Here is a 144,179-nt window from a genome sequence, read left to right as displayed (position 1 = left end):
TTGATACCTTTTAGTATCTCCAGGGTTCTTCCACGTATACAACCTTCTTTCATGATTCTTAAACCAAGTGTTAGCTATGATTAAGTTGTGCTCCGTGCAAAATTCTACTAGGCGGCTTCCTCTTTCATTTCTTAGCCCCAATCCATATTCACCTACTATGTTTCCTTCTCTCCCTTTTCCTACACTGAATTCCAGTCACCCATTACTATTAAATTTTCGTCTCCCTTTACTATCTGAATAATAGGTGGGTGGCTATCGCCTATAAAAAGGCTACGCTTCGGCGCTAACGGTCATTCCAATCTGATCGCAAATGGAAATCACTTCGCTTCCTTCTGCTACTAAGTAGATTGTTCAGTCACACTTTGGTCCTTCTCAGTAGCTATCCCAACATTCCTTTCACCCCCTCTAGAATAGACTGGCTGGTGCAACTCTCTAGTGCTTCTCAATAGTAACCATTCCAGCATTCTCTCCATTCCATCTCCTGTTATCTCTGTTCTTTCTTCATACCTAGACTGATGTGTAAGGTCGCACTAGTGCCGCTAATAAGCGGCCTAGATTGGCCTATGGCTATGTGGAGATTATTTCTGTTCATGTCGTTTTTATGTGTGTGTGTGTGTGTGTGTGTGTGTGTGTGTGTGTGTGTGTGTGTGTATTTCCTTTTTAATTAGTTGCAATCTGATGACTAATTTCTTTTCCTACTTCTGTTGCAGATGGGAGCATATCACCTTTCCTGTTCAGCGACAGCACTCTCGAAGATTTAGTGAGGCAGAGGCATTCCAAAGGGTGGCAACTGGATGAATCCTGAGTCATGTGAACATAAGTATCAGTTTCTTATAATAAAGATGCATCAGAATATCTGCTTATAATAATTAATCTTTATTAACGACAGACTATTTCGACATTTATCGCCATTGTCAAGTACCTGCGAATATAAGTGAGACTATGTATAAATGTGACCGTCATTTATATTGAAGTGACAATATTATACTCACTTCTAGAATGATGTGACGTCCACATTACGTCGTTAGTGAACTGTCTTATAGCTGCCAGTGTTTTGGTTAGATGGAAAATGATTTAAATATATTGAAAATAACATATTAATTTTGGCTTGATGGTAGTTTGACAGTTCTGCTCTTACAACATTACATGATTACAAAGATTATACAGATGAACAGCGATATTGTGTCACTAAGTTTTTGTCATGATTATCTTTGGTTGTTACATATGTCATCTCTGATTTATCCTTTTATGATCTATAAGTTCTATAAATTATTTGAATTAATACTTGCATCTGAATTCCATATGTTTATTTAAAAATATTTGTGAATGTTTTCTCACCTGTGTATAGACTTCCAGTACTAGTTTCTCTCCATCCCTCCCTCACTAAGTGTGTGAATAATAATGCAGTTATCTAACATTATGCTTTTTGTTTCCATCTTACGTTAATTATTCAGTGGCATATTTGCTATGAGGATGGATCGCCGGCCTCTGTGGCCGAACAGTTCTAGTCGCTTCAGTCCAGAACCATGCTGCTGCTATGGTCGCAGGTTCGAATCCTGCCTTGGGCAGGGATGTGTGTGTTGTACTTAGGTTAGTTAGGATAAGTAGTTCTAACTCTAGGGGACTGATGATCTCAGATTTTAAGACCCATTGTGCTTAGAGCCATTTTTTGAGGATGGATCTGGTGCCCAGCTGCACCCAATAACCAATCAAACAACGCCAATGCAGTCTCCCATAGCAATTACCATTGACGATGATCAGGATGGTGTGTAGGAGAGTGCTGTAGTAGTAGAGCCAACACCAGTCTCTACCGTGATTTCAATGGCAATGACGCCAGTCACTGAGGAATGCACATATGAGTAGCAGTTCTTTTTATTCTTCTAACAACACTAACATCGAACACACATACCTGTCTGCATGCTTGCATTCCTAGCGTCACATGTTTCTGCCTATTTGATGATGATGATGAACCCTGGGCAAATGTGCTGACACATATTAGGATCCCATTCTCCAGACAAATAATTTCTGGGGATGTTGCCCGTCACTGTGGAGCAGATACTTGGGTAGCGATAATTGTTTATAGACGTCTTCTTCTTCTCCTCCTTCTTCTAACAATACTCAGACCCAATACACACAATTGTATACAGGGATTACTAATTTAATGTGTTCTTTCTTCTTTTTGGCTGCACTTTGTGATGTCAGTCATATTTATAGGTTGTGCAATCTGTTATTTTTGACGGTTTACAATAGTAGAGCGTCGACTATCCGAACGTCGGCCAACCGAACGACCGCTTAACCGAACTGTGTACTCACTCGCACCTGTTACTCTCCCATACTACCGTCCATCATCCCCCTCACTCCCAAACCAAGTTTCCCACAGTAGTTGCCGCAGTGGGCCACCGCTGGCGGAACATTGCTTCTAATGGGGCCTTCACAAGACGCTGCTGACCGGCCAAGTCGCCAGTCGCTGTATTTTAACAATCAGCACACTTCTGTCGGCTTGGCACTGGCAGTAGAAGTAGCGGCAGTATCAAAGCTGTTCACAGCAACAGCTGCGCCAGCTTAGAGTTGAGGCGTGCCGCTCCGCGCAGTTTGAAAGATTGCGCGCCCCCAAGAAGAGCAAAATGCGTATGTAATATGCATATATTTTTGTTTAATAAACTGTGCCACATAATATATACTCCTACTGAAGTTGCCTTTGTATGTTGCTTTGTAATACTAAAAGAGATGCCTGTTTTTATGAATAAAATTACTGTACAGTACTTCTTTTTGGAAAATAAACATGTACAGTTCGATTATCCGAACAAACCAGTTTTCCGAACAGCCATGTCCCCCAATTACTTCGGATAATCGACGCTCTACTGTTTCAAGAGTGTGTGTAGAGCCTTATAAACGAGTTATGTAGGAGTAGTTTGCAGGTCAGTATGCTGTGGGGCATGTCAGAGCGTGTGTTCTGCGGTACATATACTCCGTCCGTAAATAAATTGCCCCCAAATAAATAAAGTACACTCCTTCCTCTCTCAATCAGCCTAGTGCGGGCTGAGTCCTTTTACCACCCGCTCCTAGGAAGAGGTGGCGATCTGGCGACTTAGGTTAGTGGTGAAGGTGAGCTTCGTTTACAGCAATTTTCTTACGTTGGTAGCGAAAACGCAAGTGAGCTTTGTTTACTGGCAGAATCGAAACTTGGCGCCGGTTCGTGGGAGGAAGTGGCGGTCGGATAGCTGAGGTTAGTACAAGTGTCCTTTCTCTCCAACAGTTTTCTTAGGTTGGTAGGGAAAGCGCAAATGACCTTCCATTACTGCCAGAATTCAAACTCGGCGCCAGTTCCTAGGAAGAGGTGGCGGTCTGAACCTTGAAAAGTAGTTGAAATTAGATAGTTGAACAACTTTTCATACTTATATGAAATTGTAAATTGAAGTATTTAGTATGATTAAAACTGAAATGCAATTAAGTACTTAGGTAATTGAGAGGTTAGATGCCCGATGTGGGTGTTAGCATATTTACAGAAGAAGACATTGTCCGGCGCGTGTATGGAGATGGCGTCCGAGGGCGTCTGACGTAAGCGGTCGGACGCCCGCGGGCCGCCGGCACAGCGCGTGGCCCGTTAAAAAGCGTGCGCGAGAGAGAGCAGACGATCATGTGTCACCATGCGACGTCACAGTAGGGTCCTTCGGTGGTCACGATATGAACTAAGCTACTTGAGCTCTGTACCTCGTTGTGGTGGACACAGTGGGTGCAGCCATCTTGAATAATGGTACATGCGTCATGTTCTGACATAAGGGTGGCACCCTCTACTGGCGAGAATATGAACTAAGCCACTTGGAGTCCGGACCTCGTTGCGAACACACATGCTCGAAATTGGTTACATAATAAAGGGAAGTCCGTTTCTCCCGCCATTATCGTGCTGGAATTTGAACATCGAGCGATTTTTATTGGGGAGGGGGTTAGGTTAGTGGAGGCAGGCCAAGTGTACAATCTTACACCATGTGGTGGATACACTGGGATCAGCCATCTTGATTGACGTCATGGTCGCCATCTTGGATGATGTCACAGTGGCGTCCTCCAGCGGTGGCGCTGTGTACTAAGTCAGTTGGAGTCCAAACCCAGTGGACAACACATCTGCTTCAGATTGATTAAGTAATAAAGACAAGTCCGTTTTTCCCGCCATTTTCATATGTGTGACGCATTATTATGTTGGAATTTGAAGATCCCCCCATTTCCTGGGGGGAAGGTTGTTAGGTTAGTGGAGGTAGCACAATTGACCTTCTTCCCGTCAAAATCCGCCATCTTGGATGACGTCACAGTGGCGCTCTCTGGTGGCGACGATATCAACTAAGGTCCATTATTCCCGTCATTATCCTGTTGGAATTTGAACTTACCGCCATTTTTCTGGGAGAGGGGGGCGTGGCACTTTCCCACCAAAATTCAAACTTCTCGCCAAAATCCGCCATCTTGAAAGACGTTATCGCCACCATCTTGCATAACGTACTTGGGGGTAGCACCCCCCTTGTTCCAATACTCGAGTTATCAACAGATATTAAACGACATATTTTTGGATGGTTCAGAAACTATTTTATTTGCATTTTCGGTGTTACACATTCTCCCACAGATTAAATAAACCTGTGACCATTTTTGCAGGGCTTCTCTGTAAACATTCAATATCCCCTGTTTGTCCCATTTGGTATGGCTCCCACACACTTGAGCAATATTCTAGAACCAGTTTCTATTCAGTCTCCTTTGTAGATTAATTGCACTTCCCCAACATACTACCAATAAACCGAAATCTACCACCTACTTTACCCGCAGCTGAATCTATGTGGTCATTCCATTTTATATCTCTACTTTTTGGAAATCAAGAAAGACTGTGCTATGCCATTTTATATCTCTACTTTTTGGAAATCAAGAAAGACTGTGCTATGTTTCAATATGTCATGTGAAAAAAGTGTGAGTTGGTTTTCACATGATCGATGTTTTCGAAATCCATGCTGGTTGGTATTAAGGAGGTCATTCTGCTCAAGGCACCTCATTATGTTTGAGTTCAGAATATGTTACAAGGTTCTACAACAAATCGATGTAAAGGATATTGGTCTGTAGTTATGTCGACCACTTCCACTACCTTTTGTGTAGATGGGTGTGATCTGTGCCTTTTTCCTAGAACTGGGCATGGTTTTATGTTCGAGACAGAGTATAGTTAAAAGCAGGGCTAACTCAGCTGCAAATTCAGTATAGAACCTGACATGGCTTCCATCAGACCCTGGAGCTTTCTTCAATTTTGATAATTTCAGCTATTTCTCAACACTGCTCACACCAATATTTATTTCATTCATCTTTTCAGAGGTATGAGATTTACACTTTGGCAATTCTCCTAGGTTTTCTTTGTAAAGGAAAGTCGAAAACGCAGTAAAGCGTTTCAGCTTTTGCTTTGTCACCCTCATCTGCCTGATTAGCTGTGTGATTACATTCTTGCCTCCCATGCACTGGGTCCGGGTTTGATTCCCGGTCGGTTCAGAGATTTTCTCCGCTCGGGGACTGGGTGTTGTGTTGTCCTTATCATCATTTCATCCTCATCATCGGCTACAAGTCGCCGAATGTGACACCGAATGAAATGAGGCTTGAACTTGGTGGCCGAACCCAAATGGGACATCCCGGCCAACAATGCTATATGATCATTTCATTTTCCACCCTCAATTTTAGTTTCTGTCTCTTTTGCTAGGGACTGGACACTAACTTTGATGGCACTAATAGACTTTGCATATGACCAGAGTTTCTTTGGATTCTGTGAAAGATCACTTGAATATATTCTGCTACAGCAGTCATTAAAGGCATCATGCATTTCTCTTTTGACAGCCAAACTTATTTCATTCAGTATCTCTCTATACATAGCCTTATGCTTTGTTATACGCCTATTGTGAAGTAATCTCTGTTGCTTTAGAAGTTTCTTTAGAATGACTGTATACCATGGAGGTCCCCTCCCACTATGAACTCTTCTACTGGGTGCATATCTGTCCAGTGCATGGTCAACTAATCTTTTAAACTTGAGCCATAGCTCCTCTGCATGCTCCTGTCCTGTGCTGCAAGTTTCAATTTCCTAATTGAGATATGACACTACTAATTTTTATCTAGTTTGCTGAACACATATGACTTTCTACTTGTTTTAGTTGTCCTTCGTATTTTCGTAATAATTATTATAGGTAATTATTTATGTATTACACAAAACATTTGAGATTTATTAAAGTCATCCCAAAATACCAGGTCTTTGGAACCGTTAGATGCTGGATGTACGCAATCGAATGGCAAAAACGAGGACTGCCTCACTCGCACAATCTCATATTGCTACACGACCGAATTCATCCCAGAAATATCGACAAAAACATCCAAACTGGATTTTTCAATCAACAATATGATCCCAAACTGTATGACATAGTAGTGGAAAGCATGATTCACGTACCATCCGGCCCATTAAACATCAATTCACCGTGTAATTGAGTGAGTGGTGGAAAATGTGCAAAAAAAAAAATCGTACTTGGACGACACACAAGCCAGAGTTGATGGCTATCGCAAATACGGAAGACGACTGTTCAAAAATGGTGGCTTCGCAGCAAAAATACGAATACAAGGCAGCAACGAACTAGAAATACATAATCAGTGGGTATTACCAATTAACACACTACTTTCTTAAATGTTCCAAGAACACATAAACGTAGAATGCTGCAGTTCAGTGAAACACCAAATATGTCTGTAAGTATGTGAACAAAGGCAGAGGCAGGCAGCATCTGAAATAGCTGAAAACAGCGAACCAGAAAACAGAAACGACGTGATCCTCATGTACCGAATGATAAGATACATCAACAGTAACGGAACAGCATGGCATTTTCGTTTTCCAATACAAGAACGCAAACCAACTGTGCAACATGTTCAAAAATGTTCAAATGTGTGTGAACTCCTAAGGGACCAAACTGCTCCAGTCATCGGTCCTAGATTTATACACTACTTAAACTAACTTATGTTAAGAACGACACATACACCCACGCCCAAGGGAGGACTCGAACCTCTGGCGGGAGGGATCGCGCAGTCCGTGTCATGGCGCCTCAAACCGCGCGGTCACTACGTGCGGCTGTGCAATATGTAGTAATTCATTTGGAGAATAGACAGAGTTTACTTCACAATAACAGCGACAGAAAAATTTCAAGCGAACCAGCTCAGAACACAACATTAGCAGATATTTACCAACAGTGGCAAACGGATCCATTCGCGAAAACATTACAAATGTTGACATCTCATCTATTATATACAGAACACAGCAAGAAAAAGCTGTCAACGATGAAAATAAGAAATTCCAGTGGAAAATGATCCAGGAATGATGAAAAGAATGTTTCTATCTCCAGGTGTTGCTACACGAAATACGGGGGACAACAAGTTTCACAGATCTCAAGACCAATCATGGTTACCTATGCCAGATGTAAAGAGAAGCGTGTCAACGCTTAGTACTAGTGGAAAACGACAGCCACTGTGAATTAACACTACAAGAAGCCTCACTCACAGCCTCTGACTTATTCACCATAATTCTAACAACATGTAGCCCATCGAATCCAACACAGCTATAGGACTCCTTCAAAGGGAATATGATTGATGACATACTGCACCACATACGACAAGCTCATCCTGAACTGACCATCGAATTCAATGATGACATCTTCAATGAAACACCCATTCATCTAGAAGAGAAATCTTAATCAATAAAAGCCAGATTGTAGTACAAGTTGGGATGCAAGCACCTTGAAAGGATGCTATCAGTGTGCCATCCTTGGAAATTTCAATGGAAAAAAACTACAACATCAATGGACCACTTGAATACATTGCTCACAACAAAACACTCCTCAATGACAATCAAAAGGAAATTTACAACATTATCATGAATTGGATCGACGACGGCACTGGCGGAATGATTTGCTTGGATGCACCAGGAGGCACTGGGAGAACGTTTCTAATAAATCAATTGCTGGTGGAAGTACAGGCTAAACAAAACCTTGCACTTACACTAGCATCATCTGGCATTGCAGCCACACTTATGGAAGGAAGGAGAATTGCCTACTCCATCTCACAGCTACCATCTAGTAAAGCCAAACAACAATTCCTGGTTTGTAAGATCTCAAGATCATCTAAATGGGGCGAACTTCTAAACCAAGCTAAAATTATCTTCTGAAATGAATGCACAATGGCACATAAAAAACACTCGAAGCCATGGACAGAACATTACAAGACTTGTGAGAAAACCCTGAAGCGAGAGGAAGAACTCTACTCATATTCTCAGGAGATTTTCGAAAAACGCTTCCCATTATCTCAAAGTCAACACCAGCAGATGAGATAAATGCATCCTTTTAAATAATCACATCTCTAGTCACACACGCAGATACTGCGGCTAAAAAAAGGTATGAGAGCTGAACTATCGAAAGTCGAAGCAACAGCACATTTTGTTAGACAACTTTTACAAATAGGCGAAGACACATATCCTATTGACCATATGACTGGCCTCATTAAACTCAACAGTGATTTCTGCAACATAGCCATTGCTGAAAACAAACTCATCGACAAAATTTATCCAATCATTGTTCACTACTATACCAATCCAGATTGACTGTCTGAAAAGACAATTTTAGCAACTAAAAATAATATTGTCGACGATACCAAATTTAATACTCAAAAGAAAATTACCAGTGAATAGAGAATATACAAATCGACTTACACGATGGTAAACATTGAAGAAAATGTGATCTTCCCTAGAGAATATCTGAACTCTTTGAAAGTATCAGGAACACCGTTACACTCCCTTTGACATAAAATTGGATCTCCAATCATACTAATCAACTAACCAATACTGTGTAATGGAACAAAGATGATCACCAAACAGCTATGAAATAGCATCATCAAAGCCGAACTTATGACTGGGCAGTACAAGGGACACACACTATTTATCCCCAGAATACCACTGACCTCTACTGAGCTGCCATTCTAATTTGAAAGATTGCAATTTCCAATCAAATCAATCTACAGTTTTGCAATTAACAAAGCGTTAGGAGAAACTTTTGAATATTGCAACATCAACCTCAAAGACTCCTGCTTCTCTCATGGTCAACTATAATAGCTTGCTCTCGAGTAGGAAGTTCGAAAAATTTGTACATAGGTACCTTGGATAAAAAAATCAAAAATGTTGTTTACAAACAAGTATTGGAAATAGTTACAATATGATTTCAATATTTTTTTTACCTCTTATACCTTGCAGTTTATCTTTTTATTCCGACTACCACACAATCTCATATCAGCTGCCCGAGCGAAACTGGGTACTGCAGCTGGTTTAAGATAAATGGAGGTAATATAAAGGGCTGCTCCTCTTCAAGGAAAAACTGGGTGTACTGCAGTACATTAGTAAAAAAAATCTGCTACAGTTACTAGCTCACAAACGCCGATTTGCTATAAATTGCTTGTATGTTACGCAAAGGACAATGTTTCCTCCCGAGAATTCTCAAAAACGCACGTTTACTTGCGCTTATGTACAATGAAGTTCAGCGGGGATGTATTATCTAACATAACCGTGAACCACAAACGCTGATTTGCTACGAAATAAATTACGTATGCAAAACGCTCTTACCGGTAACTTACGGAACCATAGTTTTGCGGGGGTCCGAAAATTCTCAAAATAACATTTTTCTCACGTATTTGTACAATGGAACTAGAAAACGATTGTTTTGAACGAGGACAGGCCTACTGTTGTCCAAAATTTTAAGAGAGCAATATTAAGTTTAAGCCTACAGTTAACGATAGCGGTGTAAATTTATCTCGGCACTCGCGAATGTCCCAAATTTCACAATATATCACAATATGTGGGGCGGCGAAGAAGTTGTCGAATGAGTTGTTTGAATGTTCATTTCACGTAACAGACTATTGCCGATGCAACATATGTGGGACGGCGAAGAAGTCGTTGTTTAATGTTGAATGAAAGTTGAACATTGCCACCTTAAATCACGCGAGCCTGGCAACTAATTTGGTGGCCAGTCAGAAAGCGAAGGGAAACTTACTGACCTTAGTTCCCAGTCTGCACGGCCACATTCCTGTACAGCCCAGCTAAACGAAAAATATCCATAGTTCTTCACGGGATTAGGGCTGCTTCAATAAAATTTAAAGTTCCAAACAAGATTTTATTATCTTAAAGGCTCACACAAATTACTCGAAACTTCTGAAAATGCTAAAGACATTAAATATTGTTAATTCAGCCAATCGTTTAATAGTTCAGAGGCGACTTCTACAGCAAGTTCCTCCCGAATAGTTCATTACTCTAACTAACGGTGCTCTATTAATAGTTCGCAATAATGTAAAAAAAAAAAGATTAATGCTCGCCTTAAAAGTGGAGTTAGTCACCACTTGCCACGCGGAATTATACTTCACACGGACGGCACAATAACAGTTTGTTACCGAAGTCTAAACGATCCAGGACGGTGTACAGTCCTCGCGATTTTCAATGTCCGTTTACATTGCTAAGTACGCGCATGTCACAGCCCGCTATGACGTCACCCGAGGCGAGGCGCGATCGGACGTTAAGCTCGCGTGGACTAGGCGTTGGTCTAATGCGGAGTGAGCTTACTACTGCCTCTGCCGCTCTTTTTATATAGCTCCGGCGCGTACCGCCAAGAGAGCATCTGTTCTTTCCGTTCCTATGCAGATGCCTGCAGCCTCCAAATGATCGCTATCTCAGGCACATAATCTTAAATATCACATTTAATAATAGCTTTACAAACTTCTCAATTTTTGTATACATACATCTGAGCAGTACAAAAGCACGTAGAAAATCTCAGCCCGCTAAAATTAAAACTTTACTCTCTAGAATTTTTACAATGGAACTAACGGTAGATTGTTACCTCTGAACTATAGCTTTATCAAGACTTGTATCAGCTGTTAATTATGCTACAAGACTAAAACTTGGTGTAGCTTTGTTAATTGTCCTATCTGATCATTGGTCTTAAAGAATTTGTTTTATCATTAAAATTTAAAGTACTTAATCTATAATGCTTGTGTACATTTTACTCACAAAAGTAGTTTTTACTAAATTACTAAAAAACTAGAAGAGGTAACTGATTGTGGTATTTCCATTATTATTATTAGGGTGAACTGAAGCATCCTACCAATTTTCAATATTGTAGCTCTATTATTTCGCGCCTCTGATTTTTCCGAAAAACGCGGATTCTGGAGTCAATTTTAGTTTTATGGTTTTGGAAATCAGCACCACTCATTAATGACTTCTTACTGCACCTTCTCACCAAATTTTGGCTTCCTAGCGTCATTATTTAGCGCCTCCTATTTTTCTTTCAAAACGTGAATTTTACGTAAACTACTAATTTTATAACATTAAGATTTGTTACCTGAAACATTATTACATAGAACTATACTTTAACAAAGTTTTACACACAAATCTTAATTTTTACTTTTATGTTAAATGTGGTGCAATACTATATGCAGGCGCGTTACGATGACGTGACGCTACTAGCAGTGAACTAGGGTAAGTCCCGTGCACTCGCTCGCCTCTGTATCTTATACATGATACAGCGCTTGCTTTGCTTCATCACCCCCTTTTTAATTTTCGTGAAAATCTATTTTTGAACAAAATTAAATTTCTAAAAGAACAAACAAGCGATGGATTACTTTAGTATACCTCTTTCAACTTAAGTTGCTTCTTCTTAGGAAATTCCTTATTACTACATACACAAAATAACCATACTCATATACACATAGAAAACCTAGTACAGAAGACATTCACAAATTATTTACATACATTTACATGGAAATATAAATTTTTCAATGGTTACAAAATAGTTATTTTTTTTTTCTTTAAAATCAGTCTCTTCCTGAAAAAGAAAATACACACGACTTTTATCACTGCAACGCACTCACATTTTTCTTTTACTATAATACTCGGCACTGTGGTGGGTGTCCTATTGTAACACTCATTTAATTTCACTGATTGACAAAATTGTGGGAGGAAATTGTATTCACTGTGGTTTGCGTCTCTACTTCCAATCTCCCTACCGCTTGTTGTCAGTCATTCATGCAGCCTGCATGTCCCTGAGAAACAGACAATACAGTCTAAGTTTCTGTTTTCAACTTATATCTAAGGTAGGACAAAGTACATTTTATAGTTTATATTCTGGCACTATTTTACTAATTGTGAAGTTGTCAGAAAGACATTTAGCACTAAGTCGTATCTGATACAATAGCTCCTACTTTCTTCTTTCATAAATAATCTTTTAGGTTCCTAAATAGTGAAAATTCTTTTAGCAAATTAATATATTAAGATCTTGCTTCAACTTAGAAAATTGAGTAACCTTTTAGTTTTAATGTACTCTGGCTTAATTATCGTATGGATTAGTTCATCAAAGAAGTCATTTGCTGGCCAGCACTTTGCTTGACTCCTGATATGTTTACTTTGATAACAGGGTGAGTTATTTTACATTGAACAGGTTGCTCACACACTTCCTCTAATAAATCTCGTTCTATGTTCTTCCAGCTAAAGTAATTCTGATCAGTTGCAATTACATTTACATTTACATCCTGGGGCTCATCATGCTCTATAATCTTAGCTGCTTTCTCTAATCTGTCCACTAACTTTAAATCGAAGCATCTGACGACTTTTTCTACTTTTGTTTGCTGCACATCAGCCAAACTATCCTCTACCTCTGAGCAACTGCGTCCCTGCGCAATAGTGCTGTTCATAAGAATGTCGTCACCTTCAACCATTTGTGGCACGTTTACACAGCTACTAGATTCTTTCACCTCGTTACTATTTCTACCCCCTTCATTCATCATTTCCTCCTCTCTAAAGTTTTGCAGTACTGATTCTACTTCTGCTACTTCTACTTCAGCTTTTAGATTGCCATTTTCATCGAAGATGTAAGCTTTTACTTCATCATTATTCCCATCAGACTCAAACCCATTATCTATTTCTTCCCCATTATCTACCTTGAGTTCCTGTTCTTCCTTGACCCATTTTTCTAGTGTATCCAAAATACTATCCACTATTTTGTGAGAGTGGCTTAACACATCACTGGTATTATCTGTATTTATTTCGTCATCCATGTTGTCTGTCTGTGTATGTTGGCTGATTGTCTGTGTTTCCGTTACTGGCTGTGTTACTGTTACCGCCTGGTGAGCGCCAGTTTCCTCATAGACGGGATTTAGTTTCCCACACGCGGCCTGTTGTGTTCATCTGTGACACCACTAGATATAGTAGCATCATGACTCCCTTCTTGTCTTAATGGCATAGTATTTACTTCTCCACTTTCGTCATAGTAGTTGTTACGAAAGAGTGGTGAGTATCAACCCCCTCTTCCTCTGCCACGGCTTTGGTTTCGATAGTTTGTTCTGGTGTGCCTAACTTCCATATTTCTAACGTTCACGTTTCCATTATTTTGTACGTGATTGTTAGAAGATTTGTTATTCTGCTGCACCTGCTCCTCAGCAGCAGCTACTCTTTCCACTCTTTCCAGATATTCAATAAATTCGTCTATATTATCTCTAGGGGCGGAAATGATCCTCTTCTGCCAATACCACGGCAGCTTACCTTCTAAACCCATAATGATCATATCTGGCTTCATCTTTTCTGTCAAATGTGACAGTCTTGAAACCCACTTCCTAGCGAAATCCTTTACTGATTCACGCCCTGGGAAAAACTTCTTACCACTCCAGAATTCCCTTAACACATCATTTTGTTTGTTATGTGACCAGTATTCGTTGAGAAATGCAGACTTAAATTCAGATAAAGTTTTACATTTGATCATTACATCCGCTGACCATCGCAAAGCATCACCTGACAAATGACTTCTTATAAATGAAATTTTTTCTCTTTCTGACCAAGTGTTGGGGAGAACATCCTCAAAGTCATTCCAAAATTCAAGAGGGTGAATGTACTTATCAGGATCAAAGCGCAAAAACTGTCGACACCCTATAAAAGCGGCGTCAACTGAAGTCACATGCTGTACAGTAGAATGACTAGAATTAACAGAGGTTACTCTATTTTCTAGGTTAGCAATGTTAGTATTTAATTCCTCTACTTGTGACTCTACTGCTTCTATCCTGGCAGAACATCTTTGTTCCACTGCACCACGAATTTCGGTACAGGTTTCTTTTACTTTCTCAATGTTTTTCTGACAAGTATCTACTTTAATTTGTACCTCTTTAACTTTGTCAGAGCAAAGTTTGGACTCGTTGCTCAATCTTTCGGACAACCTCTCTTCCAAAAGTTCATCTGCCTCTTGATAATTTTTTTGAATTTGATCTATTTCACATTTGAAAGTACTATGCATTTTAGTTAACTGTTGCCCTACTTTTACTTGAATGTCATGATGAATAGCATCTATCTTATAATTCACACTATTCCATTTTGATTGCAGTTCTTCTTTTAGTTCTTTATTACTATTTTCAATTTTAGCCTCAATTTTATTTTGGTTTGATTCGAGTTTGGCAAACAGTATTTGCATCCAATCCGGAGCTTCTACCTTGATACTTTGTATCTCTTGACTTGACTGAGCTGGAGATATATTGAGCTCAGTTTCACTACCTGACAAAGTTAGCAACTCTACTGGCTCCCTTTTGACTTCTATTTCACTTATTGATTGCATCCCTGCACTCTCATTTAAATTAAAGTCATAATTTACTGGTGACAAATTACGTTCTAGTTCAATATTTGAGGGATTAATGGAACCATCCTCATTAAACTCAATTCCTGATCCTGAGGATTCTTGGTCAGAGACCGGTTCCCTTCTGAAATGTACACTACTTTCCATATCTTTTAGTTTGTTAGCAGCAGTTAATAAATATTTTAAAAGTCTTTGACTTAACTTAAATGCTTGATTTCGACGAATGATGTCGTCGCGGTGTACCAGCAATCGTGATGCGACGCGTCGCGACGTATTGAAGGCAGCAGCAGCAGCTGTAGCGTCGAGTACCGCCACAGGAATCGCCTACTGCAATAGCTCCAGGGGGGGGGCAGCAAGGCACCGTTGACCGCTCGGCGCAGCCGGCAGCTGTCTCGCAGACCATCGCAGCTCCGCGATGACGCACCGTCTTCCTTTAGTCTCAGCGCCGTCGGCAGCCGCGATCCAGCATCGTCGCCTTCCTCACCATCGTCACTAACCAACGTACAGCGGTAGACACTTATTGTTTATACACTACACCCGCCTTTACTGGTAACACTGTTCCCACACTAGTTCAATTCAGTGTCCTGTTATTGCCTACCGAGTTCGTTAATTTATACCAATCGCTTTCACACATCGAGCACTTTTATTTGCTTTTAATTCAGTTTTCCCGGCCGATAAGCACCATATGTGGGGCGGCGAAGAAGTTGTCGAATGAGTTGTTTGAATGTTCATTTCACGTAACAGACTATTGCCGATGCAACATATGTGGGACGGCGAAGAAGTCGTTGTTTAATGTTGAATGAAAGTTGAACATTGCCACCTTAAATCACGCGAGCCTGGCAACTAATTTGGTGGCCAGTCAGAAAGCGAAGGGAAACTTACTGACCTTAGTTCCCAGTCTGCACGGCCACATTCCTGTACAGCCCAGCTAAACGAAAAATATCCATAGTTCTTCACGGGATTAGGGCTGCTTCAATAAAATTTAAAGTTCCAAACAAGATTTTATTATCTTAAAGGCTCACACAAATTACTCGAAACTTCTGAAAATGCTAAAGACATTAAATATTGTTAATTCAGCCAATCGTTTAATAGTTCAGAGGCGACTTCTACAGCAAGTTCCTCCCGAATAGTTCATTACTCTAACTAACGGTGCTCTATTAATAGTTCGCAATAATGTAAAAAAAAAAAGATTAATGCTCGCCTTAAAAGTGGAGTTAGTCACCACTTGCCACGCGGAATTATACTTCACACGGACGGCACAATAACAGTTTGTTACCGAAGTCTAAACGATCCAGGACGGTGTACAGTCCTCGCGATTTTCAATGTCCGTTTACATTGCTAAGTACGCGCATGTCACAGCCCGCTATGACGTCACCCGAGGCGAGGCGCGATCGGACGTTAAGCTCGCGTGGACTAGGCGTTGGTCTAATGCGGAGTGAGCTTACTACTGCCTCTGCCGCTCTTTTTATATAGCTCCGGCGCGTACCGCCAAGAGAGCATCTGTTCTTTCCGTTCCTATGCAGATGCCTGCAGCCTCCAAATGATCGCTATCTCAGGCACATAATCTTAAATATCACATTTAATAATAGCTTTACAAACTTCTCAATTTTTGTATACATACATCTGAGCAGTACAAAAGCACGTAGAAAATCTCAGCCCGCTAAAATTAAAACTTTACTCTCTAGAATTTTTACAATGGAACTAACGGTAGATTGTTACCTCTGAACTATAGCTTTATCAAGACTTGTATCAGCTGTTAATTATGCTACAAGACTAAAACTTGGTGTAGCTTTGTTAATTGTCCTATCTGATCATTGGTCTTAAAGAATTTGTTTTATCATTAAAATTTAAAGTACTTAATCTATAATGCTTATGTACATTTTACTCACAAAAGTAGTTTTTACTAAATTACTAAAAAACTAGAAGAGGTAACTGATTGTGGTATTTCCATTATTATTATTAGGGTGAACTGAAGCATCCTACCAATTTTCAATATTGTAGCTCTATTATTTCGCGCCTCTGATTTTTCCGAAAAACGCGGATTCTGGAGTCAATTTTAGTTTTATGGTTTTGGAAATCAGCACCACTCATTAATGACTTCTTACTGCACCTTCTCACCAAATTTTGGCTTCCTAGCGTCATTATTTAGCGCCTCCTATTTTTCTTTCAAAACGTGAATTTTACGTAAACTACTAATTTTATAACATTAAGATTTGTTACCTGAAACATTATTACATAGAACTATACTTTAACAAAGTTTTACACACAAATCTTAATTTTTACTTTTATGTTAAATGTGGTGCAATACTATATGCAGGCGCGTTACGATGACGTGACGCTACTAGCAGTGAACTAGGGTAAGTCCCGTGCACTCGCTCGCCTCTGTATCTTATACATGATACAGCGCTTGCTTTGCTTCAAATACAAACTGGTATTTATGCAATCAAATGAAAGATTACACAGAAAAGACGCGAACAGTGGGAATCTAGAACTTTAAATGGGAACATGATATTGTACACGCGGTCTCACAGAAAGGAAAATTCATAAGACGGGTTTTATGTATAAATAAGCGTACGTATTGCACAGATTTTTGCCGGGCGGAGTGGCCAAGCGGTTCTAGGCGCTACAGTCTGCAACCGCGCGACCGCTACGGTCGCAGGTTCGTATCTTGCCTCGCGCATGGATGTGTGTGATGTCTTTAGGTTAGTTAGGTTTAAGTAGTTCTAAGATCTATGGGACTGATGATCTCAGCAGTTAAGTCCCATGGTGCTCAGAGCCTTTTGAACCAGCCATTTGCAAGGATTTTTCACTTAGCTGATTCTATGCACACATCTACACTGGAGCGCCGCAAAAGAACACTGCAGCGTAAGTTTATCTCGATTAAAATCACCAAAATGTGCAGCACCGACAAAGCAAGTCATCTGCCAGTTTAAGCTCACAATGCTTCTAACATTATCGATTTTGTTCACAACAATGGCAACTACATCGACATAGATGAACAATATTGACCTTGCTCTGCATCTTCGTCCTGTACAATTCCGTGTGATGCGTATGTCACCAGCAGTTCTTTCTTTCTAAAGCCAGATGGCAATATCTCTTAAGAAAATTGACAAAGTCTCACAGGTAAATGTTATACCAAATAAATATAAATTGTGGAAGTAGATGTACTGGAAAATATACAATCCATCTTGATATCATGGTTGTCCTTCTGTTTCAATAGAGAATCTGAGAATTCCCATAATTGCTTGATGTTCTGAGTATGCACAGACGTATCCTCAGAAGACATGAATTCCACAGAATAGTTTACAGACTCTTGGGGAAACCCTCGTTTCTTCGAAGTATTGTACGATTTCCATCTGCCAAAGACGAAGTTCTTAATAACAGCCATTAAAGTTCACCTTCGTTCTTGAGAAGTTGTGTGGGATCATCTATTTCTGCAATCCTCTTGAGACCACCAATTTGTCACAAGTTTGCAACATATTTTTCGACATAAATTGTAATAATCAAAAACAGTATTAATTGGCAATCTAGTTTTTCATGCTGTGTTTACTGATGTGTTATCTTTAATCCAGCAGGAAATCAAGATGATGCTCTCTGCTGTATTGTCAGTTTACAAGTATCAAACCAAGTGTTATCTTTCATACTTGTTCTTTTCCGTCATTTGCTGCAATATGTTTGTAACATGAGGTCAAAATCACTAGTTTTTTTTTTAACCAAGTTTGTCGCTGTTCTGCCCATTACAATCCACATAATTTCTAGTCATGATTTGGCAGTAGATGGTACCCTAAAATAAGTGTAAACGATTTCGAATGGCACACAGTCTAGGAACCAAATCACACCGTTTACAATTGCTACAATCCCTGACAACCGATGACAAAGTCAAACGCTTTGAATTTTCGGCGCGGTTGCAACAGCTCATGGAAGAGGATGCGTTCAGTGCGAAACTTGTTTTCAATGATGAAGCAACATTTTTTCTTAATGGTGATGTGAACAGACATAGTGTGCGAATCTGGGCGGTAGAGAATCCTCAGGAATTCGTGCAGCAGATTCGAAATTCACCAAAAGTTAACGTGTTTTGTGCAATCTCACGGTTTAAAGTTTACGGCCCCTTTTTCTTCTGCGAAAAAAACGTTACAGGACACGTGTATCTGGACATGCTGGAATTTTGGCTCATGCCACAACTGGGGACCGACACCGCCGACTTCATCTTTCAACAGGATGGTGCTCCACCACACTTCCATCATGATGTTCGGCATTTCTTAAACAGGAGATTGAAAAACCGATGGATCGGTCATGGTGGAGATCATGATCAGCAATTCATGTCATGGCCTCCATGCTCTCCCAACTTAACCCCATGCGATTTCTTTCTGTGGGGTTATGTGAAAGATTCAGTGTTGAAACCTCCTCTACCAAGAAACTTGCCAGAACTGCAAGCTTGCATCAACGATGCTTTCGAACTCATTGATGGGGACATGCTGCGCAGAGTGTGGGAGGAACTTGATTATCGGCTTTATGTCTGCCGAATCACTAAAGGGGCACATATTGAACATTTGTGGATGCCTAAAAAAAACTTTTTGAGTTTTTGTATGTGTGTGCAAAGCATTGTGAAAATATCTCAAGTAATAAAGTTATTGTAGAGCTGTGAAATCGCTTCATATATTTGTAATAACTCTGTAGTAAGAAGAGAAGGAGCCCATCAAAGGATGTTGCCACCTCATGAGATCATTGATGAGTCATGGGGTTTCCCCAACCCCCATCCTAGCCCTTTCTGACAAACGCCAATTGCTCTATGTTTAAAATAATGGGGAATACAAATATTGGGGAAAACCCAATTTTGGTATGACATTCAAAAAATAACCCAATTCTGCTATTTCCTACAGAAGTAATGCTAATATCCTTTTTTTTCCGGTCATCAGTCTATTGACTAGTTTGATGTGACCTGCCAGGAATTCCTCTCCTGTGGCAATCTCTTCATCTCAGAGTAGCACTTGCAACCTACGATCTCAATTATTTACGGGATGTATTCCAATCTCTGCCGTCCTCTATAGTTTTTGCCCTCTACAGCTCCCTCTAGTGCTATGGAAGTCATTCTCTTATGTCTTAACAGATATCCTATCATCCTGTCTCATCTCCTTGTCAGTGTTTTCCACATACACTAGACTCTTGGTTATCCAGAGATTTCTTCCTCAAATTAAGGCCTATGTTTTATTCTAGTAGACTTCTCTTGGCCAGGAATTTCCTTTTTGCCAGTGCTATTTTGCTTTTGATGTCCTTCTCACTCCATCCATCATTGGTTATTTTGCTGCCTAGGTAATAGTATTCCTTAACTTCATCTACTTTGTGACCATCAATACTGATGTTAAGTTTCTCACTGTTCTCTTTGTTATCCTAAGTATACATTAATGGGAAATTCAAAGTGCTGCATTGTCATGAAGGCTGACTTGGAACAGTGGGACAGGCTCTACGGCGTCAGAATCTGTGGCTTGGAATACGAGTGGTAGCCTAACTATGACATCAGAATCCAAGATGGCTGACCTGGAATGTAGGACACCGATCGAACATGCCGAGCAGCTCTATGACATCACATTCCAGGTCAGACTTCTAGGCTAATTACAACAGTGCAGAATTTTGGCATATGGTCCCAGACGTAAGATAATGTGGCATACTGGCCCAGAGATGAAACACTGGCACTTGCTCTTTGATGTTGTAATCCAGCTCAGAGCTGTTCGACTATTTATAGCAGTGCAGAATTCTGGCAAACGGCTCCAGACTTGAGATACTGCGACAGGTTCTATGATGTCAGAATCCAGGTTCCAGAATATTGGCACTTCGATATCTGAGACAAAGGATGTTTTGCAAATATGGGTCCAGGTCTGGGTCCAGATCTATGTCCCAGCTTGCTATGGTGGTAGTATTTAAAAAGCTTGTTCGCCAGTACTTCCAAGGTAACACTGTTGTTGTTGTTGCTGTGGTCTTCAGTCCTGAGACTGGTTTGATGCAGCTCTCCATGCTACTCCATCCTGTGCAAGCTTCTTCATCTCCCAGTACTTGCTGCAACATACATCCTTCTGAACCTGCTTAGTGTATTCATCTCTTGGTCTCCCTCTACGATTTTTACCCTCCACGCTGCCCTCCAATACGAAATTGGTGATCCCTTGATGCCTCAGAACATGTCCTACCAACCGGTCCCTTCTTCACTACAAACACCAAATCCAATACGTTGGGCAGGTAGCTAAGAAATGTTCCACTTGCGTTCATGAACCGAGCGAGGTGGCACAGTGGTTAGCACACTGGATTCGCATTCAGGAGGACGACGGTTCAATCCCGCGTCCGGCCATCCTGATTTAGGTTTTTAGTGATTTCCCTAAATCGCTCCAGGCAAATGCCGGGATGGTTCCTTTGAAAGGGCACGACCGACTTCCTTCCCTAAACCGATGAGACCGATGACCTCTTCCCCCAAACAATCCAACCCCAACTTGCTTTCATGGTCGTTCTTAGGGCTCTGACGAACATAGTTCGTAAGAGTAAGAAATATAACAAACAAAATACAGGAATAGCTCTTAGAAACATGATCTTACCTCTTTCAGATGCAATATAAAGCACTAGAAGAATTAATGCAGCACCTAAGACCATGAGTCTGAGTATGGTTGATGCAGCTGTATTTGACATTCTAGGAACAGTGCTCGATGGAAGACAAGAGTTCGTCCTATCGGCAATGTCTTCATTAGAGACTTGTGTAGGGGAAAGTTGGGAAAGGAAATGGGCTGTATACTTATCAAAGGACACATCCTTGCATTTTCCTCAAGCAATTTGGGGAGAAATCGTGGATCACCAAGTCTGGATGTGTGGTGTTGTGTTTCTAGAATTTCGGCGTAAATTCTAGAACCACTCAGCCTTGTACCGTCTCGAACACACGATATTTTAGATCTGAGAGTGGGATGATAAAATCCTATCTATTGCGCGTCGCATGTTTGTGTGTACAGGTTTGAAGTTTGACGTGAGAAGACTGTAGACACGACGGTCTAACGGCGCCGACACGTACTTGTCGGCCGATCCATGGAAGTCGTAGTGAAAGACCAAGGAAGAACTATGGAACTTCTAAGTTATTCTGTGTTAATCGCATAAGTTATCATTGTTATAACTAACACGAACATTTGAGATTCTGAATTCTGAAAAAACTCTTATCTTCGACTTGCTGGAGGCAAGGCGTTTTTTACGATTTGTTTGTAATAGGGTTATGTTCGTTAAGCCAACTCTTTTCTAAAATGTACTTAAATCTGTTTCTAAAGTGAGACGATAAGAGTGACTTACAAGAAGTCAAACGTTTATATGTGAAGTGTGAATTTTGTTCTTTATGGCCAGCTGGTGTGGCCGAGTGGTTCTAGGAGCTACAGTCTGGAACCGCGCAACCTCTGCGGTCGCAGGTTCGAATCCTACCTCGGGCATTGATGTGTGTGATGTCCTTAGGTTAGTTAGGTTTAAGTAGTTCTAAGTTCTAGGGGACTGATGACCTCAGATGTTGAGTCTCATAGTGCTCAGAGCCATTTGAACCATTTGTTCTCTATGAAGCTCAAATATACTGATAGTTGTTGAAAAGTATTCTTCGAGTACCTAATTATTTCACAAGTAGAGATAGAGTCTTAATGGTTCCTGTAACTAGCATCATTCTTTGGAGAAGAAGTTTATAGACATTCCAGAAGCCGGCTATTTAGGGAAGAAGATCGGCTGTGTACACCAAGTAAGTCGACTTGTATAAGAAAATGGTTCAAATGGCTCTGAGCACTAAGGGACTTAACATCTATGGTCATCAGTCCCCTAGAACTTAGAACTACTTAAACCTAACTAACCTAAGGACAGCACACAACACCCAGTCATCACGAGGCGACTTGTATAAGAGAAGTGGGAAGTTTGCACATATACTTTCCACACTCTTAGTCGTCCAAATCGTTAGAGTGGACGAGGATTTGCATCACTGTCCTACTGAATACGATCGAGTGTCTTATCACTATGACATATGAATCTCCTTCTGTTGGAAATACGTAGGATCAAAGGCACACATGACAAACTACTTGGCAAAACCTTCGACATAACGTAAACTGAATAACAATCTCGTCAAAGTAGCGAAAAAGCGTTTGGGAGGAGAAAGTGTGACTTTATTCACAGTAAAATGCCACGTTTTAAAGAATGGTGCATTTTATAAGCGCATACACAGCAGTTCAACCTTTTTTCATATTTACCACCCGTGACGAATGCTTTGAAAGTGAAGTACTTAAGTTGTAAATACTTTTTAATAATGTCACGAAGAGAAGGTGTTATTAGATGAATGACGAACACTAACTTCACTTAACGAAGGCATATTCAGCACTTGCACATACAAGTGGGTGGAGCGAACTGCCTACAGCCAGAACACATATGGTATATATAGTTACAGAACATTCATGTACAATGATTCTTGATACTTGTGGATACTTCTAGAATGTCCTCGAACCGAATATAGAAATTAAAATTTTGCACTTCAGGTGCGTTTTTAACTTACGACCCTCCAGACAACAGTCTAGTATCATAACTGCTACACCACAGTGACAGCGCTATTCTTCTTTTTCTGTGACAGGTTCTCAATGTTACGTCCTCCTAGTCTGGGAACGAGTCATCGGTCGTGCATACTCCGACTCCCGATGACTGATGTTCGCCCTGGCGGTGATCTTAGAATTTCCTTTGCCGCTATGCTCTTCGTCACCTTTCCGCTTGTTGCCTGTCGCTGGAGCATCGAATTTACCCTGGCATACAGGATCCTTATAGGGCTTCATTCGAAGGACGTGGACCGTATCTCTGATCTTTCATCGTCTTGTGTCGGGGTCGAAATCTTCAACTTCATAAGTAACATCAGACAATTGTCTTACAATCGTATAAGACACAAAGTAGCGCCTGAGGAGCTTCTCAGAGAGACCAATCTTCCGAAAAGGAGTGAAGATCCAGACGAGGTCACCAGGCTGGTAGACACGGCGGTGGCTCGCGTCATACCTTCGGCGATTGTTTTCTTGAGCCTGCAGCCTGCGGAGTCGAGCAAACTGCCGAGATTCCTCAGCTCTGGTTAATACCTGGCAGATGTAGTCGTCGTCCACGTCATCAGGATGTAACGGAAACATAGTGTCCATCGTCGTCGTCGCCTCTCGCCCATGCACCAGGAAAAATGGCGTAAATCCTGTGTTGTCTTATTTGGCGGTGTTGTAGGTAAACGTCACGAAAGGTAGCATCTCATCCAAGTTGCTCTGCTCAACACTGACGAACATTGATAGCATGTCGGCCAAGGTCTTATTAAGGCGTTCAGTAAGCCCATTAGTTTGCGGAGGATAGGCAGTCGTCATGTAATAAGTAATGTTGCACCGACAGTTTATCTCTGTCACAAGATTCAATTAAAAAACTTTCCCTCGAGCCGTAATTAACGACCTTGGGACACCGTGTTTTAATACAATGTCTTGAACGGTGAATTTGGCTACCTCGAATGCTTTGGCTGTTTTCACGGCTTTTGTAATGGCATAGCGCGTCAGATAATCAGTACAAACAATAATCGATCTATTGGCACTAGCAGACGTTGGAAATCGTCCGAGGAGCTCAATCCAAACTCGCTGGAAAGGCATTTCGGCTGGTGGAATTGGTATGAGTCGGCCAGGTGGTTTCTGAGGCACTGCCTTTCTTCTCTACCACTCTCTACAGTGCGACGCTGTGGCGGACACTCCTAAATAAACCTGACCAGAAAAATCTCTTGCGAATCCTATCGTATGTCTTAATAAATCCTAAATGTCCGGCCTCAGGTGTGTCATGGAATTCCTGTAGAACAGCTAAGCGCGTGTGTTTAGGCATCACTGGTGGCCATCTCTTTCCAAACGGATCAAAGTTTTTCTTGCGAAGTAATCCATTACCTACCTTAAACTGTCCTTTCACATCCTCTGACTGATTTAAGACAAGCATAATTTGAGATATCTTGGCGTCCTTCTTCTGCTCAGCAGAGAGATCCTGGAGTGCAACGAGACAGTCACTATCTTCGTCAAAGTCTTGATGGTCTTGCACACGGTTTCTCGAGAGACAGTTGGCATCTTGGTGTTTTCTTCCACTTTTGTACACTGTGGTAATGTCATACTCTTGAAGATGTAGTGCCCACCTGGCGAGTCGTCCTGTTGGATGTTTAAGACCTGTCAGCCAACAAATGGTCTGTAACAACTGTGAATGGCCTTCCATAGAGATAGTGTCGAAATTTTACCATGGCCCAGATCACAGCAAGGCATTACCTTTCTGTAGTTGAGTAATTTCTCTCGGCTTTTGTAAGTGTCCTAGAAGCATAGGCTAAAACCTACTCTTTTCCATCCGACATTTGCACCAGAACAGCACCGATCCCATACCCACTGGCATCTGTGTGTAGTTATGTAGGTGATTCGTCATTATACAGACCAAGTACAGGGTCAGTCGTCAGAGCTTTTCCAGCACATCGAAAGAATCTCATTGAGCACGACCCCAGATAAATTTAGCATTGGATTTTAAAACTCTTGGAGTGGCCTGGCTTTGATACAAAAGTCTTTGATTAAACGACGGTAATAAGAACATAATCCGAGGAAGCTTCTCACATCTCAAATACTTTTAGGAATAGGAAATTCCGTTACAGATCTCATCTTTTCTGGGTCTGCCCTCACACCTTCGTTTGACACAGGGTGTCCAAGTATTTGGATTTTTTTTGCTCCAAAGAGACACTTTCTTGGATTAACTTTGAGTCCGCCTTGTTGGAGACATTTAAGAACGGTCCTCAGTCTTTTTACGTGTTCATCAAATGTCTCTGAGAACACTATAATGTCATCTAAATAACAAAGACACATCGTCCACTTCAGGTGATGTAGAAGATTATCCATCATCCGTTCAAAAGTTGCTGGTGCATTACACAAACCAAACGGCATTACCTTAAACTCATACAGGCCCTCAGGGATGATTAATGCAGTTTTCTCACGATCAGCCTCAGCTACTTAGATTTGCGAGCATCCTGAGTACATGTCCATGGTTGAGAAAAACTTAGCCCCCTTCAGACAATCTAGTGTATCGTTAATTCGTGGAAGAGGGTAAATGTCATTTTTAGTTATCTTATTAAGCTTCCTGTAATCAACACAAAAGCGCCAACTACCTTCCTTCTCTGACCAGGGCCACTGGTGACGACCATGGGCGCTGCGAAGGCTGAATGATGTCATTCTCCATAATTTTCTCTCCCTCTTCGCGATTTATTCGACCTTCTGTTGCCCACACAGTATGCTCTGGTTTATTGTTTGTTGGTCCCCAGTGCTAATCTGGTGCTTCGCCGTTGATTTGTCTAATTTGCTCTTCACCTGTAGATTGAAGCACTCAAAGAACTCTTGAAGAATGGCAAGTAGCTTCTTCTGCTGTTCCCTAGTGAGATGTCTCTATGTCTCTAGAACATGCTTGGAAAACTCCAGTATCCATCTATCAGTGTAGAAGCCAAGGATTTTCTTCAGCCCTCTATGCCATTAGGCTTGCAGAGTGGCATTATTCAATCGCTGCATTCACGAATGTAACAGGAACTAACTTTAATGTGTAATCAGTAAAAAGTATCCTTCCCTACACAATTTAAAATGATTTGTGGAGTAAAGAGGAAAAAGTAGGTGTATCATCTTATGAAGGAGAAGGAAATAAAGATTTTTTAAAAAAATAATCGACCAGTTTACACACACATGAAAGAGGAAAAGCTCATGTAATTAATTTTTCTGTTGTGGGTATTAGGCCCTGGTCCACTACATGTTTCTGTGCTAACATTTCGTCTTCTAATGCTGGAGACACCATGAGAAGCAATAAGGAGTTTCAAAATTGAAGAAGCTCCACAAGACGAATTCTCTAAGCTTGCAGAGCCCCATCGACTTGTATTACGAAACTTACAGAAGGGAATAGTTGGCGCCATTTTCTTTATTTAGAGTGAAGGCCCACAGCGTGGGCCTACAAAATAACAGGAACAGTTTATACTTAAAAGACTCCTTTAACAGAAAATTGTCCTTCAAAAGCACAGAAACAACATTAACAGGAGAAGAGAAGGACTGAAATGAGACAAGTTGTAGGACTTACTGCAATAATGTTAACTTTTCTCCACTGCGTGCTTCCTAAGACACATTGACACGACTCTGTGGTCTTAGGTAGCATTCTGATGACATCACGACTCAATACATATAAATAATCAGGCTTGTTAAGTTTGTTTAAGTTTGAAACTCCTATCTCTAAAGATATCTGCAGCAATAGGAGACAAAACATTAAGTACAGAAACATGTTTTTGATCACATCCTAATTCTCTTATAACTAGGGAGAGAAAAAAGCCACTTAATTTTTTGGAGAAATTTGCTGTTATTTTTTCCCAATTTCAGTGTAATTTTTTGCCGACTTGGGCCACATTTATTGCTATGGAGTAGCCAAATTCTTTTTGTCAGTTTCTCCATTTTTTGCATATTCAATGTAATTTTTTCCTTTGCTATGTTGTTTTTTCCAATTTTGGTATTATATTTTTCCTAATTCGATGCTATTTTTTTCCTAAATTTGGTATTAGTGTTTTGATAGCTTGATATGGTGTTACTTTTTTTCCAGATTCAGTTCAACTTTTTGCCAGATTCAGTGTTATGTTCTTTGACAGATTCGGGTACCTTTTTTGTCAGATTTGATCTTACTGTTTTGCCAGATTCTATGTTTCTTTTCCAAACATGGGTGTGGCTTTTGCGAAATTCGGTGTTTTCGCCAATTTCATTGTACTTGTTTGCCAGTTTCAGTGTGTTTATTGCTAAAACAAGTGTGTTTATTGCCAAATTAAGTATGTTTATTGCCAAATTCGGTGTTTATTTGGCGATTTCGTTACTGGTTTTGATAGCACATCATACTTTGTTATGTGGGAAATGATTTGTCATTTTAACTTTAGCATATACACGAACCTCGGGGCAACAGTCTTGCCGCAGTGGATACACCGGTTCCCGTGAAATCACCGTTGTTAAGCGCTGTCGGGCTTGGTCTGCGCTTGGACAGGTGACCATCCAGGCCGTCATGGGCTGTTGCCATTTTTCGGGGTGCACTCAGCCTCGTGATGCCAATTAAGGAGCTACTCGACCGAATAGTAGTGGCTTCGGTCAAGAATGGCATCATAACGATCGGGAGAGCGGTGGGCTGACCCGAAGCTCCTCCTATCCGGATCCTCATTTGAGGATGACACGGCGGTCGGATGGTCTCGATGGGCCATCTGTGGTCTGTAGATGGAGTGGAGTGGAGAGTCGATATACACGAACCTCAGGGTAAAAAAAGACAAAATGCTATTTCAGAATTCAATAACTGTCAGTTACTAGTACTGGTAATCTCGTTCTCAGAATTAAAACATTTTTATGGGAAAAGTGTACATTTAACGAGATATCATAAAAATTGTCAATGTCGCATTACTTAATAAAAAACCTCCACTTTTACTCTATTTTTGGGAAAATTAACGTGTCCCTACTTATAACAAATAAACACCTTGGTCACAAATACCAGTCACAAAAGCCTGCATTGTATGATAATTTAAGTAATAGAAGGATATGGTACATATAAATGTACGTTGTGTATTGTGAAATATTTGTTACGTTCAATATTGTAGGGATGAATAGCTGTTTCATGTGTAGATGGATCAGGGTAAAATAATCAAGATTTTGAGATTATATTATTTCCTTTCGCCAAGTTATCTAAAATGAGAGATACTGCTTTTTAATTATATCTTAATTTTTTCACGTTTCGACTCAAGTTGGAAAAGTGCAGATGGGTAATGGTGTGATGAAGTGTGTTCATAGAGGGTGGAGTGGAGGGGAAGACACTTGCTGTGAAAGATACAATGTAGATGACATTCTGTTGAGCTGGAAATGGGATGTGTTTGAGTAGCATGATAGTGAAAGATGAAATGTCTGAGTTCAAATTTCCTGATCTGAACCTAATGGAACAAATCTGAGACGCTACTGGATGCTAGGTCCACACCCACAAACCAACATACCTCAAAAGTATGGGAATTACGTGAGCTGCACGTAGACATCTGTTGCTGTGTACTTACGGAATCCAACCGAGGATTTGTTAAATCCATGCCACGTCCAATCACCGAATTCTGAAGCCAGACCGACGTGCTATTGAACGGGTTGTCATAATTTTATGGACCGTCAGTGTAATCACCATTGAATTTACGCTCGTCTTTTTTTAGTGGATCATGAAGGTCTAAATGCCAATTTGATGGCTTAAGCGTTATTTAACGGCAGAATCAATGTGTCATATTGTATTTTTGTTAACTTTCATGAAGCACAAAAACTCTAAATCTGTTGCAGTGTTACGAATGAATCACCGTGTTCGGCAGTGTAGTTCAGACATTCATGTTATTTATTTGCACAAGATACAGTTTTGCACTCAGTATTCGTAATTTCTATTCTTCAAATTTAGTCATAACAGCTGCAACCCAATCTAGACTGTCGTTGTACTATCCAAACGTATACGATGACGGACATGCACGAACGATGAACATCATATTGAGAAACGCCGCTGTTAGAATTTAATCTGCACCTGGAAACAGTAGTTCACACTACTTGCAGTGGCGTTACTTGAGTTACATGTAAAGACGCATCCTATCCCACTGTAACTACTAGCGACGCTACTTAAATAGTCGATTACAGAGATCGTTAGATCTTTGGTTTACCAAGTTACCTTATTTTCTAACATCGTTGAGTTGTAAGGAGTAATTAAGAATCTTTGGTTTTGTAACATTGATTTGTTGATGTTGTCAACCCAGTTGAGTTTAATGGAATAGAGTGTTGTTACAATTTGTGCTTTTAGTTTCTGCAGTTAATAAATATGGAAACTATTCTTGAACAACAGAGGAGATACCATGAAGAACGAGAACGATTGATGGACGCAATGGTCAAAGAAATGTTGCATAAGAAGTCCGCCGTGAGTTTTATGCTTGTTATTTGTATATTTAGTTTCTGAAACGGCCTTAGACTGTTACAGCACTTAAAGAAATCCTACTTTGTGCTGTGAAATCGAAGATAAGGTTTAATAGTATCCTTCTTGTAAAATATGTTTTCCGATGTGTTAGGTCTATATGAACCCGAATTAATAATTTGCGAAGCAGAAAAATTGTGGGTTAGTTAACAGGGAACGTTCTATAAGAGAGAAAAATAGTCGATTTAAATGGGTGCAGAAGTGACTAATTTCATCACCTAAAGAGAGGGTGATGCTTGTACGTGCTAGCAATAGGCAGCAACACATTTACAGTTGGCTCGCTGTAGTTCTTTCCATCCACCTTCATATGGAGACGAATACTAGTATTCCACCTCCTTGATATTGTTTTGATTTACAATTTCCGTTTCATTTACACGTTTGTTGTAAAGAATGGTAAAATGCTCTTATACAAATATCGAGATACGGCGCTCAACTCCTTGTTTACACACCTGTCTACTGTTACCGTCGTTGATTTAGGCCACCCACACACGTATCTGGTGTTCGGTGTTTCTTCTGTGCAATGAGTGGTTGTCTTTTCTTATGGGATTGTTTGTATTCAACTCACAGTTTTGGTATGTCTTATTAATTTACTAACCAACTGACATTTAAGCATTTTCTTATTCTCTTTATTGTGAGATGGCACATGTACACCTAATACGTGTCGCTGTAATATTAAACGGAGCTGTTTTCTAATCAGTTGAGAATGAACAGGAAAGTGTCTAAAAATATTTAATTTATCTAAAAAAACATGGTTGCCGATTCTGTATATTTAATGACTGAAATTAAAGAATCAAGTGAGACTAAATCAGTAAAAGATTTAACATGCCAATAAGTAAAATCATTGGGAATTTTACACTTACATATAGGTCAAGGGAAGTGTTCGATCCCTATTTATGGGATCGAGAGCTACAGTTGAGCTATATAGGTCAAGAGAGATCTGCGCTTCTAGATGATATTGTGTTTAGTGGTATTTTGGGAGTCTTGTGATGTCGGTTTTTTTCGTCGTTTTGTATGGGGGTGGGTGTCTAAATTTGTTTATATTTAGTTTGGCCCCACCTAAAACCTCCCATTTCCTGCACTTGTACCCGTTAGTGTCATTAGCTTTTTGTGGAAAGTGTGTGTGTTTGTGTTTGTTTTTCGCTGTATTTGGCATAGTTACAGTTTGTTTTGTGAAGTGACTGTTTGAAATGTCTTCTGTCTGGGGGCCACAGGAGAGTGAAGTGTGCTAACTATTTGCAGAGTGATATATAAGACAAACAGAAAAACAGACTTTGTTCAGATTGGTGATAAGTGTTTCATTTGAATACTCTGTTTCAAAGTGAAGATGTTTTCAGTGTCAACTTTTTGTGTTCTAAATGTTTTGACAGAATGACAACGATGATACTATCTGAACAAGGTGAAGCCTCCCATGGTGCAGATTTTGCATCATCTAAGAAAAAATAAATACTGTGAATCAGTCAACTACAGAAATAGGTGTTAGTACTGTTCAGAAACTATGGCCAGTGAAATCGAGCCATACACTCTATGCATCAAGAAAGCACAGATAAATTACTAACTCTGTGGATGAATACACTACAGCAAAACTGACCACACTCTTCAAAGCAGAAATTCCATCTTCAGAAGAAAATGAACCAAAGCACTCTTGGACCTCTAGCCAGGAATTTTTCACAAATATCGATTCAGCTGTTGAATGAAAAGGTGCAAGTTTTAATTATTATTCCGGACGCATTTTCAGAGAAAACAATTTTGAACTATCTTCCATCAGTATCAAAGTGCATGGTAGACACATCAAGAAATCTGAGGTCTGTAAAAGGAGTCTTTGGAAGGCCAGATCGCTCTTGTGGTCATCCTGTAGAAGCAGCTCAAATTCAAATAGTGCAGTCATTTTATCTGGAAGATAAATTGGACTGTTCTCCCCAGAGTGCCAAGAAAAAAGTCACTGTAACTATACCAGTTAAAGGTCAAAAAGCTCTACAACTTCACTTGTTGGAAGATCTAAATTTTATGCTCTACTACCTAAGTGGGTAGTTCCACACCCACCTAGAGAGGTCTGTTTATGCGTGTACAGTGCGAAGTTTGAACTGTGTGTGGTAACTTTGAAGAACTTAGTGGAGCACATGATATATGACACCTTGTTTGCACATGTGAAGTCAGTAGTAGTTTGTGACATAAAGCGAGAGACTTGTTTGTTTCAAGAATGTGGTGACTGCCCTGGAAAGGAAGGGCTGTCATTACATACTACATAGTGAGATAAACTAAATAAGAAAACTGTTGCCTTTGACAGATTTGTTGATGGACTTTGTAAATCTTTGGTGAAAACAGTAAATCACCAGCATCTGAAGAAATTGCAACAACACATTGCAGAAGTAAAAGGGTGTGTACATGCTGAAGAACTATGTTTAGTTCTTCACTGTGATTTTCTGAGAACTGATCTCTAATTCTCCCACAAGAGGTACAAAGGCATCATTGGAGTGATGACCAGGTTTCAGTTTTTACTGGAGTGACATATTTTCAAAACAAGACCACAAGTATTGCAGTTATAAGTGATGACAGAGAACGTGACTCAACACATGCTTTGCTAGCAATGCACAAAACTCTTCCACTACAAACACAGGCAGAGAAGGTCATCATCATTTCTAATGGTGCTCCCAGTCCTTTTAAAAATTGTTACCAGCTGTTTGAATTAAGTTGCTTGTGCCAGCTGACTGGGTATATAGTGCTACTTGTCACAGGAAGGGGCCTTGTGATGGTACAGGAGGCCTGCTGGAGCACCATGCTACAAAACATAATCTTTTCAGACCAAATACCGCTGTGATTCAGAACACTGAGGGTTTTACAAGAGTCGTGAAATGTTACACATCCACAGCCTCATTCTTTTGTCCAAAGAGGAAATCAAAGAATTCCATTAACAGAAAAAAGAAAAATGGTCCAAACAAACTACTGCTGTAAAAGGAATTCAGGAGACAAATTTTTGGACTGAAAGTGATGGGCGAACCGATATTACACGCACTTTAAAGAGCAAGAAAGAAGAAATTTCATTCGTTTGGCCAACACCTCAGAAACAGCAGGGTAATACTCAGATTCACAACTTGGGAAGGGGTGTGTTTGTGCATGTATGTATGACTGTGACTGATGGATTGCATAGATTGTAGGCACCAGTTATGTGTATGTTGTAGTGAACTTTATGTACCACATGGCCAGTTGCTGGATATGGGTTTCCAGCTGAAGGACAGCAACAACGCCATGATTGCTCACTTCCTGTTCACAATGTTTAGAAGATTGTAAGTGCTCCAGTTCCTATTGGTTCAACAGGAAGGCATCCCTCTGTATCAAAGGAAGATGCTGAAGCAGTGGAACACAATTTTAATTCATTGACTGACTAATTTCAGTACAAAACAGTGCATAGAAGTTGTATAAATTGAAACCTTTAAGTCTTTGGACCTTTCCCATACATTTAGGAACCATTTAAAATGCTTGAAAAATGCATCTTTTTCTCCTCTTTCAAAACTAAAATTGTGTTAGAAAGGCTAGGTTATGTGATGATGTGGTAATAAAACAGGTTTTGTGTATGCAAAAATTTCAATTGTTTATAAAACCTGTTCAACCTGAAAGTGGAAGCTCTCCTTCTCAGGGAATGTGGAACTTTGTGGTACAAATCAACAGAAAAAAATCAAAATTTTATGGATTGGAATCTTCGAAAAAATAAATTCACAAATTATAAAAAAGTTCAGAACAGTATAGTAAAAGAACTTTGACAGATAAGCCCAAGTGGAGGATTTCTTTGTAATCATAAAGCAATTAACTTTCAAATAAAAAAAACCAACACGCTATCTAGTAACTGTTCCAGACATATAGTATTTTTTTAAAACAATTCCAAAATTTGCATCTTCAAAATGGTGTGTGCAGTGTCATCTTTGGAGGGCTGTATCTTGGAGCAGAAATTTTTTTGGAGAAAACAAAAAATTCGTGTTCTTTACTTAGTTCTTCTTTTTAATATATGCTGAATTCAATAACATCCTGCACTATGATGGTAAGATTTTTTCCTAGCCTGCCTGAATTGATATGGACTATGCCAATGATATTTTATCCAGTGTTCCTATGCTTTCCCACAAATGCGTTGTCTGCAATCTGTATTGTAGTTTTCAGCTTGCCATATACTTCTCATACATTTGTATTTAGAAACAGTTTCACTTCTCGTTAATTTTTCTTGTGTGTATACATTTAAAAATAAATGTCTCCTCTCTCCTGTTAGTTCCTGCCTTTCTTCATTTCATACAATGACACCCAGTCCTCCCTTAACAGTTACAGTGAATCAAAATGTTCCCTGAAGACTTGAGTTGATAAATAATTCTTCTTTATGTCTTGCCCAATTTCAGATAGATGAGAGTTTTGAACATTGTAAACCAGTTTACATCAATATGTGTAATAACAATAAAGTGTGTAATATTTTTATCATGAGCATCATTTGTTTTATCATTCTTGATTATCTCAAGTTTCTCGGGATAATGGAAGTGTCCGATTCCACCTGTCTGATTTGACCAATGACGGAAACAACCATTCACAACAACTCCCATATTGTGCCTATGATGTCATTACGTACACATCACAACAAACATGAAAATAGATCGAAAAACATTTCAAACGCATATTCATCGAAAAATATAATGAAACTAATGGGAAAATCGGGAGAAGTTGGGGATTTTTGGATGGGGACAAACTAAAAATAAACACACGCCACTAAACAAAACGAGAAAAACAATGAAACAAAACAACCACAACCTTGCCAAAATCAAATAAAAACAATATCCACTGGAATCGATCACTACCCTTGACCTATATAGGTCAACAGAAACTACTGATACCAAATCATAAAACCCAAAACTAGCACCCCCTCTACTATCGTTCCTACCTATGAAAAAAAAAAACCTACAACAACAAAATTTGAATCAATCACTTCCCTTGACCTGTATAGGTCAGCGGCAACTTCAAATTCCTAACCACTCACAGCTACAACCCAAACCTAACAAACCCACAACCTTCGGCCTATACATCCTACTGACAGCCCTTTAAAAAACCCTAAAAATACAATAGCCCTCAGCGACACTCTTCCGCCAACAGTACTCATCTAAACGAGTCTGGAGGTCAGAAGAGCACCTCTTCCCCCCCCCCCCCCCTCCAATGGCAGACTTAACAACCCCCCCCCCCCCTCGGAAAAAAAAAAAAAACAAAAAAACCACACAACCCTGTATAGTATTAGTACAGACCCCACTCTCATAATTCTTAAACTTGACGCTGTGGTTCACTACTAAATGCTGGTACCCCTGCTAACCGAACTCCCTACAAGAAGAAAACACATCCGAAACTATAGTGCTACCCACTTCTGCATATTCCTCAATCAAACCCGCAAACTCCCTTTCTGTACACCCCTCGACAACCCTAAAAACACATTCTGAACATCCAGCCCCCCACACACCCTAAACCAACCACGGGCTTACCCCTCGCATACTTTCTCCTCTCAAACTGTGACTTTTTACAACAACCCCAGGCCCACCCAACTTACCCCTGTGTTTAATATATATTTAGAACAAACCTCATGACAAGAAGAATACCAATCAAGCACCATCCTCTCACTAACACCTACCTCACGCGCACAAAAATTGTGAGAGGATTGAGAGCAAAAATACCTTATCAATACAATACGGCCAATGTAGACTAGCACCACAACAAAACCCATCAACATCTACCACTCAAATGAACCCAATACGACACGTAACACACAACCTACAAATGCCACCAAAGAGCACAACCAACCACAACAAAACGCTACCTACAAACACACCACAAGCACAAACTAAACCCACAACACCACACATCACGCAACCCACAAACACACCACCAGAGAGCACCACCAAGGGCATCACAACAGCCTTACGTCACGGGTCAAAGCCGATGGGTGGAATCGGGCCCTTCCGTTGACCCAGTTTCTCATCTTGATTTATCAAATACCTCAGTAGTTAATATAAAGTACTAGTTGTGATAAATGTAACTTTCGATCATCTTGTGGTGAAACATAGGAATTATGTCTAGATGATGGCCAATTTGTCAGAAGATGGGAGGTGGCACTCATTAAAACGTCATTTCAGTTTTATGAAATCTACTAATTTTATATTAATTCAGCTCACTGGAAAACATGGAGTTCACAGCAGAGATCCTTGTGCTGTCCAAATAAATACATGGAACCGTGTTTGAGTCCTAATCTCTGGCACACATCTTTAACTTGTCACATCCAACCAAACACCGTGTACGCTCTTCAGAGAGTGAGAAATATCATTCGCAGTAAAAAGTATGAGGGTGATTCATTAGGTTCCAGCAACTCTCTCTGTGTATTATGTAGTATAGCTGGTAACTTTTTTCTGATCCATGTATTTCCAGTTTATAGTTGCTCATACATTATGTTTGTGAGTACCAGTACGATTTTACTATCTCCTAGAAAATTTGATGGGTCATTCCATACTAAGTCATCCAGGACCCTACACCCACCTGTCATAGATGTTTACAAAAATTTATATTTGAATTGTATGCATAAAGACAAGAACATATTCAAAGTTTCATCCAATTGTAAGAATTAGTTTTTGAGTTACCACCGTTTAAAGTTTTAGGCTAATTGTATTTCCAAGGGCAATTAAGACAACGAAACCATGCATGTGTTTACAGAATTTGAAGCAAAATTGTTAGTTTTGAAACTAGAACCTAGAAATTTTCACTATTTTGTTCTAAATTAAACACTGAAACTGATAGAGCTACAAAAATCCGATTTGGGTCATTCCATGTCAGTTCAACCATGGGCTCCACCTCATAGTCTCAGATTTGGCTGAAATTTAGCACACCAATGTTACCAAGTGTGGAACACTCATGTACAAAATTTTAAGTTCCCCTGCCAATTAGTTCCAGAATTATGACTTGTGAAAGAAGGTGGTGTGACCCGAAAATTACAACCTGCATCTGGCAATCTATCTTCTGACGCAACTTCAGGTCTTAATAACTTTGGAACTATTCCTCACCGTCCAGTGAAATTTTTACAACCCAGTAACATCCATTTAGAGAACACACTCCATGAATCAAAACACCAACAACATATTTCCGAGGGAAAATAAAAAATTCCAAATTGTGATTTAAAAACTGTAATATGTTAAAAGGTACGTTTTGTAGGTGCCCTCTATGACAAATATAATTCACTCAAAAAGGGTATAAATTTTTTGTGGTAAGCTTAATGTTGTGTTATGGAGCAATGGCCACATCACCAAATACATCTGTCAACTTCCATTGTACACAAATGTCTTGCAATGACATTCTGAAATTTTGAGATGCGTATCATTATGGTCTACTTACGCAGTGTGTGAAATTTGGCTTGGATACCACTTGTCCCTTTTGTGCTACTACACTTCGAAAATCCATGTTTTTCAGGTATTTATTCAAATTTTTGTATTTTCGTGTGCCATGTAACTCAGTTTTGTAACTGATACGGGCATGATGAGTTCTGCATGTGTTTAGGCCACATTAAGCGTACCACAAAAAATTTATACCCTTTTTGAGTGAATTATATTTAGCATAGAGGGCACATGCAATATGTACCTTTTAACATGTTGCATTTTTGAATCACATTTTGGAATTTTTTATTTTCCTTCAGAAATATGTTGGTGTTTTGATTCATAGAGTGTGTTCTCTAAAGTGGATGTTACTGTGTTGTAAAAATTTCACTGGACTGTGCGGAATAGTTCCAAAGTTATTAAGACTTGAATTTGGGGGTTGCAATTTCCAGGTCACGCCACCTTCTTTCACAAGCCTTAATTCTGAAACTAATTGACAGGGGAACTTAAAATTTTGTACATGAGTGTTCCACACTTAGTAGCATTGGTGTGCCGAATTTCAGCCAAATCTGAGACCATCAGCTGGAACATTTTCTCAAATTGGTTGAATTGACATGGAATGACCCATTTATAATGTTTATTCATATTGAAAAACTGTACTGAACTCAAAACATTGTTAATTTCAAAATCGTGACGTAGCTGTAGAAAATTATGAATAGCTAAAATCTCTCCCCAAATAACCTAATACAACCAAGTATTTTTGAAAACTGCATAAAATTACCTTTCAAATGGTCAAAAAATTGTTGGGGTCCTGAGTTGTAACAATTTTATAACAAATTGGAGTCAAATTTTGTAATTTACTGTGTGAAATAGATGTTTGAGACAATAATTAAATATTTGAAGTCAATACAACTATGAAAATACCAGATGAACTCAAGTTTTATGTATCAGTTATTTTAAAATAAAAGATACATACATTGAGAATTTTACAAATTAGGCTTACTTACATTTGAATACATGAGTTGGCAATTATTCGTTTTCAAACAAATCCTTTGTACAAAGAGTTTTTGATGACTTTAAAGTTTAATAATTATTCAGTTGAAGTATTATGCTAAGTTTATATGAAGCAATCAGTACAATAATTACATTTAAATGTCCATTAAGGTATTTTTTATACAATAAATCGTTGAAATTGTTCCATGTTTTGATGATTTCCTTTTGCGAATTAGCATCAATCTTTTATGATCTGCCGAACTGAGATGCTACCCTTGCAGGAGCTATTACACATAGAAGATGGGCTGGTGAAACAGGCGATATGTCTTCTTTTTGAGGCCAAAAGAGAGTTTATGCCGGTCCAGTGCATAAAAAGAATGTGATAGTCCCCTCTTCCTTCATTGAAACCCAGAACCATTCCCAGCCATCAGTTTTTCTCATAAATGCGTGCAAAGAAAAAAATGTAGGTTAGTTTTAATAGTTGGGATAGTCACAAAAATATTTTGTTTCAACAAAATTTCCCAGTCTGAACTCACTTGTTTGGCTGAAGCTGATTAAAGATAATAGAAACTTCTTGTACCCTGTATTGTTTGACCCATTTGAAATCTAGTTTCAAGCATTGTTCTTTTAGTTTCAATTTCTTCTTTCTTTAAAAAGAAAAAAAATATATTTTTGAGAATAAACGTTTGCAAAAATTGTACATTTGTTCAGCATCTATTATCTGCTCACTTTGCCTACCGCTCTACAAGTTTTTTGTTGTAACAGTTCTCTTGGCTGTGCCCCCGATCCCATGACATGTTGTTTTACCATGACTCGTAGCATGAAATGACCAGCTTGCATTTAATTTAAAATCTTTATAATGCAAACATAAATTTATCATGTTCTTAAAGTTTTTGTACTGAGCACTGCAACCATCTGTAAAACACTGTTTGGTCAACATCAGGAAAGTTTTGTTTTATGAAATCTATGGTTTTTTCTTGTACTCAATATACAAATCTTACATCATGCTTTAGATAATCTGAAATAAAACACAATGATGTTTCTCTTGGAATCTTCATTAAAAAAAAAATCGCTACTGGATGAACTGAGCATCTCAAAGTGGCCCCAGTGGCAGGATTGCACTTCGTTTTGCAGAATGAAGTTATAGTTTTCTGCAAAACCCATAAGAACTAGAACCTAATGAAATGACAAATTTTCTTCTCTCTGTTCCATGTAAGAGTTTTGAGTAAATTCCTTGCAAGGTAGTAGCATTGTTTGTCAAGTCCTTCTGCCATCACTTGAGACCCACTGCAAATATTTAATGTCCTCATCTCCATCTTAGTCTTCTAGTATTTTTCTTAGATGTAGCTGCAGTGATTTACTTCTTTTTGGGCACACATCACGATTTCTTAACATACAGTCCCTGTTTTGTCTACCACAAACCAATTTGTTCATCATAGTGTGTATTGATATCTTTATCGTGCTGTTTCAGAGTGTTTGCTAAAAGCTCAACGTTTTTGTGGTACAAGCAAGCACGCACACTGTGAGTTCCAGGTGAACCAGAAAGTTCACACCATTTCGGCCTCAAGGAGCAAAATTTGGAAAATCAAATTTTAATATTTGGATATTTTTCTTTAAATGCAATAAATAATCCCTTTACGTTTCTCTTTTGCAAACGTTCTGGCTTTTCACGTGAAATATTCTGATACATTCTATTTTTCTGCTGTTTTTCAGTGAGACCAAGATTAAGGAGTGATTGTTAATCTCTGTATTTTTTCACATGTGGTTAAGTTTATCTTGAGTTTTTATTTCATTGTAACCACTAAATGATAAAGATCCTAAATTTTGCATTCATTTCATTACCTTGAGTTGTCCTGTCAGCTTCATTTGAATCATTGGATTCTTTTGTACTTTCAAAACAAATGACAACTTTTGTTAACCTGTTTTTCGATTTTTTAAACTTCTTTTTAGCATATTTTTTCCTTCAATTGGGTAAATAATGACTGAAATTTAAGTGGTGTCACATCCGACACTAAAAGAGTTACATAAAACTTTTCTCTTTCTACTACTCTTTTTGTGTTAGTTAATTCACTATCATTTGCTTCATCATTTCCAAGTAGAGCAATACCTTGATGACCCAAAAGCAGATGGTGCCTCTTTCAACAGTTTTCTACATGTACTGCGCAACAGCTTTCGTGGCACTAAAATAATGTTCTTATTTTCCTTAACATATTTTGCTTTTTCCAGAGTAGTTACCCTCAAATTGCCTATTGGCTTCTGTCTCGGGTTCTTCGGTTGATGAACGTCGGCCGAAAAACCCGAAACAGAAGCCAATAGGCAGTTTGTCGACAAGTGACCACGAAAGCCTTAACAATTTTGTATCCTCAAATCTTTCTTCTTTGTTAAAGGTACAGAATGTTTCTTAAATTGATCACAACAGGATTTTTGGTTCTTTTCAAAATATTTCTTTAGACAGCTTTTCCAAAATTAAATAAATGTTTTGGTTTTTGTCAGTGAAGCACATTCATATGAAACATTTACTAATGAACCTACTGAATACTTAAAATTAGTTTCATCTTTACTTGAACTTGCTCTTATCTCCATGGCAAGAAACACACACAAAACAATAGTTTTAAAAATTAAATTATAACTGTGTTTATGTAACATTTTTTTAAAATGTCATTAAGCACAAAAGACTAGGCAGTTAACTTGAACAGCGCCAAATGCCCACTGATAGACTTGCAGTACAGGCAGGCTGTAGGGGGGTTTCATGTCCGGCTTGAATTTCATGTCTTGATGGAAGACAGCAGGCAGACTGCTGACTGGCAAATTTTTCATGTGCATCTTGCATAGTAGTAGTACTGCCTTATCTGAACTTCGACACACTTCCCATGACTCCAAAACTGTGTGTTTCTTTAATTTAACTTCAGCTAAATAAAACAAAAAATAAAAATAAAATCACAACTACAGTAAAGTCTTTGTCCCAATTTAAAAATACATAACAAAAATATACCAGTAAATTACTGTTTTAAGTAGCTGATCATCCAAATTATAGTTTTAAAACCTTTTACTTCTATATACTCACTATATAATCTCTACTATAACCATTTTGAATCTTAAAACAGCCATTGTATATGCTTGTTTTGACTTTAGTATAAGATAAAATTGTTACAACTCAGAACCCCACCATTTTTTTTTTTTTGCACCATTTAAAAGGTAAATTTATGTTGTTTTCAGAAATATTTTGTTGTAGTGGGTTATTTGGAGAGGGATTTTAGCTATTCATATTTTTCTACACCTACGTCACAGTTTCGAAATTAACAATATTTTGAGTTCAGTACAGTTTTCCAATGTGAAAGAACAGTATAAATCGGAATTTTGTAGATCCATCAGTTTCAGTGTTTAATTTAGAACAAAACAGTGAAAATTTCAAGGCTCTAGCTTCAAAACTAACGATTTTGCTTCAAATTCTGTAAAAGTATGCATCCTTTAGTTATGTCTTAATCGTCTGTAGAAATACAATTAGCCGAAAACTTTGAACGGTGATAACTACGTAACAGAATTGGATGAAACTTGGGATATTTTCTTATCTTTATGCAAACATTTCACATATAAATTTTGGAACAAATCCAAAACCTTCGGTTTCATATCTACTTTTGGCTGGATGATTTGGTGTGGAATGACCCTGATGCCTCCCATTTCCAAGGGCATACACAATCTTGGTACAAACATCTGCATCTGTTTACAACACTATATTCAGTATCATTCCTCATTTTGAGATCTCACTTTCTTCTGTTATCACCTTGAGGTCTGCTCAGAATAATTTTGGGCCCAGAAAACCAGCCACTTGTGCCATTATTTGAAATGTTAGTGGTACATTTGTTCTTTGTTATATGTGATCCCTAGAGGACTAAAGGGATAAAATGTTACATTGGTGCCAAATCATCGTAAATTATCAAATTTCATTCAAAGGAAGTCATAATTTAGAAGCTTTGCATTAGTTAATTGCAGTTGTTAGGTCTCCAGTGGCATGTTACATACAAAAGTCCTGTTTTATACCCTAGAATTACAATTGTACTGCCCAAGATCTTATTGAAAAAGAAGTCATTATTTGTGTTGTGCACTAATTACAAATTATTGTAACTCCATGATTACTTTACATATGAAATGGGTTGAGAGTCATCTGCTTAATATGGTGTTATTACAATCTAAGCACAACCGAGATCGGTTTTCTGAGGTGGCCCAGCGATTCTTCTTCTGCCTCCTTGTGTTCCTCATTTGCTGCTTCAAAATCTGGGTCTACACCATTCTCATCCATACACACATTATCTTCCTCTTCACTAAATTATCCATTGTCTGTGTCTTTGTCAGCTTCTTCCAGCAAATCATCCAGTATGTTGGTGTGAAAACCAAACTCCTATCTGTACATGTTGTGCTAATTTCAGTAGAGATTAACACAGAAGATGAGCAATGTGATATAAACTAAACTATCACTAAACGTTCATAATATTTACAGTGCCCAGTTTGGTAGGAACCACGAAGAGATACCTACTGCAATTGTAAATTTTATGAGATTGTAATAATCTAGGTTTAAAGCATAATATACACTAAAAAAAAGATTAAGCTTCAAGGTTTTTTCCATCTTTGTTGTGATTTCTACATATTTTACAGATGTGATGACACAGTATAATTCCTTTATTTATCAAAGAAAAAACACCAACATGCCATGTTTTCAGAAGTCTGGGTCTGTTGTCCGTACACACAACATTATCTTCCTCTTCACTAAATTATCCATTCTCTGTTTTTGTCAGTTTCCCTGATCAAATAATGCAGTTTGTTGGTGGGAAAACCAAACTCTGCTCTGTATATACTGTGCTAATTTCAGTAGCGAAAGACAAGATTAGCACTGAAGGAGTGCTACACAACCAGTTTTGGCCTCTTATTAATGCCATCTTCAGCCCCTGTGCACTCTATATATAGATCAGATACATTGATGCATGCATAAATGGAACCATCAATAACGGGATTCCTTGAATTTTTTGTGGAGTGTGTCCTTTAGAGACATTGGTCATTGCTAAGTCTTTTAAGTGCACACTCCACAAAAAGTTTGCGGAATCCAGGTATTGGTGGCTCTGTTTGTGCGTGCATCACTGTATTGGGGCCTGAAGGTGGCATTAATGAAATGCCAAAACTGGCCGGGTAAATAAAATAAAAGCTTCTGAAAACCTACTGCCATTGTGTGATATTTGTTTGGTAAATATGTGGTCGTATCCATGATGAATCAACAGAGACAAAAAGTACAATTGTCCTTCAAAACAAAAATTATAGTGTGAATTCTTCAGAAATTTCACTCATAACTGGCTTTCGTTGTGTGAAAAAGCCTGAAGCATTGTGACTTGCAGAGAGGTATATTCCAGCAGGGCAATACCACTTTATTTTTATGCTGTTTGCTTGACCCAGACTTGTGATATTCTACTTAAGCAAATAAATTTCACAATAATAGACATAAATATGTCTGTAACAGTAAAACAATCTTTGTTCTTTCATTTGTGTACCTTGCCCAAGTCAGTGAAATTTGTCTGCTTGCAATGTTTGGTGTGAACACAATACAGTCATAATGTCACTTTGGGAATGTGCCAGGCGGAGTTTGGGAATGTGCCAGGCGGAGGGGTTGGCAGTTTTCTAACTCCCCAAGTTCCTACCAAGCTGTTCAGCATTTCTCTGCTTGATTTCTAATAGTTAGCAAAGTTAGTTACATGATATATCTACCATCTCTGCATCATCCATCACTATGCTGTTGTGTGTGTGTGTGTGTGTGTGTGTCTATATAACTTCTTGCCTATGTATATGCCTGTCAACAATTCCATGTTTCTGATTTTTGGTGAGTAGTTTCCTATACTCCCAAAGAATTTACGAAATAGAGTTAATCATGGCATCTCAAATAATATTGAGTGTCTGTTCTCAGTGTTTAGTAGGGGGAGAACACACTGGGTGGTGCCATAGTTCGATCACCCATCAATATTGCGTGGTGTGTAGTCACTCTAGGCACCTCAACTGTTGCCCCTTTTTCTAATGACTTCACACTTCTTCCAAATGACTCATCAAATGCAACACAGCAGTTGCTGCAGCTACAGAATAGTCTAGGGTATTGTATGGAAATAAACCCCTATTTAGCCAGCACTCTCCCAATTGTAACATGTTTCCAACATTTCTTTAGTAGTTAGCCAATCTTTTCCTACGAAGAAAGTACATCCTGAGTGAAGTAATGAGTGTGTCTCATTGTTTACTGTCATAGGAGATGGTTTTATCGGTGTTGCCATCTCCCTATACTTCAATTAAAAATCCTACTCAGCTACATTTAAATGTTTATTATACATTAAACAACTGTGAATCTGTTGTATTTTTAACCTATCCTTCATTATTGTAAGTTATTCGGAACCAAACAATATTGTGCAAATTTTGTAATTAGTATTGTGTGCTGTGGTGAAATTAAGTATCCCGGTAGCTCTTTCAGGGTAAGGTTGCAGGTTTTCCAATATCAAATTTTAGAAGGTGGGAAAAACTGACAGTCTTATGTGAGGGCAATGGATACTTTTCCGTTCTTACTTAATGAGTGACTACTGTAGACTAACCAAATGCCATAGATAATCCTTTCTTGAAATCTTGTATGCCCTCTGTTTGGGCACATGAGCTCCTTCACATTTAACTTGGTTCCTCTTGTCAAGAAAGCTAAAAGCAAATACTCTTTCAGCTCATAATGACATAAAATGTTATTTAAGGCCATAACACTAATAAAGTATTAAAAGTTTACATAATTTCAATTTTAGGTTGTATTTGGAACAAAGTAAATAAATTTTTAGTATACATATAAACTTTTTTTCAGTATTCACTTAATTGTAAGGCCCTGATTCTCAACAGGATATAATACAATTGAGTTTTTACTTGGTTTTAAGATGAACAAAATAAAAAATTGTCAGTTAACTTACATCAAAAATTACAATAACAATAATTTGTAAATTCTCGATGTCTTTGCATTAAAAATTATTTGTGCATTAACTGCCATAAAATTAATAGTGCAGTGTTAGAAACTAAGAGTCATGTCAGTCATGTAAAAAAATAGTTTTTGTGCACTTATTTTGAAATTGCACAAAATAAAAATTGCTAATAAGAGTGAAAACTGCAATAGCTGTAATTTCTAAATTCTTAACTGCCTCACCTAAGACAAGTTATAACATTCCACAATTTTGGAAGTGGTGCATAACATGAGTTTTACAATAATGTTTGTTGCAATTTGAGCACTTTATAGGGTTTTTGTTGTAATTGTTTGATGGGCCGAGTTTGCACCTGGCGTCTTCAGTTTTTATTTCCGCCACTAGGGATTGGCGATGAAGAATTTTCTGTTTGATGTTTTCTAACAAAGGCCACTGATTGTTCATTTTGTAGCAACTTTTTTTAGCTTCAAAGTAAGGAAGAATTAGGAGTATTCGTAGTTCATCAAGAGGCTGTTGACCCATTCCATAGGATGTGAAGAAGGTGTCATATGTAACATTTTGTCCTTTCCTATCTGCTCATGTGTTAGATCCACGACAAACTGCATGCCCTATTTTTTCCAGGTGTTTGGTCAGGTAGCTTTCCTTTATAAATGTGTCTTTTCAAAACATAAAAAAGTAGCGCTATGGCATATTAGCCGTATTTTGAGAGTTTGCTTGATATGTGTTGTCTGAATGGATAATGTCCACTGAAAGCTATCAGTTGCATTTGTGCCAGATTTATATTGTATTGAAAGTATTTCAAACCATCATTCTGACAGAAGTCTTATAAATGCTAGCTTGTTATTAGCTAGTGGTATTTGTACATGTAGCAAATTTTAAGCATATGTGTCATATAAACCGAAGGGATAAGTGAAACACACTAACCTGTAACAAGGGGAGGTTATCTATTTTTTCATTTGAGATACAGACTGTGTAGAATGTATAGAAAAACAGTCATCAAATTTCAAGCACTAGCATTTAAATACAAAAAAGATACAAAAAGAGCATACTCCTTTTTTGGTCACATTAACATGATGATAGCATCAGGGTTAAATTTTTGCTGATAGGTAGAGAGAAGCTCTCCAAACTCTTTATTATGACAAGGGATGTATTATTTTATACTGTTTTGGGTAATACATTTATGAGTTACCATGGCATTTTGATCATTGATCAATACATAGTCTCAATTTTGTGCTAAATATCTGTCTTTAATACTAGCTCAGAGGGTGGTCCAGTACTTCCCATAGAACTAAGAGACCGGCTGTAAGATACTACACAAAAGCTCAACTACATTAGTGCTTTTTGGCAGCACTTCACAGACAATGCATAACATTGTACATTTCATTTTTATATCAGAATAATGCCGAATGTGATTTAACATTGCCATCTTGAAATTAATAGTGAAATAAGTAAAGATAAGCTGTCGCCTCAAGTAGTGTATAGGTACATTAATAAGAAGCTGATTGTTGTTAGGGTTTGTGCATTGTGAAGTGGATGAGGTGATCATAGGATGGTGGCAGGATTAGGAGAGTAAGGAACGGTGTGTGAAGGGATAAGGTTACACCACCATAGTGTGTTCGCTCTGTAGTGCATATTGCTATAGTTGCATATTGCTATAGTTGCATATTGCTTGCTGTGGTATAGGACATGGGGCTTGTGGGAAGGATGGGGACAGCAGTCTTCCTCTGCCTGCCCTCTTCATCTTCCCTTTCAAGATTTTACTCTCATTCTAGACTTTTGTATGTTTCAGTACCGAGAGGTTATAAATTCAGACCACCGTTTGAAGATGCTTCTGGATGTAAGTAAATGCTGTCAGTAAAGATTTTAGCTTAATATTTTTATCATTAATTGAGATAAAGTAATAGTTTACATTCTATAACTAAACACATAGAAGCTGATACTGACCACACCATAATACAACATAGTTTATCACATTTTTGATACATTTTGTAAATCATCTATCTTGAAGTTTCATGTAGGAGATAGGTTGTGTCCTTTAAGTTTCTCAAACTGATAATTGGGCGAAGTAGCTGTTCTATAGAATTTAGCACCACATCTGGCTTTCACATCGATAACAAATGATTCCATTTCAACAAAACCATTTCCATATGCCAAGTCCAAAGCTAATAAAAAATTGATGAGATTGAGGAATGTAACAATACCAGAGAAGGAAAGTTGCTACTCACCATATAGTGGAGATGCTGAGTCATGGCACGAGTCTCCAGTCCCAGAGAACTAAAACCAGTTTCAGTTCTCTGAGACTGCAGATGTGTGTGCAAGTTGCATTTGCGTGAGTGTGTATATGTGTGTCTACTGCTGACAAAGGCCTTAATGGCCGAGAGCTATAATTGTGTGAATCATTTTGTTGTGCCTGTCATGACTCAGCATCTCCGCTATATGGTGAGTAACAACTTTCCTTCTCTGGTGTTGTTACATTCCATCCTGGATTTTCCATTGTTAAGATTGAGGAATTTGTGTTTTGGTGCAGCACCTTGATTTTCAGAGGAACTTGAGAATTTTGACATAACTATTTGTGTTAAAAAAACTAATTATACTACTTTTTCCAGCCCTAAGCTTTTATTTTAACAAATTTGAACTCTAGTTTAGAGTGCACTGTAAAACAAGCCATTATATCCTCGTTTTCCCCAAACAATTGGTAACCAAATTTCTGTCAAATCGTTAATTCCATATTAGTTTCTCACGTTTGTCTATTGTCTTCTTGCTTAGTTTTAAATGAAATTATAGCCACATTGTTAATGTTATCAACCTACGCTCTGTGTGTATACCCACTGATATCCCTGTCTGTGCAGTCTTCTAGTAGATTAGGTATGTATTAATAGAAAAATCTAACTTGTTTGCTATTAAAATTGATAGCAGAAACTAATTAATTTATGCATAATACATATTTTCTGTTATTCAGCACTACATGGACAGTACTAATAATCTCAGAGAACTTTATGAAGATAAAGATGGACTTAGAAAGGAGGAAGTGGCTGCACTCTCTGGTCCTAATGAATTTGCAGAGTTTTATACAAGACTGAAGGCCATTAAAGATTTTTATAGGCGTTTACCAAATGAGGTTTGCATATTTCTTTTTGTATTTACTCTTAAGGATAAAACTACAATTGTTACTAACTACTATATTTTTTTTAAATCTCAGCTGCTGATACTGAAGTATAACAACAGGGAGGCATATTGATTATTATTTGATGTTGTTTCATTATTCTGTGGATAATGATAACTTCTTTGTGTGTCTGTGGAATTATTCAGCTAGAAGTAATGATATGATTGCTTTGTGGCATGTTTCCTTTTCCCTTCATCTGTTTGTCATTCATGGGCTTTTTCTGCACTTGCAATCCAGTTGGTGTAACTGATTGTTACTACTGGTAGTGGAATTATCTAAACCTAGGAAGGTGGTGTGAGGCATGTCTTTTTGTACTTATAATCTCATGTTACAAAATATTCTGTGTCATATTTATTAATTATAAACATTAATGGGTGTGTAAAACCATGTCTAGAGGTCTGCTAGGATAGCTGAGAGCGCTAAAGCGCTGCTTCCTGGACTCGGGTAGGCGTGCCGGCCCCGAATCGAATCCGCCCAGCGGATTAACGATGATGGCCGGTGTGCCGGCCAGCCTGGATGTGGTTTTTGGCAGTTTTCCACATCCTACTAGGTGAATACTGGGCTGGTCCCCATGTCTCGCCTCAGTTACACAACTTGCAGACATTTGAAACACATTCACACTATTTCACGATTTACACTAAACACTGACAGGTGGGGTACACTAATTCCATCCCGGGAGGTATGGGGTGGCGGCAAGAAGGGCATCCGGCCACCCCTTCAAATTAACCATGCCAAATCGGTACTTAAGCCAGCCGACCCTGCGCACAATGTGGGATACAGGCAGTAGCAAAAGAAAAAAAGAAAAGAGGTATAGTAAAGGCATTAATTTCATTAATGATGATAACAGTCCCCAGTACAGTTTATTTCTGGTAATAATTTTTAAAGCAATTGGAACATGATTTCCAACAGTCTGACCTCCATTGGCGGAATGCAGAACTCGTGTTTGGCAGTTTGCTGTACATAACAGTAAAAAATGTGCTGTTGATCCCCAGCCTATTTTTGCATTGTCTTTTGTCAGAAGTTCTCATTACCATGTGGTGTGAAAATGGAGAATTCACTTGATGGCAGCTAACATCGGGGTCTCGTGGGGTATGTTTTAGTTTCTATACTGATTGTACAGTAGAACAGGCAACACATTTAGCAGTGTTTTATAGATGCTTTTGAAACCTGGTGCTACAGAAGAAAGTTAGATGGGCTAGATTGTATAACTAATAAAGAGGTACGAAATTTGAGAGAACAGAAATGTACTGCACACCATGACTAAAAGATTGGATAGCACACTTCCTGAGGTAACAAGGAATTGTCAATTTGGTAACGGAGAAAAGTGTGTGTGTGTGTGGGGGGGGAGTAAGTTGCAGTGTTGCAGAAGCTGCACAGAGCTGAAGAGGCCTAGACAGGACAAACTAGTGTGAAGAGCTGCCTCAAACCAGTCTTAAGATCAAAGGTGACCAGATCATAGAATATCCATGATTAGTGTTGATGCCATTACAGCTTCATACATCGTTAATATCTTTCTTAAAATGACAACATCCATAAGTGTCATAGTTAGAAACAGCTTTTCATTGTTTGCGGCCAGTGTAATTGAACAGTGATCATAAAACAAAGGTGCTCTGCCGTTAAAACTTAGTAACTGCCACTATCAGTGTTTACAGCATCTCATAACAGATTAATGTGCAGTAGATGGGTAAATCGCGGGAAGCATGCATATAATAGTGGAATTACATGTATGTAGTACGTCTTGAACTTTGTGATTGCAGTGACACTTCTGGCTTGGGGAAGATATGTTTCAGTCTGGTATACCCATTCTGGTAACTTCATAGGCAAATTCTATTAAATCTGGTTGTGGGTGTCAGTAAATTATCTCTCTTTTTTTCTAATTATTGATGGCTGTCTGTAGTAGACTTTTAAGATGGAATACTAATTGTTGAAGAGCTGCTGAACATCCTATCCGATTACTTTGGCACGAAACATGGTTATCAACATCATGGTTAGTAGACTGTAAAATTCATGGAATATCATTGTTTTGTGAGATGCTATGCCTCCTACACAATCTGTAAATGACCTCTATTCTTTATTTAGCAATACATTATTCTCAATTTTCCTGGTAAGGACACATTTTTAATGTTAACGAGTATAATAATGTATCACCCACAAAAACAATTTATCAAACATGATGAAATAATGCTTCTCCTATGTCCTTCAAATGCTCAGAAAAGTAGGAAACCATAACCTTAATGCAGTGAAATGGGCATTTCTGAACCTGACTAAGCTTGGAGCATAAACCTTGAATTATTGATTGTGGTCTGATGAGTCTATTTATATACAGTTCTCAAAGTCATCACACACTGCCGTGCAGCAAAGAAGTACTCTAGGCAAAAAGTTACTCTCCCTCAGGAGACAACATGCTAATGCCATGTAATATCCTCTACAGTCCTTATAATGGCCTCAGTTCAGCTAGAAAGAGCGTCCACAATTTTTGTTTGTTTATGTCAGACCCAGCTGAAGCCATTTGTTGATAATTAGATCTTGTAGCACCAGCAAATTCACAAATGTTGATTACTAAATTTCACTTGCTGTTACAGATGATTCATATACATTTTCTTTGGAAGTAACATGTGGTGATTTAGTGGATTGATGAAGGTGCAATAGGGTCATTGAGTGTTGTCCATCATATCAGAAGTGCTTTTGTGAAACCCTGTAAAAACAACTGTTGTCACCTTGGAAAGTGAAAGTATCATATTCATGTCAACCTGAATGAGTGGGCCAAGGCACGGTATGAAAAAAACACCCCTAAAACATCTCAGAACCATTTCCGTCTGGAACAGACTGCAAGTTACATGTCTCTTTGGGCAATTTGTCAGTCCGTGCAAAATTGAGACTCATCAGGTCACATTACACATCTCCAGTCAATTACTGCCCAGTTTGTTTGTTGTTAGGTGCGTTAAAGACGTGCAGCTTGATGTTGTGCTGTGAGCAATGGCCTTTTGTGGGTACCTTACTCCACATGTCTATTTTCTTGTAGTTCCTTTGACAACATTTACTTAGAAACAATTTGAGATGGCTGTGCATTCAATGACAGCAGCATATTTGAAATTTACAGTCATTGATAGACACATGACACTTGTCTTCAGTCTCTGTTGGTCACGACCTTTTTATGACTAGTGTTCTTATATCATATTATATGGGTGTAAGCAGTATGCCATTACTTGTAGACATATGGAACAATCTGTGTTGATACACTATTCTGTATAGATAAATTTAACTGTCCACATTGATACACCAATGCATTGGCCAGCTTCATTCACATTATGGTCATAGATTCATCCACATACAATACCATCTTTCTGCCTTTCTGTTGGGTCTCCATGTTGACCCATCTTAGTGTGTTGATTCCATCGAACCAACTGCCACATAAACACCACTTTTCTGCCATGACTTATGTCAGTGGTGAAGGGTCATATGGCCACTTGGTACCAGTTCTATATCATCTACAGACTTTAAATTAAACAGTGTCTTCTTTTAAGGAGGATGGCTAACATTTTGTCCGGTAAGCTTACCTAGGAATGGATATGTGCAAACTGTCTTCTCCCAACTGTGAGGAGTGGTTGAGGTTCTATAACTATTTGGGTGATCATATTGTGACTTGTCAAGTTTGTCAGATTCTGTAGTCACACTAAAAAAAATTAACTTATAAGATTTATGAAACATGTGTTATTTAGTGCTGCGTATGTTGTAAATTGCTATGGGACTATTGGTCTGCTATTCTTACAATGTATGACACTGATTGTCAAATTGAAAGATTTCTAGACTGAGGCTGAAACCCAGATACTTGCCCTCTATTATGAGGGCTATGCCAAAAGTTTTTAGCAGAAGGTGTGAAAAAAAAAATTATTTGCAAAAAAAAGTTTACAACTTTTCAAAATACTCTCCATTAGCATGTATAGTTTTTTCCATTCTCTGAAACCACTTACAAAATTTGTCAGTCCAAGCTTCTTTTGGGATGTCACTTAGTGCACTCTCTTACGTTGCAATGGTCTCGTCATCGAATTTTTTCCTTGGTCTTAGGGAACTGAAAGAAGTAACAGGGGGCCAGGTCAGGTGAATAGGGCAGATGGGGTAACACTCACACTTTTTCCTTCTCCAGACAGTCCATCGCTGTGGCAGCGCTGTGCGCAGATGCATTGTCGTGATACAGCAGAAGGTGCCCATTCTTGGACTTTGGATGCATGACTTCCATGTGGCGATGACTTTTGGAAGACAGTCGTTCACATTTCATTCAGCATTGACTGTACGACGTGTGTCCAAGGTCACAGAGGTGAGATGCTCGATCTTAGTGAAAAAAATTGCCACCATCTTTTTTCCAGAGCTCCGACTTCTTCGAACTTTTGTGGGTGGTTCCTCCCCTGGAAAGCACCACACAGAAAACTGTCTCTTCGTTTCAGGGTCATAATGGTAGACCCACGTTTCATCACCTGTGACGAAATTGTAGGTGTCTTCGGACTTCCCTCCATTGAATTTTTCAAGCATGAAACGACATCAGTCCACTCTCGCCTCCTTTTGGCTTTCTGTCAGGAAATGTGGCACCCAACGGGCACATCTCTTAGTAAGGCCTAAGTGACTATGAATGATGGTCTGTGCTGTTGTTGATCCAATTAGGGTCCCTTCAGTGTCGCAAAATGTAGGATGTGGATCTTCTTTGATCATTTTCCTCACAGCATCAATGTTTTCAGGAGTCACAGCTGTTGCTGGCTGACCAGGATGAGGTTCATTTTCAATTGACAGCCGACCCCTCAAAAACTTGCGAAACCAATTTCCAACTGTGGCCCTAGAAGGGGAAGCTTCACCAAAAACACGCAGCAAAGAGGAATGGCATTCTTCAGCACTTATACCCATTTTATAATCTTAAAAAATCATGGCGCGAAAGTCGGGCACGACAGCTCCATCCTGCACTGTCTCCGACTCAGCACTGCCTGTGCTTTCTTACCGCGCTGTGGCCACTAGCCAGGCGCTGCGCACGCACGTCCCAAGGTCGAAAAACAGCGCTCTTTCGAATGAAAACAACCCCATTGTCCTCCGCCTAACGGTTTACAGGCTTTTAAAAATTTTTGGCATAGCTCTTGTAACAATGCTCTTACTGAATGAGATATTCGAGCACAGTCAAGTGCAACTTTTGATCAATTTTCCTCTGGTCTCTGGCTGAGCCATTCTTCGCTATGTTTCAGAAGTGCTAATCTACAAACCATTCAGAGGGTATTCTGTAGAGTTTGCTAAGTAGTAGAGAGGTATTAGCTGGAGCTGTGAAGATGGGCTGTGAAGACACCTGTGTAGAATGATTGTAAGTATTCCCCATTAAAAGTGAGCAATCAGATTTGAGTCATGGTTACATGTTTAGTTGCAGAGTGAAATTGCATTCTGCGTTTATTGGGTTGGTCCATAAGTTTAATGAAAACAGAGCGAGTGTGCACTCGTGCGCATATTCTCTCTCTCTCTCTCTCTCTCTCTCTCTCTCACACACACACACACACACACACACACACACACACACACACACACAAGGCAGAGACTTAAGTTATTGACAATATAGTCTCCTTCACTACATAATACTGGGGTAACTTTTTTAACTTTTCAATTCTGTGAGTAGAAATCATGTGGTTTTGAAGTGCAGAAATCGCTGAGCCATGTTCAGAGTGCATTTCCAACCCTAAAGGAAGTTCCTGAAAGGTTGTTTAGAGAACAGAAAAGGTGAAAATCTGAGAGCTCAAGATCACGTAAATAAGGTGGGTGGAATGAGTTCCCAACCCAACTCCTATGTATTGTTTTCTGGCATTCTAGCAGAGCGTAGACAGGTGTTATCATGGAGTGTGTAGTGTTTTTGTATTCCATCTGCAACACGTCTCAGTTGTTGACAATAAATGTCAGCAATGATGGTTACACCTCGGTGAAGCAATTCGTAGTGCAACAAACTGTCGCTGCTCCACCAGGTACATAACATTATCTTTTGTGGATGCATGGAGGTCTTTGTATGCAGAGTTGCTGCTTTGTTTGGGCTCAGGCATTTCTTTATTTTACTTATGTTAGCATAAAGACGCCGTTTCTCTTCGCCAGTAACAATACGGTGGGATAGGAATGTTGGGTGTTGTCCATGAGCCAATTAATGACGAGCAAGCAGAGATGCACATACGGCCACCACTGATGTTTGTGTTTGTGGCGTAAAGCATGTGGTAACCGTACACCAGATTTCTGAACCATCCTCTTTGCATGCAAATGTCCCACAATGGTGGAATGATCACACTTCACACTGACCAGTTCTCGAGTACACTGACATAGGTCACTGTGGGTTAATGCGTTTAGGCAATCATCATCAAATCCCGAAGGTCTTCCTGAATGTGAAGAGTCATTAATATCGAAGGAATCCTCCTTAAAAAGAGAAAGTGATTTTCTTGCTGTGCTTTGTCCCAGTGGGATTATCCTGATACATCATTCAAATGCTTTGCTGCCATCACACTCCACACGCTGTATCCAAATGACAGTGTGTGAACTCAAATAGCTGCAGTGAACAAAAAATAAAAAATGACAATTGATAAGTGAAACCATAGCAACCAGAATACCAAAATGCAAAACAAAATTGCTACAAACTTTTGCACCAACCTCATAGTTTGTATTTTATTGTGGCTTGCCTTTTAGGTAGTACCAAAATCTAACAAATTATTAAATGCATCTTGGCCAGTGATTATTGAATGTTTTTATGTTGCAGAGTGTAACAGTTTTGAAATGCTGTGCAATGGAAATTGTGAACGTGCTTTAATGTAATTTTTTCTTCAATTTCAGATCAGTATACCTATGTCTGTGGAATTTGAAGAACTGAATAAACTGCGCGAAAATCCCTCAGATGAACAAGCAAGTATGATAATACTGTACTTTCATTTACTCTCAGCGCAAGCTAACAGAACGTAGCCTGTTAAATATGCATGGAAACTTCAGACTTTGTAGAAGCTGTCTTCTTCCTCAGATATCTGAAGACAGAAGTGTGACAAAATTCTGCTTAAATGCTATTTTTGATGAAAATAGTCATAAACTGTGATGGCATGTAAAACGGATGTCATAGACGGTATTCTTAGTTGTGTTAATCTTGTTACTTAAATATCAATCTGCTCTTTTTAAGCTTACCTCACAGTGTCTCTTGCAGATTGTGATGCCATATTTAACTCAGTGCCTTGCTGACTGGGAAACAAGTCACTGAATTTTACTTGTGGTTTGTGTGTCTTGTTTAACTCGGATCCATCCTGATTTTAAGAAAAATGATTTTTTTATGGTTATAAGACATAATGGATTAAAAAGTTGTTTTCCTGTTTTATACGAAGTCTTTTTTTGTATATATTGATCCAAAATTTAAAAAAAAACTGCTGGCACCTGCATTGGTTGATTTGATTAATTCACCAGTTATCTTCTGTAGAACCATCCATGAAGGTGTGTCTTCAAGACTGTAGAACAAGTGAAGTTATATGTTACCAAAGAGAAGCAACTGTTAGATATTGCATTAATTTCTTGTTCAGCTTCTATAAATTATGGTGTTCCAGTTTATTGCTTTTCACAGGATGCAGTTGGTAGTTGATTCTTGGTCATACTCGGCATCCGGTATTAACATTTAGAACAATAATTGAAATTCCTGGGTTGAGAAATACATAAAATAATGGAGTGAAAGGTTGCCTGTAACTTATTCTATATTAACCTGTCTTCAGGCCATTTCTCCAACTTTACTACTTGTTATTCTTACTGTTTTTGCTAATTGAATTTGTTTGCTTTAGCTGCAGTGTTACAGAATGTTACTATTTAAGACTCCTGTGAGTCTTTATCAAAATAAGAATTGCATTTTTTGATGTAAACCATTTGTTTATCACCTGGTTTGTGTGGATTAAGATCCTTGGTTTACATATTGTACGGACTACTGCCTCCAAAATGAAGCTGCATCTTATACTCGAAATTTGTATGAAAGTAACCTGTATGCAGGGGTGTCTCTTACTCAAAATTAGTTAAAAATGTCCAGTGTCTGATTTAAAATTCTAGCCAGTCTAGAAAATGGCCATATATTCGCTGCTGCAGGGAACCAATCTCTATCTGGCAACATTAGATTTAACTGGAAGCAGCAGTGTGATGTGATGAACATGAGTTGCAGGGATTCACAAGCTTGCTAAAACTGTCTCCCTCCCACCCCGCCATCTTGTACCCAGAACACAGTCTAGCCTATGATGCGTAACTGCAATCTACGGTGCCAGTGAACTTGAATTGAAAGTGATTTGTTTTATTGGGTGCCAGTGAACTTGAATTGAAAGTGATTTGTTTTATTGGTAACTGTAAAATATTTTTGCTAATAAATAAAAGGTATTAATATGATGCAAGCTATAAATTGAAAATAATATCATATGCGGAAGAACATGGAAACAGAGCAGCTGAGTGGCGTTTTGGCCCTCCACCAACAGAAAAAACCACTTGCATTTGGCAGGCTAGCAAAGGAGAAATGAAAAAAAAAATGAGGAAGACTAAATGTCCAAATATAAGACTGAATACAAAATGGCTTTATCTAGAAGATGACTTATTGAAATGGATTCAAAGGCACTGTCAAAATGGCATTGGAGTTAATACAGAAATGATTCAAATACATACTGGTAAGGTAGCGCTACAGTGAAACTTAACAGACTTTAGCAGTGGAAACGGTTGGTGCTAAAGCTTTATGAAGCATCATGGGTGTAGCATCTAAGTCAAAACCAAAATATCTCAGAAAATGCCACCAAAGTATAGGGAGAAAATATTTCTTTTCATCACTGTATTCTTCAACATCGTAAGAAAATGAGTGTGGAACTAAGCCAGATATTGAATATGGACAAAACTCCTCTGACATTTGATATAATGAATAACAGAACTGATGCCATGTATTGTGCTAAAACTGTAACTATAAAAACAGGTGGACGTGAGAAAATAAGCTACTCTGTTTCCTTCCATGTTGTGCCGACAGTACTAAACTTAATCCAGTGACTATTTTCGAGCACAAAACAATGCGAAAACCTTCGGAAATACTGCCAGGTATTGTTGTTCACTTGACAAGGGTTGGACAGACGAGACTGGTACGAAATTATGGATTATCAGTGTGGGAGAGAAGTAAAATTGCTGTGTTGAAGAAGAATTCTCTTCTTGTGCTAGATCAATTTAGTAGTCACTTGAAAAATTCTGTGATAGAGAAATTGAGATAGGGAAACAGAGCTTGCTGTTATTCCGGGAGGACTTGCTTCACAATTGCAACCTCATAATATCTCGAGAAATAAACCGTTTAAAGTGTAAATGAGAGACAAATAGATGATAGATGAAACCCAACATGAATTCACGCGAAGGAAACCAGTATGTGGGTGGATAAAATAGTCATGGTCTGGAGTGAGAGAAGACATTATTGTTAAATCTTTCAAGAAGTATGGCGTAAGTAACACTCGATGGCAGTGAGTACAATTTTATATGTGAAGATGATGATGATAATGATAAGAAAAGTTTAGGTGGCGATTTTAAATGTCAGTTTGGTTTTATCGACTAAGATTTTTTTAGTCTGGCTTTGCTATCTAATAATAAAATGGGAAAAGTGTTATTTTAAATAAAAAATTAAGGTGCATTTTATATTCGTGGCGTCTGTTAGTCTGTACAATATGGCAATATACTTGTATAATCAGTGAACCTTGCAATTTTTGAGTTGTCTTGCCAAGTCATTGGAACAGGGTGTCTATGTTCTGAGACAAGCAGGAAATCCGGAAAAAACCTGGGAATTTCTTAGAATTCCTAGAATTTTTCATTGTTTTAGTCTTGAGTTAAATTTTTGTAGTTTTGATTGGTAAGAACTGCTAAACAGCAAAATGCATCAAAGGCTTTAGGGCGAAGATTATGGAATATTTCATAACAGCAAAGTGTTTCCGATGAGCGTGACGGCACAACTGATTAAAGTTCATTTTAAGCAGTTGCTAGCTGATGCGCATGCGCAGTTGAGTTGTGTATGAGCAGTGCCTTCTCCCACATCTATCTACTGGAAGTGTGGGTGGCTGCACCAGTAGCAAGAAGCAGTCACGCTACACAGAAAAATTTTTCTGGCACACCCAAGCTGCCAGACTCACACATGCGCAGAGCAGTCTCTGCCAGACTCGCACATGCGCAGAGCATTCTGGGTTTTAGTGGGATGGGGGATAGTGACATGTTTGTATTTAGTGATTTTGCTGTTTCCTTATGTCCTATTTCCTCTTCATTTACAGTTCATGTGTAAAATGAAAACAAAATGGATTTCTGTTGCCAGGAGCTATCAGATGAATTGAAATGCGTTCACACAATTACAGAAGGCTGTTATTAGTTTCAGTTTTCTGATTTTATTTTATTTCCACATTTTTGGCAGTCAAGAATTAATCGCCTTGCACAGCAATGATGTTGTTGTTGTTGCGTTGCTCAATAAATATGGTTTTTATTAATCTTTTCAACAGATGCAGTCAATTTATAATAAACGAAGTGTTTCATTCCACACTTTTGGCTAGTTTCAGCTGTTTACTGAATTTCAAGTGCACATTTTTATCTTCTGGGACGTATGGCACTATGCTATAATAAGGAATCAAATACAATACAATATAGAAATGAAACTACAAGAAGCGCACTGAAAAACTTAGTATCAGGTTGGGACCTACTTCATTGTGAATCTGGACACATAAATGTGTTATTTTAGCTGAGTTATGCATTTTAGTATGGTTTACGAAATTCCTGTGCACTTGAAGTATCCTTTGGTGTACTATTTCTTTTATGTCGTCATGTAAGATCTCTTAATGCTGTATGTGTACAAATATATGGGTTTCCTACATCATCGTAGCTGCCCAGGCATAGTAACGCCTGTTTCTGGTGCTCTCTGGCAGCTGCTGAAATGAACCCATGTCTAAGAGGTCGTGGGAAAATATTGCAAATGGTTCTTTGAAGAGCGTTATTATTTTCAAAGGAAATTTTCTTTTACGCAGGATGAACTATGTTATGTGTGAGAATGTGCAATGAATTTCTTAAAGCACAGGGCATTTGACTCTCATTTAAAACTTAACACTTTCAGGGCTAGTCACTTAGAATAATTTCAAACCCAGAAGACCAGACATTATTGTCATTGTTTAAAATTTTACTGGCATATTTGTGTGATGTATCTTAGAGTGTAACACACTCTAAAAAAACCAATGTTATATTTGAATGCTTAACTTTTTTTTGTAGCTTATTAATCTTCAAGACCAATATTATATGTGAAAGCTTAGCTTTTCATGTAGCTACTCTATGTACATTAATTTAAACCATTAACTTTTCCTATTTTTGTGTTTGTTACATGACAGTGGTGTTGCTATTGGTTGACTACCTCACATATGTATCCTATGCTCTGAATATCAGCTGTCATTGGCTGACGAGATCACATGACATTAGCTATGACTGGTTTACAATAGCACATTGCAATCTCTATTTCAATGCTTCTAAAATTAACATGTTATGTTTGGTGGGATTTGAATTTATACTTCAGTAAATATGCAGCATGTTGTGATACGAAAATATGCAGCAGTAATGTTGCTGCATGTCAAAGATCTTTTCAAAACACATTCCTCCCTCCCACCTTCCTTGCTGAGTTTAATTTTCTAAAATGCCGAACAGTTCTAGTGCGTTTTTAACCTAGAGATCTGGGGAAAAATCCGGGATTTGTGTGTGTCTGCTTCCGCTTACACACCCGGTGGAAAGTCAGTTACATATGTTATAACAGGAGTGAAGTAGAACAGAACCTCATTGAACACTCTCGTTTTGCTCCATTGTGAGTTAAGTTTTATTCCTGCAGTGTAGTTGGCCACTGTAACGCTCTGCTTCCTATTATGAAGAGACTACTCTATCCATGCAAGAAAGTTACCATTAAAGACGTAACATGTTAGGTTCCCAAGCTGAATTGTATGGACTACATAATCAAAGGCCTCGGCAACTCACAAAATATGCCGTCAGGATATATTCTGTTGTTTAGTGCTGACAGGAATTAATTTCTGAGATAATATTTTTAGAACATAACTGAAAGATAGTTATATAGGTATACTGTGAAAAGAGTGTAATCATAGGCTCCTTTCTTAGTTTTTTAATAGAGTGTGTGTTAGATGTAGTTCTCATCTCTTCATTTTATTGAGGGTCTAACGTCAGCACATTTACGTTGATAATGAAAAATCCCTTTAAATTAAAAATTCATTGCAAAAATGGCTCAAAGTAGGTCATAGTGAGTCAGCACTAAAATTCAGTTATCTGCTAGAAACACCCTCATGCCCAGAATGATTACTGCTTTTTAGTGAGATAATTGACTTTTGGTGATGTAATTAATATTGACTGTAGTAAATCTTATACATTTGTATTTGATTGGTTATAAGTCGCTGGAATAATTGTTACCACTGTTTGGCAGCAATCACTGTACTCACAAACCTACTACACCGAACAAGAGTCCTTTTTTCTTTATGTAACTTTCTGTTAAAAATATATATTGAAGAAAAAACCTTAATGTAAAATTTTTTTGTTTGGAATTTTCCAAAGATTTGCACAAAAACTTTCTATGTTGAGATTAACTACGAAAATTGGAAGTGATACTATTCATATTGCAGACGTAATAAATGGGAGCACTCATGCCCCCCCCCCCCCCCCCTCCACACACACACACACACACACACACACACACACACACACACACACACACACACACACACACACATACATTCACCAGAGCAATTTCTTCAGGTGGTGTTGCCCCACAGCTGTACAACCAGTTTCAGTTGTCTGGCCATCATCACGTTCCTGTGTATACCAAATAAAATGATACAAAAGTAACACTACAGCCTTAAATTGTCATGGATCTGTTTACTGATGTAAATATTAACAACAACAACAACAACAGCAGCACATAAATGCAAGGGAATGTCACATACTCACATTACAGTTTAAGCCTGTAATGCCACTTATGTGTTATTTTATTTGGTTTATAGGAACATGATGATGATTAGATGATTGAAACTGTTGTAACGTGTGTAAATAATACCAGTAGCTCAAGGCAGTACTATGACTTTTTCAAATCCTGCAATTTGTTACATAAAGGAAAGCTAGATCTGGTACCTTACTCATTTTTTTAAAACATTGTGACAAGTTAACTGGTGTGCAGATATGCGCATCTGATCTTGGACCAACTCATAGCTTCATTTACCACATTTCCTCTTTATGCATTTCTCGTTTTTGGCTTTTGGCCATCAAACTTGAATGCCATCAATAGAAAACGTCGTATTGGCCGACATTGACGATAAAACGCTAGTAGCATCATCTCTGTTCATATCCAGTTTTCTGAAAAGAGTAGAATAAAATAAGACATTATGCTTCCTTAAAATAAGTATTCATTTTTTGTTTAATACTATTTTGAATTCTAAAAAATTTTATTTTCTGCTTAATGTGAAAAATAAGTTTGTTGTTTTACCTAATATGGTGATTGCTATTCCTTTATCCAAATGTCCTTCGCAGATTTAATACATTTCTCATGACTTACTTCACAGACATGGTTGAGTTTACGGATGAAGAAGGTTATGGAAAATATCTTGACCTTCATGAATGCTATGAGAAGTACGTCAATCTTAAGGGTATAGAGGTAAGTATGCAATATTTCATAAGTTGTTTCATGATTAACCATGATTTTGGTATTTTATGGCCGTGTGATGATACACAGCTAATGTAAGAAATGGATTTTTATAATTAAGATTTATATTTTAGAAAGTGGACTACATAACATACCTGACTACATTTGACCATCTTTTTGACATACCAAAAGATAGAAAAAATTCAGAGTATAGAAAGTACTTGGAATCATTGCTTGACTACCTCCATGACTATATTCAGCGAATTAAGCCATTGCTGGACATAAATGCTGAGATGGAAAATGTGCAGAAGCAATTTAATGCACAATGGGAAGCTGGAACCTTCCCTGGTTGGCCGGTAAGTCACTTCTTCAACAAACAAAACCGACTGTTTATTGAAAATTTGAATACAACAAAATAAAATTATTAATAAAAGAAAAATGAATAAAATGTGTATCTCATACTCTTTCCTTTAAAAAAGTTTTGATATCATTCTTGATATGATAGGGTATAGTTTTTATGACCATTTATTTAATAATCTTTTTCATTTGACTGTAAATCAAAATTCATTCAACTCTTTTTAAAAATAGTCCTCTTTGCTTTCAGAAAGAAACTGGAAGCGCTCTTACTCATGTTGGAGCTCATCTTGATCTCTCAGCTTTCTCGTCCTGGGAAGAACTGGCTTCTCTAGGCTTGGATCGACTCAAATCTGCACTTATGGCTCTTGGACTGAAATGTGGAGGGTAAATATGCATACTTGTCTGATAAAAAGTCAATTTTTTTGTTCCAGTTAACAATATGCAACCTTTGTCTTAATATGATGTCACATTGTAATGCAATATAAAAGCTTTTGACTCAAGACGGGAAAGATTCAAAACAAAACCAAGAAAAGAAAATGTGCAGGTTGCATACCACATGGCTGATAAAATATTTTTGTCTGCTGGCTGCAAATGACAGTTTCATGTAGTACTACATATTTCCTCTGATTTTTTTTACCATTTTCAAGTTTTGTCACAATGAAATGGAGGTTTAAATTTCATATCCATGTACATAACTGAATTTTCTGTTATTTAAGGCATATACTTTGTGGTTGTGTGCATTGACAGTGATGATGTGTCTTCCAGTTCTAAGATGAGCAACCTGTGCTCTGTTATTTGGCTTGAACACCAGTGATGTAAACACATTTTTCATACTATTTTCAAAGTGTTTATCTTTATTTGCATATTTTACTCTCAAATATTTAACAATTACTTTCATGTCATTTTGGAATTTATTATATGTTTAATGCAAGCCAGAAGAATGTCTTTCGCCAAATCACATTCTCTCCTCTTCCTCCTGCAGCTGCCATATTTTGGGATGCTCCTTTTTAAACAAATTACTATTTTTCAGAAATATTAGAAGGTGGGTTGTGTCTGTTTCTTCGTGTTATCAGATGCCGGAGCAGTTGAAGTTAGAAAAAATACGTATTTTAGTCTGTAGTCGCAGTTCTTTTATTTGGCCTACTGGTTGCTGGTTTGGGTACACCATATCATCCTCACATCTTCCCCTGGCACACAGTATTTGACACACCTGCTTGGGAAGCAGCATGGCACCTGCATGCCAGAGGCTTGTCTGAGGATGGTCCTGTGCACTGAAACCAGTCAGCAGTAGGCAAAATAAAAGATGGCATCTATAGACTGAAACATATATTCTTTCTGGTTGTGTTTCCTGCTGTACCAAGTGACATTATGTTGGGAATATGTAATTTAAACAGTTTCTATATTAATAAATATTTACGTATTTTCTTGTACTTTTCACAGAACACTTGAAGAAAGGGCTCAGAGATTGTTCAGCACTAAAGGGAAAAAGTCATTAGATCCCAATTTGCTAGCCAAGAACAAACCAGGTAAAGCTGGTCGTGGCAAAGAAAGTGAAAGGCAGAGAGATATTGCTGCATTAGAAGCACAAGTTTACAGGTAATTTAATTATTTTATGTCTTGTAATGTACTTTACTGTTCTGGAACAAAATATGTGCTAGAATCATATTACAATCCACATTCATTGTGTTTTGTAGCTCACTATTTTTATGTCACTTCCCTTTCTCTGTGGCTGTCAAATTGTGTAAAAATATCAATTTGTATTGTATAAAATATGATTATATTTGTGTTCACTTGTTTGTGTGTTTGCTATGTAATGTGTTTAAACCCAAAAATAAGACCTATTATAGGAAAATAATCCAACAACCAAAATCTCGTGAATTGCTGTTATGTTTAACTTTTTTCCTCTATTTTTTTTCATTTTATTAGGCATAATAACAAAAAGTGCACAAGGCAGTTTGGATGTAATGCACTTTATACACTGCAAACACAAATAGAACATTTTTATATAGTTAATGTTGATGTAATGCAAGCCTTCCTGATTGATTGTATATGCAGATTACATAAAATTAAATGCAATGAGGACTATCCAGACAATTAACTTCTACTAGGCCATAAATAAATACTGCCATGGGCAAAAATATATATTGGAAATTTTTGAAAACTGAACCTTTGTATTGCTTGTCTGCATAATTGCCATTCAGATTTAAGCATTTGTCTTATCTGCTGACAAGTCAACTTATTCCCACTTCATAAAATACTGACAGCATCTTACACTTAGTCTTAGTCTAAGTGTTCAGAGTGAAGCACTATTTCTTGCGTATGAAGGGGCGGGAACCCTTGGAACAAAGTCTCTACTGTAAGGTGGATGTTTACAAATGTCCCATTTGAACTGATGTAACAGTTCTTGTGGTTTCAAGCATTGTGTTACCAAGCATTGCTGTGCTGGAAAAAGAAACCAATAGCCAAGATAACCAGGCCAGTTGTTTTGAATGTCTTCTCTGTGTTTTTTAAAATATTTCACAGTAGACTTCAGGATTGATTTGCTTCTACATTCCGTAAAATAAACAAACAAGGTTCCTTGAGTGCCTCAAAAATTGCTACCCATAACTTCTCTGACTGATTAGGTTTGGCCTTAGTTCTGTTCAGAGGAACTTTTTCTTCTGTTTTGTAACAAACAAGAAAGCACAAAGAAGCAATCATCTGTTGAGTGCTGTGGTTCTCAAGAAGCGATTCAGAACTCAACGAGTACGGAACTAGTGGCTCTCAACTAGTTTAGTCATGATCACTTACAAAATGCTCTGGAAATCTGAATAAAGCAGTTGATACATTATGGAATACAAGTTTTCATAAATTTTTATGTCAGTTTCAGTTCCAGTTGTTGCTCATTACAGACAGGCAGCAAATGCTATTGACATCAGCATCCTTCACATTCATGTGTCCACTCTTTAGAATGGGAAATCTGGGGAAAAAGCGGGAATGTTTTTCATCCGGGAAAAACTTGAAAATTTTTTAGCATTCTGGGAATTTTTTATTGGTTTAGTTTTCAGTTGAGTTTCTGTATTTTGACTTGTAAAGACTGATACTCTAACAAATAATTTTACTTTTGCCTTTTGCTGCAGAATAATGCTGTAGCAATAAAACATAAACAAGAGAATAACATCAAAATAAGATTTAAGTTGCAAAGAAAATGCACCATTTACAGCAAAAAAACACAGTGCGCACACAAGTGTATGCCGACAGCAAGATGTGTCGAGGGCTTTAGGAAGAGGACTATGCAATACTTTGTAGTAACAAACTGCTTTCGATGTGTGTCATGTCACAACTTTTTACATTTCTAACAGGTCATGGGGAAATATTGTGGGTTGTTTGAGATTTCAAAGTCGATTTTCTTTCATGCAAGATGAATTAAGTGTGAGAACATGAGGTGGATTTCTTACATAACTGAGCATTTGACTTTCATTCAAAAGTTAGCACTTTGAGAAGCAGCCACTTAGAAAAATTTGTCCAAGAAGAGCAGCCATTTATACCATGATTTAAAGTTTTATTGGCACTTTTGTGTTTGGTGCATAAAGGTAACACATTGTAAAAAAAGGCCAAGTTTAAAGGTAACTTTCTGCACTGCTGTTTAAAAATTGTAGCATTAAGAGGATTGATAAGTTTTACACCTCTGAAGAAAAGTATATTGTCTCTTGCATGGAAAAAACACACTTTAGTTTGGAGTATAGTGTATTTTCACCTGGGATTTTTTTTTAAACCAGCAAATGCGGGAAATAATCTGAGTTTGTTTTCCTTGTCCATGTATGTAGCATTCTCTTAGACAAATTACACTATTGTAAAAAAATGAAAGGCCTACAGCCGTCCTTATGATCTTATTTATTATGTAGCTACCAGTTTGGGCACTTCAATGCGCCATCTCCAGGCCTTTGTTGATGCTGAAGGGGTTGTCATGTTCCATTTGTATGCTGCATCAGTTGCCAACGTAACTGGTTTACACAGACTATCTGTAAGTTTGCTGTCAGCACTCCAACCGTCAATTGGCAGTTGGAGTGCTGGCATCACAGTTGCAGATAGTCTGCGTAAACCAATTATGCTGGCCACTGATGCAGCATATATACGGATCATGATAACCACTTCAGCATTGACTAAGGTCTGAAGATGGCACATTGAAGCGCTGAAACTGGTAGCTACATAATAAATTAGATCATAAGGATGGCTGTAGATGTTTTATTTTCTTACAGTAGTGAATGACCGTGGCCCCAAGACTTCCAGTCAAAAGGATGGACATACAAAAAAAATTACGCTATTGATGCATAGCAACTTCACTCATCACATTTGGGCTATATAAAATGCAGATATCATGACGAATGTCAATAGCTCCTGGATTTTATGCCACTGAAAGTTGTTTTGCAAAGTAGATTTCACATTTGATGAAATTTTCCATTACAATACTACTATAGTCACATAAAAAATAATGTAGCGTTCTCGCTGTCACAGCTCTAAGCACAATGATGTACTCCACAAGTCAGTGTAGAAACTATTGTTTCCTTCCCATTCTACCTGGAAATTGGCTTACTTCCTGGGTATCCCCAATATATAACAGTAGAATAAATGATAGGACCTATACTGTATAACGTAGTTGCAAATTCAATTAAAAGTGTGACAGTTCCTCAAAAAGGAGAATGTACTGCAGATATACAAATCATAGCTGTCTTATTTAACCTAAGAGAAATTGCAGTCATTATTGTAAATTATTGTTATAGGTGAAGTATTGAGGAAACTTAGGTTTTATATGTTCTGAACTAACATTGTGCATTGTATTTCACATCTTTTTTTTTTCTGGGAACAGTATTGCTAATTGCATTTCAACCTTGTTTGCCAAAACCATCACAAACACAATTTATTGTTATGTTGTCTGCAGAAACATATTTCTAGTTTTGTTTTCCTTAATTATTTTGTCATTTTTTATTATTTTCACTGTGTTTCTTAATTTTTTAAATTATTTGCAATGTTTTTTCTTAAGAAAGTCACTGATGTGAAACTTCCGGGCTTATTAAAACTGCGTGCTGGAAAGTGACTTGAAGTTCGAAAAGTAAGAAAGAGGTACTAATAGGAGTAAAGCTGTAAGGATGAACCATGATTCATACCTGGATAGCTCGTTCCATAGAAAATTTGATCGTGTAAGGCAAAGGTTCCAGGTTAAAGTCCCATCCTGCACATAGTTTTAATCTTTCAGAAGGTTTTGATACTTGTTGTGGTGTCTCATTTCCTGTTTTCATCATCACATGCAACTCGAATAGACACTTGAAGAATCTTTGTTCTACATTGAATGGGAGATTAAGAGCTAAAATTTGAGATTTATTTGGGTTTATAGTGTGGAATAGATGTTACAGTTCCTAAGTGACAGGTAGCAACCACTAAACAAACTTGCCACTCCTTGAACAGTCATCACCACCAGCTAACAAAACTTCATCTGTTGAGGTTGCTTTGTCTGTTGGTAGCTGCCATTTTTGGCACTTTTTCATTTTCTGTACATAACAACTTTGTGTGTTAATCACTGTAACTGTGTTGACATTAGTGATTTAATAGTGAATCATTTGAAGATACATGGGGAGTAGATGTCACTTGTTTCTTCAATTAAAATTATAGCTTATATGCACTGCTCAAAAAATAAATTGTAATAAATTTACTGATAATTAAGAATTTTGATGGACATGAGTGTTTCATTATTCTGCCTGTTCAGTAGTGGAGACACTTATGTTGTAAATACCATTTATGCCCAGGCTTACAAAGTTACTAACTTGTTTGAAGTATTTATCCACCAAAACACAGTCGCGGGCATGGTAGGTGTTGTTTCTTTTATTTCCATTTAATCGTAATCATATTTATTGTTGGATTGTGACCAGAAAAGATGGTGGTGCACCTTGCTTACTAATAGAAACATTAACAAAGGTGAGAAAATCAGCAAGTGCTAGTCTTTGTTGCTCAATAGTATTCTGTAAGAAGGTTTTGATGCATTTCAGTGATGAAAAACAATGTTCTTCTTCTGATGTGATTATGATTATTATAGTTATTCTTTCAACAGTGTCACAAGTTCATTCAGTGTATCAGAAATATTATAAGCTGTTATGGAGTCTAGCAAGCACAGAGCTGCACACATACTTTTGAATCTTTCTCTTCCATAAATAAGAGAGCTCCATTTAAAGTTTCTTTGCTTCCAAAAAAGAATAACATTCAGTACCAGCTCTGAAAGAAGTTTCTGGAAAGCTGGAAGATTCTTTGGTGAATTTCTTTATAGAAAGAGAGAGGCTGCAGCTAAGTGTTCTCTAAACATGAATCTTTCTTTCACCCTGGAACTTACATCATCACATACGTCTTTTGCCTCCCGTAGTAGATCACATTTCACTTCTCCATCTTCTGTTCTCACTCTTTTGTGATACTTTTGTAATTCTGTTGATTTTTTCATTTACATATTCTCTGAAGTTTGTAATTTCATGCTCAAAAGCTGTCAACTGATTTTATGCAGAAGTTGGGTCAGTATCCTTTTCTGTAGCTGATTATACAAAATACCAATGTGGATCACAATACTATAAAAAAATAAGAGCTGTAAAATGAACCCTTCATCCTCAAAATAGTTACTAAGCCACAGGCATGCAGGATGGTATTTTCATCACATATCCCCATTGGTTATATTATTCATGCACTTGATAATATCTTCCCTATATTCGAAAACAGTATTGACATTCTTTGACTGGAAATGCAAAAGAATAAGCACAGAACTTGGCAGCTGTTTTCATAATCATACCTGCCAAGTTTTCCGGTTTTCCCAGAAGATTTCTGGATTTTGGGGTAGTCTTCCAGTTTTCCGGATAAACATAGTTTTTTTTTCCGGATTTTCAACTTCCGAGATTTTTCCTGCCCTCTGTATTCATATCGCATTTTAGTTTTGACTTTCGATAATAGCTGCTATTCTGAGATGCGAGTGTTTGAAATTTGATGGAAAGTCGACCGACAATATTATTGTGTGATTTAGTGTTTTCGTGATGAGTTCAACTAAGAAATGATGTTGTCAGTCTTTTAGGGATTCATATTCTGCTGAATTTCTGTGTATTATGCTATCGTGGAAAGAAGAATGATTCATGTTCTGTCCCATGTGTTTGTGTGATATAAACATTGCTTATGGAGGAAGAACTGAATTAACAAATCATATTAAATCCGTTAAACACGTCTCCAATACAAAAATAAAGGATAGCAGCAGGAAAATTGATTCATTTTGCAGGTTGATGGCTCTGTTACTGTTGAGAGTGAGAACTTGACAGATGATTCCAAATGGGCTCGCTTGATGAGCATTCGTGTTCCTAAGTACGATAGGTTATCCAGGCTAACGCTTTCTATTTTGAATTTACTGCACAGCAGTGCTGAGTGTGAGCGGGTGTTCGGCTTGATGAAGAAGACTCACAAACAGTTTAGGTCCTCTGTGTCAAATGAAACTGTGTGATACATATCTGTTTTGAAAACAAGAATCAGTGGTCCATGCTACATGAACAGTTTTCCTTCAGAATTTCTGAAGAAAGCAAAGAAAGCTACTCATCTTCATCTCTCCTCTGCAACCTGTGGTGGGATATAGCCAGTGTTTTGTGAACTTGAGAAAATTTTGTAAATAAGTGTAAATAAATGTTCAGTTTAGTAGTTTTGACACTGTCATTCGTATTGTGGCTTGCAAGATCAAGAGCAGAAAAGCTCATTTTTGTGTAGTGTGTAAACTGTTCCCAATGTTTAAGTGACAAAAAATTAACACTCATGAGCAAGTAACTTGTGTAAATACCTAATTCAGAGTTCGAAAATGGTTATCTTAAAATGTAGCCTACGTTATATGTTTTAACATTATCTGTAATCTCTTTCCTCGCTATGTTTGAACACCTTGCGACGCATGCACATGTTAAATTTTTGCGATTTGGGATCTTCTGGATTTCTTTTTTTTAAAGTTGGCAGGTATGCATAGTATTTCGTTGAGAATTGCTATTCTTTGTGGAGGTGCTGAAAAGAATCTGCAAAGTCCCTGAAGTGTAGTGAAAAATATTAATAAATTTTTATTTATTGAAGCAGCTTGAAGCATAAACAGATGCAACTGCCGGGCACAATATTGAATGTATGAGGCATTGGAAAATTTTCTTTAACAAGAAATCATATCCTGCATGACAAGCTACTCGTGACTGCTGCACCATCATACATTTTTGTTGTTAGTTTGTATACACAGTTCTTCAAACGGTGATTTATCTGTTGTGTTATGTATGTTGCCAGAGAATGAGTGTCATGATTTTCTAGTGTTGTGAAGTCCCAAACTCTTTCAATTGTTCGTGCATTAATGATGTACCTGGATATTAGTACTATCTAGAAAACAAAGGCTGCATCACTTTTTTGTCAGCTGTTACAGAAACAAACTCTGCACCTTTAATTTCTTTTCAAGTTTCTTCTTGGCAGTCTTGAAGCATGCAATGGAAGACTTCATACTACATGGTTTCAAGGTGCCTTTGAAAATTGTTGATTTTTCTAAATGCAATTTTAATGCCAAGTCTAATTGTGCACTAAAATTAATCAAGGCCAAAAAAAAAAAAAAAAAGGCCAGATTTGGAAGATGTTTCAGTCTCATTGTACCCTCTGAGGGCAAGTTCCAGTGCACCACAAAAACAGATATGTAATAATTAGATTTAGTATGTACCTAGTATCGGCGTCTTTTTCTTAGTGTAATGCCACTGACCTTCTGTACCTGCTTTCAAATGGATAGATATATTTATACCGCCTATAGTAGCCAGATTCAAAATGTTATTGAAATGAACTGAAGAAAATTCACGTTTCCTAATTTTATCATGGAAGTGTTTAATATCCATGAAAGTTCTTATCCAAATAATAAACAAGGAAAATAAAACAAGACATTTTTGAAATCACAACCATACAGCCCTCACTGTTACTGTACAATTTGCAGTAGACTTTTTTTACTGAATTGACGACTTTTCATTTTAACTGTCTGTGAAATTCATAGAGTAGGAGTCGGCCTAACTAGCCTCTTGATTTCTAATTTTTCTTCAAAGTTGGGTAGACTAAAAGGTTCAGAAAGCAAGGAAATTACCAGATTCATTATTTAATGTGTTCAGGTGTCACTCGAGCTTCAAAATTCAATTCAGTTGCAGACACAACACCCAGGAAATATTTACATTGCTCGTAGGTACAGGCTGCTAAGCACTCTGCATACCCTGTCCCATCCCGAGATACCTTAGTCCACATTTGCAAGTACAGTGCAACCCCAAGTCACTGTTGGCACATTTCCATCAGACTCGGCTGTGTTCTGCACTACCTCCCCACTTGTATATGAGGCTCAAAAAGCAAACACATTTTAACAAAATGTTTCATGGGGGTAGCACAAACCTCCAAATGTATATAGGAGCGGCCCTGGACCAAATTATAGTGTTTCTGATTGTAAATGCTATTATTAAAAATGTGCCCATCACAGGATGCTTCCATTACTTAAATGAGGTTACCAATATTTCTTTGTCTCCCCAGGTTCACAGAGTTAGTTTCTGAACAACGAAATGCTACAAAAGAAAATGTTCAGCGCAAACAAGCTCGCACAGAAGGAGAACGTGATGATTCTGATGCAGAAGCAAGTGCAAGTGAATCTGAGGATGAGGATGATACTGATGTACCATACAATCCTAAGAATTTGCCACTGGGATGGGATGGAAAGGTGAGTAATTTCTAATTGGCATTCAAACATTTGAACAAGTTAGTCTTCTGCCGTTAATCCCTTTTCTGGAATTGAACTGTCTTCTGGAAGCTGCTGTTACATAATTTTTGGTAACTGTACAATAGTCAAACAATTCCCTGCAGTAATACCCAGTAAAATTGGCCATCAATTCCTATGAAATGGAAAATCCAACAATAAATGTCAGAAAATAAAAATTATCTTGCCATAGCAAAGAATCAAACTAGTGCAGAATGTCATTTACTGTAAAAGAATCCAAACATGAGCTTAGTTCAATGAAAAATAGGAAACCAACTGTAGTGTATGATATACACAATGAACAGGTCCCACAAATACCAATTGTGACCAGCAATCAGATCTGCATCATCATGTTTCAGACATGAGGCTTGTCAAGCAGCGAAATTGCGTGATGTGTGCACCATAGTCAAAACAATGTGGTGTAGACATGGTATCAGTTCCAGTTGATAGGTCGTGTATGCTGCACAGGCTGTAAAAGATCGACAGGTGTACATTATGATAAATATCTACGACTTTTCAGTCAAAGGGATGATGGGCTAAGTGTTCCAGAACTTAATTCCATGTTAGAAGAGGCTATAGGATGTCATTTATCACATCAAAATGTCAGGAAAAATCTGCATGATGCAAATCTCCATTCTTGACAACCATGGCGAGCACCATGTCATATAACCACCGTCATGGACTCTGACCAGAATGAACTCCCCAGGATTGGTGTTACTTATGGATGAAACTCAGGTCTGTTTGTATCTAGATAATCACAGGCAATGTGTTTGGAGAAACCCGGTAGTATCAGAATCAGACACATCCAAAACTGTGTCCCACATGTGCAAGAAAATGATGGTGGAGTTATGTTCTGGGATGTCAGTACATGGGGCCATAGTACACCTCTCATGGTTGTTGAGGACAGTCTCACTGTTCTGCAATACAAGGATGATATTCTGCAATTAATAACGAGACTGTACTACCAACATTTTAGTCGCAATTCTTCTTGATGGATTTTAACCCACTTGCTTGTCACACTGTCCTTGTGAAAAGTTCTTTCAGCATACTCTAGCATCATCAGAATGGAGTGACCTGCCTGCCATTGTGAAGATTAGGGTAATTTGGACCTTGGCTGGCTTGATCTCATTTATAATATCCCATGGTGGATTAAAGCGAGCATCCCGTGCCATGAATTTTGAAATAAGGGTGATGCAAAACTTTTGTTGATTGGTGTATAAGGAATGGAAAGTCCAAATTGTAATACCAACAGTAGTATGAAAATGCTACTCACCATAAAAATGACATATTAAGCTGCAGACAGGCACAGGCACACTTACTTGTGCGAATGTGTGTTTTCTCATTTGTGAAGAAGGCTTTGGCCAAAATCTCAATGTGTAATATTCTTTTTGTGGTGTCTGTCTGCAACTCATTGTGTCATCCTTACAGTAAGTAGCAATTTGTCCTTTTCATAACATTATTGGCGTATAACAAGTGACACAGCTCTGCAAGAACATTTATTATTTCTAACCTGTTTCTGCATCATAATATGACATCAAATCTTTTACAGCCAAAAGCAGTAAATATGTGACTTGAAGAATGTGTAGAGGTTGTAGACTTGTATTACAGAAAGTTATCCATTTGAACTTTTGTTAGCATTATGTGTCAAGTATATTACAATTTTAAAGTGTTGTATAATTTAATTTCAGCCCATTCCTTACTGGCTGTACAAGCTTCATGGATTGAACATCAGTTATAATTGTGAAATATGTGGCAATTTTACCTACAAGGGACCAAAAGCATTCCAGAGACACTTCGCCGTAAGTAAAGATTTAGTTTATAGAAATAAAAAAAATATTCTTGTTTAACAAAATGCATGGTCACATTATTATTTGTTTACAGGAGTGGCGCCATGCACACGGTATGAGATGTCTTGGAATTCCAAACACAGCTCATTTTGCAAATGTCACACAGATTGAAGATGCTTTGGCATGTAAGTATTTTCCTGTTATTATTTCCATCCATCACTCCATAAACATATCTCAACACATAGCTTGATAATTATTTGTCAATAGAAATCTATTTGATTATTGTCAGCTTGGCTTCTCTACCCTATCCTTCAATATTCATGTTTCTTCTTTGAGCATAAACGGTGCAAAGTGATACATGTTAATATTGCACGATTTTATTTTCCCAGTGAATGGTGATTGATTGTAAAATTTATGATTTCACATAGAGTGCGCCACATACCATTCTTAAATGAACACCTGAGGCACATTTTTACAACACTGCATAATAGATTCCTTAGTTAAGGGATAACGTGTGTACCTCTTTCTTGTTACCTCAGCTGCCCCTGATTACTTCGTATGAAGCTACATGAAAGAAAAACTTTTTCTGCTGTATACCATGCAGCATTGATCAACATAAAATCACAAATTTGAGGAGGAGTTGATGTAACTGAGCAGTCAAAGCAATGGATTGGAATGGCTGATAGAGATGTCGATATACATCTTGATTTAAGTTTTCCGTGATTTCCCTAAATTGCTTACGGAAAATGTCAGAATGCTTCCTTTCAGACGTCATAGCATTTTCCTTTCCCATCCATCCTTATTCGAATGTATGCTCTGTCTCTAATGACTCATTATCATTTCTAACTTTTACATACAGGATGTAGTTTATTTCTGAATAATAGGCATGAAATGTTTCAAGTATTGTGTAGTGAAATACCAGCCTCATGAAATGAATGTAATGTTTTATCAAAACTAATAATTGTTTGAAAGTATAATATGAATGGATAAAAAATTTACTCACTTAGCAGTGGCAGATTAAAAGTCATGAAAATTTGTGAACTTTCAGAGCCAGTGACTCCTTTTGCTGCTAGAAGGGTTAAAGGGAAAGGAAGAGGAATGAAGGGAAAGGACTGACGGGGAGGGAAGAGTTACAGAAAAGTCACCCAGGAGCCAGGTTATGGGTGACTTACCGGATGGGAGAAGGAAAGACTTGTCATTGGAGTGTGTGTCGGACAAGGTTTGAAAACCTGAGAACTTAAAAATGGAATATTGTGCAGTAAGCAAGACAGAGTGATTCTTGAGTTTCTCCCGGCGTATTTGATAATCAAAATATCCACGGGTGTACTGCCGGTCTATAGTGTCCAACGGGCACAATATTTCGGCGATCAAACATGTCGCCATCATCAGGTGAACTGACGGACTGAGCTCCTGTGAACGTGCCGGCACGGAGATCCGTACGCTATGGCTGCCATAGCGTACGGATCTCCGTGCCGGCACGTTCACAGGAGCTCAGTCCGTCAGTTCACCTGATGATGGCGACATGTTTGATCGCCGAAATATTGTGCCCGTTGGACACTATAGACCGGCAGTACACCCGTGGATATTTTGATTAAGACAGAGTGAGTCAATAAGAGCAAAAAACTAAATGTATTATCCATGGCAGACAAGTGAGGAGGGTGGGAAGAAATAGGAAAATTAACAATAATTTTGGCCAGGTGGGTGGTGAGAATGAAGCAAAGCCAGTTCCCAGCTGCAAGGTTCTGAGAAGTTGGCGTTAGGAGGCAGAATCATGATGGCATGTGTGATGAAACAGGCACAGAGGCCATGACTGTCAAGTTGGAGAACAGGGGTCTACAGTTTGATAGTACTGCAGGTACTGCTCACAGTGACTATGTAAAAAAAAGAAATATGCTCACTTCTTTTGTTTCATAAATATTCATTTTATTTAAATTTTATCCTTTTTTTGATCATGAAGTAATTGCTTACAGGTTCAAAGAAACTGCATTCTTTGTTGCAAAATCCTTAATGCACAAATAAGTAGACTGATGCAGTTCACTGATGCAAGGTATGTAGTGTAGAACACATGAACCATTGATAAGTAAATAATATCATTCGCATGTGTTGCACTTATTATCATGACTGCATTGTTGGGCAAGTGAGCATTTGAGAAATAATAACCCATGAGACAACATATTAATCTGAACAGAGGTCCTGCTGCCAAATACCAGGCATACTGCCTTAGCTCAAAAAATGGGCCCCATCTCTCTTTTTTGGGTGGGAATGGAAGATGGGGGAGAATTCCAATAACGAATGGTGTGGAGCGGGTCGCAGTCTGTGCATCTCTGTGTAGTGTGTGTTCTGAAACAGGACATTGTGTGTTACCCACATACATACACCCTCTGTCTATACCCATTCACCTGAAGTGATAACTTGGGACAGTCATACTAATATAGGTGGCTGAACAGTGTTTACGTAGTAGCTGGTATGTGAGATGAGTCATTTTGCAGTTGGCTCTTCCTTTGACAGTATGGGTTTTGCCAGTTACAGTGCTGGTGTAGGGAATAGTAGAAGTGTGTTTCAGGCAAGTCTTACAGGGAGGTCTGTTACAAGGATAGGAGGTATAGAGTAGGGAAATGGATGTGGAAGGAGCATAGATCTGACCAGGATAATGCAGAGATTTTGGAGGGGGGGGGGGGGGGGGGGGTGACAAATATGTGGGATGGCCAAAAGATCGGAAAGGATTGACATCATTTCAAGGCTTAATTTTAGGAAGTCCTAGTCGTGTCTAAGTAGCTGACATATAAGAAGGACTCACTGGCCCTGCAAGCTCTCACTTTTCCTCATGCTTTGTGTTTTCTCCTGCCGCTGTTAGGTGAGTAGATTTTCTTCTTATGCATTCATATTAAATTTGAAGTTTTATAATTTGTAGTATTTACATTTAAATATTTGGTTGTCAGGAATATTCCACCTTTGCTGCTAATATGTAAGATTTAATTTAACTAGTATTTTCCATGGTACCCAAGTATGCAAAAAATATTCGCTAGCACTAACCTATTTGTCTGAGCTAAAACTTAACAAACAGTTTATATGGTCCAGAGCGTGTAATATTTTCATTTATTTTTCAACTTTCTTCCATCTACTTACAAGATGTGGGAAAAAGTCCTATTCACCAACATTTAAGTACATCAAACACTTTATGAGAAACACACATGGCATTTGCATAATGTTACTTACTTCTTATAGAACAAAATGTACTGAAGTTAAGAATAGTACCATCTGAAGTTGACAATTTTAATACAATGGGAAACAGCAGAAGTATTCATTTTAAAAACAGAAATACAAATGTAGCCTTATGGCAGAGAAAGGCACAGATAAGTAGCAAGAAAAATAATTGGCTGCCTCACTGGTGAACTAAAGGTGCCAGTAAATATAACAATTTTGCAAATAAGTTAAAGTTGTTGCAAAGTAAGAACTCCTTCCTTTCCATGGAGGAAATTTTGTAGATTTTCTTTTTTTTGGGGGGGGGGGGGGGGGGGGGTGCGTGGTTGAAATAACAAGAAGCAAGTTTAATAGTTATGTATGGATATACAACAAAGGAAGTTAACCAACGGTGAATCGGAGGCTAATAACCTTGGCCGCAATTACTTGTTCTTGATTCTCACAAGGGAAACTCCCCATCACAACCCCCCCCCCCCCCCCCCCCCCTTCAGATCTAGTGGTAAGATGGCCTAGTGGACAGCCCACCAAAAACTGAACACAGATAAAGCATGAAAACGGGAAGAAGGTGTACTGAACAGTGAAAAAAAGAAGCAAAATAGACACAGCAAATGGCCAGAATGCAAGAAGTGCAACATCAAGCAAATCTAAATAGCCATGGCAGTGTGTTATGTGGTCATGGTGTTGCACTGCAAAGGGGAAGAGCCTTATCAAAATAATAATTAATATTAACGAAGGTTAAGGCCAGGAGGGTTTTGGGACAGTAGGATATATTGTAGGGAGAGATCCCACCTGTGCAGTTCAGAAAAGCTGGTGTTGGTGGGAAGGATCCATATGGCACAGGCTGTGAAGCCACCATTGCAATGAAGGATATCGTGTTGGGCAGCGTGCTCAGCAACAGGGTGGTCCACTTGTTTCTTGGCCACAGCTTTTCAGTGGCCATTCATGTGGACAGACAGCTGGTTGGTTGTCATGCCCACATAAAATGCAGCACAGTGGTTGCAACTTAGCTTGTAGATCACATGACTGGTTTCACAAGTAGCCCTGCCTTTGATGGGATAGATGGTGATTGTGACCGAAATGGAGTAGTTGGTGGTGGGAGGATGGATAGGGCAGGTCTTGCATCTAAGTCTATTATGGGGATATGAGCCATGAGGTAAAGGGTCGGGAGCAGGGCTTGTGTAGGGATGGCCGAGTATATTGTATAGGTTTGGTCGGTGGCGGAAGTACCGTGGTGGAGTGGGTGGGAAGAAAGTGGGAAGCACATTTCTCATTTCAGGGCAGGTCGAGAGATAGTCAAAACCCTGCCAGAGACTTTAATTCAGTTGCTACAGTTCTGGGTGGTACTGAGTTACAAGGGGAATGCTTCTCTGTGACCCGACGGTGAGATTTTAGAAGGTGGTGGGAGACTGGAAAGATAGAGTATGGGAGATTTGTTTTTGTACAATGTTGGAAGGTTACAGTGGACCATTGGAATATTTTGAGAGGAACTGCTTGTCACTGCAGATGCGACAAACACCGGCGGCAAGGCTGTATGGAAAGGGCTTCTTGGTATGGAACAAGTGGCAGTTGTTGATGTGGAGGCATTTCTGGTGGTTAGTAGGTTTTATATGGACAGAAGTGCTGATGTAGCCATCTTCGAGGTGGCTTGTAGGGTTGAATAGGACCAGTTGAAGCAAATGGGGGAGAAGCTGTTGAGGTTCTGGAAGAATGTGGATAGGTTGTCCTCTCCCTGAATCCAAATCCCAAAGATATCACAGTGAATCTGAACCAGGTTAGGGGGTTTAGGATTTTGGGTTCTTAGGAAGGATTCCTGTAGATGTCCCATGAATAGGTGGACATAGGATGGGGCCATATGGGTGCCCATAGCTGTTCCCCAGATTTATTTGTAGGTAATGCCTTCAAAGGAGAATTACTGTGGATGAGGATATAGTTGGTCATGGCGACTAGGAAAGTGGTAGTGTTCAATAGCAGTAAGGCCATGGGCATTAGGGATGTTATTGTAAAGGCTGATGGCATCAATAGTGATGAGCTGGGCGCTGTGTGGGAAAGGGATAGGAACTGTGGAGAGTCAGCGGAGGAAATGGTTGATATCTTGTATATAGGAGTATAGGTTCTGGGTAATTGATAGAAGTTGTTGGTCCACGAGAGCAGAGAGAAACTCAGTGGAGGCACAGTAACTGACTACAGTGGGGCATCCTGGGTGGTTGGGTTTATGGACTTTAGGAACCATATAGAAAGTAGGAGTGCCAGGAGAGTTTTTTTGTGCCTACCTGTGGCTCAGTATCTCCTCTATATGCTGAGTAGCTACTTTCCTTTTCATAATATTGTTACATTCTGTCCTGGATTTTCCATTGTTTGGTTTTTGCCTTGCGGTTTTTCTTCGATCCTAACCCAGTGCTGTTTTCCTTTGTTATTATTTTCTAATGCGTTACTGTACTCAGTGTCCATCTTTCTTTCTCTTCTTCCCTGTATTTCTCTTGTCACCTTATGAACCATACTGCACACTCTATGTATGAGCCACACACACTGTACCAACTGTCTCGCCCACACATGACAGACGGCTACAAGACCATGCTGATTGTTGATGCAGCATCTTGTGATCTTGTGTCCCACATTACTCCCGCCGATATCAATTATCTTATAACTACAAATTGATCACTCTCCCTGTTTCACTCTCCCATATATATATATGCGAATGGACAGTTTGTTGCTGGTCATTCCCACATAGAAAGCGTCACAGTGTAGGCAGGTCAGTTGGTAAATCACGTGGGTGCTTTCACACGTGGCTCTGCCTTTGATCGTGTACACCTTCCGGGTTACAGGACTGGAGTAGGTGGTGGTGGGAGGGTGCATATGACAGGTTTTACACCGGGGGCGGTTACAAGGGTAGGAGCCAGAGGGTAGAGAAGGTGGTTTGGGGATTTCATAGGGATGAACCAAGAGGTTACGAAGGTTAGGTGGATGGTGGAAAGACACTCTTGGTGGAGTGGGGAGGATTTCATGAAGGATGGATCTCATTTCGGGGCAGGATTTTAGGAAGTCGTATCCCTGCTGGAGAGCCACATTCAGAGTCTGATCGAGTCCCGGGAAGTATCCTGTCACAAGTGGGGCACTTTTGGGGTTCTTCTGTGACAGGTTCTGGGGATGAGGAAGTGGCTCTGGTTATCTGCTTCTGTACCAGGTCGGGAGGGTAGCTGCGGGATGTGAAAGCTGTTTTCAGGTTGTTGGTGTAATGGTCGAGGGATTCAGGGCTGGAGCAGATTCGTTTGCTACGAAGGCCTAGGCTGTAGGGAAGGGACCGTTTGATATGGGATGGGTGGCAGCTGTCATAATGGAGGTACTGTTGCTTGTTGGTGGGTTTGATGTGGACGGATGTGTGAAGCTGGCCATTGGACAGATGGAGGTCAACGTCTAGGAAAGTGGCATGGGATTTGGAGTAGGACCAGGTGAATCTGATGGAACCAAAGGAGTTGAGGTTGGAGAGGAAATTCTGGAGTTGTTCTTCACTGTGAGTCCAGATCATGAAGATGTCATCAATAAATCTGTACCAAACTTTGGGTTGGCAGGCTTGGGTAACCAAGAAGGCTTCCTCTAAGCGACCTATAAATAGGTTGGCATACGAGGGGGCCATCCTGGTACCCATGGCTGTTCCCTTTAATTGTTGGTATGTCTGGCCTTCAAAAGTGAAGAAATTGTGGGTCAGGATGAAGCTGGCTAAGGTGACGAGGAAAGAGGTTTTAGGTAGGGTGGCAGATGATTGGCGTGAAAGGAAGTGCTCCATTGCAGCGAGGCCCTGGACGTGCGGGTTATTTGTGTATAGGGAAGTGGCATCAATGGTTACAGGGATGGTTTCCGGGGGTAACAGACTGGGTAAGGATTCCAGGCGTTCGAGAAAGTGGTCGGAATCTTTGTTTTAATATATATATATTAAAAACAAAGATTCCAAGACTTACCAAGCGGGAAAGCGCCGGTAAATAGGCACAATGAATAAAAGACACACACAGAATTTCGAGCTTTCGCAACCGGCGGCTGCTTCATGAGGAAAGAGGGAAGGAAAAGGAAAGATGAAAGGATGTGGGTTTTAAGGGAGAGGGTAAGGAGTCATTCCAATACCGGGAGCGGAAAGACTTACCTTAGGGGGAAAAAAGGATAGGTATATACTCGCGCGCCCACACACACACACACACACACACACACACACACACACACACACACACCCGTGCGCGCACACATATGGATGGGTGTGTGTGTGTGTGTGTGTGTGTGTGTGTGTGTGTGTGTGTGTGTGTGTGTGTGTGTGCTTATTTATGTAACTTTTGCAATTTTTATGCCATCATGGGTCCTTGCTCCTTCCATCTGCATCAATTCAGAAAGGTTTGCTTATCCCTAGTGAGAATCCTGTCCCACATGCTATTTGTGATGTTGCTTCGCTCGTCAAATCCCCCCCCCCCCCCCCCCCCCCCCCAAATGCCCTTACCCTCAAATTACCAATCTCCTTCCACACTGACCTCCATCTGTTCAGATTGCACCTATCCTTACCCTCACCAACATAGTACTGCAAAAAACCCAAACCACCTCCTCTCCATCCGCAAAATTCTCCTGCTATGCAATCCCAAATTCCTGGAAACTCTTGCCCTCCAGGAACTACAGCAACAAGTATGTCACCTCAAAAACTTGTCCACCCTGCTCACTTCCTACTCCCCCCTTAGAGTACCACTGTCCACCACCTCTACAATAACCTCCAAACCTCCCCCACAAAGCCTTTATTGCAGACCCGCTACGTTTATCCCACCCTCCAAAACTCCCTTCCTCCACCTCGCAGAATCCAGAACCTAAACAGACCCAAAATATAGTCGTGAACCTTTCCTCTAGAAGCCGTAGCCCTACAGAAATATCAGTCCTTTACGAAGGCCTCCCATTTTTCCCCACTTACAAATGTAATAATTCAGGACTTGTTAAACATCTTCCCTTCTCCCGGTCCCTACAGTCAAAGCACTTTTTTGCCACCCACCCTACCAATGAGACTTGACCAGAGACCAATATTGAACCCTGCCTGTGATCCACCCCCATTGCCCTCAAATCACCCCCTGTTAACTTTCCAGAATTTCTTAATCTCGAACCTTGCCTCACCATCATTCCCAAAATCCCTCAACATGCAAACTAACCTTACATTTGCAGAAAGAATCCCAATCCAATATCTAAAAGCTGATCCCAACCTAATAATCCTGGCTACTAACAAAGGCTCCACCACTGTTATGTTTAACCACAAGGATTACTTGGCAGAAGGACTCCGCCAGCTGTCAAATGCATCTACCTACAAATTTTGCCACAGTGACCCCATTCCAGAAATCTAGCAGGATCTCTAGTCACTCCTCCGATCCCTAGGCCCATCACGGAACCTCTCCCTGGAGTCCCTCTCTCTATCTCTTAACATTCCCCACGCTCCTAACATCTATATGCTTCCTAAAGTCCATAAACCCAACGAGCCAAAATGCCCCATTGTGGCCGGTTACTATGCATCCAATGAGAGAATCTCTGCTCTCGTAGACGAACACCTTCAGCCTATTATCTGGAACCTCTCTCTTATTTAAAAGATACCAACTCTTTCTTCCACTGACTCTCCAAGTTCCTGTCCCTTTACGACATGGTCCCCTGCTCGTCACTATTGATGCCACCTCCCTTTACACTACACCCCTAATGCCTAAAGTCTTACCACTATTGAACACTACCTTTCCGAAGTCCCGCCGAATTCCAAACCAACAATCTCCTTCCTAGTCGCCATGATTTAACTGTACCCTCACCCACAATACTTTCTCCTTTGAAGCCATTATCTACAAACTAATCTGGGATATCGCTATGGGCACCCACTTGGCAACATCCTATGTCCACCTATCCATGTGCCATCTAGAGTAATCCTTCCTAAACACCCAGAATCCTAAGATTCATTGATGACATTTTTACGATCTGGACTGAAGGTGAGGACACCCTATCCACATTCCTCCAGAACCTCAGCAGCATCTCCCCCCATTTGCTTCACCTGGTCCTGCACGACCCAACAATCCACCTTCCTAGATGTTGCCCTACAGCTCGAAGATGACCACATCAGTACCTCTGACAATATCAAACCTACTAACCGCCAGCAATACCTACACTTCGACAGCTGCCACTTGTTCCATACCAAGAAGCCCCTTCCATACAACCTAACCATGGTCGTCGCATCTACAGAGATGTGCTGTTGCTCTCAAAATGTACCGAGTGTCTCTCTGAAGCCTCCACAGATTGTAATTATCCTCCAAACATTGTATAAAAACAAATCTCCTTTGCCTTATCTTTCCACTCTCCCAGCACCTCCCAAAGTCTCACCATCTGGCCACTCAAGAGCATTCCCCTCGTAACTCAGGACCACTGGAGCAACTGAATTACATTCTCCTCCAGAGTTTTGACTACTTCTCGTCATGCCCTGAAATGAGAAATGTCCTGCTCCTATCCTTCTCACCCTTCCCACAATGATATTCTGCCATCCACTGAACCTACACAATATACTTGTCCATCCCTACACAACCCCTTCTCTGAACCCCTTACCTCATGACTCAAATCCCTGTAATAGACCTAGATGCAAGACCTGTCCCCTCCATCTTCCCATCACCACCTACTCCAGTCCGTTCACAAACATTACCTATCCCATCAATGACAGGGCTATCTGTGAAACCAGTCATGCGATCTACAAGCCAAGCAACCACTGTGCTGTATTCTATGTAGCTGTGACAATCAACAAGCTGGCTGTCTGCACGAATGGCCACTGACAAACTGTGGCCAAGAAACAAGTGGAACACCCTGTTGCTGAACACGCTGCCCAACATGACGTTCTTCAATTCAGGAACTGCTTCACAGCCTGTGCGATATGGATCCTTCCCACCAACACCAGCTTTTCTGAATTGCGCAGTTGGGAACTTTCCCAGCAATATATCCTACAACCCCGTAACCCTCCTGGCCTCAACTTTCGTTAGTCATTGTCCTCACCCATCCAGCCCCTTCCCTGTTCCCATTTCAGTACTACACAGCCCTCATCCCACCAACGCATCCAGTCTTTTTACTTCTCTCTTTTCCCGCAACCCCCCATCCCTTACCCTCCACATGTCCTCCCTCCCAACTCCCCCTAGCTACCTTACGCTCTATCCACTTCGTCACTGCGTGCTCCCCAGGAACATTTCATTGTCCCTCACCCCTTCCCTACTATCCCTCCCCCTTTTCTGTCCCAGCCTCCTCCTTAACCACCCCCCCCTCCCCCCGCCCTCAATTGGCACTCCCATCACATGCTGCTGCTGCTGCTGCTGCTCCTCCTGCTCGTGGTGTGGCTGCAACTCAGCATCTCCGCTATATGATGAATACCTACTCCACTTTTCTATTTGTTCTCACTGGACTCGCATTCGGGAGGACGACGGTTCAATCCCGTCTCCGGCCATCCTGATTTAGGTTTTCCGTGATTTCCCTAAATCGCTTCAGGCAAATGCTGGGATGGTTCCTTTGAAAGGGCACGGCCGATTTCCTTCCCCATCCTTCCCTCACCCGAGTTTGCGCTCCGTCTCTGATGACCTCGTTGTCGACAGGACGTTAAACTCTAAGATCCTCCCTCCTCTATTTGTTCTATTGCTATTATTATTATTATTATTATTATTATTATTAGTAGTAGTAGTAGTAGTAGTATTGTGTAATTTATAAACCAGTACTAATAAATGTTACAGGGGCACACTGCACTTGGGCAGTCATTATGTCCAGTTGTTTTCCATTGATCATTTGCTTATACTAGTACACATTTGGTCTTTCCTCAGTCAGCCGCAGATAGGATGAGAGAGGTTAAAATCCTGTCTGACCTAATCATAAGTCACTTTAGAGGTATTCAAAGATGCTTCATTCTCTCAACCCTCTCTGATTGAAGGAATGCTCTTTCTTCTTCTTCTTCTTCTTCTTCTCCTCTCTCTCTCTCTCTCTCTCTCTCTCTCTCTCTCTCAACTCGAGAAAACAGAAATATGTTTGTCATTGTATTTTGTCATGTGTAGTACTTCTGGCAATGTTTCCTTCAGTAGTTTTCTTTACTATAGATACTGTGTGATGATCAAAAATTCAGCAAACATTTTCAATGTATGTAAGTGATTGTAGCTGAAGGTTTTTTGAAGTTGTTTTATAGTTTCAAGTGGTTGTTTTATTTATATTTTCAGTGTGGGAGAAGCTTAAAACACAGAAGCAGAGTGAGCGCTGGCAACCTGAACAGGAAGAGGAATATGAAGATTCACTTGGAAATGTTGTTAACAAGAAAACCTTTGAGGATTTAAAAAGACAAGGCCTCCTCTGATATGGTTTATTATCATTGTGTGTGCATGTGTTTGGCATGTATGTGCAAGGTTTTAAATATTGATGGAAAATATAATGTTAGAAAGAAAGCATGGTGGACTTACTGTTGTTTGTGAAAACTGTCGGTTTTTATCAACATGAAATTCCATGTTCTAGCTCAGCATTTAGTTGAGACCTACTGAGTACTGTGTTAAATTTTGTCAAATAAGTGTCACAGCTTTTGTTTTTAAATGTAGCTCAGCTGTCAACCTATGCATTATTGCGATTTCCTTTTTATATTCTCCACTGTACAAAATATTTTTTGTTTGTGTGTACCCTTTAATGTAATGTGCAATTTGCAGTCTTTGCCCTATATGACATGTCTTTACATTGCTGTACAGTAATTTCTTCTGGCTTTCACATAAATACTGTTCTTACAATAATACTGTGTTATTTTGTTATTTAAATGTGAGAAGGAAGACCTGTTGGTTGAAAATAAGATGTAATATTATAGGCACAATTAGTGTGGTTAGATTTGTCATTCCTGAGTTTATGGATTGTTACAAGCTGGCTAATAAGGTGGAAGATATTTCAATTTTTTCCAGAGAATCTGCTCAAGTATGTAGGAAGTTTTCCATGGAATATAATATAATTTTCTGGTTGAAAGGTTTTTGGCTCCAAAATAATCCTGAGATGGAAACAACAAAAGTTTTATACTTGTCATTGAAAGAGTGTAAATGTTTTCGATGGCAGCTAAAACCATCTTATATACGAAGACAACAATGATGGTGAAGAGGAAGATAGTTCAGATGACTGTTTTCAGGGATTTTACATGTCAGCTTGGTTTTGTAAACTAGGGATGTTTTTAGTCTGACTTTACAGTAATACTGGTAAAAATGTTGTTTTTTTTTTTTTAAATGCTGAAAAATTAAGGTGCACCTTACAGCGTGCAGCATGTTATAGGCCATAAAATACAATAAGTTGTTTGTATGCTGAGACTGAAATAGAAAAATGGTTTCTTCCCATCATTCATTAGATGTAAATCCACCTGGATACTGAAACCAGCGTTGTGGATAGTGGATCTTTAATGTAAAACACAACTTTTATTTCTGTTGTTGGCTTACTTTATCATCTTGCAGCCATGGTTATTATCTGACTGACAGGTGGGCTCTGTAGCTTTTTTATGAACTTTCATGGCATAATTCCTTATGCGAATTTTATGTATTGAAATAGATTGATATATTTCAGTTGAAGCACAGCATGTTATCTCTGAAACAAGAAAATTACATTACAGGCATAGTCTCTCGAGCTATCAGAACCTTTATCATTCTTTCCTATCCACATTTGTGATTCTTTTCAATTTCTATATATCATCCAGGTGTTCTGTCGGGTTACTGTGTCCATTTTATGCACAATGGACGACCAACTAAGCCTTCTTCATGGCTGAATACCCGGAAGCATACTGTACAGGTGCTGACAGATTGAGTACGGAAGTCCTTTATTTTCAATAAAAGAAAAGGGAAATTTTTTTTAAATGCGTGACCTGTGGATGGCAATTGATCTTCACAAAGCCGTGCATGGGCCCTGGGCTGGCGACACATCAGATTTTTCCAGTATATGCCGCTATCCCACGGCTTGTTCACATGCTCAACGAACAAACAACCTTTCTGCCGACGGGGTGAAGCTTAGGGAAGCGCCACTTGCCCAGGCAGAGCTTCAACAGCAGCCAATCAGAGAGGTCCAGGGGATCACGTATGAGTGCCCACCGCACCGAGCTGCGCGAACGAGGCGTGTGGATTGCCCTATTTTACTGACAGGCCCCCAACGAGATCAGACGCATTGGCTGGTTGCCTCCGTGCAGTTTTCAAGCCCCCGCTCAATCTGTTTGTGCCTTAGGGCCGCTAAACTCACATAATGTACCCCGGCTAGGTCAATCAGTAAATGTTTTCTCAATAAATGGGAAGCAGTTTGCTGACCGGAGTTGAAAAATTAACACTTGTTCTTTTTTAGACCCCACTTCCACCTCAGCCACATCCTGACATGCACAACTGTTGTCAGTGAAGTGGGATCTGACCCACCATGCGGTCTAACAAGTATTGAAATTACGGCTAGATGCCGGGACATTTTCTTTGACCTGGAGGCTATGCAGTAAATTAACTTCTTGTGATGCTGGAAGCACCGATACGACACTGCATTTTTACATGCAGCTGTCCCTGTTGCCGTCGCGTCGGTCCTGGTGGTCTGTATTATTTCTGCATTAACGCACGCGATACAGTGACATTGCCGTGCGTTACCCATCACATCGCCAGCCGAGCCACAGTCAACCGGATGCCACTGTATCAGATGCTGCCGGGGCTGCACTTCTCACCGCCACTGTAGCGGCGCTGCGCAGCCTGCAGCCAATGTCCGGCTGCCATTTCATGTGCCTACGCTGTCTTTGCCACGCCACCAGCGTCACCTCCTCCAGCATAATGAAGTAGTGTAAGTCGCGAGCAATTGCAGTAGCCTTGCCTCGCTATCTTTGTAGCAATTCCTTGAGTTGTTTGTGAAGTCATTTTGTAAACATGCCTGACACCCATTCAAATAAGCAAGTAGGAGCTGCTGCTGAAATTCCTGGCGCAGACCCTGTCACTATGTTAGAAGAACAGATAAGACAGTTAACTGTGCAAAAAATGGAATTGCAATAGCAGTGCAATGAGCTTTCGGCGAAAAGCAACAAAGAAATTACAATTGAACAAGCAGCTGCAATCACTAGTCGCGCATCTGCAGTTAGCACAATTCCGCCTATGTCCACTCTTGTTGGCAGTTTCCCTGCCGTAAATTTCATCCTGTCTTTCGCCGGTAAAACTAACGAAAATGTAATGACATTTTTGCAGTGTGTCAAAGATGTAAGTAGGACTTGTGGCTGGCCTGATAGTTTCCTTTTGAGTGTGCTGAAGCTGAAACTAGCAGGAGACGCTCGAACATAATGTTGAGTCAGTCGACGCTCTGCGAGATGCTATCACTATTGAAGCCTTGGCTAAAGGGTTAGCAGAGCGCTATTCCGATAAGAGAGGTGTCAGTTATTATCGGGATTTGCTGTCTACCTTACGACAGAAATCCAATGAAGATTTAGAAGTATTTGCTGATTGAATCCGCATGGTATCATATCGCACTTATGTGCTTAGCAACTGCCAGGCCCGTAATGAAGTTTTAATAGAGGAAGCGGAAGCAAGGGCTGTAGATGTGTTCATTCGAGGGATTAACCCGCAAACTGGGACAGAAGTGAAAATGGCTTCCCCTACTACATTGCATGAAGCTGTGCGAATTGCACTGATATGTGAGGAAGCAGGGAGATTTGTTTCTAACCAATCGCGAAGTAACGAATCACGGCTCGCTTTTCTTAATCATGCAAAATGTCAGTGCTGCTGGAAGTTTAATCATACTGCCGCGTACCGTGGTGTGGCAGATGCCTCAAGATCGAGCATACTAATGCCACATGCCCCCAAAACAATGTAACCAGACAAAGGCAGCAAAATGTTCCACAGACAAACAGGCAACGGGGTAGTTACCAACAGGGAAATGGTTGAGGAGGCAGGCTCAGCCACCAACCCTCGCCCCCAATAAAAGTAATGAAACCGGTTTATAAAAAACAGCAGAAAGATGAGGTGGCAAATGTTTTGCTAGGGGGTAAACCCTGGGGTAGAACAATTAGTGTTAGTAGAAAAGGGAGCACAAATTAGTGTGCTGTTTGTCCCCTATCACGAGGTTGAAACCGCCCCGCTATCACATTGCTGGATTGAGTGAAGGAATGATCATTCCTCCTGGGTCATCTTTTGTTAGTTTTCAGGTAAGTAAAAAAACATATGGTTTTAATATGTTGGTTGTACGGAAACGTAGGCGGGACTTTGATATCATTCTAGGCAATGATTCCCTCAATGAGTACCAAGGGGTAATCGATTATAGGACGCACACCGTCCGATTTGGTGAGGAAACTCACTTTTTCGGTGGTGTTCGGACCGAAAGCACGCGAAGAAACTGTGAGGGACTGCCACTCTCACAGGATCCGACAGAACCGCGCACATGGCCCATTAAATCATTATACTCTGTTACCATTGAGAGTGGGACAGGCAAGGTTCTATGGATTGATATCAAAGCTCCATTGCCTACTAGTTCAATCGTTTTTGTGGATCCGCTCCGTCGGACAGGTTACAAGTTCATGTGAAGAGAGGTTTATTATGTGCTGTAGAGAGAAAAGGGAAAAAGTTTTGTGTACCTGTATGTGTCGATAATTTTGGTTTGAGAAAGAAGGAGATTCCACGTGGAACAGTTTTAGCAAGTGGTCAGGAAATAGGAGATGATGATTTTTCAGTGATAAATGAAGGTAAGAGTCAAAATAGGAAGCAGTTCCCTATTAGAGGTATGCGTACCCTGATACCCTCTTTGCAAAAGCAATTAGATGAAAAGTTAGAGCATTTGAGTAAAGCAGAGCAGAGGCTAATATGGCCCGTATTGGAAAGAATTTGCATGGTTATTTGAGGAAAGGCAATATTTGCCTGTTACTGACCTCATACAGCACGAGATTCCCACCGGGGATGCTAGACCTATATCTCAAAAGAGGATCCCTTATCATTTACAACCAATAGTGGAAGACACAGTTCAACAACAGCTAGCAGCAGGGATTATTCAACCCTCTGCCAGCCCCTGGTCGTCCGCAATCATTCTGGTTCGTAAGAAATCAATCAATGGTGAGAAGAGTTATAGTCTCTGTGTTGATATGAGAGTGGTGAATAAAGTAACAACACCTGATACTTATCCTTTGCCTCGTATTGACGAAACCCTCGATCAATTAGGAAACTGCAAGTATTTCATCACTTTAGATACGTGATCGGGGTATCATCAGATACCTATAGCTCCCAAGGACAGTCCTAAAACTGCCTTTATTGTGCCTTCGGGTTTGTATGAATTTTTATGCATGCCATTTGGCCTCAGGAATGCTCCTGCAACCTTTCAAAGATATGCTGATTTATTGTTATATGGTTTAAAGCCCACCATATGTTTAGTTTATTTAGACGATATTATTGTATTTTCTAGAACTATTGAAGAACATGCAGAAAGGTTGAGGTGTGTTTTGTCACGTTTGCAGAGTGCCCATTTAAGTCTGAAGATAGAAAAATCTTCATTTGCACAGTCACAAGTCCAGTACTTGGGACATGTCGTTAGTGCTGAAGGTGTCAAACCAGGTCCTCGGTTGACCGAGGCTGTGAGAGATTTTCCCTTCCCAACCAATATAAAAGAGTTACAGTCACTGCTTGGCCTATATAATTACTATTGCCGGTTTGTGAAAGATTATGCCACCATAGCTAAGCCATTAACCAAGTTGTTGAAAAAAGGTGCAGTTTTCGAGTGGTCAGAAGAATGTGAAGTAGCTGTAAAGAAGATTAAAGAAGTACGAACAAGCTCACCTCTGTTAGTCTACCCAGATTTTGAAAAACCTTTTATTCTTGCAACCGATGCCTCAGATTTTGCTCTGGGTGCAGTCCTTAGCCAAGAATATGACGGAGAGGAAAGACCTCCCGCCAGATGAATCGGGCTGAAATAAAAAATAGTACTACTGAAAAGGAATTGCTTGCACTTATGTTTGGGGCAAACTATTTTAAATGTTATTTGTATGGTAGAAAATTCACTGTAATAACAGATCATATGGCATTAATTTAGATGTTGAATCTGAAAGATCCTAGCAGTCGTTTAACTAGATGGGCTTTAATACTTGCCGAATATGACTACGAGGTTAAGCATAAACCTGGTAGACTGCATTCTAATGCTGATTCCCTGAGTCATAAAGTAAGGGTGGTTCAAACAAATGATGTTTTGATTGAGGAACTGAAAGAGGCGCAAAGCCGAGATGTTGAATGTCATAGGTATGTTACCAGTGTAGATTTCATTACTGAAGATGGTATTTTATACCAGAAGACTCAGAGTGGTAATAGAGTTGTAATTCCTAAGGAATTGCAGTCCAGAATAATAGCTCCATGTCATGATAGTTTGCAAGCATGCCATAATGGACAAAGAGCAACAAATGCTAGGATAGCTGCACGGTATTGGTGGAAAAACAGAAAGACAGATTTTCAAAAGTATATTCAAAATTGTTTGCCTTGTGCTCAAAGAGCACCCCGTCCTAGGACCAAAATACCTTTACAAAGCCTTCCAGAGGCGAGGAGAACATTTCAGAATATTGCCCTGGATATCGTAGGTCCTTTTCCACAAAGCAATCAAAACAATAAATATATCCTGTCCATTAAGGACCACTTTTCACGAAACCTTGTTTTGGTACCTCTCGCTGATGTGACAGCAGAGACAGTTGCTAGAGAATTTGTCAATCACATGGTTTTGCCTTTTGGCAGCCCTGACGCTGTTCTAACAGACCAAGGGACGAACTTTATGTCGGCTTTGTTCATTCAAGTGTGCAAGCTTCTAGGAATCAAAAAGTGGAGAACCGCCCCCTTTCATCCAAAGGCAAATGGCGGCCTGGAGCGTGTCCACCGGACAATTAATAAAATGTTAAGTTACAATGGAAACAGAACGCACTCAGATTGGGACCGCTATATCAATATAGTCGCTTCGGCCTATAATAGCCATGTCCATGAGTCAACAGGCTATAGTCCTTATGAGATAGTTTTTGGCAAACCTATGAACTCACCTTTTGAATTGGACAAATTGCCCCCAGGTGTGGACATAACTGAAGTCAAGAAGTTAGCTCACTGTTTCAAGTCAATTTGGAAACAAGTTCAAACCAATAATTCCAAAGCCACCAAAAAACAATTACAGCGGAGTAATAAGAATGCAATAATGCCCCTTTACAAGCCTGGAGATTTAATCTTGTTGCATAACCCAACAGTAAGATGAGGAAGAACAAAGAAGTTTGCACCTCAATATGAGGGACCATACCCTATCATTCGGTTAACCTCTCCAGTAAATGCTGAAATCCAGTTGCCAGATCGGTTAGTGATAGTACATTTGGATCATCTGAATCCCTTTTATGCAAAAGCACCTTTCATTCCGACAGTTTTGCCTAATCCATCGCCTAGTAGTGTATCAACTATACCAGGACCCACAGTGACTAAAGTGAAGAAAAAGAAGGTAAAACCTTTACCTGTCTGACCTAGATATTCCTTAAGGAACAAGCATCCTTATAAATTGAGGTCAAGAGACTAGGTTTGTATCTTGTTTTGTAGTGTATCAAGTGTAGCTGTTAACACATATACATTTGAAGTTTCATGTAATACTTGTTCAGTTGCATGCGCTGCTGCAGCCTTAAATGTAGCTTACTAATATGCAAGTGCAAAGTGTAGAGTAAGTAGTGAGCTAGCAAAGTGCTGGAAGTATGGTTTGGAACAGCAGTATAATTATATTTGATGAGGAGATATCTGCTCAAATAGTATGATAAGTTGTCGCAAGGGCTCCTAACCACTTCCTGAATGGAAAAAGTATGTCTGCCGACGTATGCAACACAAATTGCTATCTTTTAAGAGGAACTTTTATTGATTTCCTAGCAGAAGCTAGTGAAAACTTTTCCCAGGTTACAAACCAAGTTAATATTCAATGTAAATTCTTCAATACTATCTGATGAAAAAGTAACTTATTTAGTCAAAGTTCACATAGAAAGATCGTTGTCTATGCGCTGAGGTATACTGGCACTACTATGTAATTGGTAGAGGACACAATCATCAATCATTTGTAATGTAATGCATCTCAGTTCATATAGTGCTCAATAATATTTTTCTGCTATCTTGGAAAACAGGGATTAAAAGTTTTTGTGTTCCACCGTTAAAGAGACTATTGGTATTCGCAGTTGCAAGTTAAAGGAAGTAGTGCCACTCTTGGGCGTCTTTGGGCATACTCCTTCACCATACACATTCAGGAATTGGCGGATATACATAGCTTAGTGTAGCCAGCCACTACAATGTGCATTTCTGTATCCAACCTGGCTATGTATGGAAGGGAGCTGGGCTCGGAATCGTCTGATAGAGAGCACTTCTTTAAGAAGAATAGAATCAGAATCGTAGTTAGAGTTGAAGTATTGAGTATCACAACTTCACTAGTTTGGCATAGTCAAACACTAGTGTACTAAAGTCATTCACCCACATAGTGACAAATAGCAGGCCACGCTGCACAAAACATAACTAAGCATACGAAGAAGCGCACAGCTGCCTGATAGAGCGTCCTTGCTGGAGGTGCCAGAGCAGCGCATTCCATTAGATCCGCAGCCGCACGCTCACCCACACACCAGTACACCCTACATCGAATGAATCACTGCGCCACATTTTGTCGTTTGTTACGTCATCTAATGAACCACACATGTCCTAGTTGATGAATTATACTACACCAAGTATCTTATACGTAACCAAACGCAAATTACGTAAAACACACTAGTAAACGAAATTATTCCTATCTTATCTAGCGCCTTGCAACTAATTCATATTTGCTGTCTTCTACAATGTAGATAATAATGTTTCTTAGCTAATGAAGAATAGAGCACTATTAGCTTTCATACAAGTAATCATTATAGAAGGATAACTCAGAGAATTATTCACTGTTTACATACGACACACCTATAAAATTATGTCTTACAACAGCAGCTCACCGAGCAGTCACCACAGGTAAGTCATGGATCGTCGAGATGTCGCCGTGGTGCTACAGTACGTGCTCAGGTAAGTCTCCAGGATTAGGGAGATACGTGATAGAAAGAGGATAGGGCATGACACACCTACTGACAAGACAGAGGCAGAGTTAATGACAGCTGGTCTGCATAATTACTCATGCAAGTCTATTCTTAGAGTCAAGCTCAATAGGGTATGCATACTTTATCATAACAGAGTAAGTTGATTTAAAGAAAGAACCATTTATTAGAGTGTGTGGCAGGAGTGGTACCAAACAAGTGAGAGAATCTCATCATTTCACTGCATGATTTTATTACAATTTAACACCTCATTGAATTACATTTGACTCACATCACCACAGTACAACTCGCTCCTATTTGCTATTACCATCATTTACGCACTTTGTACTGATCACACTACCTTGCATTACAAGTAATGTTTTCACACACCCAGTAATGGATGTCCTTAGTATTCATAGCCATGGATCTTTCTGTGATTTCCCTAAATCGTTTCAGGCAAATGCCGGGATGGTTCCTTTCAAAAGTCACGGCCGCTTTCCTTCCCAATCCTTTCCTAACCCGAGCTTGCGCTCCGTCTCTAATGACCTCGTTGTCGACGGGACGTTAAACACTAACCACCACCACCACCACCATAGCCATGGATCATGACAGTCTCCTTTCAAGTGACGTAATTCGTCCGGAATTAACTCATAGCAGATTGCACATCTATTAGTCCTGAGACAACTATACTGCCTTCCAGTCGCTTTGCAATGCTTGCTCACTAATCTAAGTCATAAGCGAATTTATGCTGTGTGTTTCATTTTATTGTTTTGTATTATTTTATTGTGCTGCTAATTGCATTATGCCTCGTGTCAGTTTATTATGTTGTATGTATGCATTTTTTTTGGTCATTTTATGTTGTATACCTTCAGTTTGCATATGCAGGGAACACGGTGCCATGTCTCAACCCCCCCCCCCCCCCCCCTCATTGTATTAAGGGATAGTTTCTTACTATTATCTTCCCTTTATGAATCAAATAACACCTAAGCCACGCCGGTCATTCTGCTACCTTGCATAACAAGGAGCAGCTCCGCGATAAAAACTAATACACCTGTTTGTCCGCGGGAATGTTTCGCTGCCACTACAGCAATGGAAGACTATCTGACACAGTCACTGACGTGTCGGATTGATAGGTTGGACTCAGTAAATTATGGGAACTACTCAGGAATGGGCCCAAGCACTATGTAGTAATCGGCCAAGGGTAAAGGAATGCCTGCTGAGTTGGCCTAAATCACAACTGGCTAGTTCAGTGAGAGATGGATTAGCACTCACAGTGGACAAAGAGTAATAGGGACAACTATTTTGTTTGCTCAATTTTTTCACGCTGCTGACAACACATGACATGCTGGTATCCGTGGGGCCGAATCGGTGGATACCTGCAGTCGCCTGTGATTGCAGTTAATATTTGAAGCCCTCCCCTTTTATTACTTACTCTACTGCTGAGCCCTCCAATCTATCCTGTCTTTCTTCTTTAGTTGATGAGTATGCAGTGGTACTGTAAATTACTTCAACAATACCGGTCCTATCCATTTTTCTCGTCGAGGTATCGTTCCTCCCTTGTTGCAATGTCCATGTTTAAGCTATTCTCCGACGATCTGTTGTGATGTGAGAATCGTGTCTCTGCTATCTAGCTAAGCGAAGAATCAGTGTCCTTGAACAGTAGGCGAAAACCTGTGTTGGAAATTTTTAAAGACGTAACCATGGGCATTACTTGGTTGTTTCTAAGGAGAGCTTTGTCCTTCCATTAAAGTACTTGAATACAATCATTGAGCTCGCATTTTCACTTTTCCTTGCTGCTCATGACTTTTCGTGACACTAAACACAAGTGCGATGTGTAATTTGCATCTTAGCAACGATACGATGCGTACTTGGAAGAGCCACCACACAGTTATTAGTGCCAACATAAATTATCTCTCAGCGTAACTCTCTAAACTAAGAACGCCAATACTCAGTCGTGTAAGAGGGAAGTTTTATTCCCTGCTCGTACTACTGTGAAGCAGTGCAGCGCAGCGCGCAACACACGTGTGCGTGCGGGCACGAGCTGCCTGATCAGCAGCCACGCGCGTACTTAATGTAACCGGTAAACTTTACTGTTCAGCTACGCTTCACCTCTCAGAATCTTTATGCACAGAATGGGCAGTAAGTCACTCTGAGCTTTAAAATGCTATACATTATTACAATGTTGTTCCGCCTTTTCTTGTATTACAGTCATTACTGCATTATTTCGCTGCCTTCTTAGAACCCGAGTATTATGCCAGGTGTCGACCCATTTTCTTCTCCAACAGTCACGTCAGTGAATCTGAAGTTTTCGTAAGAGTAAAGAGCCGAAGTATCTGTCTTGTTAAGTTGCTGTTCGAAATTTGCCTGAAGCAGTCAGGGTGTAGTAACCACTTCAGTCATGCTGTCATGCTATTAATTGCTTAATGCCTTGATATCATAACGAGTGTGGTCCTTGGTCACAAATGCTTGCTATTTCATCTTTTTCTGCCATGCTCCGCCTTACTTTTACCTGATGCCAGGAAACATTTTGTTATCCTCATAAATATGCACTGGTTTGCTTAATCCATGAATCTCGACCACTCAATAGCAGCAGTAGCAAGTCCTCCTTCAAGTTAGTTACTATTCAGCCCATCTGGCAATCGCAACCTTGTACACCAGAATCTCTTTCACGGTTGCTATCATCGGTTTTTCCTCTCATTACCTGTGGTGCTTCTATGATGATGAAGTCCCATCTCGCTTTGGCAACCCATAGCGAAGAATAGCCACATATTGTCAGACATAGTGTATGAACTACATGTTATCGCTTCATGAGCACCCGCACAACGTTCCTTACACATTCACAGACACCTCATCCACATGATACGTATACACAGTCATACTCACCCCACCCTGGAAGGGAGAGTATAAACTCTGCTACAGGAGATGTATTAAAAGGGTTCAGCTGCACTTGTTTTGCTTGCATTTCTGGCGGTTAAACCCTCTATCTGGTTATCGCTTTTGCATCTACTCACTTTATTTGGAGAGAATTCTTCATTAAATACTTCTCACAGGAAAAACCTGTTACAGTTTGCGCACAAAACGCTTTTCAACATAGTGCGCAATGTGTTGTCTAGGGTAGCTGCAGCGATCTGAACAATCACCCCGGAAATAAAAACTCTGTAGATAAAGGGCCTACGGAATTTTCTGAAAATTGTTATCACTTACAAAATGTAATTACTGCCATTCTCCACCTGTGTATAACCTTCTCTGTAAAGGAAACAAGCAGTCATGTACTTTAATGCATGGTTAAGTACTTCCATCAACACGCTTAACCGTTTATCTGCATCTAGCGGCTAAGAAACCTTCTACCTCAACAGATTGACTCTCATTGACATCACACCAATATTCTGGGTGAAGACTCATAAATATCTATATATAAAACAAAAACACACACAAATAACATGTAGGCACTGCTGATCCCTTTCAGTCACACTTCTTACATAGCCGCGGGCTTATTCCGCTGACTAATTAACTCAGTCAGATTGTGAAATTGCCGTGTCAGTCTTCTACATGTTATCGCTGACTAAAGGTACTTGTCAGCAATGCTGACAACCCTCTTTTGGTTGCTTGCTATTGTATAAAGACCCGTGACCACTCACTTACTGGCCAGTTCAGTATTAACATTGAAGTTGCATCCGCCTCATCGGAACATACTACTCTGACTCCGTTGCACTGTTAATATTAACCAAACATTATTACACACTGCTGTGATATATTTTGTCGTCATTACTACATACAGTCTCATAGAGATATTCTCACGCCTTCTCTCTCTTCTGAATGCAGGACACTACTACGCTCTGTCGTTTCATCAGCCACTTCGGCGGTGTCACTCATAATCTATTGGAGTTGCTGAATAAGTACCAGGATAATATCGACCAGACATTACACCATGAGATGCTGTGCTTTATTGATTCTTTTTAGTGGAGCTGTCAGTCTCCCACCCTTTAGTAATCATCCGTCATCGTCAGACATCATGTTTGAACGTTTAAACAACTTGCTATATACCCCCCATCAAGCGGTAATACGTGCTGATATACAACTAACCTCCATTAAGGAAAAGAGCTAGCTTTACAACAACTTATCAATCACCTCTTGGTCTGTGAACCTTTACTTGAACAATCAGGGCAGACTTCCACCTTACGCACTCTGTGGGATTTAAAACAAGCACTGCTAAACACTCAAGAACAACTACGAAGCATCTCCGACACTGTGCCTCTAACTCGGGTTGAGAGAGCCTGGTTCAATGCCGGAGGTGCCGATACTCAAAACTATCTTTGGTACCTCCGATCATGCTGACGCTAACAGCTGACACCAAACCCTTCGCCAAGTAACTTTTACTACCAACCAAAATCGGGACGTACTGGTCCACCAGCAATTACGCCTCGCCTATATTTAAGACAGTTTATTAGCTGCTACTAGGCAAATTCGTGTCACGGCAACTGACCTTGTGCACCACTACGAAACATTCAGGAATGATATCCAACGGGACCTTGAGTTTTTACATCATACCATAACTAATGTGACCTACACTTTGGAGATAGTGAGATTGCTACAGATCTTACTATACAACACTCATGCCATTCAGCTACATATTATCACCTTCCATACTATTACTCTTCTAGGACTACAGCATAAGCTTAGCCCTATGTTAATGTGTGCAGAAATGTTCCTGCAAACTCTGGCTAATGTTTCGTTAAATCTGGCATCACCAATGCAAATGCTTTACCCCGTATGGGAATTTTCACTACCCCATTATTATGCGGCAGCTACAGTACATCTTGTGCGAACTTCTCAAGGACTGTAAATAAAACAGAAAGAGACTTCCACATGGGAAAAATATATTAAAAACAAAGATTCCAAGACTTACCAAGCGGGAAAGCGCCGGCAGACAGGCACATGAACAAAACACACAAACACACACACAGAATTACGAGCTTTCGCAACTGGCAGTTGCTTCGTCAGGAAAGAGGGAAGGAGAGGGAAAAATGAAAGGATGTGGGTTTTAAGGGAGAGGGTAAGGAGTCATTCCAATCCCGGGAGCGGAAAGACTTCCCTTGGGGAAAAAAAGGACAGGTGTACACTTGCACACACACACACATCCACCCGCACATACACAGACACAAGCAGACATATTAAAAGGCCAAGTCTTGGAATCTTTGTTTTTAATATACTTCTCAAGGACTGTGCGCACAGAATTTTCTACCTATCACATGTGCCAACTAAGAGTTTGAATGCTACCGATTACACACCTTTCTGGTTACTTGGGTTGCCCTATGAAAGGAAGTGACTTGGCAAACTAATGATATCTTAGCTATTAGCAAAGATCGCCAAAGACATTCTGTCATGCAGCTGATTGATCTCCAACAGTGCCTTCACACTAATTACTATATGTGTTCAAACTTATCCATTCATACTGGAACTAAGGGCTGTGAGGTGGCCTTGTTTTTAGAGGAAACAAACACCCCCTTTCCTCGTATGTTGTCAACCTTGTGTGAGCCTTGGTTTAAATCAGTAGGGGATAGTTTATTATATTTTGTACCTCAAACGTCTACAATTGCTTTAATATGCTATGACCATGTTTTCGTGTCTGGAACATATCGCTTCGCACTGGAAAACAGTGGATTACTGTTAAACATGTCCACCTACTGTCAAACTGTCAGCACACCTAACACAAGTGAAAAATTTGAGCCTCGGACCCCTTTTACTTTATTTACCTGAGGTACGCGTGGTGCTACCATCACTCAATAGTATACCCAGGCTAGTCAACGAGCCTGGTGCTCGATTACTTCAGTCAATTGACGAATTACTAGCTCACGAAAAGGGCCAAACTGCCCTCGATCAAGCTGTTGCTCACATAGCTACCTGGGAACACAGAAAAAATTGTATACGGTTACTCTGCCTAGTGCCCTGATTGTTCCAACCCTGATTGTCGCAGGAGCTGTTCTCTGGTGCCTTTATAAGAAAGGATATTGTAAACACATTAAGTCAACACAAAAAAACTGTCCCCGAGGCACCGCCCGAGGGTGAATTTTGACAAGAGTAATGTCAGGCATGGTCTACCATTGCGAAATACACTCTTTAACTGAAATAAAGTTTGTATTGTCTAATGCTCATTTACTATTATTGTCAACATGTATCAATGTATCTAATCATGTAAACTATTGGGAAAGATAGCTACTGTTCTAGCATTGTTATCAGGTAGGGTAGTGTAATTATCTTTTGGGGTCTAATATTTTGGTAAAGATACTATAGATGATTACTGAATGTAGGAAACCTTAGTTTATTTGCTGCTGAAGCTCACTCCTGCAAACTTTACTGATGCAATCCCTGGGGGAGTGTTTCAGTACCTGCCTACTACAATGTCCCTCCTTCCCGCCGTCCCCACCTGAGGGAACGACAGTGTATACAACGCTGCGCGGCGCCCTGTGCTGCCTCGCTCTCCGTCAGTGGTACATGGGTCACCCCATAACAGCGCTGCATCTGACCCAAAGATTCTCACTCTGTTTACTTTTCAGTGATTGTCTATATTATATGTGGAAGATATACCATCAACAGTTAGAACTTTATGTTTAACCAACTGCAATCAGTGTCCCTACACAGAAGCAAATGCCTTTTATGTTACATTATGAACATGTTTTAACTTTCTATTATCTGTATATGAAGCAATTTTTTAGGTTGTTAGTTTTTCAATAAGTCTTTAATTATTATTTTGGAGCTATTGACCATAGAAACTACCTCTCAGTTTGAGAATTTCAATGTTTTATCTAATTATTTACTATCTTCATATTCTGTTTATGTTAACTATGTTTGTCAATTGAATACTTTTATTTTGTGGAATTAACTAATTTGTTACAATTACTACATTCATATTTTAGTTTGTATTCTGAAACTGATTCCACTATGTAGCAATGAGTTTAACATTTGCCAAACAACACAAACAATTACACATTTCTAGAGGCGCCTGTAACCTTTAAAAGATCAGTGCTGATTCAGTTCGGCCAGCATCTACACTTCTGCTACACCGAGTTTAGCGTTGAAAGTATATATGATTAACAGAATCTGTAATACTTCATTCCACTGTTATGGAACTTTTGACATACTTTTAACTTTTTGTGCTAAGATTTGCATTCTGATATAGTAATGATGACAGGAAATTATCATATTGAATTATGTGTGATAAGATCAGTGTCTCTAAATGTTTTACGATTTTGCTCACCAAACTCACAACAATCTTCCTGTATAAAATCGTTCTTTTTTTATGTTGTTGTAAAACCACTTCAGTATACATAGATGTTTTTGTAAAACTGAGATTCACCCCACCCCCATTTTGGCAAATATTAGCACACCCGACCAAGAGAGCAATTTTTTTTTTTTTTTTTTTTTTTTTTTTTTTTTTTTTTTTTTTTTTTTTTTTTTTTTATCAACAAGCAACAACTAATTTTCACCATAAAACCTCGCTCCTGTGGAAGGGGAAGGAGATGTACAGGTGCTGACAGATTGAGTACGGGAGTTCTTTATTTTCAATAAAAGAAAAGGGATTTTTTTTTTTTAATGCCGATGGCAATGGATCTTCACAAAGCCGAGCACGGGTCTGGGTTAGCGACACATCAGATTTTTTCCGGTATGTGCCGCTATCTCACGGCTTGTTCACATGCTCAACGAACAAACAACGTTTCTGTTGACGGGGTGGCGCGTAGGGAAGTGTCACTTGCCTAGGCAGAGCTCCTACAGCAACCAATCAGAAAGGTCCAGGAGATCACATGTGAGTGCCCACCGCACCGAGCTGCGTGAACCAGACATGTGGATTGCCCTCTTCTACTGACAGGCCCCCGACGAGATCAGACACACTTTTTGAGCCCCGGCTCAATCTTTTTGTGCCTTAGGCCGCTAAACTCACATAATGTACCGTGGCTAGGTCATCAGTAAATGTTTTCTCAATAAACGGGAGGCAGTTTGCCGACTGGAGTTGAAAAATTAACATTTGTTCTTTTTTAGACCCCACTTCCACCTCAGCCACATCCTGACATGCACAATACTATGAATCAGTCATGCCAAGAAAACCTCAGAGACAGCTCTTAATTGTTAAGCTTCTATTATATGTACCTTATATCTTGGTGTGGCTTCTTTTTTCATTACTTGCACTTTCTTGTGTTGAATGTATATGCTCTTTCAGATGAAACACTTGTTCCAAAGGATCAAGAATTAACATTTGTTTTTTCTCATCATTTCTGTCTTGAATTTTAGATAGTGATTGCCCTGGTTCCATTACAGACATTGTTAATTTTCCATGTTTCCATTTACAAACTTGCAACCTTATCCTTAGCCCCAAGCACCTGCGACTTTTAGGGAGCACAAGTGATCTTTCTTGAAGTTTCTGATGTTGATATCTACATTTTACTAAGACTTAGTCCATGGGTCTACAGTATGTAGAAGTTAATGAGTACCATAGCTAGTAGAAGAGAAAGTGTGCAAACTGCCCGCACGTAAATATGGGCAGCGTAGGATAGATATTGTGTCTGCATATTATGAGCAGCACTGTCGCTTGAAATTCAAGTTGACATGAGTTTGCTGTATAGAAGGTGTATGTTGCTAGTGTCTGTACTTATTTTGGGAGTATGTTTATGGTGTTGTGAGTGAACATTGCAGAGTTGAAGGATGTGATGATAAAATGGTTGTATTTAAAGCAGAAGAAGAAGAAGAAATGACTGTGTGTTTTGTTCCAGTGTGTACATCTGGTTACAGAGAAAGTAGAGATAAAAATTTTTTGGGCCTCCAAAAAACAAAGTAAAATTTCACGAATGTGTGAGAGCAGTACCTCAGAAAGTCAGAGGTCTGACTAACAATTGTTTTGTGTGAGATTCACATTTCATTGAGGAACTTAACACAGAAACAGACTTGTTTGTTATTGGCCACAAATAAGTTGAAATTCCAAGACAGTGATGTTGTTCCTCTTTATTTCCCAGTTTACTGAGATACCTATAGAAAATATTACACAAAAGGAAAACACTCGCTAAAGAGAAAACAGGGCAAAGAAAACATTGAACAAGAAGTTACATTGTATTTGAATTTCTGCTGTCGAAGAAAATGTACAGAATGAATCAGTAATGGACACAACAATAATTTTATGAAAGAGAACATTGAAATGTAACAAACTGGAAGTTTTGAGATTCATAATAAATTAAGAACAGTAAATGGCAAAATTAGTGTCTGCAAAAATAGCACTAAGTGAAAGGTTATTACCTAGTCAAATCTTCTAGATCATTCTTGACTTGGTAGGAAACAGAAAAAAATGTTAGATACTATGAGAAAGAAGTGCCAGCTGAATAAGTAAGGTAATGGTGTATGATGACAAGTTTCTTCCAGACAGCAAGCTCTTAAAATTAAGTTGCCCAAAGGCTACAGACATTTTTTGAAGCATGGATTGTTATGTCTTCCTTCCTGAACACATCTCCAAAATTTAGTAAAGGGTCCCAGATGGTCATATGGAATCAATACACAAGCTGTGGAACCAAATAAGGACTACTTTTAGGAAGAACAAAATGAAAACGAATGCTTAGATGTGCTGATTTTAGATGAAGTTAAGCTCCTAGATGGACTGCATTTCATTTGCCACATCTTAACTTGCACCCTCTTAGATCCGAGGTCGATTCAGTTAAAGAGTGTTAGATTAACTCTGCAGTTGTTCAGTAACTCAGCAGCCAACAGTATAAAATTCTTCAGGAAAACTGAAGTGATTGAATTCAAAGGCAGTGAATCGAAGGAATCATTCACTAGGTGGATGAGCGAGGTGGCGCAGTGGTTAGCACACTGGACTCGCATTCGGGAGGACAACGGTTCAATCCCGTCTCCAGCCATTCTGATTTAGGTTTTCCGTGATTTCCCTAAATCGTTTCGGGCAAATGCCGGGATGGTTCCTTTGAAAGGGCACGGCCAATTTCCTTCCCAATCCTTCCCTAACCCGAGTTTGCGCTCTGTCTCTAATGACCTCATTGTCGACGGGACGTTAAACTCTAACCACCACCACCACTAGGTGGATGAACAACTTAGTAGACGCAAGTAACTCATCCTTTCCTAAGGCTCACAAGAAGTTAATGAAATAGTGAAACATTCTTCCCAGTAAAGGTAACTGCTTTGCTTCTGAAAGAAATCTCTAGTCTCTGACACTAACCTTTGAAAGTATGTTAGGAATATCTTAGAACTGTGGGAAAGAGGTTTCAGCTATGTCCTGATACCAAAGTTTAATTGGAATTCACTTGAACATCATTTGGGTATCATTAGGTCTCTTGAGTTGCAATAGTCATCTGTCAGTAGTGGACTTGCTCAGCTTGCACGTGTTACAGTGTGTTTACATTCCTGTTAAATTTCCATTATCTTTCAGTGGAAACTGTAAACATAAATGTGAATTTTCATTGATGTCATTTGTAAGGTAGATGTGGACATTAGCTAGAGATTTGGAACAAAAGGGCAGAAACATAGTTCTGGAACTGGAAGACATAATTAAAGGAAAGGAGTCTTGAAAGCTAATCAGCAAAAAATGTTTAATTTATCATCTGATGAGTTACATTTTGCATGAAGCAAGAAGAGTCACAAAATGAGCAAAGTGTTTGTGCCTATTAAGTAGGAATTCATCAGACATTTCACTCTCTTTGGTTATGTCTATTAGAGATTATGTCTCTTCTGCAACAAAGAAATTGCTCACATACCCATCAAAAGGTGTCTTCAGTGTTCTTATCCAGGTGGAAAATATTGTTGCGGTACAGCTCCATGACAGTTTATAGGGTGACATTTTTTATTAATGTTTAAATAGTTTGCACCACATTAGTTTTGAACTATTGTATGTTAGGATGCTGCGAAGATCATGTGATGGACATCATTCCCAAGCTGATTCTGTATCGCATGAAATGCTGGTCAGGTGTTAAAGGATCTGTGAAAGGATCTGAAGTATTCAAAAACTTTGAAGACTGCCCGGAACCTATCAGAACTAGCTGAAAATATTTCATGACTGAATCAGTTCCTGTGCTGCATCTCCACAGTAACGCGTACTTCCGTAGGTCACAAGCAGAGTAACTGACATCTTGTGGCAGAACTGGTGAACTAGGGGAATCAGCACACTTTCTCTTCTACTTCTCAGAACTATTGGAGTACAGTGGCAGTGGCGTCATACAACTATTTTTACTGTGTTTGTTGTTCAAAAGCTGACATTGTTATAAGCAAGTGTACTGTACTGTTTATGAAACAGTAGGAAGTCCAGGATGGAATAACAACAATATTATGAAAAGAATGGATTGCTACTCACAAAATGTGGTGAGTACTAGTTATGTAATGAAGTTTTTTCTTCAGTGCATGAAATAGATGAATTCTCAAATCCAGAGTGAGATTTTCACTCTGCAGTGGAGTGTGTGCTGATATGAAACTTCTTGGCAGATTAAAACTGTGTGCCGGACCGAGACTCGAACTCGGGACCTTTGCCTTTCGGGGGCAAGAGCTCTACCAATGTTATTTCAGGATACAATGTTTTCAATACAAAGTAATAGTTATATACCACATTATTTTTGTGAAAAAGTAATGTGCAGAGTGGAAGAAAACCAGTGTGTAGTCCACTGTAAAGTACTGAACGTGACAGAGACATGCATAGTGTTCTGGACTTGCATTTGAAAGAGCAGTTTTGAGCTCTGTCCTGTCATTTTATTTAGTTTTTCAGTTGTGTCCCTACATTGATTCTTACGAATACTGGACGATTTCTTTGAAAACTACTTGGCTGGCACCCTTCCCCATTCTTGCTCTACTTTAGTTCGCATTCAGTCTCTAATGACCTCATTCTTGCAGAGAATTGAATCAAAATCTTTCCTTCGGAAGAAGCTCTTTTAGAGCGAAAGGAAAATAGTCCCAGCTGTCTGACCGACAATTTCCATTAAAAAATATTATTTTGCATGCAGATTTACTTCTGTTATGCCAAGATGTGTCTTTTGCTAAAATGATATGTTAGTGGCTCCCACTCAAGTACAAATATTCTGGAGTGCTGAAAGTAGGCAGTCAAGTGGTTTTTCAATCAATTACTATATTTTGAGCCATGTCTATTTTTATATTATGCGTTTCTGTTCATTCCTACAATTCTGCCATCTTGTGAAACATCCATAGAAAATGTTTTACAATGCCCGTATGCCAAGACAATGAAATGGTAATTTATTTGATATGGTTTTTGATTTATTAATTTGCTTAGTCCACTCATTTGTGTAACTGCTGGCTTGTTGCGTAACCTGGGGCATATTGTGATCTGTAACAACATCTGTCATTGTCAACATAGGAGAGACCAAGAGGCGAAATCAGAAGTGTTATCTGACACAGTGTACATGCAGTCTAAACACAAATGCAACTCCTCGTGATCCCACCATACTCAATTCGCTCCCTGGAATCGACTGTGTCAATCGCCCGGCTGGCATTGCTGAAGACAGCGGTTACCGCATCCGCAGAACTTTTGATGGTCAGGTTCAGATGTACGCTACAAATATTTATCACCTTCTCTAAGCACATGGTTGCTAACACACCACAGTGAGAATTCGTTGCTCAGCATGTATCCTATACATGAGAATGCTGAAGGAAGGCATTTGAGCAGAGGAGGGGCCCCTACTCCAGCAATGTAAAGTAGTAAAACAGCTAGCAACACCAAATGCTGTTTATGTAGCAATGGTTACTATTATTTATACAAACATTGGAAGGAACCCCCTTCTCAGCCACACAGAGAGAGAGAGAAGAGCACGATTTGCTTAGTTTCGCAATACTTTCAGAAATCTGTCAGGTGGCTGACATCCTCACTGAAGGGGCAGGTGGAAATCGAGATCCAAGTATAAAACTCAATGTTTCCTAGAACAAAGGGTATATCTGCATCAGTCACACAGACACCCAGTCTGTGACTGTCAATCGCCGATGTAGAGCTTTAAATTTATATGCCTCGCCTCCTCGCAGTTGGCATGTTTTACATGTCATGCACTTTCAGTCTTTTGTGCAGTTCTGTGCACCTCCTATGTATTTCTTGTATAGTTGTTCAAGGATAGGAAATGCATATATCTTAACGTTCGATGTTGGTTCCTTCAGATTTTCTTTACCTGGAAGCTCCTTTATAGTCGAGCCCAATACAGGTGTCCCTACCGTAGGATGCTTAGCCACATCAATTCTGGGTATTAACCTTACAGGAGGCAGCTGTTGACCTCTCATGATACTTGCAGGTGATACACAGACCACTCGGTCACAACAGAATAACACACAAAAGTGATGTCAGATGTGGGGTGGTTCTACTGTTGAGGTGCTTACTGTAGCTGTGATAGGGCAATAGTCCTTTGTTGAACTTGTGGAAGCAGTCAGCCTGAAGTCATACTACAACAGATGGCTTGTGATCCTATTCTTCTTGAACTACACTTATGCTACTGAGTGATCGAACAAAGGTGACACTAGGACGGGGGAAGAGAGAAGACAATTACCTGAGCCGAGGTTCCTGAGCCAGATATCTGCTGTTATATGGAGCCTGCCCTCTGACATACACCATTCTTATCTCATGCTACTGACACCAACTGCTGCCAAGCCTCATCACCAATGCTGCCATTCCCTTCAACGACATCTCTGCCATCACACTATTATAGCAGGTCAACACAATGAGTAAATAAATGTCACACATGGAAGCAGCAGATACTGATGCCATAGAACAGTCTAGGCACTTATCCCAATTAGAAAAGGGCTGAAACTAATTCCCCAATATTTTGATGCCAGTAAAGATAAATTAATCAAATTCCTGGACAATTTTGATAGCTATTGCAATTAGTTTCATAAACAGAGCATTATTTTTTCCTGAAGTTTGTCAAAACTAGAATCATTGGCTCAGTCCAGGACTTAACCACTGTTTTGGCATGAAGTCATAAGCACATTTTTGTAAAATTATGCTTGTAAAAGAACTTTGAACTACTATGCGACCAAGATGTTTTCAAGCAGGGAGGAGAAAAATGAATATTTGCAGCCCCAATTCAGAGAGGCAATTGCAGGGTGATGCTATTGTCCAAGTTGAAAGGTAGCTTTCATGGAATATACAATGAGAGAAGAAAGACAATAGTGCTTGCTAGAGGGGAATGCATTGTGCTTGACGAAACAGTAGAGATTGCACATACTGAGGAATCTGAAATCAACCAGTAAGGAAAAAGAACTATGGCTAAAAAGTGAGTTTCACCAAGTCTGATAGTAACAACGGAGTCAAATGCCACACCTGTGAGAAATTGAGGCATTCCACGAGAGACTCCTAAAGCTTCAACAGATGTGCTAAGTGCAACCAAAGTAACTATAGTACATGAGACTGTAGGTGTGAAAAATGAGTAAGCGCAATTGATTCAATACCACTGTACAAACAGTCCCAGAGGGGATATGAAGAGAGGTTCAAGGAGTAACAAGAATTGAGGGAGGGACTTGGAAGAAGATACAAGGGAATTCTTTGGGAACCATAAAGAGAGAGATGGACTACGATCCATTTGCCGCATACTGGGGCACACTGTTATCTGCATGAAATCTGTACCAGTGGTATGTTACACATTTAATGGACCAGGATAACTAGCATAACACTGCATAGAGTGCATCTCATTGGCACTCAGGCGGAAGCCAAAAGAACCAGGAAACAGGAAAAAGGCGTAAGTGAGCTGTCTGCTTACACCAACACAGGTAGATTGTTCACAATAGACTGATATAAAGTTTATAATGGAAAGAAACATTCCACGTGGGAAAAATATATTAAAAAACAAAGATGCTGTGACTTAGCGTATGTCAATGTCTGCCTGTGTCTGTATATGTACAGATGGATGTGGGCGTGCTTGCGTGCGCGCGCGCGCGCTAGTGTCCTTTTTTCCCCCTAAGGTAAGTCTTTCCACTGCCAGGATTGGAATGACTCCTTACCCTCTCCCTTAAAACCCACATCCTTTCGTCTTTCCCTCTCCTTCCCTCTTTCCTGATGAAGCAACCTTGAGTTGCGAAACCTTGAAATTTGTGTGTGTTTTTTATTGTGTCTATCTACCACCGCTTTCTCATTTGGTAAGTCACAGCATTTTTGTTTTTTAATATTAAAAAAAAGTTTGATAGAGCAGGTGTTGTATAACCCAGAAGAGATTATATTAATTAAAGGGACAGTACACCAAGTGACAAATATCAGTGGAACAGTGTATTTAAAATTAAAAATTTGCAAACCTTCAACATCGCAGCGCGTCAGCAATCGTTGGTTAATATAATAAAAATTTGCGGTGGCCTAGAAGTGACCAGAATTTCATGTTGGGGGAGAACAGTTAAGTCAGGGGTTAACAGGCAGAGATTTCTTTAAGAAATGCAAGGTAGTCATTAATTACACAAATTAGAGCTTGTAGATAAGAAATAGAGGGGTCAAGTTACATACAGAAGTAGAACCAAACATGCAATGCCAGTGGGCAAGGACAAGAGAAAAGCAGTAAATGAGCAAAATAATCAAGTGTTACAATCAAGTAAAAACAAGTAACGTTAAGCAACAGAACTGCTGGAATGCAGTCGAGCTAGTCAGAGAAAGTGTGGATGTGAAACTTGTGTGAGGCCCAAGAGAGGTGAAAATAGTGTGCATTAAAGTTAGAGCAAGATGTTTATGTGAAGCTATAGCTTCAGAACCAGAATTACATAAAAGTGTATATCTTCCTAAAATGTTAGTAACCATAGTATCAAACGTGACCTCTCAAGTAGTCGCAGTAAAGAGTGCAAGTGGGGTGGAAGCAGTGTCGAGGAAAATTGTGCACAAAGAATTGTGTATATGGAATGTAGAGAAAATGTCCTAAGAGAGGAAATCACACATTGCCAGATTAAAGGAAGACACGAGGACTGAACATTATATTCCTAGGAAATCCAGTCAATCATAGAGTTGTGCATTGCTTACAGTGACATATTTCATTTACCAGATCTTTTAACCCACACAATTACCATCGCATGTGAGATAATGTTATTACCAGAGGCCAAGGGAGGTATAATCTGTTCTAGACTCTACCAAATACCACAAGCTCAGATGTGAGCATTGCAGCAAGTGGTAAACAAATTTTTAGAAGACTGTATAATAGTTCCAAGCACTAGTGAATGAAATTCACCACATATTATGAAGAAAATGGATGCTTGTGGTAAGCAGAAATGGCCACTAGTGGCTGTTTACCGCCACTTAAATGGTTTTTCTCGTCCATGCATACATGAAATTCTAGATAGTTTGGGCAAGGCAAAGTTTTTCTCAACCTTAGATTTAGCCAAAGGATTCTACCAGGTGTTACTAGATGAGGACTGATGAAAAACTATTTTTATGACACCACCGGGGAATTATAAGTACTAGTGATTGTCCATGGAATTAAAGACTGCCACCAGTACATTTCAGAAATTTATTAATTTTGTCACGATGGATTTGCAGGGTGATAAATTGTTTGTTTACTTAGACAATGTTGTCATTCCCTGATCTTCATTTGTGGAGTATAATGCCAGGTTAGCAGAAGCATTAGAAAGATTGTGACACCATAATTTGAAATCACTGTTCTTAAGCAATGAGACCACTTACTTGAGACACACATTATCCGCAGATGGTTTGAAACCAATCCCAACAGTGATTAGCACTATAATAAGAGTAACTACAGCCACGGAACACAAAACAATTAAAGTCTTTTCTCAAATTAATCAGATAAGCCACTGACCTGGACAGCAAGTGTGACTGCCCCACCCAATGAAGTTTATACTGGAGCTTGAAGAACTTGATTACATGAATGTATACAAAAGTGGCAAAAATAACAAAGTAGCTGTCAGCCTGTAACACATAAGAGAAATACAAACACAAAATAATGAACACACTGTTCTGAAGATGCACTTGCAAAATCAGAGGTAACTGAAGAAATGAAACAAAGAATTCTGAAGCAGTTCCATGGCTTTCCACAAGGCAGTCAGCAAGAAATAAGTCGCACATATGAATGCTTAAAGAAATACAAAATGTGGCCAGGAATGAAGCTAGATGTTGCACAGTACATTCAAAAGTGCAAGAGCTGCCAAAAGAACAAAGTCAGTTAGCACAAAATAAAGGTTCTGCTAGAAATAATGACAACTACTGCAAAAGTATTCTAGATTGTGATATTGATGTTGTAGGTCCTCTCAATCAAATGAAAAAGGCAACTCCTAGCATTCCAGGATACATTGACAAAATTCCTTGCAGAACCAACCAAAGAACAAGACACCATAACACTAGCATGTATCTTAGGGGAGAGTATTATTTTAAAATTCGGAATCCTGTCTGTTTTATTAAGTGACCAAGGGAGTAACTTAATGAGTGACACCATAAAGAGTATCTACAGCACACGTTGATACCTTAACTGTATTTGTGTTCAATGCCACACATATGCAGTGACAAGATACCAGGTGCCTTGCAGAAAAATCCTGCCGGAATAATATACAATTATGACACTTTTGTACGGGAATTAAAAGAAAAAATGCACCAATGTGCTTGAAAGTTCAGCAAGCAATGTAAATTAAAAAGTAAGGAATATTATGATCAAACACAAAATATGAACCCGTTTTTAGCCAGAAATAAAATTTTATTGTAAGATGAAAATGTACGAAGGGTTATATTGAAGAACTAGATAGTTTTTGGATATGACCTTTTTATTCACCTTTAGAAAAATAAGTACATGAGCAGTTATATTACTACAGCATTGCCAAAATGTGGGACATTTTGAGAAATTTTGTTCATCACCAGGTCTTCACTACGATGATCGACACGAGGTACAAATATACAGTGTAACTTGAAAAATTATGAGCTACGTGAACTTTGTTGACCTTAAAAAAAAAAGAGTGAAATTGAGTGATTTAAAACACTTGGCTGTGGGATTTTAAACGTAAACTCAAACATTTGGACACCTAACACACAATATAATAAGACACAAGAAGCCCTAATTTGGCTTGTAAGGAACAGTCAGAATTTTCAAAGCCGAATTGGTCTGTTAGTGCAATGCGAAGTGAGACGCCAACAGTGTGTGCTAAAATTCATAGGAGAAATTAGTAAGGTATTATTTGGCATACTGGTTGAGCAAGATGCTGATGTTTTAAAATGAAAATTATATCTGGTGGAAGAAAAACAGAGTCAATGACTAAAACTAATGAAGGAACAGGTCACAGTAGTTAAGTCAATGATAACCACCTTTAATGACATAGCAGTAGTCTGAATGAAATAAGGAAATATCATTAGATTAGATTAGATTAGATTAGATTAATACTTGTTCCATAGATCATGAATACGACACTTCGTAATGATGTGGAACGTGTCAGGTTAATAAAAGATGTCTGTACAAGAAATTACATTACACAAAATATTGCATGACACTAATGATTAAGTTTTTTTTTTTTGTTTTTTTTTTTTTTACTTACTTTATATCTAAAAATTCAGCCAATGAGTAGAAGGAGTTGTCATCTAGAAATTCTTTTAATTTATTTTTAAATGTTAGTTGGCTATCTGTCAGGCTTTTGATGCTGTTTGGTAGGTGCCCAAAGACTTTTGTGGCAGCATAATTTACCCCTTTCTGTGCCAAAGTCAGATTTAACCCTGCATAGTGAAGATCATCCTTTCTCCTGGTGTTATAGGTATGCACACTGCTATTACTTTTGAATTGGGTTGGATTATTATCAACAAATTTCATAAGGGAATATATATACTGTGAGGTTACTGTGAGGATCCCTAGATCCTTAAATAGATGTCTGCAGGATGACCGTGGGTGGGCTCCAGCAATTATTCTGATTACACGTTTTTGTGCAATGAATACTTTTCTACTCAACGATGAATTACCCCAGAATATGATGCCATACGAAAGCAGTGAATGAAAGTAGGCATAGTAAGCTAATTTACTGAGATTCTTATCACCAAAATTTGCAATAACCCTAATAGCATACGTAGCTGAACTCAGACGTTTCAGCAGACCATCAATGTGTTGCTTCCAGTTTAACCTCTCATCAATGGACACACCTAAAAATTTTGAAAATTCTACCTTAGCTACAGACTTCTGTTCAAATTCTATATTTATTACTGGAGTTTTGCCATTTACTGTACGGAACTGTATATACTGTGTTTTATCAAAATTTAAAGAGAGTCCGTTTGCTGAGAACCACTTAATAATTTTGTGAAAAACATCATTTACAATTACATCACTTAGTTCTTGGTTTTTGGATGTTATTACTATACTTGTATCATCAGCAAAAAGAACTAACTTTGCATCTTCATAAATGTGGAATGGTAAGTCATTAATGTATATCAAGAACAGTAAAGGACCTAAGACCGAACCCTGTGGGACCCCGTGCTTGATAGCACCCCAGTTTTCATATCAGGGATGGAAAAGCTTCACCGATACATTAGCGAATACAGGAACAATACCAGCAACATGAGACAGCATTTAGCTGTACTGATTGAAATAACTGAACAGATGAGTCAGTTAAACACATTATTTAGCAAACCAGAGCATGAGTTAGTATTCTCTGCACTAGTAAACACTCAAAAGAGAGTTTTAGAATCACATATAATTAATCAGTACCAGTCACATTATTTACAGTTGATAAGAAATTATTTGAGATACAAGAAATGCCCCAAACTAAAAGATGTATTTGGTCCATTGTGAAGTTTCTGCTTTCCTACTTAATGGCAGCCCACAAGTTTGGCAGTCAACTGCTTTCTTGTATAATTCGTCATTTTCCTGTGATCTGATCATAAGTATGTTGGTGTGGTAAACCACTTCAACTTAAATTGCAAGTTGTTCAAGCCCAGAGAGCAGCCATCTTGCATGATTGAGTCATATGTGCATACTACTTGAGGTGCTGCTTTATGTCATATGTGTCTTTCTGTAAAAGGGGTATATGAAGCAGTGAGGTTGTCCTCAAGAGGTCTTTATGGGAGCAAGGAGGCACCGCAAGTCAGCATGCACTACAAAGATGTCACATTTGTGGCAACAGATATTCTTAAATTTTAAGTATTTATTTTCTCTGTCAAGAGTTCAATATGTAACTGTTCCTGCGTAGAGCAGGCAACCAAATGCTTTGTTAATCGCTTGCACAAAGTAAACAAGTTGGGACATCTAGGATCGAAATGCTGTTTATGACCATCTTTGTTCAACTGGGAGAGAAGTTTGGAGAAGTTCTAAACACAGCAGTACTATTGATTTACTCCTCGAGAGAATACGTTGCTGATGCTGACTGGCTAAACCTGATGAATGAAGGGGTCCAACAACTTTGTGTTTAGCAACACCTTCATCATCAAGATCGCATTTCTTTAGGCTGTAAACATTAACAGATGTATGTTCATTCTACTTCTGAAATTTAGGTACATCCTGAAGACTTACAGGGAAATTTATGCCATCAAAGCCGTAATAATCATGAATACTGCCACCCACATGTTATGTGCTTGGATTCATGGCTATTTTCTTGTAATTATTATCAAAAGCCAAGATTAACCAGACAAATCAAAGCTCATCTTCAAGATTTTGGATATCAATAATGGCTTTTTCTTAGCTTCATCCTTGGGAAGAGGGATGTAGGACCTCCTCACCCATTTAATGGGTCAAACTGTGAGTGGGCCTCAGGGTGCCGTATATGGCTGAGTGCCCTCCCAGACTCTTTTTTTCTGCAATTTATACTGCTGCTCATTAATTTCAGTACACCCTGGTATTTTAGACTTACAACACAGATCAAATGTTATTTCTCACTAAATACAATTATATTCAGTTTCACAAATATAATACAATCTTAATCATTATATTTTACTTTCATCCAAGTATCTTCCTTTGGATTTAATGAGTGCGTCACAAATTTGAGGCATGCGGTCAATCTACATGATTCCACACATCCTTAACAATAATCCAGAGATGTTCCTTGCTGGATGTATTAACGTCCCTGATACATCTCTCCACTTCATCCCAGACCATTTCAATGGAATTACAAACTGGGCTTTGGGACAGTCATCCCATATCATTCAGTGCCTTTTTGTTTTTCCTTTGATGCAGTGTAGTTCGTACAGCATGCCGACCGATGTTTTAGGTCATTATCCTGTTGTAAGGTGAACCTTTCCCTACTAAGCACAATCAACTTCATATTGCTTGGTACTGAAATATGTGGTAGTACTGCTTCTGATCCATACATCCTTCTATTTTCACAATGTCGCCAACTCTCTCTCCCTGCAAAACATCCCCAAACCATAATAGAACCTCCACAGTTTTTAACTGTAGGCAGAACACACTGCTGGGTTACCCTTTCCCCTACAAATCGACGAGCAAATATTCTCCTTCTAAACATCCTTTGAAGCCGACTTCAGTCAGTCTCCTTTTTACTGTTGCAACAGATATTGTTGTCGTGTTCATTTCTACCTATTTTGCGTGAATTTGGGGCCTGTTTTGAATCTATTTTTCTTACTGGTAATTCAGTTATATTTATCATCACTTTTAGTTGTTTAACGAGGTCGTACTGGCCTGGTATGTTCTTATTGCTCCCCCTACAGACATACTATACTGTTTCGCAATTTGACGAATAGATACACCTGCTTGGATAAGTGCTACAATTGCAGCACATTTTCCTGTGGGTATCTCCACACGTGGAGCCATACTAGAAATGTGCACACTTCTATGTCACGTAGAAACTGACGTGTAGGAACCACATGTTATGTATCGTAATAATACTTGCCGTTCGCTGCTGACGTCACATCACTACAGGGAACAACACAGCTGCACCAAATGCGTTGTCCATCAGCAAATAGGTGAACAAACCTATCAGACAGGTACATAATGTTTATGTACACAACATTGTTTGTTGAATACTGTTGTATCTCGATGACCACAAACAAAAATCATGACATGTGTACAACTGTTGTACTATTCTTTTGTTTCCTCAACTGTACCCACAGTATTAGACCTTATCTACAGAGAACTAGATGTCATTCATTGGGTGTATTGAAATTAATGAGAGGTGTGTATGGAATTGGCCTTGTATGACGATCAAGATAAAACTTCAGAACCTCTCATCAATTGAGGTACTCCATGCCATCACACCATTTTCCCCCAAAATATAGTTAATGTTTTTTTTTTTTCCTCGCCATTGCCTTCTTCTTCTTGGCGATATGTGAGTTTGCATCATAAAACTACAACACACTTAATGGCTGGTTGAGATGAGTCATTAACAGTTTTGTGAAGCTCACTTTTTGAAATGGGTAGACACACATTTAGGAAATGGATCTGATTCAGTACCCTACTGTACTATTAGTAATATGGGCATATGACATCCTTTCTTCAAATGTATCTCATGTCACAGAGTAGGTTAAAACTGGTATGTGACTAACCTGCTGTCTCTCTTCGTTTACACGATGGGCAAGAAAGTTGCTGCTAGCTGGACAATTATAAATAGGTCTGAGATGAGATGACGATGATCCAGGACAAGGTGCTCAGGATGGCCCAGGGCACAGCAATGATGACAGTCTGGGGTGCAGTGATGACAATGGCTGAGATGTAGTTGTAGTGCCAAGCTCCCATTGTAACAGTTCAAATATTTCTGTGATGAAAATAATTAAAGAGGTAAGTACGAGGGGCATTTTAAAAGTCCATGCAAAGCCCAAGAGATGGGACCACTGACGCATATCGAGGTCATGTTTAGTTAGTAGCATCTTTAGAAATAATGCACACCAAGTTTCAGCCATATTGGTCTATTTCTTTGTGTTTGGCCTTCGTGTGAATCAAGAAAGTCGAGTGATTGTCAAAAAATAAATGAAGAATAATTTTGTGTGGTGATTAAACATTACTTTATGAAAGGCAAAACGCCTCAGGAGACTAAAGAGAAGCTTGATAAACATTATGGTGACTCGGCAGCTTCAATTAGAACAGTTTATAAGTGGTTTTAAAATTTTTGGAGTGGCCATATGGGCACAAGTGATGCTGAACATTCTGGATGCCCTGTGAAGGTTACGACTCCAGAAATCATTGATAAAATCCTTTATATGGTGATGGATGACAGAGGAGTTAAGGTGTGTGAGATTGCTAGAGCAGTGGGCATCTTGAATGAATGGGTACATAATATTTTGCGTAAACATTTGGACATGAGAAAGCTATCCGCAAGATGGGTTCTGTGATTGCTCACGCTTGATCAAAAACGGAATTGTGTGTAGTGTTGCAAGGATGGTTTGCAGCTGTTCAGGAAGAATCCACAGGACTTTAAGCGTTGTTTCGTCACTGGGTGTGAGTGAAACGTGGATACATTGCTATACTCCTGAGACACAACAATCTAAACAATGGGCTACCATGGGAGAATCTGCACCAAAAAAGGCAAAGACCAGTCCTTCAGCCGGAGAGAATATGGCGTCTGTCTTTTGGGATTCACAAGGGATGATCCTTGTCAACTACCTGTAAAAGGGTAAAACTATTACAGGTGCATAGTATTCATTTTTGTTTGACTGTTTGTAAACTGAGCTGCAAGAAAAACCCCGGCAATTGGAACGGAAAAAAGTCCTTTTCCATCATGACAATGCACCAGCACACACCTCAGCAGTTGTGGCCACAAAATTACTGGAAATTGGATTCCAACTCATTTCACATCCACCCTATTCTCCAGACTTGGCTCCCTCAGACTACTATTTGTTCCTCAATTTAAAGAAATGGCTGGCGGGACAAAGATTTTATTGAAACAAGGAGGTGATTGCATCAACTATAGCTATTTTGTAGACTTGAACAGTTCCTATTATTTGGAAGGGATCAACAAATTAGAAAAGTACTGGACGAAGTGCATAAGTCTAAAAGGAGACTATGTTGAAAAATAAAAAAGGTTTACTCCAAACACGTAAGTAGTTTTTATTTTTTTCATGGCCTTTTCAAACGCCCCTTGTATTGTGCAATAATTCCCAAAAGTGCAGTAGATATAGTGTGGTACATCATATACATGTGGAGCAGCCGGTAGTGGTGCTGTGAGCCCACTGGCATTTGCACGTGTCTCTGGCGTGCCCCAGCTCTAGACAGCCTGTGCGTATGGCGAGAGGTGAGAGAGTTTTTCAGGTAGGGTTAAGTGATCTATGACAGTGTAATTACTTGTTTCCTTACGCAATTGGATTGAAACATGCTGCAATTGTTTAAATATCCTACACACTGCACTCAAATTCCTGAGGAATTCCTTAAACACACTATATTCCATAACAACCTTGTATCCCCTAAACTGTCTAAATAACAGTATTCCATACGCTGGAGTCAGTCTCCTGACAAATTCTTTAGATAAATGAGTAAACCATATTACAGACATTTCCTTGCATCCCATAAATTGTTTAAATACACAATATTTTACACATTGTCTAATTTGTTTAAACAATGTTCCATACACTGCAATTGATTTGCTGGCAAATTCTTTAGATAAATAATTAAACAAAAATGGATACATGATCAAAAACTAAGATGACACTCCAATGAGCCACTACACCATAGATTACAGGAACAGAGCAAGATGAAGCAAAGAAGGTAGTGTATCTGCCCCATGCTGGTTCTATTTTTGCAAGAATCAGTAGGATCTTCCATAAATACAATATCAAGTGTGTTTTCTGCCCATCCAGCGAGACTGTGGGGCTGGTGGGAGTGCTAAAGATGACCTGCGATTATGGAAACCAGGGATTTATTTTATACCTTGTCAATGTGGCATGTCCTACATTGGCCAGAGTACAGGAACAGTGGATATCAGGTGCAAAGAACATCAGAGGCACACCCGATTAAGACAGGTAATGAAGTCATCCATTGCTGAACACTCTTCTGGAACTAGATCACATCATGAATTATGATGAAACCAAGATTCTAGCACAGACACCCAGATTCTGGGACAGTGTTATAAGGAAATCGATTGAGATAAAAGTACCTCATGAACCATGACAACATGGGGTACCTGCTAAGTAGAGCCTGTGATCCTTTTCTGGAACCTAGTGAGATGCTGCAGTGGTTAGCATACTGGACTCTCATTCGGGAGGACGATGGTTCAACCCCACTTCCAACCATCCTGATTTAGTTTTTTCCGTGATTTCCCTAAATCGCTCCAGGCAAATGCCAGGATGGTTCCTTTGAAAGGGCATGGCTGACTTCCTTTCCCATCCTTCCCTAATCCAATGAGACCAATGACCTCACTGTTTGGTGTCTTCCCCCAAACAACCCAAACCAACCCCCTGTTCTGGAATTGTTAAAGGAGCAATGGGGACAGCTGCAGCAGTCTAAAAATAGAAGACCGGAAGGGATAGATATGGAAAACGATCACCAGATAGGTGCAGTGGACTGAAGATTCAATGTGCTTGCCTTCTCTATATTCTATAGTTGATACAGTTGAACCCCTGCATTGCTACATTGCACATCTGTTTACAAAATGAATCTATCAAACCGTATGGTCGGATATACTTGTCAATGCTCTGCAATCACAATTCTCCACATCAAATCTGTCCCCCTCCTTATGGTTAGAAATATGTAATTTTTACAGAATTGTAGTCTGATCACTTCCCACACACATCTGATAATATGTTGGAACATGAACCACAGCAACTTTACCTTCCAACAGCTTAACATTCCCAACAAGTAGCTCAATTGTCATTTACAAGTGTGTAGCATCTGAAAAATTTATGATATAACCACACTCACCACCAGGTGGGTGTCATTTCACACAGCCTACCATACTTAGCTTGCCAATAGCAAAACCTTCCGGCAGCAATGGCATAATCATCATTCATCGAGGAATAAAGGACATAATTACAATTAAAAAGCCCTCTCATCTTTTATTTATGTTATGTACATACTTGCACGGTAGTTGGCATTTGCCAGAGCAGGAAGAACTGATAGCCCTAGCCAAGTCACAGACCCATGCTAATTCCCTCAAAATCCCTTCACATTCTGATGCACTGTTCCATAGTTAGAAGACTGTCTAGTCATCCACCCACCCATGACTAGGGAGAGCTATCACAATGAGTAAAATGAGTGTGCTATCACAATGACCAAAATAGCATGCCAACTTATAGGAGGAAATTCGCAACTATGCAGAGAATGTGCGGACTGCAAAAAGGAATTCAGAAGCCTAACACCTACAATTCATCGGTATCGAGTGAGAGTTTATAAATATGCCCCTGTACATATCGTAATCTCCTTTATCTTATTCATATTCCTGTGATTACTATGCTAGAATTACGAGAGTGTAATGGTGTCAGAGACTTCTTTGACAGCAAAGTCAGTCTCTCCCTCTCCCCCTCTCCCTCTCCCTCTCCCTTATTAATTTTGTAACATCCAACGGAGTAAAATTATGAACTATAAAAACATCCCTAACATCGTCTGGTAGGGAACTCAATAAGATTTTACTGTGACTCTCTCCTCCAATATATCAGCAAGAGATACCATCTTCATGTTAACATCGACTATATGGGACAATCCCATCAAATATACATGTACTGGTCTACTGGAGCAGGTGGCTAGTGATCTACATCGCTACTGCAGACCTGTGTAAAGCTTTGTCCCTTGTACTGGGAGAAGACGATATCCCACAGACTATCAATCACAATAGAGGGTTCTTGTGTTGTTGTTTTGTAAGCAGTTTGATACATTGTTTTACTCTGTAACCCATTGAAGCAGTGTATGACTAAAGCTGTTTACACAGCCATGCATTTTATTTTTCTATCGTGACTTTGAGATCCGTATCAGGTGCTAAACCAACATTAACACATTTTGATCCATTGGCGCTCACAGAAAGCTGAACATTGCATGTTGTAAACTCAGCTGCTCCTACAGCACACATTATTGTTGAAATAAATGACAGATGCAATTTTCTTATTGACAAAAATGTAAAAGACATCACAACATATAGAAACTGGAAGAGGTTGCTGCATTGTGGAGTGTTTCCAAACAGCTGTCCAAAGTTGATGACCTCTCTATTTAACTACATCTTCCACAGTGATTGTGTATAACATGTCATGGTGGTCTGTTTTTGAAGAGATCAAGACCATTGATCCCTCCCACTTGTGGTGCATATTGCACTGAGGCACGTAATCTATGTTTTGGTATCCTAGATGGTGGTCCAAATCTTTGCACACAGCACATCTCACTTTTATGACTTACAGTGCGTAACCACACATGGAACAAGGGGATATTCTGCTGGACTTAAACCCATAGAGCAAGGATAGTATAATCATCAGTTGTCAATTCCACAAGTGGAGGATGGAATGATTTTCATACACCCCAGTGAGAATGTAAATACTCTCATCCCGCTACATTTTTGTCATACTTTCATCATTTTTTTGTATTTTCTATCAGTTTTCGTAATTTCACCTGGTTTCACGTAATTTTATAGCATTTTACCCAAATACTTTAGGTCCAAACCACAACTCTCATCGAGTTGTCACATAAACAAAACATTTCCTGCATTGATCTCGTGATGCTATAAGCCAATGACCATTGCATTGTGGTTCTCAATTTCTGTGTCATTGTATTATTGGTAAACCACCTTCCTCCATTACTTTGTGAGAGTCACATACATACAGGCATATTGTGAACCCTGTTACACTGTCTTCATCACATGAGGTATTCAAATACAGAGATATGTAAAGAGGCAGAATACTGCGCTGCAGTCAGCAACACCTATAAAAGGCAACAAGTGTCTGACGCAGTTGTTAGATTGGTTACTAGTGCTACAATGACAGACTATCAAGTTTTAAGTGAATTAGAACGTGGTGTTATAGTCAGTGCACGAGCGATGGGACACAGCATCTTAAGGGGTAGCGATGAAGTGGGGATTTTCCCATATGCCCATTTAACGAGTGTACTGTGAATATGAGGAATCCAGTAAAACGTTAAATCTCTGGCATAACTGCAGCTGGAAAAAGATCCTGCAAGAACAGGACTAACAATGACTGATGAGAATTGTTCAGTGCATCCCTTCCACAAATTGCTGTAGATTTCAATGCTGGGCCACCAACAGTGTCAGCATGAGAACCATTCAACGAAACATCATTGATATGGGCTTTCAGGGCAGAAGGCCCACTTGTGTACCCTTGATGAGTGCACAACACAAAGCTTATAACACTTCACCTGGGTCCGTGAACATCGTAATTGGACTGTTGATGACTGGAAACATGGTGCCTGGTCGGACGAGTCTCGTTTCATATTGTATGGAGCGGATGTATGTGTAAAGGTATGGAGACAAGCTCATGAATTGATGGACTGTGTGTCAGCAAGGAACTGTTCAAGATGGTGGAGGCTCTGTAACGGTGTGGGGCGTGTGCAGTCGGAATGATATGGGACCCCTGATAGGTCTAGATACGACTCTGACAGGTGACACGTATGTAAGCTATGTGTCTGATCATCTACATCCATTCATGTCCATTGTGCATTCTGACATACTTGGTCAATTCCAGCAGGACAGTGTGACACCCCACACATTCAGAACTGCTATAGAGTGGCTTTAGAAAGACTCAAGTTTAAGCACTTCTGCTGGCCACCAAACTCCCCAGACATAAACATTATTGAGCATATCTGGGATGCCTTGCAACATGCTGTTCATAAGAGAACTCCACCCCTCATACTCTTACAGATTTATGGATAGCTCTGCAGGATTTGTGGTGTCAATTCCCTCTGGTACTACTTCAGACATTGGTCGAGTCCACGCCACATCATGTTGCAGCACTTCTGCATGCTTGTGGAGACCTTACACAATGTTAGGCATGTGCATCGGTTTCTTTGGCTCTTTAATGTAGCAGTTCTGTGGAATGGAATGCTCTTAATACTCCAGTGCAGGAAATATATTCCCAGCACCTGACCTACATTTTTTTTCTACAAGTCTTTTATCCTACTGTCACTGTGGTGAGAACCTTTCAGAGGACACCCACTGTCACATCTTATTAAGGTTCAGAAATTATGCCCAGCCGCCATAGCTGAGCAGTTCTACACACTTCAGTCTGGAACCACACGACCGCTACTGTTGCAGGTTCGAATCCTGCCTCAGGCATAGTTGTGTGTGACGTTCTTAGGTTAGTTAGGTTTAAGTAGTTCTAAGTTCTAGGGGACTGATGACCTCAGATGTTAAGTCCCATAGTGCTCAGAGCCATTTGAACCATCAGAAATTATGCTATGATTGCATCAGTCCTACATAATGACCATCAGCAACGGGAAATGCATAAAACAAAGATATCTTGTGAAGAAATAGACAAACGCAGAGTAGTGGCATTTGAGATATGAAATTACACGCCATGCCGTACTGACTCTGTGAATAGAACACGGTGTCTTCCATAATCAACACCTGTCAAGCTAATATATCCACAGGGACTGCAGTATCTCTCAAACCCCTACCACTAACCCAGAACAACTGCAGTTATGAAAATGAAGACTCAATTTATGTCCAAGATATGGCTGGGAAATGGAGTACTTCACATACATCTTTGTTCATCTAGAGGAGGATGCTGAAATAGGTTTTCCGTCAGTTTGATGGTCATGATTCATCACACACACGTGGGAAGTCGTCTGCTGACTGCAGTGTGAAGAGGTTTGCTGTTAATGATTGAAGGTAGCTACCACTCTTAAGTTACACACACGACATGCAATTGTATATGGGTGAATACAGGTTATAGCACACAACTGATACACTCCTAGAGAAAAACAGAAAAAATGGTTTATAAATGACCTGCAACAATGTCTCCCTCTCTCTACAATGTATCATCATTCTACTGTCAGATCATACACCATTACAATTCATCATCACAACTGATTACTCCATCTACTTTCTGTCATCCTTTAACACAGATCGACGACAATTTAGAGGTAGATGGTTCTCTTTTCTGGGAAAGCATCCAAGGCAGTAGTCAACTTGTATGATCCCTGTTATCTAGACAGATATACTGCTGGGACTGTTCTGTAATGTGTTTGTTAGCTGACACTATGTGTTTGTGATTGCTGGAGAGTACAGAGGAGCACATTGTAAATACTGTTTGTTAGAGTTGAAAACACATAAATAGTTTTTCTCAGGGTCAAACACATGATCCATTTCGTAGTTGTATATTGTAGTCCCCCAAGATGGTAACACAATACTCTTTAGCTAAGAACACTTTACAAAAATCTCTAAGGTGGTTGCTGATGACTTTGGGGTCACACCCGGGCTTGTAATCTAACTTATGTAAATTTATTACTCTCCATTTGGTGGTCATCCAAGTTAAACAGTCTATTCCATCCATCTTATTGCTGTCCACTGAAAATTACTATTTTTCTGGTTCACAGTCCTTCGATGTCCATACAACTCTTGTTGTTACACACTTGTTCCAACGTACAACAATTTTCCTGCACCAATCAAGCATATTCTCTCTCAATTTCTCTGTGTTTTGGTGTAGTTTTCCTCAATTTACACGAATTTTCATAATTTCACCAATGTTACGTCTCTTCAGCTAATGTGATCATGACATCACTTCTGGACAAGTATTCTGAAATTGATTGTAAGTGTAATACAGTTGTCAACACCTAGTATAACTGCACATTCACGAACACTTGTGTTGGGAGTATTCTTCGATTTTTATGTGGAAATTTGAAAAGATTCAATATGATGAGTGTTTGCACTGGACGATTATGCTCCGCATGTAAATTGATCGATTGACTGCTCAGTGTTCACTGTTAACAGTCTCTCCAGCCTCTGAGCATCCAGAATGGCCAGTGGTGGTAGCAAAGTGAGGACGAGTGCACTGCTGGTGCGGACCATAGGAACTTCCACCATCGCAGGCATCTTGCTGTGACAACTGCTATGGAATGTATTGTGGTTTAAGTGTGTCATGTTTAGTGCTTCTCAGTATAGCCAGGTGGATTCTGTCATGCAGTGGTATTTGTCATTGTTACTACCCTACCACATAGTAAACACTTCCTCCTCCTCCTCCTTCTCCAGGGAGAACCAACTTAGAATTCTATAGTGCTTAAAAAATAATAATAATAAAGAAACCATTGAGCAGACTTGCAGTGGTCACGAATTCCACAAATTTGAAATTCCAGTTATCATTTTATACAGAACATTCCAATCGAGACATTAAATTCCCCATTAATCAATTTATTGTCTTTGATAGTGTACCACGACCACACATCTGTCCAACGCCTCCTGCAGATTGTTTAAAGGCAGGGCACAAGTGAGCTGAAATTATAAATTCTCAGTTATCTCCTATGTAATGGACTTCCTGCCAACCGACATAACTGTGTCACTATCCAGCAGTAGGATGTAGGGAAAAATTTGGAATGGGGAAGAGTGGGATTTGGAAACCGGGCAATTGCAGGATTGAATCTCAGAATTTCCTCCCACGTATACCAGTCCTAGTATCAAAAACAGGATGCAAAGAAAAACTGTCCCATAGAACAGTTATCAATGAAATTAATTAGTCGCTCAATTTGAGAGAGTGTAGGATCTATTTCCAAGACATCCACAGCCCACCATTTTCAGAAGGCTTGGGGGTTGCCTAGGCATCCGCTACTTTGTTCAGGTCAAAGGAGTAGCTAGTGTGATTTCTGGTGGCACAGTACAGATGCTACCTAGATCCACATGAATGCCTCTGCTCCATCTGCTACAGGTTTCCTTAACACCAGAAGTTTGAGAATGGAGGGATATACCAACTACCAATGCCAGGTCTGCATAAGGGCACAGGGGGCAGGGTAGGGGGATGGAAGGGAGGAGGGGCAGGGATTGTGGGGGAACATCTTGGTCTGTATGTGTTTGCACACATTGGTTCACACAAAAATAGGAAGTAACCAACTGAGACAGAGAGGAAGAGAGAACCAGAGACAAGCAGAAAGTAAGACTGGTATCAGAGGGATGTCAGCAGCTGATGCTTTTATTTGGGGAATAAGTGAGGTCCAGTGACTGCTCGGTGGTTTGCACTTGGTCAACGGTACAAGCCCAGTGTGTGGCTCCGGTAGCAAGGCCCCAACAGTGGTTTCAATGCAAGGCGCGGCCTCTGACAGTGCGGCACAGCCCTGCTGGCAGTACAGCTACTACAAACGGGCAGAGTTCCTCGTCTTACACTGCAGCTGCAGCACAAGTGCCTTTTTGGAGAAGAAAATGACTACTGTAATTCAGTGTGGTGAGCGTTTTTTTGCCAATTTCGTGATGGCATTCCCTGAGTGATCAGAAAAAAAGCAGTCTATTTGCACATTTAATTACCTTTTTTTATGTATTTTACAAGACTTGCATCTCCCAAAATTAAATAAATGACAGTGAATGATAAGTTTTTCCTACCAGATAAAAATTTGATTGAACCCCTGTGAATTGGTATGCTAATTAAATTTTATAAATAAATAGTATATTATTATTATTATTATTGTTATTATTATTTTGTCTTCTTCAATGTAATTGAATTTCCAGTTGTGAGATCCTTCCACTTCACCAGCTCAGTGACTTTTCACGACAATTTTTTTGGGGAGGGGCAGGGAGGGTATTGCTGAGGGACAAGTGGTGGCAGGAGTGACGTCCTGTGGTGGTAACATTCTGCAGTAGGTCATTTGACTCCTGCATGTCAAGGTTACCACACACAGAGCTTCTTCCCTCCAATTTTGAGAAAATTTTCCGGCAAGATAACACCTATAATTTCCAAAAATAAAGTATATGTCCTTGCACACCAACAACTCAGCATGAGCTGAATCTTTTTCCTGCCAGTTTCCAGATGAGGAGGTGAATGGAAGAGTGGGGGAAGGGAGGGGTGGGGGATTTCCCAGAGGGGATGGGGTTGGTTAACAAATTAATTTAATTAATTAGTTAATTAATTTGATATAAAAAGTGTGCTTGTATCAAAGAGGGGGATTTCAAAAATGTGAATCAAAGTTGACAGTCACAGGCAATATCGACAATTGTGGGATGGAGATGGTCAAATTAAAATGATGCCTCCCACAAAATAATCGCAACATAAATGCTATCTGACTTCTATGTTTCTAACTGACCTCTAGTTGGCAGTTCAATGCGACATTCATTGTCTCAAATACAAGTGCTGCAGGCCGGTTGGACTCAGTACAGTGAAGACTAAACCCATCACTGAATAATCGCTAATCTACCCAGGCAACAGATATGCTCATTGATGTACTGCTGACATGTAATATGGAGACTGCTCGTAAGCGCGTAACTGTTGAAACCAAACCAGTGCACCCTGGCAACAAGTTGAGTGAAGCACCCTGGCTGGCACAACCGACACTGCACACTCATATGGACCTCCACCAAATCCAGATAAATCCTCCCCTGCTTCTCTTCTCCGTCACCATCGCTCCATGAGGAGCACCGCGAAAAAACTGTAGTGTCCAGTCATTGAGCAGTGCATGTAAGTTGACCAGTGGTGTAATCATAATACCATGCAAGACCTCCCTCCTAGACATGGCATAAAGCATTCTCCCAATAGAGAAGCTTGCCACCAAAAACTATCTACGTCCACACAACATATTCTGATGTCAACACAAGTTCTCCTATTGTGCTGCAATATTTTATTGCCCGTGAGGGGTTCATCTCGTGTCAAAAATGTTTTGGCGGGCTTTGGGCTTACATGCTAGCCTGGCACTGGAGAGTCACGGAAAAATTTCTCCCAGCAGCAGACAATGCTCTTCTCTGCAGAGCGATACTTCAAGTAGACACCAGAGTGTCATAGATGACATCCTGAACTTGTAAATGACCAGTGCTGCCCAAGCCAGGCAGTACGTCCTGTAGCATAGCACAAGGTCCAGCACAATGCCCTGCAGCCTGCTGATCGCTCCCATGGCCTCCCGAGGGCTCAGTCGATCAAATAAGAAGGGTGCCTGATGCCACCTGTGTCCACAGTGCAGTCCTCTCTTCTGTGACTCCCCAGGTGAGATGGATATACCTTCCGAGAAAATGCTAATCTCGAGCCGCCTTGGCTTACACCTCAGCCATCTCTAAGCCATGTGTCCCTTCAGACAGCATGACTGAAGCATCTACAAGGCATATTCGCCAGTACAAGTAAAGAATCACACTTCAATTATCAACTGCTCCCAACTATCAATCCTAGTGGCGAAGAACTCCGTCATTCTGTATTATACTGAGTAAATGGAATGGCAATAATGCCTTTGTACTGATAATTTAATTAACAAAGATCAAAGACAGCCAGCCCAAAAGATTAGTTACCTTTCAAATTTAGGCATAGCATTTTTAACAGAAGATGAAAAACATTTTGTACTGCAAGATAAGTTTTATTGCCAAATCAAGGACACTGTAATGTTGAATGAATATATATCAGTTCTTAGTTGAGCTAAATGAATTTTTGGAAAATAGTATAACATATGTATGGTAATAACATTGCTTGTTCCGGTATAAAGATCAAATTATTTCCATTGAATGCTGTATATTAGATTAGTGGAAGTGGCATGCGAATTTTATAATATCATAGGGAAAAAATCTTTAAATGTAATGGTTATCAATAGGCCAATATGTGAGACACACACACACACACACACACACACACACACACACACACACACACACACACAATGTAAGAATCTTTCAGCCCTACAGTTCATGAGCATTCTGTACTACCTACACACAAGAAAATAAAGTGAGTATCACATTTTTTGTTAGATGGATGTCTTGCCAGAGCAATGCTATTTGTCTTGTGAGATTTTTTAACAGTCAGTAAGTATAAAGCTGTATTTAAGATAATTAGTTGACTAAATAAATCTTGGGTAAACAGCCTGGTATGAGTGTGCATAGGACACAATATTTCAGCAATAAACAACGTTGCCATCACCAGGTGCACTGATGTACTGACCGGTGCCATTAATATATAGAGCAATCCCCCTCCCACTCCTCCCTCAGGCGCTTCCTATGAGTCGGTGCGGTCCGCGCCCCACGCGCGGTCCAGGTAAAGCGTCCATTCTCCTGCTGTCTGGGCGCTGCGTCCTAGGTCTTCTCGTTCAGGAGGGTCTGCCGGTTATTCTTCCCTCCTCCCCTGACATACAAGTCGGTACACTATGGGAAATATCCTTTTTCTTCTTAATCTGGGTGATCGTGGGTTCCCGTGCCTTGCTAAGGATGTAACAGCTGTCACGATTTAGTTGGGCTCCCTTACTCTGATCTGCAGCTGTGGGATGTAGAGCCTTCTGAATTTGCTCTTCCTTGTAACCGTTCCTCCGAAACACAGTCTTCAAATGGTTCAATTCTTGTTGGTGACTGTCCCTGTCAGAGATGGTGTGAGCTCTGTGTACAAGAGTTTTGAGCACGCCATTCTTTTGTACTGGGTGGTTGCAGCTATCCGCATGTAGGTACAAATTGGTGTGCGTCTTCTTCCTATACACGCTGTGGCCCAAAGTACCGTCAGGTCATCTTTTAATCAAAACATCTAGGAAAGGGAGCAACCCATTCATTTCGATCTCCATGGTGAACTTAATATTCTCATGTCTGGAGTTGAGATGTGTGAGGAAGTCTGCCAGTTTATCTCTTCCATGTGGCCAGATAATGAAGCTATCATTCACATATCTAAAGAAACAGGTGGATTTTAGATGTTCTGATTCAAGAGCTTCCTCCTCAAAATGTTCCATGTCCGGAATCCTTGAGAAGCGCATCTAGCGGGGCCTACTTGGTGACAGCGCATACTGCAAGATTGACACCGATCCTACCAAGAGGGTTGAGAGGAAGACTCTGGCGCTTCTCAAGGATTCTGTCTTCCCTGACGAGATTACCAAGAAGCTATGCCCGAGGGCTGCTCCACAGCATGCATTATGACCAAACCAAAGTTCTGACACAGACTTCCAAATACTGGGACTGTCTCATCAAAGAAGCCATAGAGAACAGAGTATGGGAGCCACAACTAAATTGTGACAGCAGTTACATCCTTAGCAAGGCATGGGAACCCACGAACACCCAGATTACAAAGAAAGAGGATATTTCCCAGAGTTTACCGACTTCGGGGGAGGAGGGAAGAATAACGAGAGCGGAGAGCGGTGCCGGCAGACCCTTCCGAACGCGAAGAACCTAGGACGCAGTGCCCAGATGGTGGGAGAATGGATGCTGTACCTGGACCGAGCATGGGGCGTGGACCGCACCGACTCATAGGAAGCACCTAAGGGAGGAGCGGGAGGGGGATTGTCCTATATATACATGGCGCCGGCCCACCACCGGTCAGTACATCAGCGCACCTGATGATGGCAATGTAGTTGATTGCCGAAATATTGTGTCCTGTGCACACTCATACCAAGCTGTTCACCCAAGATTTATTTCGTCATGAAATACACCTGGAGAAATTGAAGAATCGCATCATAATTAAAGTTTACACACTTGCTTATGATACACCAGGGTCCCACATACCAGGGCCAATGGGCTATCCCCGTCCACTTATGTCTCAAGGAAATATAATGTAATTAGGTGTTTTTATTTCTAGAAAACGATTTAAAGTTTTATATTACACAGGTTCTTAAAAGGGTTGGAACTGAAATATTTTATGATACAACAAGTCACCACTCATCTTCCAAAATATCAAAAATACACCTTACTCCAGGTCTAGGCTGCCCCCTAGTGGACACAATGAAACGCCACAGGCACTGCATAGGCTGCCGACAAAAGTAGCCCTTGTCCTTGCTTTTAATGATGATCATTCGGAAAGCCTTTCTACAGGAACACGGCAGTGAGATGTCAGGTAAAACGTCCGGAGAAACCCAATGCATAACACTAGTGACTCACTGTAGCCAGCTGAATTAAAACTCACATGAAAGAAAAGCTATTTATCTCAGTATTACGTAGCACAAGTTAAACTTTGTTCTTCAAAAGAAATGATGCCTGTGACAGGCTACAGAAACTTTAGTGGGTGGAGTTATAACAAGTACGAACGCCCTGATTGGATAGAAAGAAAATGCATGGTCACCAAGCTTTGATATAGGAAAATTGCAAACAGAATAATTGGCTTCTTCTCTTGCAAATGAAATATCATGTGGCTGGGGTCTCCCATCGGGTAGACCTGTCACCCTGTGCAAGTCTTTTTAGGTGATGCCACTTTGGAAACTTCTTCTCTTGCAGAAAACCGTTGACTGTTAGAGTAAGGTGACTCGTGCTGTGCTGAGACGATTGCGAGAGTCATTATGTGAACACTTGTTTACAGACTCGTCTTAACCCATACGGAGTTAAACTGAAAAGTCTTCTAGTATGGAGAATCACACCAAGCACTGACAGTTAACACCTGCGAGCGATTTCAGGGTAACGATATACACACTGTTCTAGCCAAATAGTGTGTACCATGCCAATTAGCTTAGCCATGGAATAAATAGGAATCTCGGCTTCACTGAAGACAGGAAATATATCAGACTGGTGTTTAACAGTTGAGAGAGATATAGAATAGATTCTCAGCTTCACAGCTCATGTCGACAGCCACCACTGCCGCCGCCAATGCAAGATAATCACAAATGCTGATGCTGCGCTAGCAAGTGATATTCAATTGACACACACAACTGCAGTCGTTTCTGCCTCTCCTTTTCCTGTGATTAAAAAACATATTCACAATTACTGGGCTTAATTGAAGCAGAAACACAAGATTTTCTGATCAAACGAAAAGGAATGATCAGTTGCTGTAGAGTTATGAATTATTTTAATTGTTTACTTCTTTTTGATTGCTCTTTTGCCGACCTCCATTCAGTTTGGGCATTTTCATTGTGCATTTTAGCGTAATTGATATATCTGGCCCCAATTGTATTTAAATAGTTTGTTTTTATATCACCAGCTGTTGTGGCCGAGCGGTTCTAGGCGCTTCAGTCCAGAACTGTGCGACCACTAAGGTAGCATGTTCGAATCCTGTCTCGGGCATGGATGTGTGTGATGTCCTTAGGTTAGTTAGGTTTAAGTAGTTCTAAGTTCTAGGGGACTGAGGACCTCAAATGTTAAGTCTCATAGTGCTCAGAGCCATTTGAACCATTTTTGTATTTTTATCGACCCCCAGACATGGTCATCAACCATCTTACCATTGAAGAACCTAATAATAGTTAAGAATTTCGCTTCACAGTTCTGAGCACCCAGTATCAATATTTTAGCATCCTGTACATAATTTGCTAACATTGCTACATCATGAAGTCGTACTTAGAATAAAAATAAACCTTAATAATGAAAATCTAAGATTTCCATTTTTGCTAACATATAGTTACACCTGAAACCACACACCAATTTTGGTTAGTGATAATGTTTCCTTTACAGGGAGTGTAGTGAAACTGACATAAAGATCATTGTCTGATGACATCACTGTCCGTACTTCTGCACTCTTCTGAACTCTGCATGCGTGAGATAGTATCTTCCTACCTTGCAGGCCATAGGTTCAACACCAAATTCCTAAAACAGTCACATAGCATCCTTGCGCAACTGTGGTAGGAAGATAGATCAGAACCAGTCTCACACGTGTTCATGCCAAATGTAAAATTCAAGATGGCCACTGGGTTTTCTCCTGACTTCACTGTGGAAGTAGGTCACTTGTGTTAAGTGTAGACTACCCTGGCATACTGGTGCAGTCTCTATGATATTAGAATCTGGAATGTTAGGAACAAAGGGAAATGACAAGTCTTCTGGCATAGTTAATAAGTTTTTCTAAGCTTTTATTCAGTCTGACATGTACGGCTGTTTATAGCAGTCAAGTCACTTATTGCATTCCAGTATGTTCCCCTCTGGCATCATTATTGAAACAGTTGTCACCCAAAGTTTAAGTTTGGCCAGCACACATGTCATACAGCATTGTGCTATTTCAATTCAAAAATCATAGGCTCAATTTTCCCCTAAGTTCAAACAGCTGTCCTTCTGATGTCACACTTCAAAAAATTTGTTTTGGAGCTTACTTTAAAACTGTATGGTTATCACTATCATATGTACTAACATGTCCAAAGACCACTAGTGCTGTGTTTAAATAATACCCTCTGATATTAATGCTTAAATAATTCAGCTTCTCACCACTCTGACACAGCACCATTGAAACAATTCGACCCTGACCCTTTACCACCAGCTACCATAAGTTTCAGACCCAAGTGCTCACTTCTCCTACGTCTAAAATGGTGTGAAAATTAACAAAATTTGCTTGTCGTGGTTGTCAAACACTCGTCACTGTTACATGTAGTGGGGAAAGGAATAGGGGAGGTATTCACTTGTGTCTTTATTAAAACAAACACCACACAAAGCATAGCCATGTCCATGGGTATTGTGAAGTTTCATGTCAGCCACAACTGCAACTGTGTTATCTCCTCTACCAGGACCATAGGCCATAGCACGATGAGTGTCACTCAACAGCTGTTGACAAACTGGCGCCTGAATGTTGCAGAATGCACTATCCACCACTGTAGAGAGGTCACTTTCCCCAGTGTGGATGGATCTGGAGCAGCCAGGGCAAGCTGACATGCCTCACGTTTCACCCAATACAGGCTCTGTCCCCGCATAATTGGAGTGCTCTGTAAAGTAACCCAACTTCAGACACATTCCTAAGGCGACATTTCGCACTGAAACATGCTCTAATTTTTTAACTGCACGGTTTCTGACCTCTTTGTCATCTGGAATGCGACGCTGTTAATATTCCAATGTATGAAAGCACCTAACATAATCACTCAGCAAATTTCTCTTGTACAGAGCTGCTGACACTATGGTTGCATACTTTAAGAGGGTGAAACTATTACCTTGAAAACCAAGCACAGCATCCATTCTCTCTGAAACGAACCATTTATAACATTGCCAACAGTTCAAGGAATTCATGTTTTATTTTGGTTAGAAAATTATGATAGTTTCACATCATTCCTGTAAAATGATCATCAGTAATGATAAATGTACTTGACAAAATTACATCTTACAAGAGTAACAGTCCATTCCCTTTCTTATCCATGCCATTTAATAAAGAAAAACTGTCGCCAGTGTCAGCCGATAGATCACAGCACATCCTGTCTGCATGGTCCAGAAACTGCAGACCAGTAGAGCTCCCAAGCATTTGACCAAGGGGGGGGGGGGGGGGATGAACTTTCAGTATAGTGAAGCTATCGGTGTTGGTGGCTGGCACTCTCTGCAAGCTTCCTGACCAACGGCAATAAGTGGTATGTCGCCCCAATGAGACCCATCACCATCCCCATTATGAAGCATTAATGTTAGAGTTTACAGAACATACAGCTGCGAGAAGCAGCAGCAAAATCCACATCTCGTGTGAGAACCTTGAAGACAGAAGAAATCAGGAAGCATGCAGGAGCATGCACTTGTTACTTCATGGTTTTACATGTTTTCAAGTGAAGTGTAACGACACAGGGATGTTAGACGCTAACTGCACTAGGAGGCGGCCTGAGACGTAAGACCTTCGGTCAGTAAGTTGTAGGGTAGAATGATGCAGGAACATTTGTTTATCTAAATCAACACCACAAGCTGAAGATCAGTAAGCCATCCATGCCAACCAGCACAAAGTCGCACATCACAGCCGAAGCTGTTTAGTCACATGTGTGGTAGGATATGAATGCATTTATTTCCAGAATGAGATTTTCACTCTGCAGCGGAGTGTGTACATATATGAAACTTCCTGGCAGATTAAAACTGTGTGCCAGGCCGAGGCTCGAAATCGGGACCTTTCCCTTTCACGGCCAAGTGCTCTACCATCTGAGCTACCCAAGCCCGACGCACGACCTGTCCTCACAGCTTCAATTCTGCCAGTACCTCGTCTCCTACCTTCCAAACTTCACAGAAGCTCTTCTGAGAACCTTGCAGAACTAGTACTCCTGGAAGAAAGGATATTGCGGAGACATGGCTTAGCCACAGCCAAAGGCAAAGGCGAAGACAAAAGGTCCAGAGTTCGAGTCTCGGTCCAGCACACAGTTTTAATCTGCCAAGAAGGTTCAATGTGTTTATTTATTTGAATAACTGCAGTATCCATCGATATGTAGATGCAAGACCTCCGCGATTGTATATCAGACACATGTGACCATAGCAGACCCAACTTAGGGTAAATATGCCATTTTTCCTTTTTTTCTGAGAACCCTTCCAGCAAATCTTAGTCCTGTATTCATTTCTGCTATACTGTACAAATCCGAAGAACGATTCAAGTTCGCAATATGTAGAAAACGAGTTGCTGTTAAATGTACTTACTCCACCAGATACAAAACAAGTGCACTTTATAAATTCTGTTAAGTGGCTGTAGACTAAAAATAGTGAGTGCAATTTGTAAGTGTGGGTTGCCTACACCAGGGGCAGGTATGGACATGGGGCAAACCTATTGCTCTCCTTTGATTGCCAGGCACTTAACCTATTGTCCCCCCCTCCCCCCCCCCCCCCCCCCCGCCACCATCACCAACACCACCCTCCCATCACGCTGCTACAGGTGCACTTTCAGGTCTGAGTTATTGGAGTAGCCCCTCTCACTCTTATCAATTTCATTGACCACTTAATTAAACTGATCAATTAATTAACCTCTCACCCACTGGTAAGACCCCCTCTCCTCCCCAGAAAATGGCAGGAAGTTCAAATTCCATCAGGACAATGCAACACACCATGGCTACCTCCACTAACCTAAGAATGGCCCGGAAAAAAGGACACTTTGGCTACTTCCACTAACCTACAAAAATAGTTGGGAAAAAAGATGCGTGGGCTACCTACACTAACCTAAGTCATCCGACTGCTGCCTGTTCCTAGGAATTGGTGGGAAAAGATGTCAGCCTGTGCTGAACACAAGTCTTTATTGTCAGTATTTATCTAAACAATTAGTGGCAGTTCTGCCTTCAAGTGTGTGTATCCCGAAGTCCGGAGTCCAACTGACCTAGTATGCAGTACTGCCACCAGAGGGTTCTGTCGTCCCTTCCATGACGTAATCCAAGATGTTGATCTGGTGGTCGAGAGGAAGGGTCTCATAACAGCAAATTCAAGGATATATTGTTTATCAATAAAAAAATTCAGTTTGTGGGGGTTTGATTTCTCTTGCTCACCTTTCTGTGCTGTTTCGAAACACTGAGGTCTTGTAAGAAGCAATTACCTGGAGCCAACATGTTGCATAACTCAATGTCCGGCACTGTACTCTGGGTGTCTTAACCTAATGTTTTGGCCTTTGACAGAACTTAACCTGTTGTTCTGTTAAGTGCTTTTCCATGTTACCCCCCATTTCCTATAAGTATTGTGCCGCTTTTGATACCAAATTAAGTAATTAGGTATGCCCTCCCATCATTTTCTGGTACACTTTTCGAATTTAACATGCTTCTGAACGATATTTATGGCGCATTCTTCGTTGTCACCCACTCCCTAAAACTATTGTACAGCATTTTACATAAAAATTGTGCAAATTAACCTAGTGTTCTGCACTTCACCTTCTGATCTGCCTATTTTAACCCACTCACGCACACCCTCTCCTTAACTATTGTACTACTAACACCATGTTGATATAAACAATTTATGCAAATTAATTAAATCAATATTCTTCACATTTATAGGGTAATTTTTTTTTAAATTCACAACATCCTATTGATCAGTGAAATCGATGAAATGTAGTTTCAACAAAAGATCACTAATAAAAAAAAAGACATCCTGCCATGTTACGCCCGACGCCAAAGACTTCGCACATGTCCCCAGGAGTCAGAATGCACCAGCTGTCCCCACGAAGTACGACGTGGCCGTCAGCTGCCAAACCACATGTAGGTGTCAGTTCAGTTCCCACAAGGATGAGGAGGCGGCATCTGTTTCATACATGACACCCGAGAAATACGTGTCGAAACACGTGTTCACCTAAGCACCGTTGCTGGCTCAATGACACATAGCTGCAGTGCAGGTCTACCACCGAAAGAGATGTTTCAATGATTCCCAGAATAGCACAGGATGTATTCTTCCTGGCAGTCCTAATGGGACAGCCCATCTGTCACTGAAGTTACCCGTCAAACTACTGCTGATGCCAGTGTGGGAGCACTGTAAACCATTGTATTCTGCAGTTGAGACTTCCAGCCCCAAAATTATTTTGTACATATCGCTACATTGGACTGATAGTTAAACCCCACATAAGTTGTATACAGTTCATCTAATACATACAAGACTTACAAGAATATTTGGAGCCAGGAACATATTTACCAGAGTAACTACAATTCAATATTATGATTGCTCCTGCAGTCTAACACCAATGAATGTACCAGTAATGTCTCCTCTTGATGGTAGTGATTCTGGAAAGAATCTCACTATCTATAGGGCACATATTTTTCCACGTAAAAATATCTCTCATATCCTCGCGGTTATCGATGCACTGAATCTATATGTTCCTCATGATAGGACACACACTCATTTTCTCTGGTCATGCCACAACATAAGCCACAGTAACATTACACTGCAATATATACACATTTTACACAAACAGTGCAGTTTTCTTTTATACCTGAACAGCGTCCGAAAAAATTATGGTAAGCCTTCACTCACACCAGCTATGTGTCTCGATTCACCTCAGTCCTAGGAAATTATCTGACAAAATCTTCGAATCAGCGTTTCTGGAAGACGCTGCATCCTACCAAGATTCTCTCAAACAAGTACGAAGAACAGGCGTCAGGAACTGTGTGTGACAATGAATATCATACCCAAGGACATAATGCTTGGAAAGACATCAACGATGCTGGCTGGTGTACTGTGATCTCTTTTTTTTTCATTCTGCAGACGAGACTTTCAGCAGCAAAAACTATTTTACGCAGATCGCTATATTACAACGACAATTAAACCCTGCAAAATTCCCCTACATATCATCGAAAACGGGAAGACCCTGCTCAATTACACTGTTCTCCCACTGAAGACAGGAGCTTGAATATTAGAGAGTGAAATCGATCTCCAGCCCAGCAATATATGGTAATGTACCGTGTCGATGAAGTAAACATACAATTCGTATCCTGCGCCATACAAAACCACCCCTCTTACATCATTCCTACATATACCGCGAAGACAGACAGCATAAGCACATGCACCGTAGGTATACTTCTGGCACTAGATATATCCTGCGAGGTCGGGTAGTCATCCACTCCTAATGCATAACGAGAGTCAGAGTGCCCTCAGTTGATCAAAGTCACTCTCAGAGCAGTTGTGCAAAGTCTGGCTCGTTTCCCATTGGCACAAACGCACTACTGTTTCTGGTCCGGACCAGTTTGCTTTTCTACACACATCTCCATACTCTGGGATTACAAGAACACGTAATTTTGCATGGTTTGCTAGACTATAATACCATTTTCGCGATACATCTTGATATAAAGCACATATTAGTATCCTACCGATTGCTCACACAACTAAACTCCAAAAATATAGACTGGAAATTATTTCTCTAGAAACCCGAAACTTCAGTGAGGTGGAACGTACTGTAACCACTGAGTAATTAGAAACTTATCCCCTCTACAAAAACTTTTATGTGAGAACTCGAAAAAAAAAGAGGAAACTGATATTTACATTCGTGAATACTGATGTCGGTGATGCAACAGATTCCAAATCATCCCTATAATTTACAATGTCAGCTAAGGTGTTTCTCGTGTCTAGAGAACCAGCAAACGTGTCTTTCACCTGCTACATGCACACACCACAATTGATGTTCTCTCAACTAAATAAAGATGCGAAATGTGAAAAAGCAGACTATCGAGCAATTTACATGGGAGGGAATAATGGCCCAGTGGAAACACATGTCCATGTTGAATATTTTCATATTTCCACACTATCACGTAAGCTACCCAACACAAACTAAGTATTAGTTCGCTATTCGGCCGTCTAGAGGACGATATGATTAAGTCAGCTACATTACCACACTCCCAACAGACCTCTCTGCTTGGACAGCTCCTGCTGTTAACGGGAAATGTGAATCATTCCCGCCACAGGACACAGACGCTGCACGTCAAGCACGCATCGACAGAATCTTGCTACAATAAAAACGGGCCTCATATATACTTGATCGCTCTACTTAAATGAAATGTTACGATCACGACTTTCGACAATGAGCGGAGTATCGTAAATACAGCCTGCTGACGGCTGTGGCTCTGAAAATAGGAATATCTGTGCCATTCTTATGGCTTGACATACCCTTCCCTTTGCTATCACAGTATTCCACGCCAAAACCATACCTTCCTTACCACTGGACACAGTCATTTCTTTTGCACATTTCAGAACACAAACACAAACTTTATAACCCTGATGTTCAAGGGGAACCTATCCAGAACCCCCTATTACTGATAAAATACTTCGCCAATACACGACTGCCGGCGATACGAAATAATTGTGGGCGAGAATCAACGATGGGTAGACATGGCTCATACGTTTTTCTTGTGAGCGGTACCGTTGTGTCTTAGAAAGAGAGGCGTAATCGTCTTACAAACCACAAGTTTAAAAAAAAAAAAAAACATATTTCCATCACAAGCGATCTTGGTTTTTACAGGTGCACACAAGTGCCCATGTTAAAAGCTATACTGGCTTTATAAATCTACGTATGGCATTACCTCTGAATGAAATGGTTTTTTTTTTCCAGACAAATACCGTGACACTGAATATAGACGGTAATCTCTGGAGTGTACAGTTTCAAACCAACAGTGCAGTTACACGTCGTCGACGGTGCAACGTCGTAATAAAATTACTGAATTTGGAAAGTGATTCAGCTGAGGAGCATTGTATGAAACCAGTACTTAAACCTTCCTCGCACCGCCGCCGCTACAGTAAAGTTCCAAAGTGGTTTTAGGTAATCCCTATGCACCTTGGAATTGCCCCTCAGACTGCGATACCACCCCTGCAGTTTACTGGATGTGATCTATCCAATGGAAGCTGGAACCGAGTAGAAGTCAGAGAAGAATCTACCACCTTTTCAACTCATGTAGAAACAGGCTAAGCTGAGTTACTGTGACAGGACTGTGTTGTAACCATTCGATGGAAATGGGAAGTGGGAGAAGGACGAGGATGTTACTACTACACTGTGGTGTGCCCCCCAAACTACATACAAGTACTGCAGAGCCATTTCACGACTATCACCCAAACATTCTATCTTCGTTATTCTGTACCACGCAACAAATAAAACTTACGAACTATAAAAACTCGACTGACTTCATCCAGTAGAGAACACAATAAGACTTTCACCGCATCTCTCTCCTCTCATAAATCGAAAATAAATACCATCTGCTTTGTAGCAAAGAGCACATGTGATGATCCTATAAAATATACAGCTATTGATACATTGCACAGACTAGTGTAATGGTGCATCGCCTGTGCTCTAGGAGGATGACTGTATCCCACAAACTGTGCTATATGTCGAAGAGACCCTCCCTGCGACCCTGTGTCGTTGTCTGACACATTCTTTGTTTTCTTCTGTAACATACTTTGTACACTGCTATACATTTTAATTTATTCCACCACGACTTCGAATTCTGTGTCAGGATCTAAATTGATATTAACACATTATGATCCATTGCCTCTCACATAAAACTAGACATCGCACAGTGTAAATCATGTTGTTATTGCAGATACCATAACAAGCCACACACACTGGATGATTTTAAATAAAGAACAGCTACGACATAAGGAAACTTTAAGAGTCTGACGGCATTGTGGAGAGTTTACAAACCACAGTCCCAAGGTGATTGACGACATCTTCATTTAACTCATCTGTAACAAGGACGGAAGAACTGATGGCTCTACGTTCTTTTTATAGTATTCCTCACATTGCAATCATGTTCGCGATCTCTGTTTCGGTTCTAGCCATCCCCCCAAGGTGTTGCTTCTCCACCAAAACTCTTTCTCCAACTCAAACAAGCAATGTCAGTCAATCATTATGTGGAAACCAACAGCGTACCAGTAGATGGACTGGATGGAAAAGACACTGTCGATGTACTGTAATGATAAGTATCATAACTGATAGTGCGAACAATTTTAATAATTTTATAGTAATTTTCAACACAGACCAATGATGCGACAGTATTTTTCCCAATTTCACTATCACAGCTAAACGGCCCCTTCTCTACTTTGTGAGTATCATGCGAATGCGAATGTAGATAGATGACTGTGCAGTACCTCCATTCATTGTTAATACTCGAATATATACATCATAAAAGTATACCAGAAATACTTCTAGCACCTCAAACATAGTGTTTAATTTACAATCTATCTCTAAGTGGATGGGAGTTGCAAAGCATTCTCGCAGTCTTAGGTTAAAATTAGAGACTGAAAGACCCCCTCACACTGTCTTTGTTTGTCCAACCCGCTGCCGGCCATGGTGGCCGCGCGGTTCTAGGCGCTTCACTTGGTTGTATATGGGTCGAACACAGGCTATGTCACACAACTGATGCATCCTGACAGAACATCAGGGAAAAATGGTCCAATGACCTGCAACAACTTCTCCCACCCTCTCTAGAATGCATCACCCGTCTGCCATTAAATATACTACTTGCCATTAAAATTGCTACACCAAGAAGAAATGCAGATGATAAACGGGTATTCATTGGACAAATATATTATACTAGAACTGTCATGTGATTACGTTTTCATGCAGATTGGGTGCATAGATCCTGAGAAATCAGTACCCAGAAGAACCACCTCTGGCCATAATAACGGCCTTGTTACGCCTGGGCATTCAGTCAAAAAGAGCTTGAATGGCGTGGACAGGTACAGCTGTCCATGCATCTTCAACACGATACCACATTTCATCAAGTGTAGTGACTGGCACATTGTGACGAGCTTGGCCACCATTGACCAGACGTTTTCAATTGTTGAGAGATCTGGGAATTGTCCTGGCCAGGGCAGCAGTCGAACATTTTCTGTGTCCAGAAAGGCTCGTACAGGACCTGCAAAATGCGGTCGTGCATTATCCTGCTGAAATGTAGGGTTTCGCAGGGATCGAATGAAGGATAGAGCCGCGGGTCGTAACACATCTGAAATGTAACGTCCACAGTTCAAAGTGCAGTCATTGCGAACAAGACATGGCCGAGGCATGTAACCAATGCCACCCCACACCATTATGCCGGTCACATGCCAGTATGGCGATGACGAATACACGCTTCCAATGTGCGTTCACCGCGATGTCGCCAAACACGGATGCGACCATCATGATGCTGTAAACAGAACCTTGATTGATTTGAAAAAATGACGTTTTGCCATTCGTGCACCCCGGTTCGTCATTGAGTACACCATCGCAGGCACTCCTGTCTGTCATGCAGTGTCAAGGGTAACCACAGCCATGGTCTTCGAGCTGATAGTCCATGATGTTGCAAACGTCGTCGAACTGTTCGTGCAGACGGTTGATGTCTTGCGAACGTCCCCATCTGTTGACTCAGGGATTGAGACATGGCTGCACGATCCGTTGCAGCCATGCGGATAAGATTCCTGTCATCTCGACTGCTAGTGGTATGAGGCCACTGGGATCCAGCACGGTGCTCCGTATTACCCTCCTGAACCCACCGATTCCATATTCTGCTACCAGTTATTGGATCTCGACCAACGCGAGCAGCAATGTCGCGATACTATAAACCGCAATAGCGATAGGTTACAATCCGACCTTTATCAAAGTTGGAAACGTGATGGAACGCATTTCTCCTCCTCACACGAGGCATCACAACAACGTTTCACCAGGCAACGCCGGTCAACTGCTGTCTGCGATTGGAAACTTTCCTCATGGCAGCACGTTGCAGGTGTCGCCACCGACGCCTGCATTGTGTGAATGCTCTGAAAAGCTAACCATTTGCATATCACAGTATCTTCCCCCTGTCGGTTAAATTTCGCGTCTGTATCAACTCATCTTCGTGGTGTATCAATTTTAATGGCCAGTAGTGTAGTGCATCGTTACAGCTCCGTCTCACTCGATCACCCCGTTCACTCTATGTCATCCTTAACGCAGATTCATGTAAACTTCGGCAGATGGTTCTCTGTCTTCCTTAAAAGCGTCATATACAGTAGTCAACTCGCGTGTATCACTGTTACCTCAATAGACATACAGTAGAATGCTGCATCGTCGGAAAAAAGGGACTGTTTCCCTGGTTCCCTTCGCTTGCTGTAGCATACTTGTTCCCATGTACAAATTGCTCTGCGCCAACCAGAAGACACGCAAGTACTTCCTCAATTTCCCCGCATTTCCGTGTATGTCCCTTCAATTTATACGTATTTTTCGCAATTCTATCGATTTTATTTAGTTCTACCCGTGCGATCATGACATAACCTCTGGTTCCGTGTTCTAAAATTACTTGCAAATGTAGTACAGCTGCCAGCGCCTACCGCAAATGCACAGATCGCGAGGCATAGTGTAGCACTGTACTCAATTTTATCCAGTCGCCTCCACGCCGCATATTCCACATTTGCAGAGCGTCTGCTCTGTTTTCTATATGTCTGTGTATGTGTATGAGTCACGGATGGCTTTTAAGGAAGACAGAGGACTATCTGCCTCTAAGCTAACTTGGATCTGCGTTAAGGATGACATAGAGTGGATGGGGTAATCGATTGAGATGGAGCTGTAACGATGTACTAATTACGGGCGGACTGATGATGCATACAAGAGAGTGGGGGGGGGGGGGGAGGGGTAGAAGTTGTTGCAGGTCATTTGACCATTTTTTCCTGATGTACAAATTGCTCTGCGCCAACCAGAAGACACGCAAGTACTTCCTCAATTTCCCCGCATTTCCGTGTATGTCCCTTCAATTTATACGTATTTTTCGCAATTCTATCGATTTTATTTAGTTCTACCCGTGCGATCATGACATAACCTCTGGTTCCGTGTTCTAAAATTACTTGTAAATGTAGTACAGCTGCCAACGCCTACCGCAAATGCACAGATCGCGAGGCATAGTGTAGCACTGTACTCAATTTTATCCAGTCGCCTCCACGCCGCATATTCCACATTTGCAGAGCGTCTGCTCTGTTTTCTATATGTCTGTGTATGTGTATGAGTCACGGATGGCTTTTAAGGAAGACAGAGGACCATCTGCCTCTAAGCTAACTTGGATCTGCGTTAAGGATGACATAGAGTGGATGGGGTAATCGATTGAGATGGAGCTATAACGATGTACTAATTACGGGCGGACTGATGATGCATACTAGAGAGTGGGGGGGGGGGGGAGGGGTAGAAGTTGTTGCAGGTCATTTGACCATTTTTTCCTGATGTACAAATTGCTCTGCGCCAACCAGAAGACACGCAAGTACTTCCTCAATTTCCCCGCATTTCC

General features: G+C 39.9%; 1 protein-coding gene across 1 annotated transcript; it reads left to right on the top strand.

Annotated features, from left to right (window-relative positions):
- The first annotated feature begins 29,421 nt into the window (after positions 1-29,421).
- Positions 29,422-85,765, top strand: LOC126357124 (splicing factor 3A subunit 3). The gene is made up of 12 exons (XM_050007426.1): positions 29,422-29,654; positions 46,829-46,876; positions 47,999-48,157; positions 55,031-55,103; positions 61,795-61,886; positions 62,009-62,230; positions 62,479-62,615; positions 63,672-63,827; positions 71,787-71,970; positions 73,695-73,805; positions 73,888-73,978; positions 85,211-85,765. The coding sequence occupies exons 1-12, from the start codon at positions 29,559-29,561 to the stop codon at positions 85,342-85,344; spliced, it is 1,503 nt and encodes a 500-aa protein (XP_049863383.1). The 5' UTR covers positions 29,422-29,558; the 3' UTR covers positions 85,345-85,765.
- Positions 85,766-144,179: the final 58,414 nt, after the last annotated feature.

The sequence above is a fragment of the Schistocerca gregaria genome, chromosome 1, assembly GCF_023897955.1.
Source record: "Schistocerca gregaria isolate iqSchGreg1 chromosome 1, iqSchGreg1.2, whole genome shotgun sequence".
Taxonomy (NCBI): domain Eukaryota; kingdom Metazoa; phylum Arthropoda; class Insecta; order Orthoptera; family Acrididae; genus Schistocerca; species Schistocerca gregaria.
The sequence above is the reverse complement of the archived record's forward strand: the minus strand, read 5'-3'. Positions and strand labels throughout refer to the sequence as shown.

Bases quoted from the DNA above. Each gene is read 5' to 3' on its own strand.
- LOC126357124 (XM_050007426.1), top strand. From the start codon at position 29,559: ATGGAAACTATTCTTGAACAACAGAGGAGATACCATGAAGAACGAGAA. The intron at 55,104-61,794 runs GTATGATAATAC...CTTACTTCACAG, and splicing joins TCCCTCAGATGAACAAGCAA to ACATGGTTGAGTTTACGGAT. The intron at 61,887-62,008 runs GTAAGTATGCAA...TTTATATTTTAG, and splicing joins TCAATCTTAAGGGTATAGAG to AAAGTGGACTACATAACATA.